The following is a 144,179-nucleotide window of genomic DNA, read 5'->3' on the forward strand; positions in this document are numbered from 1 at the left end:
ACAATTTCTAGTAGATAAGTAGTATTCGCAGGCCTTAAGTCCATTGGAGTGTATTATGCTTGAATACAACACTTCCACATCTAGTGTTACTAATAGAGTGTTACTGTTAGTTATGATACCATTTAATCCTATTAAGGTATCCTTGGTATCTTTCACATAGGATGGCAATGATGTTACAAACGGGCGTAAGATTTTGTCCAAGTATATACTACTGTTTTCCGTAAGATTATTATTGCCGGATACAATCGGACGACCAGGAAGCTTTTGGTTATTCTTGTGAATTTTTGGAAGTGTGTTAAAAGTTGCAACGGTTGGTGCTCTTATATTCATAAACTCATATTCCTTTTTATCCAGCAGATTTTGATCTAAGGCTCCCTTTAATATGGTTTGTAATTCTGTTTAAAAATTGCATGGTCGGATCTCTATCTAATATATGATAACTGGTTTTATCCTTTAATATCCTTTTGTTCTCTGTGATGTAATTTAATGTGTCCATGATTACAATATTGCCACCTTTATCTGATGGATTTATTGTTATATCACTGTTAGATGTTAACTCTTTGAGGGCTGCCTTTTCATCTTTGGAGATATTGTATTTGGAGGGATGACTTGGTTTGAGTTTTTCTAGGTCCTGTGTAATAAGATCAGTAAAGACCTCAACTTGAGGACAGACTGACATCAGAGGAGTAAATTTACTCTTGGGTTTGAGATTCGTAAATGGACCTTTTTTAATGAGTGCTGATGTTCTCATTGTCCTCAAGTAAGGATACAAGGTCGTCAAGGCGCAATTGGTCCTGTGCCGTGATGCCAACAGTATCAATTTCACGTCTTGATTTTTTAGCATGGAATTTATGGAGTAATAACTTTCTGGAGAACAAGTTTAAGTCTTTTACCCACTCGAAAAGTTTAAAGTCATTGATAGGTGAAAATGACAATCCCTTTTCCAATACAGAAATATGATGTTTATTAAGTATTGTACTCGAGAGGTTAATGATTTTCAACTTGTCCCTAGCATGTGTCGTATCTATTTTCTTGACCTTCCTCGTACCCTCCTTGGTTTTGTTTTTGTTACTTCTCTGTGTGACTCTGAATTTAGATCTTGGCCTAAAAAAGCCTCCCTCTCTGTCATTGGCTGTAGAGCAGTATTGGTATTGATTTTGAAACTCTTGTGTTTGTTAATAGTCTCAGTTGTAGCATCACTTTCTGAGTTTTCAGCCTCAGAAGAAGAATAACTTATCGTGTTTTTCTTGTTTTATATGCTGATTTGTAACTGTACACTTTATCCTGTTCATAATCTTGACTGTCTCTTATAAATTTGCGATGTTTCCATTCTTTAATTTCATTTTTAAATTTAGATATTTCCTTTTGTAAATTATTTTCTAATTCCTCAAACTGGGTGGAGGTCTTAAAGTCATCCAATTTACTTAATTGGCTGTCAAGATCTTTTCCAATAGTTAATAAGCGAGTTTGTTGGGTTTCTGCTAGCAATTTAATTAATTCATTGGAGCAGTTGGAAAGTATTGCTTCCCATTTTTGTGTGAACTCTGTAGATACAATACTGTATGGTAAGGTGAAATTAATCCTATTCTTAATCCTCTCGGTATCATATTGTGTATAGTATAATTGGTAAGGCTTTCAACCTCCCACCATGTCTGGATTTGAGATTTGAACAATTTGGTCATATTTTTAAAGAACTCAGCAATGTTATCTGGGTCAGTGGTTGGAATATATGTATCCCCAGTGAAAAATACACTCTTTGCCTCCTCGTGCCAGGCATTGGTGTCCCATCTGTTAGATAGGAACCCCGTCATGATTGAGATTAATACTCCGGGAGCTGAATGTGTAGAAAAAGGGACTGTAAAGTTCCCTATTGATAAACAATCAGAATAGAAAAGGTATCACAACGCTCACCAATTGAACTCAATATTGGGTATATGAATTTGCCTATGTTGACAGAATTGACAGCTGGTGCTACCTATGTGCTAGGATAATGTCGATTTATCAAAAAGGACAACAGTTGAAAAGATGGTTGTCGCCCCACAAGGAAGCACATTTGAGTGGTGCACTCTCAGGCGATTAAAACTTAACTTTTAATTCAACAATTGTAATATATATGTATACACACAACAATACATTTAACATAAGTGTACGTTTAAAAATAAACAAATAAAATGACAGGTTGTGAAGTGTAATTATTTCTGCTGTTGTGGTGTTTAATGTGTGATGGTACAGAACCGTTTATTGGGTAATAATCCAATGATATAGTAATGTATTATTGTCCCAAATATAAATACAAATTGGAGATATAGAAGCTATATACTAGATATGAAAGTCACGTGAAGCGAGACGCAGCTCTAACATCGCTGCTAATAATTACTCCTCGTCATAAATTTATACTAATCTCCATGTAATGCATGAGTGAATGCGCTAGTAGAAGATGACAGTATTGCATAAATGCTAGAGTGTATGATGTTGAGGTGCAGTGGAGATATACAGGCATACCCCGCTTTAACATACGCAATGGGACCGGAGCATGTATGTAAAGTGAAAATGTACTTAAAGTGAAGCACTACCTTTTTTCCACTTATTGATGCATGTATTGTACTACAATCGTCATATACGTGCATAACTGATGTAAATAATGCATTTGTAACAGGCTCTATAGTCTTCCCGCTTGCGCAAAGCTTCGGTACAGGTAGGGAGCCGGTATTGCTGTTCAGGACGTGATGACAGGCGCATGCGTGAGCTGCCGTTTGCCTATTGGGCGATATGTACTTACTCGCGAGTGTACTTAAAGTGAGTGTACTTAAAGTGGGGTATGTCTGTAATGCACAAGCACTTTTTGCTTCCAGCCAGCATTCAATTTTAACCCCGTCTATGTAAATAATCTCTAAGTCGTATCTATAATTAATGATATCTATATTATATTTGTAATTAATTGTACACACATCTAGATAAGTAATGGAGGATTACTGCATAACAGACACAGGCTAGTCATTTATTTGCCTGCGATCTGTGGAAACTCACTATGATTGGCGCTTTAGTAACCATGGCAATGTCCACACTACTTAATACCTGAGAGCCGTCCTCTATACACTTTCCTCTCCCTGACGAAGCTCCAGCCACGGAGAGAAACGCATAGGACGTATGACGTGATGACGTCATGACAGGGAAGTAACTTCTGCTTGCCTGATACTAAATGCTGTGTCCCAGGCCGTGTTGTTCCTATACAGTACAGACTATGCATGATGTGTGTGATCTCAGACGCTACTAAAGGGCTGCATCAGAGTATGTAACTATTTTTAAGCAACAATAGTGTCTACATTTGTGTGCTAACAGCTCATGATATTCGGACAGCCTTGAGATATTAGCTACACGTTTGTATCAGATGGCATAAATTGTAGCATATATATGAACAGTTTCAACAGCTTGCTACCAGCTCAAGAGTTGCAGTTTACGTTTGGCTTTATAGAAAATAGGCTACCTTGCTTGACGGTGTCTCATTTATAGCTATTTAGCTGCACAGAGCATATATATATATATATATATATATTGTGCATCTGTACAATATAATGAGAGTACCAGTTACACCTTTGACCATACTTACCAAATAGGTCTTGTGTTTTTAGGCATTGTAATTGAGCCACCAATTCATGGCTGTATTAAGCTCTGCTTATAATCTATAATTACCCTGCAATTACTTTTAGCTGAATGATCTGTGTCTATGCTATTGGAGTGTTGTAAGCCTATATGTCTATTGCTACACTCTGAACAGTCACCAAGCTGCATCATTTGTCTTTTTTGTACTTATGCTACCTGTGACTACAATTGCCATGCGGCTTTGTTAAAGGTTTCTGTTCAGATTAAGGTTATATTTGGTTATGAATATATTGATGAGTCAATCTTGCCATTAGCTCAGCTGTATATAGAAGGTAATAACATCATATGCCTGAGCTCAGATTTAAACAATCAGAGTGATTCCCACACTACAAGGATCACTGGACTGCGGCATCTTTATGTTGCAGCTCTGACCAAGGACATCAAGGCATTTTTGTTCTCTTACAGAGAGACTCCATCTATGAATACACGATCAATTCATATTGTCTACCACGCCATATACCCATCAATAGACTATCCGCAATGTCATAATATTTCATTACAAATATTATATAAAAGTCATCACATTGTGGAGATTAGCTTTAATTAATTGGTTGAGGAGTAATAATTGGCAGTGATGTTAGAGCTGCGTCATGCTCTGCATGACTTTTATATCTAGCTTCTAGCATTATATCTCCACTGCACCTCAACCTCATACACTCCAGCATTTATGCAATACTGTCATCTTCGACAAGCGCATTCACTCATGCATTACATGGAGATTAGTATAAATTTATGACGAGGAGTAATTATTGGCAGCTATGTTAGAGCTGCGTCACGCTTCACGTGACTTTCATATCTAGTATATAGCTTCTATATCTCCAATATGTCTATATATTTGGGACAATAAGACATTACTATATCATTGTATTATTACCCAAAAGACGGTCTGTATCATCACACATTAAACACCACAACAGCAGAAATAATTACACTTCACAACCTGTCATTTTATTTGTTTATTTTTAAACGTACACTTATGTTAAATGTATTGTTGTGTGTATACATATATATTACAATTGTTGAATTAAAAGTTATGTTTTAATCGCCTGAGAGTGCACCACTCAAATGTGCTTCCTTTTGGGGCGACAGCCATCTTTTCAACTGTTGTCCTTTTTGATAAATCGACATTATCTTAGCACATAGGTAGCACGAGCTGCCAATTCGGCAACATAGGCAAATTCATATAGCCAATATTGAGTTCAATTGGTGAGCGTTGTGATACCTTTTCTATTCTGATTGTGACAGAAGACAGAAGCAGCCGGATGGATTCTGAAGTGCATAGGGATATATGGTCTGCTCAGATTCAGCCAAATTCAGTGAAGTTGATTGGACTGTGCTTCACTTCACAGATGGACAATGACCCAAAACATACTGCGAAAGCAGCCCAGGAGTTTTTTAAGGCAAAGAAGTGGAATATTCTGCAATGGCCGAGTCAATCACCTGATCTCAACCCGATCGAGCATGCATTTCACTTGCTGAAGACAAAACTTAAGGCAAAAAGACCCACGAACAAACAACAACTGAAGACAGCTGCAGTAAAGGCCTGGCAAAGCATCACAAAGGAGGAAACCCAGCGGTTGATGATGTCCATGCGTTCCAGAATTCAAGCAGTCATTGCCTGTAAAGGATTCTAGACAACGTATTAAAAATGAACATTTTATTTATGATTGTGTTAGTTTGTCCAATTACTTTGAGCCCCTGAAAATGGTTGCAATTCCTAAACATTTCATACGATATTTTTGTTCAACCCCTTGAATTAAAGCTGAAAGTCTGCACTTCTATTGCACCTCAGTTGTTTCATTTCAAATCCATTGTGGTGACGTACAGGGCCAAAATTATGAAAATTGTGTCAGTGTCCAATTATTTCCGGACCTAACTGTACATGGAAAACGGATGGTATTCTCAGAGACGGAGGATGTTGTAGTCTATGGGCGACCGGATTGATCCTTTCCAATATAGCGAATGGTCCAATGAAACGTGTTGCCAATTTAAGTGAAGGAACCGTTAATCTTATGTAACATGGCCTCCCGGCAGTTACTTCTTTGTCTGGGACTTTTCCTCTGTCAGTCCTGTTAGAACAGGCAGTGGAAAGGTTAATTCCTTCAAAAGGTCTGTATGTGTATTCAGCCTTGAATATGTAGCCATATTCAAGGGCAGGCCTTGCAACCTGAGGTTTGTCAATCAAAGCGGTGGATATTGGTTGGAACGCAACCTGCTGTGTGTGGGCCAATCTGTATCCGGCTTTGTCTTGTAATGATTCAAAGTTAGAGACACTCCCCTGAGATGTTCCAATTGAGACACACCTCCTAAATTAGTCAGTTAGCCAGTTATTTAAGGAGGCAGTTGAGTCTGTGATCTACTGAGTGAGAGGAGTAGTTACAGGAACTCTCTCTCTCCCTCCACCCATGCTGGGTAGGAGGGAGGGGGGCCAAGAAGAACAAGATGCTAGCCAGGGCTCTGAGCTAGAGAGTCAGGAATGATGCTGGTGATACTGTGCTGCTGTGATAATGAGATGCTATGCTGCTGTGCTGATACACTGAAATAAAGCTACAGAAAGATACTGCTGTGTGGGATCCCTGTCTCTGGTATGTGAAGAGTGTCAGTGGGGGTCCCTCCTCTGAAGACCCATAGGATCCCTACTGGCTGGAGGCGCTGCAACCACCTAGAGATGAACAGATCAAGGTAACCTATTCCACTCTCTGTCCCTGTACTGGCTCTCCCCACACCATCGCAGAGCCCTCAGCCCTCCTGTTACCAGCAGGTTCCAGCACCAATACACCTATGTAACCAGTGAAGGTGAGAACCCCCCCCCCCCAGATCACTTAGGGGGGATGGGATAAAAGGGTTACACTTATATTCCTAAAGGATCGCCATACCTTGTCCCCCACTTTGAAAGCTGCTGGCTTACTACAATGTCGATCTGCTTGTACTTTTTGCCGGCGGTTGCCGACCTGAGATTGTCCTGGATCCTCTTCCATAAACTTTGAAGGTTCCTGATTCTGTCATCTGCTGCCGGAACTCCTGAAATGGATGAAGAGATAGGAAGAAGCAAGGGATGGAACTTGTAGTTAATGAAGAAGGGTGTTTCAGTGGTGGACTCGCTGCGCAAGTTATTGTGTGCGAATTCAGCTCAAGGAAGAAGTTCTGACCAATCGTCCTGAGTGTCAGAGATAAAACATCTTCAGTACTGTTCTAGTGACTGATTGGTTCTCTCCATCTGCCCATTAGTTTGGGGATGGTATCCTGAGGAGAAATGTAATTCCACTCCCAGCTGTTGGCAGAAGGAATGCCAAAATTTCGAGATAAACTGTGATCCTCTATCAGACACGATGACCAATGGTACCCTGTGAAGATGTAAGATCTCCTTGACAAAGATGTCTGCCAATTTGGGAGAATTGGGAAAACCCTTAAGCAGAATAAAATGTGATTGTTTTGAGACCCGATCTACCAGACTAGGATGGTGTTCATACTGTACTCTTGGATGCCGGGAGCTCCACTATAAAATTCATGGATAAGTGCATCCAAGGTCTGTCTGGAATAGGGAGTGGCCGAAGGAGTCCAGGGGGTTTACTCTTGGGAGTCTTGTTCTGAGCACATGTAGGGCACGCAGCAACAAAGTATCTGATATCTGTTTGCATTACAGGCCACCAATGGTCCTTCTGGTACCTGGATGTCAAGAAGATTTCGCAGAGTAACCCCATACAAGGACCTTCCTCCGACGAGAAGGTGGAGTAAACAAGCGACCCTCTGGAACTGTGAGATGTTTTGGTATATGGGTTTGAGTCTGCATAATGTCCTTTAAAGCATCAAAGGTGTTGGCGGAGAGAATGCCCTTAGATGGAAGGATGGGTTTCCGTTGATCCTCTGACTTGTCGTCTACCAAAAACAGGCGGGAGAGAGTGTCGGCTTTGGTGTTCTTCAAACCCAGAAGAAAAGAAATAATGAAATTAAATCAGGAAAAAAAAGAGACCATCTGGCTTGACGAGACCCCAAATGTTTTGCACTCTCGATGTAGAGTAGATTTTTGCGATCTGTGAGAATGGTGAGTGGACTCTCCGTTCCCTCCAATAGAGTAAATAAAATTCTGAATAAAATCCAGTCTCCATTCCTGCAGAGCTAGCTTGATGGCTAGAAGTTCGCGTTTCCCAACATCATCATTTTGTTCTGCCACAGAGAACTTTTTTGAGAAAAACACACAAGGGTGTAGTCTGGCCCGGGGATTCTTCCTTTGTGAGAGGATGGCTCCAGCTCCCAAATCCGATGCATCCACCTCCAATGTGAATGGAAGACTGGGGTCAGGATGAGTGAGGATGGGTGTCGAAGCAAAAGCTGTCTTTAAAGCATCAAATGCTTGTCTAGCTGCTGGCGACAACGAGGCAGGATCCGCACCTTTTTGTGTGAGAGCTTTGATAGGCGTCACTTTAGAAGAAAACCTCTGAATGAATCTGCGGTAGTAGTTAGCGAAACCTAGAAATCTTTGTACCGCTTTGAGTGAAGTGGGGCGTGGCCAATCTAGGACTGCCTTAACTTTTGCTGGATCCATTGTAAGGCCCGTACTGGAAATAATGTAACCGAGGAATTCTGTGGAAGTTTGGTGAAACTGGCATTTCTCGATCTTGGTGAATAAATGGTTCTCCCGGAGTTGTAGGAGTATCTGCTTGATATGATTTATGTGTTCATCCAAGGTTTTTTGAGAAAATCATGATGTCGTCTAGGTAAACGACTACAAACTGATTGAGCAAGTCTCAGAATATGTCGTTTACATAATCCTGGAAAACAGCTGGAGCATTACAAAGCCAGAATGGCATTACAAGGTACTCATAGTGCCCATCGCGAGTGTTAAACGCCGTCTTCCATTCGTCCCCCTGTCTTATCCTCACCAAATTGTAGGCCCCCCAGAGATCCAGTTTGATGAAGACGTTGGCACCCTGTAAGCGGTCGAAGAGCTCTGGGATTAATGGCAAGGGATACCGGTTATTGACAGTAATCTTATTGAGGCCTCTGTAGTCTATACATGGTCTCAAGGATCCGTCCTTTAACTTCACAAAGAAGAAGCCTTCTCCAGCTGGGGAAGAAGACTTCCGAATAAATCCCTGTTGTAAATTCTCCATAATGTAGTCCCTCATGGCCTTAGCCTCGGGGACGAATAGTGGATATGAAGATCCTCTGGGAGGTATCGATTCAGGCAGTTGGTCAATCAGACAGTTGTAGGGGCGATGAGGTGGTAAGACTTCGGACCTGGCTTTGTCGAATACGTCTTTGAAGTCGGCATAGCACCCTGGCTATTGTACGTCCGTCTCCTGGGAGGAAGAAAGTCCACAGAGACTCCTGAGGGGTGTAAAACAGGACTTAATGCAAAAAGAGCCCCACACAACAGGTTCCTTACCCATCCAGTCGATGTGTGGGTTGTGTATCTGTAGCCAGGGGAGGCCAAGGATCACATTCATGGATGGAGTGTGAATGGCATCTAGGAGGATCTCTTCAGAATGATTCTTTGATGAAGGCTGGCTGCAGAGGTCGACCGTCGATTGCCTTTAATCCCACTGGGTGCTCCTTGGGTACGAGCGGGATGTTGTTCCTTTCTGCAAACCCCTGGTCGATAAAATTACCTCCTGACCCGGAGTACACAAAAGCCAGTGTAGAGACCTGAAATCCCTCGCCGGAGAGCGAGACGGGAAGAAAAATCCTAGACTGGGTTCTTTCAGTGATGGAGGATATGGCTATGGTTCCCAATGTGGCTCCCCTAGACCTCACTGGGCTTTGGTGTTTCCAGGCCTCAGGGGACATAATCTGACCAGATGTGCAGAATCCCCACAATATAGACAGAGTCCAGCGGTGCGTCTGCATTGCTTCTCTGCCGCTGACAATCGGTTACAACCCAACTGCATAGGTTCTGGGGGATCGAGAGAAGAAGGTTCCTAATGACTGACCTGAAGTGGAGAATGGGCCCCTCATGGAGAAAGAGTGCGGAGGCGAGCTCTCTCAGCTTTTCTCTCTTGCAGCCACTGATCCATTCTGATGCAGATGGCAATGAGTTGATCGAGATTGGTGAGACGTTCCTGGGCGGCGAGCTCATCCTTTAGTGTCTCGGAAAGGCCTTGCCAGAAGGTTGCAGATAGAGCCTCATTATTCCACCCTGTTTCGGCAGCGATGGTCCGGAACTCCAGGGCATACCTAGCCACTGGACTGCCTCCCTGGGAAAGGTGAAAGAGGGAAGACACAGCTGTTACCTTCCGACTGGGAGTATCGAAGACCTTGCAGAACTCCCAAGCGAAGTGTCCGATGTCCTGGGTGATGTCCAATCACTGTTCCCTGATGGGGGATGCCCAAGCCAATGCATCATCTGTTAGGAGAGAAATTATGTAGGCCACTTTGGATCTGGGAGTAGGAAATCGAGACAGGGTAATTTCAAACTGTACGAAACACTGGTTTAAGAAGCCTTGGCAACTATGGGGGTCCCCTGCATAGCGATTGGGTGTTGGAAGACGGGGTTCATAGTACTGGGACAAGGCTACGGGAGTAGTACTGAAGCTGGTAGCAGCAGAGTCGACGGGAGCCGCAGAAGGTGTCCGTGCCTGGGCGGTAAGGTTTAACAAATTCTCGTCTGGAATGTAGAGTAGTCGATGTAACCGGGTCAGGGTAGTAGGGGTGAGAATGGTCGTGATACTTGCCGGGGTCAGTAATGGAGGGGTACGGATCGTTGTGGGTGCTTTAGCCGAGGTCAGGATTGGAGAGGTACAGATCTTCGAGAGTATGCCAAGGTCAGGGATAGAGAGATGCGGATGGTCAAACAAAGCCAGGTCAGGAGAGGAGAATAGCGGAGTCTGAAAAGCAAGCAGGGTCAGGAAACAAGGCAAGGCAGACAAGGCTGGAACAGAACAGACTGTGGAGAGGCACACACACAAACAGAGATTATGCTCAGCTGATGAGCCTCTGGCTCTGCTGAGTATTTACAGGAAGCTGTGACGAATCACAGCAGGAGGCGTGTCACTGAGCAGGTTCTGATAGGATGCTCCACTGCAGGAGGCAGGTGTGCAGAGTCTTCCTGATGATATTATTAATGTGATACAGGTGCATGCTAATGACGTCATCATGTGGACGCAACCGGGAGGTGGGGCCAATGGAGTTGGCATTTAGGTGCGCACATGGTCTTAAGATGATAACAGACTCCAGGGAGAGGTTTGGGAGCGATGCTGGTATCTGGATGTATGGACGGCAAGTTTTGCGGGAACCGACCGCGAGGCGCCTCATGGATCCTTATAAAGTTAAACCGACGAGGAAGAGGTGGTAATTCCACAATCATTCTCTACCTACAGACCGCCTCCTGACAGCGTCTCTTAGCCACCTATGCCTTTCAAAAAGACATGGGGTATAGTTGGACTTATCACCGGTATTTGGTCACCCGCCACACCTATCTTTCCACTCTCTTCCTGTAACAGAGTGCTCACCACAAACAAGGCGTAACCGCAAGGCCGAGGTGGGGATTGGATATTACACCAACCCACAGCCACGTGGATGCTTCTGGAGTGTAGATTGGTCAAGGTAGCCGGGTCGGGGTAGGAGAGGTCTGGAAGGTCAGTAATACTTGCCGAGGTCGGTGTTGGAGAGTAGCAGATCGTAGGAGGAACTTAGCTGTGTCTGGATTGGAGAGAGGCGGATCATCATGGTACTTTGCCAAGCTCAATATTGGAGAGGAGCGGATTGTCGAAGTACTTTGCCAATTTCGAGGTGGAGAGGTGCAAATCATCGTAAGTAGCCGAGGTCAGGAGAACAGAAGAGCGGAGTCCAGAGGAATAGCTAAGGTCAGGAACAAAGATCAGGAAGAATGACAAGACTGTGGAGGCAAGACAGAAGTGAACACTTCGCACGTAGGAAGGTTAATGCTAAGCCGATGAACCAGTGGAATGGCAGAGCATATAAGGCATACTGGGACCAATGAGGACAAGGTGAGAGGGGGCACATCATAAGCGCCTACTGTGATTGGCTGAAGAGGTGCAGGAGACAGGTGTGGGAAGGTTTGCTGATGGGGATTGGTGATGCAGTACTTGTGCATGTAGAGCGCGCGTCCCGTGCTTACGTGGCGCGACGATGACACCCCCATGCAGGCACAACCCAGAGGCGGGACCAGAGGAGTCTGCATCAATTCTCACGTGTGTGGCACATGCGCCCTTAGACCGGCGGCTGGTTTATGGCCCGGGTGACGCGCCGCAGGAGGCGGGGGAAGCGGAGCACCGACAGTGGGCTGAGGCAAGCAGAAAGCGTGCCGAGGGTAGAGAGACTCACGGATCCTTACAGTACCCCCCCTTCAGGAGCAACCTCCGGGCGTCTCAGGAACGGCTTATGAGGGTACTTGGCATGGAAGATGCGAACAAGCCTTGGAGCGTAAAGACGGTAGTGAGGAACCCAGGATTGTTCTTCGGGTCCGAAACCCTTCCAGTGCACAAGATACTGGACCGATCCCTGGAAATCCGGGAGTCCAAGATAGACTGGACCTCGTACTCTTGTTGGCCATGTACGAGAACAGGAGCCATAGACGGGTAGGGATCGGGAAAGCGAGGATCCCGAACAGCTGGTTTCAGCAGGGACACATGAAAAACAGAGGGGATCTTCATGGAAGGAGGAAGGCGTAGCCGGTATGCCACTGGATTTACTTTTTCCGAGATGGTATATGGTCCGATGATCCTTGGTGCCAGTTTCAGCATAGGGACCATGAGTCTGACATTCTTAGGGGACAACCACACACTGTCTCCTGGGTTGAACTCTTGGATCCTCCTTCGGTGATGGTCTGTCTGCGACTTTTGGAAAAAATGTGTTGTATGGTGCTCTAAAGAAAAAACCGTAGTCAAAGTGGAATAACATCTGGAAAAACAACCCTATACTGTATAACTCCAATAGGATGTGGCCTGGTAGAAAATAATCCCACATAGCAAAGCAGTAAGGATAAAATCATATACACCTCCCGGTGACCAGTAGATAAAACATCCTATAACACTGGACAAACTGAATGCGGTAAAACTGGAATAAACTCACTTGGGATTCCTTTTCCACGATAAGCAGCAAATCCAATGTGTCCAGTGACCCAGGGTTGAATGTGCCTCCGTTTGTAGATGAACACCAGAGAAAAAGGAGAGGAAAAACAAAGCACTATATCCAGTGCTGATGATGCAGCAAGAAACCACCAGGAATGCGTTCCCATAAAAATAAAACTATTTTAATGGATCAAAAATATGGTACAAAACACACCAACGCGTTTCGGACTATGAATAGTCCTTTATCATCTTGAATTGAATAGTCCTTTATCACGGAATTTTCCTGCTTGGAAAAGCGGTCTACCACAACTAAGATGGTGTTCATCCCTTTAGATACCGGCAGTTCGACTATGAAGTCCATGGACAAGTGTGTCCATGTACGTCCGGGATGGGAAGCGGTCGAAGGAGTCCTGGTGGTTTATCCCGGGGAGTCTTATTCCGAGCACATGTCGAGCACACAGTAACAAATTCTTTGATGTCCTTTTGCATGCCGGGCCACCAAAACGACCGTTCCACAAGGTCAGTAGTCCTTCTAGTACCTGGATGTCCTGAAGGCTTAGAGTGACCCCATTCAAGGACCTTCTTCCGATGAAGTGTGAGGTAAACAATCGCCCATCAGGAACTGCGAGACCCTCAGGAATGTGAGACTGGTCTTGTACAATATCTCTCAAGACATCAAAAGTGTTGGCGGAAAGTATATATTTGGGGGGAAGAATAGGTTCCTGCTGATCCTCAGTTTTGTTGTCTACCAGGAAGTGACAGGAAAGAGCATCAGCTTTGACATTTTTAGAACCTGGAAGAAAAGAGATAATAAAATTGAAATGGGAAAAGAAAAGTGACCACTGGGCTTGACGAGCCACTAAGCATTGCGCGCCCTCGATATACAGAAAGTTCTTGTGGTTGGTTAGAATAGGAGGAACTTGATTGCTAGGAGTCCCGGGTTACCCACGTCATAATTTTGTTCCGTTGGAGAGAAAAAATTTGAGAAAAATGCACAGAGGTGGAGTCTGCCTTGAAGTTTCTTTCTCTGGGAGAGAATAGCACCAGCCCCAATGTCTGACACATCTACCTCCAAGGTGAACAGTAGCTTGGGATCCGGATGTATGAGGATAGGTGCAGAAATGATGGTGTTTTCAGGTGATCGAAAGCTTGGGTAGCTGCCGGCGACCATGAAGCGGGATCCGCACCTTTCTTAGTTAAAGCTGTGATGGGAGCTACCGCAGAGGAGAAATTTTGAATGAACCTGCGGTAGTAGTTCACAAACCCCAGGAAGCAGTGCCCGGCTTTGAGGGTAGTGGGACGAGGCTAATCCAGAACTGCCTTTACCTTAGCAGGATCCATGGTGAGACCTTGGATAACAAATGGTTTTCACGTAGGCGTAGAAGTACCTGTTTGACATGGTTGACATGCTCCTGTGAGGACTTAGAAAAGATCATTATATCATCCAGATAGACGACGACAAATTGATTGAGCAGATCTCTGAAGATTTCATTAACGAAGTCTTGGAAGACGGCAGGGGCCTTACAGAGACAGAAGGGCATGACGAGGTATTCATAATGGCAGTCATGGGTATTGAAAGCCATTTTCCATTCGTCACCTTGGCGGATCCTTACCAAATTATAGACCCCACAGAGGTCTAATTTAGTGAAGATGTTTGCTCCCTGGAGGCGATCGAAGAGATCCGAAATCAATGGTAAGTAATAACGGTTTTTGATGGTGATCTTGTTAATGCCTCTGTAATCAATACATGGTCATAGCGACCCGTCCTTTTTCTTCACAAAGAAGAAGCTTGCGCCCGGCTGGAGAAGATTTTCAAATAAAGCCTCTTTGTAAATTTTCATGGATATACTCCTTTATAGCTTTAGTCTCAGGAAGGGAAAGTGGGTAAGATGTTCCCCTTGGAGGTACAGAGCCGGGAAGCAAGTCAATAGGAGAATCGAAAGAATGATGCGTTGGCAACCGAGATCTCCTGGCTATTAAGCTTGCACTTCAAGAATGGAGACATCTTTTGGAAGGCACTGAGAATCCCATCTCAATCCTTATGGACCATAAAAACTTGCTCTACCTTGAAAGTGCTCGTCGCCTCGGTGCTCGTTAGGCCCGCTGGTCTCTCTTCTTTTCTAGATTCAATTACCTTATTTCTTACATTTAACAAAATACACAGATTCCCAACAAGCTCTGAGAAACCCCAACCATTACCGCATAATACATATATGCATATAAGGTCAAAAGGAGTGCTAGTGGCCGTGGCTAAATGTATACAACAAAAAACAAAAATGTCGAAAGCTACTTCCAATGTGACAAAAATACACAGTGTAATACCTACATATATCTCTTGTAAAAGGCTAATTTAGTTTAACCCTTTGGCCAAAGCATCTTAAGCCTACTGCCACTTACAAGGCATCACCGTAGCAGGTCCTAACAATCACCTGGGTTAAAATTCTTATTTACCTGTATAATTACAGGAAGAATGATCGCATTGAATCTGTTGTAATCTGGCAACATGAAACTAACCTGCCTACTTGGAAAGTGGGGTGGGACAAGCTTAACCCTTTTACAAGAGATATATAGGTATTACACTGTGTATTTTTGTAACATTGGAAGTAGCTTTGGGCATTTTGGTTCTTATTTCTTACATTCCTGGATCTAAAAATACCAAAGCTAACGCTTTATCCCTCCAATTCTAGGCAGAAGACAAGGCGGAAGAGGTTTCGGAGACTATTCTCCCTTCTAAGTATATTATTTCTGCCAATTCTTTTGACGTCTGGTTGACCTCCTTCCATGGGCACAATTCGCTCACAATTCTCTCAGGAATAAATCAACACAGGAATCCCCGTTCTTTATTAATTATGGGTTCAATCCGGCACGGCTCCCCATTACTTCTTCTTCCGGGGTCCCTGCAGCGATAGCAGAGTCAATTCCTTGCAACATTCTTGGAAAAAGATTCAGAGGTCTCTCTCTAGGGGGCAGTGCACAGACAGACGTCATAGGCTGATCGTCATCGCTGTAAGGCACCCAATTTCAAACCAGGGGACAGAGTGTGGCTCTCATCAAGAAACATTCAGCTTATGACACCAAAACTGAAATTCCCTCCAAGATTTCTTGGTCCATTCCCTATTCTGGAGCAGGTGAATCCAATAGCATACCATTTACAGCTTCCTTCTTCCATGAAAATTCCTGCTGTATTCCATGTGTCTCTTTTAAAGCCCGTCTTCCAGAGTTCTCATTTTCGGGATACCTCTTCAAAAACCACTGCCCATAATCGTACAAGGGCAAGATGAATATGAGATCCAGTCAATCATAGACTCAAGACGTTCCAGAGGCTCCATACAGTACCTTGTACATTGGAAAGGGTTTGGACCTGAGGAAAGATCTTGTGTACCCCACCATAAGGTACACGCCTCCAACCTTCTCCGGCGATTTCACGCCAGGTATCCCGTGAAGCCTTTTTGGAGTCGTCCTGAGGCCGCTCTTCAAGGGGTGGGTACTGTAAGGAATCAGGAACACGTACCCCGCAGCATGTTCCGTCCTTACCTGCAGCTTCTCAGCATCCTGTGCAGCTCACAGAGCGCACGCGCCCATGCAGGGCTTTCACTGCTTCCACAGAGCTGGGCTCTGCCCCCCGCCTGCGACGCGCGTCCGCCTCACGTGACGCGCATGCAACTCTCCCCAGCTGCGTGTTCAAGCCTCATCAGCACTCCCCTCTGTTCCATGAACTAATCCCTGCCTCCGCAGAAGCCGCGCCTCCGCTTCTCCCCTCTGTGTCATTGGCTCTCTCCGCCTTTTAATACCCAGCTCTCTCAGCTACTCATTGCTGAGCATAGTTCCTGGTAGCCTTGTGCTTTCCACGTCCTGTTCCTAGCCTCTGCCTTGCCTTGTCCATCTGCTGTTGTTTTTTATGTACCGACCGGGCTTGACTTAGGACCTCTCTCTGGATAACGACCCCAGCTTGTCTTTGGACCTCTGTCTGGATGACGACCCCGGCTTGCCTCTGACTATGTGTACCTCTCCTTCTCTGACTTCGGCTATTGGACATTCTACTACCCTACTGGCTCCAACCCTTGACCTCGGTATTATGGATACTGACCATCCCACTGGCTCCTCCCTATGACCTCGACAAGTATCACAACTAACCCACTCTCTCCAACCCAGACCCGGCTATGCTGACTATCCACCCTTGACATGTCTCCGCTGCTGTTGGTGCGCATATATGGGCACTATTCAATATGCTGGGGAACTGAGTTCCTTTAAATCAATCTTAAATCTTCCCAAGCAAGGGGATTTAAATTGTATTGAGGAGGAAATGGGGAGCTGTAATGCAATACTTCGCTTTATAAACAATATCAGGCAATTGCCTAATTGGGTCTTACAGGGAAGCACAAAAAGCAGCACAAAAATAATACAACTTAAAACTTTTAAACAACAAAACATTATTTAGTTTTCTTGTACTGGTCTTACTTTTTTTTGTAAATATCAGTCTCCAAGAATGACCCCAATAAAGTAAAGGGAACTGCACCTATAGGGTCACTGGAGGCAGACCTCTGTTCTATTACTGTAGATGCTCAATCTACAATTTGTTATTTTTGTGCCATTTTTTCCCACAAGCACTGGCCAGCACAGCCACTTAGGACACAGTTCATTTATTTGCTTGCATTTGGAGCACTGAACAAGACATATCAACGAATGATTCTCTGATCCCACCACCAGCTTCCTATTACTGTATGCCAGGGATCTCATCTCAGTACAGTGTCACTAGCACATGCTCAGTACAGTGTCACTAGCAAATGCTCAGAAGGACTTGTTGACAATTTTACAAAATAAATGATATATTTTGAGTTTGATGCAGGCAACACAGTCTAACATTTTTGTTTCCTTTGTCTACTTTTGGTGATATGATACCGGGTGCTAAATGCCTTACCCAGCCTCAGTCTTAATTGTAATGTGTACTTCTTTCTGTATGTTTTTTTTACAACATATACATTTCATACAATGCAACTTTTGTTTTAATTTACACTCCTCTTGTGATAGAAGTAGAGCTTCTGATCTTAAAATGCACAAAAAGTAGCTATTTTAATCTCTTGTTTTCCAACTTCTCTTATAATAGCTATGCTGGATCCTGCAGACATTCCTCTGGTAAACATACCCCTCCCTTGCTGCCTACGCCGAGTGATTTAACTGTTCCCTACCCCTTGCTCTACAGTCGACACTAACATGACAAATCCAGGTACATTATGGAAAGTTACTTCACGGAAGCAATTACATGTATGTGTCTCATACAGATTACATGTGTTTAATGTGATTCCACTAGTTTGTTAGTGTGTGCTAACTCTGTACTTTTTGATTCCAGTGCCGTTAACAGATAATCACGAGAGTGAGTGAGAGTGAGTGAGAGAGAGAGAGAGAGTGAGAGAAAGAGAGACAGAGAGAGCTTTGACTTTTGTCACAGATATTCTATTTGTGATGGTGATGTTTTTAATTTAAAATCAAAACACAATTTCAGTGACAAAATGCAAAGAAGTTTGACTTAGAACATGCATGCTGCCCCCCCCCCTGTTTTACCTATTTGCACTTCTATATTTATACTAACTGTGAATTCCTTGTGTGCCTCTGTGTATATCTGTGTGTCTCTGTGTGTGTTGTCTCCGTCTCCCAAGGGTGGCTGGGTTGCAGTTGCTCCTGCGCTGCCTACAACTTCCGTGCGGCCTGGAACTTTGCGGTAGGTGAATGCGCGGGCCCATCTGTAGTGTGACGTCACTTCCGTCACGTATTTTTTTGTTACAAGACAAGTGATTTTTCCTATCAAAATGCTGTAGGTGCCAGCAAATAAGTTTCACTTCAAAAAGCACTGGCTTACAATATCAGCAGTGTATGAACATAAAGGGTCAATGTGTATATTTGTACGTGGGTGCATGAGCAAATCTGTGTGCATTCGTTTTTCAGTGTTTAGAATATGTGTATCGGCACTTTCGTGTGTGTATATTTGTAATTGTGTATCAATGTATTCATATGTATGATTTGACATCAGATTGTATGTATGAGCATCAGGTGCTGGTATTAAAATGTATTTATTTATTTATTTATAAAATATTTTACCAGGAAGTAATACATTGAGAGTTACCTCTCGTTTTCAAGTATGTCCTGGGCACAGAGTTAAGACAAATAATACATGTTTACAAATACAGTTACATAATGAGCAGGGTATACATTATATACAAGTCATAGCATGCACAGTTAAAGATAATTTGTATTATGGGCGTATGAAACAATTACAGACCACATTAAAATATGTGACAGCCTTAGATTTTAGAAAAGGCGGGCGTAATAAATTATAGGTGGCACATTAATACGTTTGCAATGCGTTGCTGGCTTCAACGAGTTTGTGCTTATAATATATTTACCCTGTTTAAAGCGGCAAAACATGTGAAATCATATGTTTTTTTTTTTTTTTTTAATAAATCAGTTTTGTAGTATTAGATAATAGTGACTGTTTTTTTTTTTTTAATTCAAGTCTTAACGCCATTTTTTATGCGTTTTAATACTGAGCATCTTTTGATTTCTATAGCAGGTTTTAGCACACCTCCCCAGCAGTGCAGGATATTTGTAACACTTTCCTGTTTGTGATAATTTGTTGCCAATGTTACCATCTCCGTCACCCCCCCTTCCACCTCTCTCCATCCCCCCCCTCCACCTTTCTCGGTCCACCTTTCTCCTCCCCCCACCTTCCACCTCTCTCTGTCCCCGTCCACCTCTCTCCGTCCCCCCCTTCAACCTCTCCATGTCCCCCCTTCCACCTCTCTCCGTGTCCCCCCCTTCCACCTCTCTCCGTGTCCCCCCCCTTCCACCTCTCTCCGTCCCCCCCCTTCCACCTCTCTCCGTCCCCCCCTTCCACCTCTCTCCGTCCCCCCCTTCCACCTCTCTCCATCCCCCCCTTCCACCTCTCTCCATCCCCCCCTTCCACCTCTCTCCATCCCCCCCTTCCACATCACTCCGTCCCCCCTCTCTCCGTCCCCCCCCTCTGTCCCGCCTCCCCCTCCCCCTACCCCTTCCACCTCTCTCCATCCCCCCTACCCCCTCTCTCCGTCCCCCCTCCTCCTTCCACCTCTCTCTGTCCCCCTACCCCCCTCCCCCTTCCACCTCTCTCCGTCCCCCCTACCCCTCTCTGTCCACCCTCCCCCCTCCCTCTCTCCCCCCTCCCTCTCTCCCCCCTACCCCTTCCACCTCTCTCCGTCCCCCCTACCCCCTCTCTCCGTCCCCCTACCCCCTCTCCATCCCCCCTCCCTCAGTCTGTCCCCCCTCCCACCTCCTCCTTCCACCTCTCTCCGTCCCCCCTACCCCCTCTCTGTCCCCCCCTCCCTCAGTCCCCCCTCCTCCTACCCCCTCTCTGTCCCCCCTCCCCCTCTCTGTCCCCCCTCCCTCAGTCCCCCCTCCCCCCTCCCTGTCCCCCCTCCCTCAGTCCCCCCTCCCCCCCCCTTCCACCTCTCTCCATCCCCCCTACCCCCTCCCTCAGTCTGTCCCCCCTCCCAACACCCCCTTCCACCTCTCTCCGTCCCCCCTACCCCCTCTCTGTCCCCCCCTCCCTCAGTCTCCCCTACCCCCTCTCTGTCCCCCCTCCCCCCTCTCTGTCCCCCCTCACTCAGTCCCCCCTCCCCCCTCACTCAGTCCCCCCTCCCCCCCTCACTAAGTCCCCCCTCCCCCCTCACTCAGTCCCCCCTCTCCCCTCCCTCCCTCCCCGTCCCCCCTACCCCTTCCACCTCTCTCCATCCCCCCTACCCCCTCTCTCCCCCCCCTACCTCCTCTCTCCCCCCTATATGCTTTTACATATATTTAATTTAGAATCTTTACTATCTGAACATCTGTATGTTTGGCAAAAAAAAAACTGTGACAGAAATAACTGATGAGCACCAATTTGTGGGTTTTAAAGTACTTTTGGACATACTCTGATTTTCTCACAAAATACATTTATTTTGTAGAAAATCTTTCCTGAATTGTTTTCTAAAACCACAGCTATTTCTTCTACCTGACAGTAAGGAAACTTTCATTTTCAAAACTGGTATAATCCCAGCATCTAGTTTCACTCGTGTATAATGGAATAGCTGCCAGGGCTGTTTGCACAAGCTCAAACCTGTTTGTATGCTCATTAAAAGCATTATCTTTAAAGAAAATGTTAGCCTTTTCACTTTAAATCTAGCTGTGAGTTCCAGCCAATGTCACACCCTCTCTTCCCGTAATTCCACCCACTTGCTGCTTTCTGGGGGAGACGGATGGTTAGTGAGGGAAGGGAGGCAGAAGGGACAGAAACAGGCAAACAGCCATATGCCTTGCTTTAGTTTCATGGTTTGTGAACAAAGGTTTTGAGTTTATACATCGAATGCTGAAAGAATTAGTTTGATAGTTTGTTTCGATTTTCTAATCTTCTTTTACTGACTCTATGGAATTCCTGGGACTCCAAAAAGTTATCCTGGTGTTCACATAGGAACAGTGAGTACAACTTTGTTTGGCACAGCTATTGGTTTATTCAATTAACTGTATTCGTGTAGTATCCCGAATACTGTATGTGCATAGTGGGAACCAGTGTCTATAGAAACTCAGGTCAGATATGTATGGCATGCACTAAAATGCAGTAATCTGTGCTGCTTGGTTTGCTTATCTGTTTAAAACCATCTGAACCAGGGATTCACACAAGTAGAGCTGCACTGCATTTTGTATATTACTTGTATTAGAATTACGTGTAATAGTTGTCCTAGAAAACATGGCCTTGAGGAGTCAGGATCGCCACAGTACAAGCAGCCAATGGAATGTTGGAAAACTATTTTGGAGATGTCTGTTCGGTGACTTTGTATTTATTTTTATACCAGTGGATACAACTGTTATCCCAGGAATTTATAGAAAGGATTAGGGAGATACCCAGAGCTCCAGAGGCAAAAGCTAATTGGATTATAATATATTATGTTATTTTAAGTAAAATAAATATAATTGACTGGCGCATTTGTCTCGTGGATAGCGTATGCGCCTGGTCATTTTTCGGCTGCTCGCGAATGCGTCGCGGCCTGGAAAATTGCGTTTTAGCGTTAATTGCAATACTTCGTAGAAATTATAGTAGGCGTTAGTGTACTCGTTTGTCTTCAAAATCTAAATGCAATGTAACCCGTCCCTTATTCCCGTTCATTTCGTACGATATGATATCGTAATGTTATTTAACTGTAACCCACAACTCATTCCCCTAAAAACTTCAGATGACTAGAAAGTATTTTAAAATATTGTTTTTTTTATTAGATTGCAATAAATGATTTTATGAAAAATGCAATACAAATTTCTTCGCTTTTCTTCCAAATGTACAATCTTGGCCTCTTCTTCGGGCCGGCTTTTGGACACTTTTTACATGTAAAGAGAATATGTTGTATATAAATAATCTAGAAGAAATACAGTAGTGTAGGGCAGCGGTGCACAAACTGGGGGGAAAGCCCCCCAGGGGGGTGGGAGAATTTGTACGGGGGGGGGGCGCAGGCGGTTATAGGGGCCCCTATTTAATTAAATGCCAGGGGAGGCATAAGGCCTCTAACTCGCTTACCTGCTGCCAGCCGAGTCTTCGGCAACGCGTCGCCATGGCATCAAATGACATTGCGGGGTCATGTGATGTCACACGTCACCATGGCAACGCACCTCAAATGACGTGACGTCACATGACCCGCAACGTCATTTGACGCCGAGCCATCGGGAGAGGGTGGCGCGAATACTGTGGCTCCCAGGAAGGGGGTCGCAGCTCAAAAACTTTGCGCACAGCTGGTGTAGGGCATGAATTACATTATGTGGTACGCGTGTGTCTCTGAGATAGTAGTAGCCAGCGGCCTCAGTAATGGGGATTTTTTTAACCATCACTGTAAATAAATTGCGTCTTTATAATAAAACGTTATTATTTTTTCACCAAAGAAAGTGGGAGATATAGCATTTTACATATGACAAATTTGTTGTTAGTGGTACATATGAGGCATATATTGATACTCCTCATCCTAAGAATATTGTTATTCCGTGATTACTGAATCACCTGATTATATTTTCCATACTGTATGTACTTTGAGTGCAATTTGGAGGGACCTTTATGTAAATTCTCTAACTTACATCCAAGTGTTTTTTTGAATAATACAATAAAACAATCTTTTTAAACCGCCAATTGACATCTTATTGCTATGTTTTTTACATGTTCAAATGTTAAACAATGGTGAGATTGTTTTTAAGAGAAGAAAATACTGTAGATGTATGAATCAGTACATTACCTGACAGCATCGCTCGATGTGTTTCCTGCACAATCATTCATGTTTAAGTTGTCTAATGGGATTCCTCCACCCTTCTTGGTTTGGTGTTTGTTTGTAGAACACGTACTTGTCAACAATATATTTATTGATCTCAGAGTTGCACTCATATCTGTCCCGATTTTGAATGGCGCTATATATCATATACTGTAGGCATAACTGCAAGTCGGTCTTGAGTGGCAAGGAGTAAGCGCCATGTTCCATGCCATGCACAGTACATGATTATGCATAGTGGTCTTTAATAAAGTGTGAAACTGCAACAGTAGATCTGTACTGTGCTGTACAAAGTCATTAGACAGACCTGTGCACAGTTTATCATCTCTTCAAACACCAGCTTCAGATCGCATTATTTTACCATTTGTTACAAAAATGACATACAATACCGCACTAATATGTGAAAAGAAAATAAAGTGCGCAGCTAAATAATTAAGTGACGTGATACTAGATGTTAAAAAACATAACCTTAAATGGAGCGTCTGCAGCTGCGATGGAGGGGGGGCTCAGAAACCCCCTAGACTAGCAGATAAAGACAAAAAAGACACAGCGCACAACGCTCATAGTGCATAAAACAATATAATGAAGGTACAATTAATTAGGGTAAGTAATGTGCGTACATCAATAAAGATAAATAAATGCAGTTAGGGATAATGTTACCCAACGCCTCAGGAAACCGGAAGGAGTATCCTCTCAAGGGTTATGGCGCTGGTGTCTCGGATACAGGATCCTATTGGTAAGTAGGTAAGTAGATCGCCTCTAGAAAAGTTCTTTTCCCCCAAGAGCACGAGTCCAAAGCTGCTGCTGCCACTTGCAGTCCTTTGCCAGAGCACAGCTCCACACCGGCCGGGTCCTCTCACTCCCCTCTGTGCAGAAGCACTTCCGGGTCGATGACGTCACCACGGGGGGGGAGCGCTGGTAATCGCGCCGTTCACACTCGATCAGCTCAGATGGTGGGGTAATAGATTAGAGGTTGAGCTCTTGTCCAGTCATCCAACGCGTTTCGAAACGAAAACGTTTCTTCATCAGGGATATCCCTGATGAAGAAACGTTTTCGTTTCGAAACGCGTTGGATGACTGGACAAGAGCTCAACCTCTAATCTATTACCCCACCATCTGAGCTGATCGAGTGTGAACGGCGCGATTACCAGCGCTCCCCCCCCGTGGTGACGTCATCGACCCGGAAGTGCTTCTGCACAGAGGGGAGTGAGAGGACCCGGCCGGTGTGGAGCTGTGCTCTGGCAAAGGACTGCAAGTGGCAGCAGCAGCTTTGGACTCGTGCTCTTGGGGGAAAAGAACTTTTCTAGAGGCGATCTACTTACCTACTTACCAATAGGATCCTGTATCCGAGACACCAGCGCCATAACCCTTGAGAGGATACTCCTTCCGGTTTCCTGAGGCGTTGGGTAACATTATCCCTAACTGCATTTATTTATCTTTATTGATGTACGCACATTACTTACCCTAATTAATTGTACCTTCATTATATTGTTTACCGCACTAATATGTATTTGCTTTACAAGCAAAATTAACTTACTGTAACATTCGAACTTGCTCCAGCAGTCTTGAAGAGTAGCGCAGAGAAAAGCAGCTCCTACAGGTGATGGCGCTCTTGAATTTGTTTTTTTTTTGTACACCGTATTGAAGCAGGGGGTCTCCGGAGCTGAACCGCATTAATTTCAGGTCCAGGGACCCCTTGCTTCCTGAGGTACAGTCCTCCGTATTGGGTGTCGGTATCTCCAGCAAGTTGAAATGTCCCGCATTATGGCCAACATGACTGGGACATTTAAACTTGCAGGAGATACATTGAACATTAATTTCAGGTCTGTGGACCCCACATTGGGACCTGTACCTCTGGAAGTAGGAGGTCCCCAGACCTGAAAGTAATGCAGTTCAACTCTGGAGACCCCCTGCTTCAATACTATCTACAAAAAAAAAATACAAAGCGATCTTCATTACCTTAGTGGCTAACTGCTAAGGTAATAAAAATGTTTAACGGCTGTACCTGGTTTGTTAGGGGTAGAGGGGGTGGGTGAAGGTTGTAGTTGCCCCATGGTGGGTGGTTAGGCCTCCCAGGAGGAGATAACCAAAAGTTGTACTTACCACTGCAGTATGAAGGCCGTCTTCATCCTCCTCTTCCGTGCCACTAAAATTTACCTTAAAGCACTAGCTCCAAGCCGTACCCCTTAATTACCATTGCAGGTTATAACCGCTAAGGTAATTAAGGTGTTATTACCCCCCCCCTACCCACCAAGCAGCCTATCCCCCCTCCCCAGTTCAACTACCCCTACCCCCCCTACCCTCATCATCACACACACACACAAATGGGCAAAAGCATTAGTAGCCAAATTTGGCTAAAAGCACTTTTGCCCATTTGTGATGCCCCCCAAAAATTACACAATTAAATTAAATACACACAATACATTAAAAACAAACACTAGCCAAGAAATCCATTGATTGTCACTGTGGTTACCTATGCCCTCAATGGGTGCATAGCCACATTTGGCATTCAATGGGCACCCTAAAATAAGACATTTAAATTAAAAACACAATACAATTAAAATAACAGTAGGATGAGAGAGAGGTGGAAGGGGGAGGAGAGAGGTGAAGGGGGTAGGGGGAATGGGGAAGGGGGGGAGTAGTAAAAAAATAAAAGAAACTCCGTCTGATGCAAATTGCGATTCTAATCTCACCAACGTTTAGACGATGATAAAAAAAGAGAATATTTAACCCGCAATTTGTAAATCAGAGCTTTGAGAATAGCAGTTACTGGCAAAAAAATACGAGTTTCTGCATTGTATTGCATTGTCATAGCAAGAGTGGTAACGATCCTTAAAAAGCCATTTACAAATGATTTTGCCTTGTTATCGAAGCTTTGTAAATAGCTACACATGCTAAATCGTTTGTAAAGTGCACTTAACAAGCCTTAAGTCACTTATCAAAATGTAGTGAATAATCCCCTAAAGGAGAAACCTATTTGGTATGGAGCATTGTGGGTAGAAGCCAGATGGGGAAAACCATGAATGTGTGCGGTTATTGGAGCTATTTAAGTTTATTTTGTCTCTAAAGATGGGCTAATCTGTTTATTTATTTATTTTTATTGATTATTTATACTACTGTCGTTTTTTGCGAGTTATTTTAACATTTTTGATTGTAGTCAAGTTTGTAATTCTTCCTCTTAATTGCAAATTGCAGTTGACATTAATCAGAATGGGCACATTTGCTTATTTAGTCTGTTTTACTCTGAGCTTGTGATGGAGTAAGATGCTATATACTAGTAGGGAAATAAATCAACCATGATAAAACCAAAAAGAAAAGTATTGTCTTTGAAGAAAAACAAACAGAGAAATGCCTACTTACACTTTAAAGACAATAATACCATTCAAATGATGGTTTAAAACTGCATAGAGGTGCAAGAATGTGTGACCAGATGGGCTTTCAGCATATGCAGAAAGTGGTTTTTTTTGTTGTTTTTTTTAATATGCAAAGAAAGCAGAAAAATAAATAAATGCAGAAATATGCAGGCAAACGTACATGGAGCGGATAGTCTTCAGGAATCCCAAACCAGTGAAAACAAAAGACATGGAAGAGAGGTTCCATACAATGCATGGACGCAAGACCTACAAGTCAAGACTGCTAAGCAGTATTTCTATGGCCGTGTTTATAGTGCTGGCGACGCGACCGATGACATCGCCGTCGCCACTGGCGAAAGTTGTAACTTGATTTTTAGCGACTTCACTGGCGAATTAAAGGGGTGGGCTGCACAATTTGATTCGTTTAGAGACAGTCACATGTGGCGACTGTTTCTTAAAAATTTACACGGCTTCCAAATTTTTGGTCGTTCCGTCGCGCTTACTATAAGCACTTGCGACGGAGTCAATGTATTTGTTTCGGAGCGACATCGCAAGGCACTATAAGTGCAGCCTAAGAGACTCAGCAACTGCAGGAATAAATACTGTACGCTGAATTGGCTGCCTATAGAGGAGGTATGAAACTGAAAGCTGCAGAAGAAAAACTAGAGGAGACACAATGCAAGAAAAAAAGGCTGGGTAAAATACAGATGTAGCCAGACTTACTGTCCCCGGAACCGCGGCAAAAAGGCAAAATGCTGTGGCTCGGGAGAAGGTAGCATACATTGTGACCTGTTGTCCATACTTCCCAATCGGACTTCCTGCTGTGTTAATCCATGGTGCCACGGTTGCATTCCTGTGGTTTTCCACTGCAGGAGTGACAGTAAGTTTGGCTACATCTCTATATTCTGCGAGAAAAATAATGATGCAGCTGCTCCCCAGGAAGTGTGTGTGGTATAAGGCAGTGAGCGAGAGATCCTCCGTGCAACATGAGCGCAGAAGGATCAGCCGTTTGCAGCTGCAACGCAGAACCTGTCCCAGAAAATGATTCAGCCGACTGAAGAAAAACATTACAAACACAAAGATTCCCCAATGATTGAAAATTGTTTAAAGGACAGACAACAGAGGGTTGTCATAAATGGAACTTTTTCAGGTTGGGCAAAAGTCGTGATTGGAGTACCTCAGGGATCGGTACTGGGACCCCTGCTTTTTAACTTGTTTATTAATGAGCTTGCGGTTGGGATCGAGAGCAAAGTCTCCACCTTTGCTGATGATACTAAATTGTGTAATGTAATAGAATGTAATAGAATCAGAGCAGGATGTAATTTCTCTTTAGAAGGACTTGGAGAGACTGGAAACGTGGGCAGGTAAATGACAGATGAGGTTTAATACAGATAAATTTAAGGTTATGCATTTGGGATGCAAGAATATAAAGGCGACTTACAAATTAAATGGAGGTATATTGGGGGAATCCTTGATGGAGAAGGATTTAGGAGTGCTTGTAGACAGCAGGCTTAGCAATAGTGCCCAATGTCATGCAGTAGCTGCAAAGGCAAACAAGATCTTATCTTGCATCAAACGGGCAATGGATGGAAGGGAAGTAAACATAATTATGCCCCTTTACAAAGCATTAGTAAGACCACACCTTGAATATGGAGTACAATTTTGGGCACCAATCCTAAGAAAATACATTATGGAACTAGAGAGAGTGCAGAGAAGAGCCACCAAATTAATAAAGGGGATGGACATTCTAACTTATGAGGAGATTAGATTTATTTACATTAGAAAAGAGGTGTCTAAGAGGGGATATGATAACTATATACAAATATATTCAGGGACAATACAAGTAGCTTTCAAAAGAACTATTCATCCCACGGGCAGTACAAAGGACTCGGGGTCATCCCTTAAGGTTGGAGGAAAGGAAATTTCACCAGCAACAAAGGAAAGGGTTCTTTACAGTAAGGGCAGTTAAAATGTGGAATTCATTACCCATGGAGACTGTGATGGCAGATACAATAGATTTGTTAATAAAAAGGTTGGACATCTTTTTAGATGGGAAAGGTATACAGGGATATACCAAATAAGTATACATGGGAAGGATGTTGATCCAGGGATTAATCCGATTGCCAATTCTTGGAGTCAGGAAGGAATTAATTTTTCCCCTTAATGGGGTTTTTTTGTTTGCCTTCCTCTGGATCAATAAGTAAGTATAGATATAGGATAAAGTATCTGTTGTCTAAATTTAGCATAGGTTGAACTTGATGGACCTACGTCTTTTTTCAACCTCATCTACTATGTAACTATGTAACAATGAATGCACTCAGAATGATATTGTGAAGATGATGGAAAAATATAATTAAAATAACTGTATTTTATAAAATAAAAATAATTATACACAGGGATGTGGTAAAATGATCCAAGACCACTCCCTGATGATGCACCAATTAAAACTTCCACCCGAAATCCATAAGGAAGAAGAACCTGATACAACACTAGTCTATAATATGCCTAATAGTATGAGGCTAACTTGTACAAAGAGTAAGTCCTAAGGAAATAGTATTGATAGTAAATATAGCAATACTATTATCTAAAAAACTGATATGGTACCGTAGTGCCTAATATCAGTGCTGATTCCAAAAGGAGTTAATCAGAGACGAAAAATATATACCGAAATGGCAGACCTATGATATAGGACTAGTGTGACATAATAGTAGAATGGTATTACAACGTATGGTCACAAAACGAGCACAAACCGGTGAAAAGAAATCACCTACAGAAGATTATAACCCAATTAGTGAGTAAATAGACAGCCCTGAGAAAAGGGGATCCTGAGAAGGGCTAGCATAAAATATGCAGTAGTAAAGCCCAGAGGCATGGTTCAAGGACCGTATCCAGTTATAGCCTCCTAAAATAAGTGAACGGTATGTACTTAATAATAGTATATATAGTAAGCAGCATATAATAGATCGTACACTTAGATCGCCATAGGTGTATATCTCAGGAAACAGTCAATATCATGGCATGATCTATAGAACAGTAAAAAAACACACTAGATAACATATAGTCAAAAGTGAATACTGTTAATCCAAATGCTGATATCAATAAAATTCAAAGATTGAGTATTGCCCACAGCTTATGTAGTATCCTGGGTCTGAACTGTTAATAGTCATGAAGACAGCATTGGAAGAAAGCAACAGTATCGTAACTGCTGCTAATAACAAATGTTTCAAATCAGTAGCACACTCCCTCTCAGTACACATATAAATGTGATAGCACACTGTGTTTAGAGAGGAGATTCAGAGAAACAAACAACTTAGCTGTATGTCAGTATATTGTAGCTGAACTTCCTGCATATAGTAAGAAGCAGCTCCGACTTCAGCGTGGGTGGTAAGTGTGTCCACCAGTGCCGCGAAGTGACGTCACCCTGTCGAGTCACCTGACGTACGTTTCGCGCTGGAGCGCTCCATGGAGCTGTCTATTACCTCACTAATTGGGTTATGATCTTATCTGTAGGTGATTTCTTTTCACCGGTTTGTGCTCGTCTTGTGACCATACGTTGTAATACCTTTCTACTATTATGTCACACTAGTCGTATATCATAGGTCTGCCATTTCGGTATATATTTTTCGTCTCTGATTAACTCCTTTTTGGAATCAGCCCTGATATTAGGCACTACGGTACATATCAGTTTTTTTAGATAATAGTATTGCTATATTTACTATCAATACTATTTCCTTAGGACTTACTCTTTGTACAAGTTAGCCTCATACTATTAGGCATATTGTAGACAAGTGTTGTATCAGGTTCTTCTTCCTTATGGATTTCGGGTGGAAGTTTTAATTGGTGTGTCATCAGGGAGTGGTCTTGGATCATTTTCCCACATCCCTCTGTATAATTATTTTTATTTTATACATAATAAACCGTTATTTTAATTAATTAATTTTTTCCATCATCTTCACAATATCATTCTGAGTGCATTCATTGGGGAATCTTTGAGTTTGTTGTGTGGATTTTTCCCTTATCTCTATTTGCACCGCATGATTTTCTACACTGCTACCTACTATTTTATTTACTCTAAGCTGACGCAGGAGCTTCCCCTTCTCTTCCCTTCCCTTCTTTTTATATATTGAAGATAAACATTCCCTGCAGAAAAGAATCTTGGCGAACAAAGAGAAACATTAGGGAAATAATAAATATGAGAGCGAAAGCAATGAGAGAGCTACAGGATGAGCTGGGACACAGGAAGAAAGTGAAGAGGAAATTGATATCAGGTCACGGTGAAAGTATATAAGACAAGGCAAAAAGCCTCAGCGCTACATCCAATATGACACATTACATAGTTACGTAAATACTGATCTGGTTTTCTTTTCATAAGTGAGGGTCATTTGGTTAAATAATTTGGTCGCAGCATTATAAGCTTGCAAACCATGCCAAGGCATCACCTCTTTTGCAAGTGTGAACACTACTGTAACCACAGGTAGACTTGCAAACGAGGGGATACTTTGGCATGGTTTGCAAGCTTAAAATGCTTTGGCCAAAGAATTTAACTAAATAACCCTCTCTTCTGAAAAGAAAAACAGATAAGTATTTAACTATTTAATTTGTCATATTGGATGTAGCACTGGGGCATTTTGCCTTTTGTGATATTACTTGGGGTCACAATCCCAGTAGCACTCCCTTTTGATACAAATGTGTGGTGGGTTGGGGTTCTGCGCTTGCAGGGGTTGTGTGTGTTCATGGTCAAAGTATGGGTCAGCCTGGTACAGTACATGTATATCGGCAGTGGCAGCCCTGACCAGAGGAGTTCTCAGTTAATTTGAGGTTGGGCAAATGATGTGTTTCAACAAGTAGGGCATCAAGTTTAATAAATTGAACAAAGAAATAGATTAGAAAGAATGTTTTCAAGCTTACAGTGACTGGAAGGTGTTGCGCAACAGTGCAGATTGGTGTTGTAATCCTTTACTGGAACATAGACTAGAGTACGTAAACCTAAGAAATAACATACTGCAGCAGAGCTCCAAACCGAACAGACTTGCTATGAGAGAGAGAGTTAGAAATCGCTGCAGTTGGAACATAAGTTTGAACATCGGCACAGCATGGCTGTTCCCAAAAGGGAATACAGTATATACAAGAAAAAGTAAGTGTTAATGAGCTAGAAGAAATGTTCAGGGATCGTGTTACCAAGCAAAACCTTTTTAAAAACCAGTGTGAATGTGAGAAGCTGGAAAAAAAGAAAGAGAAAAACTTAAAAATGCCCCCACTTTAAATAAAGAGATTATTAATGAAAAAGAAAACATTGAAAGAGGAGCTGATTGCAACTAGGACACGTGTGGCAAACGTCCTAGTTCAGGAGTGGCCAACTCCACTCCTCAAGGGCCACCAGGAAGTCAGATTTTAAGGCTATCCGAGCTTCAGCACAGGTGGCAAGCCACTGATTGAGCCACCTGTGCTGAAGCAGGGATATTCTAAAAAACCTGACCTGTTGGTGGCCCTTGAGGACTGGAGTTGGCCATCCCTGCCACAGTTTGAAGCATGCAGAAAACCCCATCATACAAATGATAACAGGACCAAGTGAAAGCCTGGCAAATGGAGCATGATACTCAATGTACAACGGAAAAGGACAGACTTTTACAAAGTGTTCAGAAAGACCAGGTATTTAAAGTTAGGGTTGAGAGAAACATTTGATAATACAGAGCAGCAACAACCTACAATGTGTGTGCCAGTATTGTGCTCTGAATCTCAATGTACTGGGTATTGATAAAGTTTGAATGCCCTGACTTCATTGAACACATATATTAACCCGAATACAAACTCAAGAAGATGCCAGTGCTGAGATGTGTAACAACCGAACCAATCCCACGCTCCTGCCAAATTGGGCAAAAATATACTAGAGACATGTTTACATTTACAGCCTAAGTCTGTGAAACAAATGAGTCATTTGATTGCATCTTTTAATCAAAACATGATTCAAGGCCGCCAACCTCGTCACGGTAGACTAGCAGGTACCTACACTGAATATATGTAATTTCTTAATGTCCTGTGGACTAAACTTTGTGAGATATGTGAAAACGCCCTGAAGTTTCCTTTTAATAAAGGTGAACTGTGGGTGCACAAATACCATAGTGTGAAATATTAAAACTTACACATCTCTTCCCTCTGTCAGCCATAGACACTCACCTGCTCTTCAGTGGAGGGTGATGTGCAGACTGACAATGAGGTGTATTATATAATGTCACTAGTATATTTTAGTCCAATTGGTAGGAGTGCAGGATCTGTTCTTTTGTTTTCCATATATGAAAGGCCAATCCTTTTACCAGCAGCACACTTCTAAAGGGAGGAGCGCGGTAATATATACAGCCTTCCACAAATGTTAGGCCAATTCTTTTCCTTGCTGCATACTCTATAAGGGCATTTAATTATAGTGTTACTGATATATTGCATCATAGAGGTAGGTTATTGACTCGCCTGGTTTCTGCTTTACTGAGCAGTTCCTTGGAGGTGTATGGCTCCTCCCTCCATAAAGTAATAATACATCTTTATGGTCAGTCTATACATCACCCTTCACTGAAAAGTGGGTGAATGTCTATGGCTGACAGAAGAGATATGTGTAAGTTTTAATATTTCACACTAGGGTATTTGTGCACCAACAGTTCACCGTTATAATAATGGAACTGTGATATTGGCTTCGGCCAACTTTTAATTGCACTAAATCACAAAAGCATATGCTTCATTTATTTATCCCCTTTGGGGCATTTTCACATATCTCACAAAGTTTAGTCCACAGGACATTAAGAAATTACATATATTCAGTGTAGGTACCTGCAAAACGCAATCTACCGTGACGAGGTTGGCGGGCTTGAATCATGTTTTGATCAAAAGATGCAACCAAATGACTCCTTTGTTACACAGACTTAGGTTCTAAATGTAAACATGTCACTGGTATATTTTAGCCCAATTTGGTAAGAGCGCAGGACTTGTTCTTCTGTTTTCCATATATGTGTAGCGCTCTTTCCCCCCACCATATGGAAAATGTGGCGGCTACTGAGTGTGTGTGGGGCTTTACCTACAGCTCACAGGAGGCCTGAACCTCCGCTGCTGGGAGCCCGGGATGTACCTGGATCATCTAGTGACAGCGCCTCCACGTGTGAGAGATCCTGACAGCGCCAGATAACCACTTCACAGGACCCAATGCAATAAGTACACAGTATATAATAGCAAGTTTACTGACATGCATTAGTCAATACAATAACACATTTAACGCGGCCTCGCACGGCCTTACTCACACACCATATCCCACTATCCATTCACTTAGTCAACACCCCAGTGAGAGTGTCCCCCAATGTACAGAGGTGCCTTGGGCACCTACCAAACCCAGTGTCCACAGAAGCCAGCCCACCCGGAAGTGTGTGACAGCGCTGTCCACAGTGTATAGTTGGAGCACTTTGTAGATGGGGTATACCTGCCGGGTGCTCCAACACCTGCTAGCGCTAACTGAAGACAAGGGCCCGTCCGGTCCCACGCCATCAGCGATGAGTCCACCTCCACGTGGGGTGGTATCCAGCTGGAGGGTCCCACCTTAACAGTCTCTTTATGCATTGGTGATCTGGTCCCAGACCACAGGCCGCATCTGCTGTGCGGCATCCTTTGCTCTGTCCCTGACACTAATCAGATAATGGGGCAGTGTCCCTGTCTAAGGGGCCTATCCCTGTAGCAGCCACAACCTACAGGGGAGTCGGGGCCTAGCTGGGGCCTAAAAAGGGGTCTTTGGCCTAGTGCTGGGGCCACAGACACCCTGCACATACACCCTTACTCTTCTGTGTTCCAGCTCCGACTGACATGCTCCTCCGTGAGCCAAATGTAACAATCTGGGGGATCAGTGGATTGGCTGTGTCACCAGGTGATCTTGCAGCCCCAGGGGCTGCTGGGTAATGTAGTTCTCCTGCGAAGTACTTGCTGTAATGGCTGCCGCTGTATGATGATATGCGCGGGGTGTGCCAAGATGGCCGCCGCAACCCATACCTGTGCTGCGCATGTGCGAAATGTTCTGCACATGCGCGGCTTTAAGAAGATGGTAGCGCCCGGCAACGAGAGCCGCCACAAACCTCCGGCGACCCGCTCGCCATCTTGAACACCTGCGGGATGCAGTGACCAAGGGAATGGTGTTCAATGATGGTGACAAGACTGTGTGCCGAAACTGAAAAGGAAAAAAGACAGAATGGAGAACTGCAACTTTAAATCCAGTGTTTGTGAGACTTGTGATACTATAAATCCTTGGAATGGAGAGAAAGGTAAATAGAAAAGTCCCATAAGCCAAGAGACCCAACAGCCACATGGGAAAAGAGAGACGCTCGTCAGTTACCATCAAGGGAGAAGACCACAGAACATATAAAGCCAAAATATGAAGATGACAGAGTTTTAAAGAAAATACTTTGGTACAGCTTTAAAAGTGGATATGGATTTATTAAGTCAGAGAGCCTATTGAGGGTAAGCAGAGGTGAAAAAGTGGAATTTACTGTGGAAAAATTCCAGAGCCATTAATATCACTGTCCCTGGTGCCATTCCTTTAAGAGAGAGGTAATTTGTTTGTAAGAACAAACAGAACAGCCTTCAGAAAACCTTCATGCTGTGCCTTTTGAAACACACTTGCACAATGTTGCAATGATAGCCTTAATCTAAGGCTAGTAAGTGTCGTGGCACAAAAGTAGGATAAAAAGTATAAGGCCGAGCTCATGGTGGCGGCGCGGGCACGCGCACTCCTGCAGCCCCAGTGATGTGTGTACTAGGCTGCAGGAGATTGGGGAGGAGATTTGGGGCGTGGCGGGGGGGCGTGACGAATGCGTCACGGATCTGGTTCACCCTCATTGGCTGAACCAGCTCACATGACGCTGACGTCATGCGACTGCAGCCCGAAATCTCAAATTGACTTGTCTCGGCAAAATGTAGCAGTGTCGACACGCACTGTGCCACGGGCACTTGAGGAACTGCAATAGCAAATCAGGTAAGAGTACCGAAAAGTGCGCACGCAAGCACGCGCACACAGCAATGCCCCCACCATGAGCGCGGCCTAAGTCCCAGTAAGTCCCATGTATTCAGACGAGCCTCAAGACAGTAATGGAATTCCTGTATAGATCAGTTCATTGCATGAATATGCTAAGTAATTGATCTGTAGGTGATTGAATTAAGTCACTGGTCCTATGCGGGCATCATCTCTGTTGGAATACACAGCCACAGAATGTCAGCAAAAATAAAGATGGGGTACAGCAAGGCCCTGCTTCTCGGCGATCCGTTGATACGGCGGCACCGAGAAGGGGGCCGCCATGTCTGCGCATGCGCAGAACGGGCCGGGCCTGGGTCACGCATGAGCAGAATGGGGAGGTTTGCCGAGGTTGCGAATGCGTAGAACGGCGCATTGTCAGTCAGCGCATTGGGGAGGTGAGGGTATTTTTAAAATGTATTGTGGAGGTGGGGGTATATTTTATATGTATTCGGGGGGTTTGGTGGTATGGGGGTATTTTTATATGTATTCGGGGGCGTGGGGGTATTTTTTATATGTATTCGGGGGCGTGGGGGTATTATATGTATTCGGGGGGCGTGGGGGTATTTTTTTATATGTATTCGGGGGCATCGGGGTATTTTTTTATATGTATTCGGGGGCGTGGGGGTATTTTTTATATGTATTCGGGGGGCTGTGGGGGTCCAGTATTTTTGGACAAACCACCTGGCAACCCTATGTGTCGCATGTTAATGCGTATACAGTATATACCTATAAGTGTGTGTAAAGTATATGTTTATGGGGGTGTAATATTCATGCATGTGTGGCAGCTCTCTGAATATTTTGGACGAAGAGGTTTTTTTTTTTATAAAATGGCTCTTCTTCCTTGAAAGGTTGCAGACCCCTGGGATAGCCTAATCTCCTCACTACCGGAATCCTGGTGGGAAAAAAAGCAGGATTCTGAAATGATTTAAACCAGGCGTATGACTCACCAATTGCACTTCTGGGGAAAGTCCTTTTTCATAATTTTGGATTGCAACATCTGTCTTTTTTTTTTTTTTTAAGGTTAGGTAGTTTTTTTTTTAGAGGCTGGAAGTTTTATAGGCACACATTATACAGTATAGTATACAGTGTTATGTGCTAGGTGACAGGGTTCAATATGTTTTCAGTTTGAGCATGAAATGCTTTAGTACGTCATGAAACCGAGTCACAGATTATATTACCAAAACAGAGAGAGGGGGGAGGGGGGGGGGGACTCACCGTTAAAATATGTTGTACTGTAGGTATCCCACCTTTTGGTTAGTTAATATAAATATAATTCAAACTCATGACTTGCTGCATAGGTGATTGAAGAAAAAGACAAAGTACATATTAGAAACACATTTTGAAAGAAGGAAATTGCAATATGCAAAATGAAATATTAGTGCATCATGGGAAATACAAGTTATGTTGTCTTTAGAGATTCTTATACCATTACAAATGAATCATTAAATGTGTTAATAAATTTATTGCAACATAAGCTTATTTCACATGCCGTGCATTACATTGTATATCTCTAGGAAAAGCCAGCACTCCCTACTTAGGCCTGGGACATAGCAGGTTCAGCCGCGCTGAGCCACGCTCCTGCTCTGCCTCGCCTGCTCAAAATGGTGCTTTTTCCTGTCCTGGCAGGCGAGGCAGTGGGCGTGCTCTGGGGGTGGGGCGGAGGAGGGGCGGAGGCGTGTCAGGAGGCAGAGCGGGAGGCGGGGCTAGTCCCTCGCTCCCATTCGATGTGAGCGGTCACGTGACCACTCCTCCACTTCCCCGAGCGGCAAATTTGAAACTTGCCTGTCTCGGCAAAGTTTCTGAGCCTCCGCACGCATCAGCACGCATGCGGAAGGAGATACTATAACCGCGCTGATGACAGATGCAGGAGGTTAGTGCATCTGCTCAGCGCGGCTGAACCTACTATGTCCCAGGCCTTATACATGTGCATTTTTCGAGCACACAAAGATTTTTATTTTATCAGTAGATATATCTACTGGTTTTTTTTTTTGCAACTTGACGACATTGATACAAAGACCCCATGGTGTTTGCAGGGCATGGTAATTAAGTCACGGGCTGCCCAACCAACTGGCCCAAGAATCAGATGGCCCACGAATCAGGAGGGCCACACACATGCATACCATGCACCATACAATGAGCACGCTCATACACATTCAAAAGAGAGACGCAGCGACTCAGTGAGTAACGACACTGACTGGCACTGAGATTGCTGCAGGGGAACCTGGTTCAATTCCCGGTGTCGGCTCCTTGTGACTTTGGGCAAGTCACTTTATCGCACTGTGCCTCAGGCACCAAAAACATAGATTGTAAGCTCTACAGGGCAGGGACCTTTGCCTGCAAAATGTCTGTGTAAAGCGCTGCGTACAACTAGCAGCGCTATACAAGAACATGCTAAAAAAGGTCTCTTTGAGAATAAATTTAAACAAACTATTTAACCATCGGAATTTGATCAACTTCAGTTTCTTTTCTTTTGCCCAACTCTGAACATTGTGTTATACTGCATTTTGGGTTTGTATTCTGTTACGATCTTTCTTGCTAAACCATAGATTTCCTTGAATTAATGTTTCAAAACAGCGTTTCAAGTTCAGCTTTGTACTGTAGACCCCCTTATTCCAGCTCTATCAAAAAGACAGCATGCTTGCACTGTATAAAAGTACCAAATATACCAATGTTTTTGCAAAAAAATATTTTGTTTTGTTCCAAACCTCGCTACTGGTCATAATTCATAGAGCAATGTTCCACAACATTAGGGTACCTCGCTGGTAATGTATGGGAGGCAAGAGGCCATTAACGTGGGTATATTAAAAATTTACATTTAAATTTTTTTTTATTATTATTATAGCCCCACTCATTCACCCTCCCACCCCCTATCCTCTCATCTTGCCCCTACATTTCTCCTCTGTCATCTCACTTCCCCAAACATTTCCTCTTTCATCGCACCGCCCCTCCTTTGTCACCCCTCCAATCACCTTTTCTCCCCTCACCCCCTCCCCTCTCCTCTTCTCTCACCCCCATTTCCCTCACCCGCTCCTCCTCTTACTCAGTCATCCTCCCCTCTTCCTCTCACACCCTTCTTCCTTCCTTTCACCCCCTTCCTCACACCCTCTCCTTCCTCTCACCCCCTCCACCTTCTCTCACCCTCCTCCTCTTTCATCTCACCCTCTCTTCTGCTTTTCCTGTTTCACCTGCCGCCTCCTTCTTCTCTTCTTCTCTCATCTGCCGCCACCTCCTCCACTTTTTCTCACTTCCTTCCTTCTCTTACTCTCCACCCCTCCTCTTCCTTTCTCACCCACTCCTCCTATTCTTCTCTCACCCACTCCTCTACTTCTTCCTCTGACCCACTCCTCCTATCTCACCCCATCTCCTCCTCTTCTCACCTACCTGGCTTCGGGGGTCTGAGGTGGAGAGGGCAGCAGAGGAGGAAGATGGTGTGAGAAGAGGACAGAGAATGGCAGGAGCAGGGCAGCAGAGGAGAAGGACGTCAGGCGGTGGCAGGAGTAGAGGACTAAGGATGACGGGAGAAGAGCAGGATGATCAGGAAGGAGCTGCAGTGTAGCAGCGGCAGACACCAGAAGTCAGTGAAGACTTCTGGGTCGCACCGCTGGGGTGTGCTCCTTCCCGGCTATCCTGCTCTGCTCCCGCGATCGTCCATCCTCTTCTCCTGCCGCTGCCTGACGTCCTCCTCGTCTGCTGCCCTGCTCTGTTCCTGCCGGCCTCTGTCCCTGCCGTTCTCTGTCCTATCCTTCCCTGCCATCCGTCATCATCCTCCTCTGCGGCTGCCACCCGCTGTGCTCCTCCTCTGCTGCCCCACACTTACCTCCCTCATCCGCCATCCCCAAAATGTGCTGCCTTGAGCGACCGTCTGAGGCGCCTAGTGGTTGCACCGTCCCTGGGCTTTAGGCAGTTAGAAAGTTCAGGCTGTACAATTATTGCTCTGTATTGAAGTAAAGAAGGTTCCAATGCAAAAATATTGCTTTCTCTCCTCTTTGTGTAATAATGTCTTTGCTAAATTTCTCTCCTCTTTATAAGGCATTTTCTTTTCTGTTTTGACTCTCAGTCTAGAAAAATTTGGATAATTATCAATGGACCTCTTTATGGGACTTCAAAGTGACATCATATTTCTTCTCCTGGTACTGAACCTCAAAATACATCACTGTAAAGGTACAGGATTTTATGGCAATTACCTCCATTATATTCATTTCAAATTGACTATTGCACATTCCAATGAAGACATGATTATTTCAAATATCGGGTGATATAATTTAACAGATTCATAGCTCATTGACTCATTAGTGCGCTTAAAACTATCTCTATTTTTTATAAAATATTACAACTTCAGAAACAAAACGATATATACTGTATATTAAGTTTTTCATTTGGCCTCAAATATTTAAGTCACTGAACAAATTATTATTTCTTTGTCTTGATGAAGGAATAACTTTTTATTCTAAAACACTATATAATCTGGAGTGCGTTTTCCTATAACGTTCCTAGAAATAGAGAACAGAAAGATGGATAAACCAGCCAATTTGCAGAGATGCGAGAAGCTCAGTGCATGGCAAATTAGACTAAAACCTAACATGCTCTACATGCCAAAGACCAGTGTTAAAATTTTTAGCTACTGTATTTGAGATATAAGCTTGAAAGGTGTTGCCACCACACCTGGAAACACAGTGTTATTGTTTACTAGTGATCCTCTCGCAAAATCATCAAGTGATTAAACCAGTATATTATACTTGACTTTAACATCTGATATATTTACTGTAATTTTAATTTCAGTTATAATTGTGAGATGAAAAATGCATATTTGAACAGATAGAAGTCAAAACCCATCTTCACAAATGAACACATTTTATGGGTTTGAATTAGGTCTAAAATGTGTGAAAAATATTTTATACTTGAACTTCTGTACTCCCAGAGCCTAAAGGGTCATTTGTACCACTAAATCTGAAAATTTACAATGACTTATCTCGACAACGTTTGTTTCTGGAGTGGAATGTCAGTGACCCTGCTTATGAGTCTGGTTTGGAAATCATTTTCCACATCCAAGTGAGCCGTGCTGAAAAAAACATTATTATCTGGAATGTAAGTATACTCACCAGTATTCACATATTGCCTTTTCATAACAATAATCTTAATCTTTTTCAAAATAGCTATTTAGTCGAGCCATAAGGTGTTTTACACCAGGAAACAATCTTAATTTAGGATACATTTTGTTATTTGAGCTTTGTGTTAAAGCAATCATAGGAAATGAAAGAATCCCCAAAAGAAAGCAAATCTATCATTTTGAATGAGAACTCCAAACAGTGCTTCAGGCAAGTATAAAAAAAGCCATAACATAATTATGAAAATAAATAAATGCTTAATAACAGCACATATTACAATGAAACCTCAATCACTTTATAATACCTTATTGGTACTTTATTAAACAGATGAACAAATGTTCTATTTGATTTTTTGTTGGGTCTTTGAGGTATACTGAATCACGCTTACATTTCTTTGAACCTCCCCAAGTAAATAGCTTTTCAAGCCCACTCAGTCATTCCCGAAAATCGGATTAGCACAAATAAAGACTTCTCGATCCACAGCTCTGTGAAACCCTTAAAAACATGCTACATATTCGTTTGGGCATGTACTTTGGAACATTTTATTGTGGGATTAAATTCTGAGACTTTTTTTCTTTTGATTTCAACAGTATGTATAAAATAAAATCACTCCAAAATTAAACAGCCACGGGAGATTTCCATGTTCATTTCTAATTCATGTGTCGGAAATGTAAGTTTTTTTAAGATGGTTCCACTGGTAGCTAACATACAGTAGACAGGACTTTCTCACACCAAATTATGGCCCATATTAACTAAATAGTCTAAGATTACCATGTTGTATCTGCTGCCAGTAATGCAATGAGTTTGCATTTTCATGTGTGGAACAAAAAGTATAACGATTTGTCTTGGTTGCACTTATATTTCTTATTATTTCTTAGGAAAATTATAGCACAATTCCTTCTAAGACAAATAAGACCATGAGGTGGTCTTGGGACTCTGATATGCCTTTGGAATGTGTTTCTCACTCTGTCCGCATTAGAAGTGCAGTGGCTGGCAATAACTTTACTAGGAATAAAAAATGGAGTATGTGGAGCCCATGGAAAACAAATTCTGGTACAGTATTACTTTTATGTAAATATGTTTCTTCTGTCCTAGGATTCCTGGGGCTCAGTAAGCTTTAACAGGCAAGTAAACTCATCTCCTTCATGCAAAATGGAGTCCTCCTTACATTTCTGATGAACTTTATTCACAAGCACAAGCAAAAATTAATAGAAAACGTTTAGGGAAACATAAGTTAAGTGAATAAACAATACCATGACTGGGAGAGCAGTTGGGGGAGACCACTTAGCGGTGGCTGCAAGCTTGAAAAGGAAGCACTGGAAACGTTCCAATCAGGAACCAGAGCTGGACTTTACCAAGCACTAGGGAGGGAGGAACATACCAAAACCCCAGGGATATGGGAAGAGTAGTTGCTGAGGCTATAGGCTGAATGACACTTATAGTACACTTTACATTGTATCAAAGAAAACAGAAACTAGGGTAAAGGTAACGGAGAAACAGGAGACAAACACACTGAGCTGGAGACAAGCATAATGTTGACAATGGGCCAAGCTTTTCTGAGCTTATTTTGAAAAGGTTTATTTTAAGATGGTATTTATGATGTGAAACTAGAAAGTAAGAGAGACATTTGAATAAAAATCCGTTTTTTTAAATAAGAAATAGTGATTCCAATGGTGGGTAACATATTGTACATTATATATATATATATATATATATATATATATATATATATATATATATATATATATATATATATATATATATATTTGCATATTTGCTTTCCTGTGGAGGGTTTTTGTCACTTTTTTTACTCACCATAACTTAACTCAGTACTGTATTATGTTTTATATATATATATATATATGTGTGTGTATATATATATATATATATATATATATATATATATATATATATATATATATATATATATATATATATATATATATATATATAATCAAAAAATAAATAGATGATACCGTTCTGTGGCTAACGAAATGCTTTTATTTGTGCAAGCTTTTGAAATACACTGATCTCTTCTTCCGGCGATGTTACAATGAATGAAGCAAGCAAAATGTATACTTAAAAACAGTGTCTCTTGGAATGTTATCTGTGCTAGTCCTTCCCCCGGTGTGGATGTGTTTTATGGCTAGAGGTGTCAAAAGGTTCCTGAAAGCAAGTGATGTAAGAGTGTGTGTGTGTATCTGTGTGAATATAAATTAATGGAGAGCCCACAGTACATACAGTGCTATACAAAAGGTGTGTGTGTGGAGTGGGAGTGGATATAAATGGTGTGGGTAGGTGTGGAAATGTGAGAGATTGTAGCACAACTAAAAGTGTGTGTGGGTACTATGTGGTCCCTATTTACACATTTCCACACCATTTATATCCACTCCCACTCCACACACACCTTTTGTATAGCACTGTATATACTGTGGGCTCTCCATTCATTTATATTCACAAAGATACACACACACACTCTTACATCACTTGCTTTCAGGAACCTTTTGACACCTCTAGCAATAAAACACATCCACACCGGGGGAAGGACTAGCACAGATAACATTCCAAAGGAAACTGTTTTTAAGTATACCTTTTGCTTGCTTCATTCATTGTAACATCGCCGGAAGAAGAGATCAGTGTATCTCGAAAGCTCGCACAAATAAAAGCATTTCGTTAGCCACAGAACGGTATCATCTATTTATTTTTTGATTATTGAAGCTCGGCTAATACGGTACTGATACCCCTACATGAATATATATATATATATATATGTATATATATATGTATTATATATATATATATATATATATATATATATATATATATATATATATATATATATATATATATGCAAATATAACTGTATGCTCATCTGCATGTCTTAGGCAGGTCTGCAACCCCGCCTTTCCCCATTATCCCCAGTAGCCCCCTGTAAACAGCACAGGCTATACCTATCTTCCTTCTACTGTGATAAGCCCTGTTAAGATCAGGCGCCAGTAATCATCATGGGTTTTCCCCCTTCATAGCCCTAACCTGAGTGGTAGACGCAGGCCTGGACTCTGCTGCAGGCGTGAGCAAGAGGGGAGGTTCTGCTGACACCATGAGGGGAGGGGCTAGCTCTATATTTAGCAGCCAACTCCGCAGAGTGGGTTTTTCTTCTGTTTTTTCGTTCGAGAGAGTAGTTAGGAAGAGTTTGAGTGAACCGTGATATCGAGAGTCTAGAGTTGCCGGTTATTATGCCGTGAGCCACGAATCCTGCGGAACGGTCCGAGGAGAATCAGGAGGCTGCGGGCTCCCCGGTGCAGAGTGCTGGAAGAGAGAGAGAGGAACTGAAACGATCAGCATCTATTGGTAGAGCTGATAGAATCATAGACTGGTGGACCAATGCCCTCACCCCACTGCCAGGGGTGATGGGGGAGAATTCAAGACCCACCTCGAGGCTAACCTCGGGGGTGGGCCACGGGGTATTGAAGCCCTAGCACAGACCATCCTGCCGGAAGAGTGACTTGGAGGGAAGGAGAGGAGGAAGTATTTGGGCGGAGGTGAGCTGTGTATAACCCGTCCTGGCGATTGTGTTGCGGCTGCTGGAAGCCTTATCGTTGGGATATTGTTGCTCTGTCAAATAAAGAGACTATTCTTCATCCGTAAAGACTGTGTGTGACTTGGAGAGTATAACCCTGGGACCCGAGGGGTTCTTCTATACCGGTCCTGTCCCATTACCCTGGGAGTATAGAAGATGGAGGCGCTGCACCACTAAGAGATCATGGAGGCTATCACCCCAGAAGCCCGGTCCTGGCTCACCCACAACACCGCGGGAAGCTCAGGCCCTCCTGTTCCTAACAGGTACACACCACATATATATATATAAAGTATACATTACCGCATAGCAGCAAAAAGGAGACAGCACTCAGGTGAATGAAAATGAATGTATTAAATACAGCACATAGCTCCAACGTTTCGATCCCACAGGGATAATATAATTATAATTATATATAAAAAATGTTTTAAATATTCCATGTGCTATTTAAAAGTTAGACTTTATTCACATGTCTGGCATTGCTAGTAATAGTTGCTCTGGGGATGAGTTGCACTAACATTAAAAAAAACTACTTTTGATCAATATGATCAATTTTTCCTGATTTGAAATTGCCATTCCCTTCCTTAAGATAAAGCATGCTTTCATTTCCCGCCAAAAATGAACTCAACGAAGGAGATGTAAAGAAAGTGCGAATGGAGGTTTATTTTGATCCATTGCTCCAGTTTCTGTTTGCGTTTGTATCAAATGTAAGAAAGTGTTGGCCAGAAAAGGTTACGACACCTCAGACCTGGCGGATATTTTAAAAGCAAATACAAGGTGAAATAGGGAGGGTCGTAGAAGCAGAGTTTGATACATCTCATTATAATCGGTGTCATGTAACTCCTCCTACTGCTGCTGCCCAAATCATGCAAAACGTGAAGCAAAGATTGTCATACAGGTACATGATGCAATTTGCATCAATTTTGCTCCTTAATACTGTTCATCACTCCTATTATGAGCAAAATGGAGTGCGAACTTCAAACACACGAAGGAGCATAGAGTATATACAGTATGAAGGGAAAAGTGGTGCAATTCTGGGACAAACAAATCTGCACTGATTGTATCTGTAAGGGAGTCAAGGAGTTAAACTCCCTTTACAGGGCAGGAGACTGAACAAGGTTTCCTGCAGGTAGTGGAAACTCCTGATTAAACAGGGGATAAAAGGCAGGAAGTGAGAAACTGTCAGTGTCCCTGTTGGAGGTTCTGTGAGAGGAGCACAGAGCTCCCACCTGTAGCCAGGCTTGATGACCAGAATGTTTTGCCTGGCAACAGTGGGGAACCAAAAGCCCCACATAGAGAAGCCTGTATGGATAGGTCAAAAGACATTCCTGGGAGCAACGGGACTTCAAAGCTTGCAGCTGGAGAAATCGGAGACGCCGGACCAGTATCAGTCAGATAAGACTATATATTGTTCCCTAATATTGTTTCATACAGTATGTTTTGGGGTTGGTAACCAGCTTAGCTGGCGGCCCAGATAAAAAGGGCTGGAGTAATGTTTATTTAGTGTCCTAACATGGAGTAGGCGTTTGTTTTATGATTTATGGTTTGCCTTAAAGGGGCAGTAGCCCTAATGTTTGGTTGCTGTTGCTGTTTTGTGGAGAATAAAATCACTCAAAGTTTGGTTTACCCTAAAAATTGCATGTGAGGAATCTTGTTTGACTTCACCCCGTCACAGTATCAAAGGAATAATCCCACTGAAAGTAATGTTCTTTTCTTTGAAACATCTATTGCACTTTTTTGCCCCAGAGTTGCACCACTTTTGCCTTGGTATATCTTGAATAACGTTTCTGTATATAAAAGATCCAAAGTAATCTTTGTGATTCTATGAAAATAATGATTCATTTAGCCCCTTGGCAGTCAGAGAGGTGCCGATCATGATAATGGTAACATTGTGCTTTCAGGATACATAGAACATAAAAGCTCAATACTTCTACTGACCTCCGGTACTGGTTAATGTCCTACCATCCAGCGGCTGCCATTATATTGAATAGAATGTAGAATAGAATATAGCTCAGGAGTAATGTCTCCTAGTGAGCCTGAGCAAGTCCTATAATCTCTCTTTTTCCTGGGCACAAAAACTAGATTGTAAACTCTATGGGACAGGGAGTCATTGTGACTGCAAAATTCTACTGTAGGTACAACTCTGCGCACATTGTCAGCACTATGTAAGAAAAAACTATTATTAATGGTACTTAACACAGGAGCGCAGCGCATTAACCCATACCGGAGGCTAGTGAATCCTCCCTTGTGCTGGGCTACCTTTACCCACAATTATCTGTATTTAATTATACAGCATGTTAGGGACTTCCATTGCTTTATTTCAAGATGTAATGTGTCCAGTAGTAAACCTACCCAAACTGGCCAATTTGTCTTCTTTTCCATTCTCTTTAGACTCAACTTTCATTGGCTAACTTTTTACCATGTCACATTCCTTTGTCCCAGTTTATAAATGTATATTTGATGATTAATGTATATTTACTTTTCATCCTGATGATAGCTTAGTCACCCATTCAATATGCTGTGACTGCTTCCCCATCCTAGAGAAGATTTATAATGGAGCTGAACGATTTTCCAGCATGGGTATGGGACTTCACAGCATATTTTATAGAGATTTGAAATGTTATCATTTCTGCTCCATTATCAAAGACAAATCTAAGCCAAGCATACATGTACTGTAGCGTACCAAGCATGTCTGTAAAAACATAATCTAATTTATAAACTGGTTGGGGACATACTGTACAAATCAGCTCGATTAATGTGTCCCTGTTCGCTTTCTATCCATTTTGAAGAGGGACTTTCCGTTGTTTTTATTATTTTTTTAGCATAATTCATAAGATTTCATGTTGCATGGATCAAACCGTGTGTGTAACATTAATTTGAAAGCATTGGCTTGTTTGTGGACTAACATTTCTATTTTATAGGAGTGGATACCTTTGACAACGTACAGCCACTAGTTTACCCTGTTGACAAAATAGTTAATAAAGGATCAAATGTCAGCTTCTGCTGCATTGCTGGCAAAAATCAAAAAGTTCTACACATGAGCTATAATGGCATTCCTTACCCTGCATCATATACCAACAACAGGACCTTTGTGATAACTGTGAAAAATGTGTCAATGACTAATTCACGTGGAACAAATGTTTTCTGCAAACTATCCAGTAACCCAAGTCGTGGCACTGTTCTCTTTGTTAGCAGTAAGTACTGTCTTCTTCCAGCTACTGAAGGTTTACTTTTTGCTAGTAGAGGAGGTTCACTAATAACTGTAAAGTCTACATATGTGACAGAATTGAGAAGTAAGCTTCTGCCTTTGAGAGACTCGGAACACTTGGTTTTGCTGATAATGCAGTCTAGCTGGTTGAACGTTGTAGTGAAGTGAGTTGTTTTGCATGCATACTATGTAATTGGCCTATAGTAAGTTTAAGGATGAAGATATTGAGTTGCCTTTTCGAATCTATGAATATGCCATATCTGCCATTTTACATACATTTTATAATGTTTGAAAACAATAAAAGTATTCATAATATAATTTAGCAGCTTAAATTTTTTAAACTATTAGTAATATAATTTGGGGTGTTCTTTAGCAAAGCTTCCTGGCTGCAAAACGTGGGCAAACTGCACCAGATTAGGGAAAAACATTACTATGGAAACCAATAGGATTTTCTTGATTGATAAATGCGGTGCCGTATTTTTGCAGACTTTGATAAATGGACCCCACTTTTGTTGCAAAATCGGAAAATATTTTGTTTTTATATAATTTCATGTTACTCCCCAAAAACATCATGGATTTTTAAGAATCTTTTTTCTCGTGGCACCAGAACAGCTACTGTAACGCTACTCTTGTAAGAGAAATATAAAATGCAAGCAGCTGGTTCTTGGGAAATTAGAAATGCCAGTTTTTTTTTTTTTTAACTAGTACAGTTTTTAAGATATGTTTTTCATCTTGTATATGAACTTTCCAGATTGACTACAGTTATATTTTATTATCCACACAAATATTAATTCCACAAAATAAATTTGACAAATCAGTGGTAAATGGAACCAGATTTCATAATTAAAAAACAGAGGCGCTATTAGAATGCCAATTTTGGTAATTACACCGATTTTATTATATCAGCCCTGCGGTGGAATTTAGTGCGCATGGTTCTAGATCCTCATAATCTCTCTCATAATGTCTTTTAGAATTTAGTCATTTATATGTTCTATGGGGTTGATAAAATAAGAGTGTACATTGTTTTGATTGGATTTAATTTGTTTTGTGCACATCTGTATATCTGCTACAGAAGCACCTGATGAACCCAAAAATATTTCCTGCCAAACCCAAGATATTAAAACTTTAACCTGCGTCTGGTCTCCGGGAGAGAAGTCCAACCTGTCCGGTGTTCATTCTCCAAAGTACACCCTGTATGAATGGTAAGTGTTAGAAAATGATCCTCTGAACATAGAGTATTAAAAAGACTGAACAGTTCACCTAACGAAGTATTACTGTAAGTAACGTGTTTTTTTTTCTATGCATTTTAATTTTGTGTGTTGAGACAAAAAGAAGACATTTTAACATGAGCAATTTATAAACATTATTTGTACATCTGCACAACCCGTCTTCCTGTAATTGCTTTCTTATTTGAGAAGAGAACTAAAGTAACCCAAAATCTGCATGTGGGAAGGCGTTCCTGAAAGCAATCCCCTGTACTGAAATTGTTTTTACAGAATTGTATGAAGGGGAAGGTGGTGTCTCTCCTGGAGCTGGACCCTGTTGTTTTTTTTTTTATCACCCTGTGTCTCCTGAGAGGTTTTCCTTATGTGCCAGTGTTATCCAAGCCTCACTCTCATGGGCCAATAGGAAGTTGCAATGTCATTGGGGCATGACATGACAGCCAGGGTCATCCAATAGAAAGCTGCTATCTTTTACCGGTATATAGAAAGGTACATATTCTGGGATTGGGGGGGTGGGGGTTCACGGAGTTAGGAATAGTATGGTTCTGCTCCAGGGCACCTCTGGTTCTGATTCTGTAAAAAATCAAAAATACAAAACTGAGGGGGTCGCTGCTTCAAACTCGGAAAGATGTTTTGTGGCACAAAATGCCAAGGGTATATTGGCATCATGGTAATATGATCTCTGTTATGTGATCACATGAATTAATTGCTCCCCCTTCTAACTTAAGCAGAATCCTTCTTTTTTGTTGTTGTTGTTGTTCAAATTGTGCTCAAGAGCCACAGCAGTGATCAGCTGCTAGGAAATATCTTGCCCTTATAATGGTACAAGGTCCATGCTAGTGCAAGATGTACATGTTCTCAGAATGGCAACAGGGCACTTAAAGGGTTAACGTTCTAATTATGTATAATTATAATTAGTGGATACTGTAGCTTTTTGATAAAAGATAGGTCTTTGTCTGGCACAAGGCTGCCCCCTGGTGGTTGCATTTAGAATTTTAGATGTTATACTTTAACAGTAGATAATAGATTATTTTGACAGGACTCCTTGATAAAGAAGAATGAACACAAATGCTACATGAAATCTTGTTGAACAGTACCATAATTTAACCAACATGAAATATTACAGTTTTGCAGCTTAACCTAATTAAGTACAGTTGTAAAATGTGAACAAAATAATATTCCGGTACAAATGGTTACATCATATTTTCTTTTCATATTAAAAAAAAAAAATGTTCTGAAAGATATCTCCAAATACACTATACCAGAAAGATACAGGCAACATTGGAAAATGTGTGGATCATGCATTAACTTATTGTGATCACCACCTAAAGAAAAAATTCTAACATTTGTCTTGACAAGGAGCTATTTCCTGTTTGATAACAAGATATATCACCAAACACAGGGAAAGGCAATGAGCACGAAATGTGCCCCATCCTACGCCAATCTCTATTTGGGATGATGGGAGGCTAAGCACGTATTCACGGAAGAATTAGAATACTTCTCGTCTATGGACACGTTTCATAGACGACGTGCTTATTCTCTGGCAAGGTACATAAATACTACTCAAAGAGTTTGTCAATATTCTCAACTGTAATCAGTTGAACTTACATCTGACACTCGAGTATGACAAGCAATCAATTTGCTTCCTGGACCTAAAAATCTCAAGAGGACTCAACAACCTTTTGGAGACTACAGTCTATAGGAAGCCCACAGCCACCAACTACCTACTAGAAGCCTCTAGTCACCATCCCAAAACACGGATACAGGGCATACCTGTAGGCCAATTCCTTAGGTTAAGGAGAAATTGCAGCACCATCATAGAGTTTGACACTCAGGCCTAAGCCATGAGCCAAAGATTCAAAGAAAGAGGTTACAGTAACAAGAATATCAAAACAGCCTATAAAAGAGCTAAATACTCACAACGTAGAGACCTATTCACCAACAAACCCTTCAAAGATGAACAGAAGGTAAGAAGGTTCATAGGCATATACAATAAGCAATGGCATCTGGCCAAAGACATTTTCAAGAAACACTGGCACACTCTGCAAGCTGATCAGGACATTTATGATGTCATTCCTGCCTACCCCTCTATGGTAAGCAGAAGAGCACGCAATCTTAAAGACATTCTAGTCCACAGCCATTTTACCGAATCACCCATACGTACATGGTTGCCACCCAAACCCCAAGGTAGCTATTCTTGTCAACACTGCAAAGCATGCAAACATGTTACTAAAACCAAGACTTTCCATAACTGGGACAATACCAGAACATATCAGATAAGGAAGTTTATAAGCTGTCAAAGCTTTGGAGTAATCTACCAGGGGGTATGTGGATGTGGTAAAATCTATATCGGTAAAACCAAGAGACAATTCAAGCAACGTGTACTTGAACATCTAGGCACAATCAGCAACAAAACAGACACCCCGGTGACAAGGCATGTCAACACTTGCCACAGTGGTGACACTAATTTCATGTCCTTCAGGGACATAGATCAATTTTCTTTGGGCAAAAGGAATGGGGATATTGATGTAATTCTTCTACAAAAAGAGTCACAATGGATTTATACCCTGCAAGCACTTTCACCGAAAGGATTAAATGAAGGTTTCATGTTTAGTCCCTTCATATGACCATCTATAATCTGTCCCTATAATAGGGTTCTGGTGGTTTATACTACTCTCTTCCCACAGGATTATATGTGTTCAGTCGTGAAGTACCTATTCCAATATCCTATGTTACCATCCTAATGAAAATATTGACACACAAGTCTGACATAAAATATACTTTAATATTCATCATTCACTATTAATTAACAAGTGGTAATTGGTTGAGGTCCACAAGGTACAATGTACATGATCTACATTGTATTCATACTCACCTATTAGATACAGACACTTTGCCTGCAGTGCACATGTCTCAGTGCCCAGACATATGCACCTAATTATTCTCTACAGAGAGTTAAAATCGGAGCATTATCTCCCTCTCTGCAAGTTACCAGGTGCGCATGCGTGGGTTAGAAGGTTACTATAGGACACAACAACGAGCGCTATAAATACCGACCAGCTCTGATGGGATCTCCCCATCCACACTGGCCACGATTAAGCATTTGTAGCGAAACGTGCACATCGGCAGAACTCCTCACACATGTGCACGCGCTGAGCCCTCTGATACAGACACTGACATTTATACTCAATTGCAGAGTGAATCAGCGTTGCGGCTCGGTTCCTGCACAGATTACACTCCTGTAATACCCGATGGTCTAAGGGAGCCTCCTATCTAAGGGAATATACGTTTTTAACACTGATCAATACACAAATACTTTAGAGCATACTTACCTTGCTGGTGCTGTTTACCATATACTGCACACTGCAGAAAAACTCTCATTTGGGGTTATCTAGGTACAATCAGCTCACAACTGGTGCTACTATTCACTGGCTGTGAACATACTTACCTTGTTTGGTGCTTTATATTCCATATTGCACACTGCAGACCACCCTTATTTAGGGATATCTAGGTATACTAATCAGCATACAATTGGTGCTCTAATTCATAGGTTATGTCCATTTCAACCTATTGATCAGTCAGTTCACAACTTTATATGGATAGATAGAACCCCTTTTTGGGTTCAGGGCAAACTACTAGGCAATTTGCCACTATTATACCTCCATGGTGTTCTATCTAGTTTAGTACTTTTGCAGTTCATGCTGTGTATATTAACCAGCCATGTGCATTGTCATCTCAACACTAATGCACCACTTGCACTACTAGTATATTTGGCACAACATATAAAACCTGCATTGTATCCCTTATTCAGCTTTCCCCAAGGCTTCCTTACCTATGGTCGCTTGGGCTAGTGTAATCAAGCAACACTAATAATACCTACCAACTCAGGGATTACAGTATCCCTAGGGGAATAAAGCGTATTGTTATTTAGTATTTTAACTCCCAATATTTTAATTTGTTTCTAATAAACTCTAGTTTTTGAAACAAACAATCATCTCAACCTAGTGTATGAGTGCTCTATTGGGGTTCTTTTCTCTTTAGTTCAACAGTCTCATTTGAAAGCAATGTTTTAAGGAACGTAATGCTACACCCTAGTGAAGAAATACTGTAATTTGAATGTTTTGATATAGCATAATAACTATGTGGGTTAACGCATAAAGGAAGTTATAAGGATCTCTGAACTATTCAAGCTAAACCTTAGCAAGTAATGAACATCACGTTTTTGCTCTGTGTGCCGCTACATTCAATGCTCTGCATCTGGTGGTAAACTAGCGTACTGTAGGTTGATATCTATGATGCCTGAAAACTTTATATACCATCAATAATATCACCACAATGGCAATATGGAGACGCCTTTCTGTTTTGTTGCAAAACTTTATAACTTCAACAAGCTTTAAAAAAATAAATAAAGCAACAGTGCTTTTATTTAGTGAGAAAATTATACTACCAACACATTTTAGGATGTAGCCTACCTTTTTAGTGTATGACTGAGAAAATATTCACCTTTTTTTTTATTGTAAAGGTTTTCCCAAAAATCTTCATCCTGTTCCAGAGACAGCTGCATTTGGTCCATTGAGAGGAACCAGCAGATATATAACTTTACCTTGACTGCTGAAAACCACCTAGGGAAAAGAGCTGTTAATATTGTTGTTGATGTAACACAGAGAGGTAAGAAAGTAATACTTTTTATTACTCACCTTGGAATAATTGTTTTATATATTAAAATATATGGTTTTATAATTAATGATAATTTTGACAATACCCGAAAAAATGATACACATACACATTCACATACACACACACACACTTATATATGTGTGTATATATACAGCTCAACCCCGTTGCAATGCAAATCCGCTTATAACGCGATGCAAGCATGGCTCCCAATTTTCGTATTAATGAATACTTTACAAAACGATTATTGGTATCTTAAATACTTTATTGTACAATGCATATAATTGTACATTATTTCGAATGCGATCCGTTTATAACTTGATGTGGTTCTTTGGAACCCAAGCAAAGCATTATAAGGGGGTTGAGCTGTATATACAGTATACACAACTTAGATTATAAGCCCTTCAGGGCACGGACTCCTTTTCCTAATGTTACTTTTATGTCTGCAGCACTTATTCCTTTTACATCTCCTATTATTTGGTCACATGTATTACTGTTGTAAAGCGCGATGTACATGGATGGAGCTATACATACATACAACTGGATTTATTATGCTAAGATAGAAGTTTTTTCCTGCTATTGAAAGGCAGTGCTTTGTAACTCTGGTTAATTTCATAGCATATTAAATAGGGGCCAATGTCTCTTTCACTTCATGCTTCTACAGCCACTAATGTCTGTGCAAGCTTTTCCATGGAAGCAGCTGGCCATGTACCGTATGAAGTGGCTGCTATGGTTTGAACAAATTCAGCGACTGCACCATAAAGGTCTCATGTTAGCGCTTGCTATTTTCCCAGTGCGTCTATGCACACAATGCTGCAGATAATAGTTGATACATTAATATAAAAGCGGTCTCTAATTTTGATTAGAGACATGGCTAAATAGTTTCACTAATGGGTTTGATCAGACTAACTTGGAATCGTGATCACCAGACAGAACACAAGAGTTAAGAAACAGTGAGTTTATTTAGCCGAAGCGAACAGTGGTAACAAGCGCAAAACATAAAAATACTCCCAACACGAGAAATTTACAGCGCTCCAAGCTCACTAGTTGCAGATTGCTGCTGAAGCTTACCTGGGTTTCCAATAGTACATGAAGAAGTACCCAATCCCGGATAGGCTTTGTGTGAAGGACTGCCAACTGCCTAAGTCAGTTGCCTCCGGTAGAGTCCCTGGTCCAGGTAATGTTGGGACTTCTCCACGGTCTGTAAGTTCGAAGACAGGGAGGTAGATCTCTTGACACCAAGACTAACCATTACAACTCCTAGAGCCCGGATCGGTGTCAGGCTTGAGCCCCAGTCTCCATACAGAATCATAGAGAATGGGGTGCTGACCAAACAGTGATGTCCCTTTAATCGACCAGCCAATCCTGAGATAGAGCGACGTAAGGAAAGAGGCCTCTGGGCCAGTGATGGGGGTGAAGCTAAGTGCTGATGGATGGCCCCAATGGGCGGGCACTGGGAGTGCGGTAAATTGGAATAGACTAATAGTAACAGTGCCAAGACCCGACTGCCAATCCCCGATGACAGGTCAAGGCTCCCCGTGGTGTCTGGCACCTAGTTTACAGGGAAGGAACAATGCTCCACTTTGGAGTATGTGCTTCCCAAGCAGGCAGTCATGTCTCTCCTAATAGTCCCAATTGTACTGAGCAAACAGGCACCTGGCCTCCATCATAAACAACCATTGTGCATACAATGAGCTCAACATGAGCTATACCAAGTTACACAATAATAATTATGTGCTTACACATTACAGTACAGAGGGAACCCAAAAGAGATTAGTTCAAAGCACCCCGCTATTTGCACTCATTACCATTATTCGCAATTAGATTCTCCTATATGCCAATACCCAGATCCCTATCAGGGAAAATGTGAGCAAAAAAAAACAAAAAAGTTTTATTACATATATAATTACACATTAAATAGTTAAAATTGTAAAATTCCCCACGGAGGAGTAGTTGGGAAAAGAGGGTATTGTTACTGATATACTACAATACGACCAGTAGTCAGATAAATCCCTTTCTTCCCCTGCGATTATTGAATCATGCGGTGCCCACTATCTGTTGTCAGTGGGAGTGTTAGTACACTTAATTAGAGATAGGTAATGGTTTATAAGCTATTTATATATGACAAACTAGTCATGAATGTTGTCAAAATATAGCCTTTACTAAAACATGGGTTTCCCCTATTGAAATAGGTATATTTCCCAGGATTTACCAAGAAATCCCTGCTGTATTGGTTGTGCCGCATAAGATACAGATTAACAGCTTATGCTGATCAATAGCTGCTCCATAGTATGGATATATCTGAGTACAAACAGCCTAAGACAGCAAACAGAGTATACACCTCCAGGCAGAAAGTTATGACTGTCAATGTGGGTTCTAAAATCTGTCATTAACACGTGATCTTAGTAGAGGATAATCCAGCCACATACTATCAAGTCATTCCTGCCACAGAGTATCCTCTCTGTCAGTTACAAAGTATATATACACAGCCCGTTCACTTTTACCAAGAATTGCTATAACCAGTAAATGTGAGGATATACACAGAGCAACATAAGGTTGCAGCGAACCCAAAAAGTAAGGAAATAGGATACAAGCCGTGTACTGCTGATCTGCATCGACCGCATGAACCACCACTCCTGTGTGACGTCACTCTTGCGATGTCCTATTCAGCCCAACATATGTTTCGCGCGTTCTACACGCTTCTTCAGGGGAAGGAGTCTACTCATCAGACCCTGTCGTAAGTATTTATGGGAAGGTCTGTATTCTGATTGGCTGGTCAGGAGTGATTCATCTTATTTGAATAATTCATTAACCCTGTCGGACAGGGTCCAGTCGATGACTTATTGTCACGGACATATGTATATTCAGTGTAGAAATCCACTACTCTCATGTCTTTCTCAAAAAAATAAGTGTTCTGTGTTCGTGAAATGTCACTATGAACTGAGTTAGTGCCTCAAAACTAAGCTTGTGGATCATTACTTGTATATTAATGGTGTAGGAGTGCTTGGTCAATTTATATGGTCCGCCCCTAGGGTCAATACGGATCTTGTCTGCATTTAACACTGTATACCCGGAACCCCAGAGATCCTAAACAAATAATCCAGAGATAGAGAGTAGGTGATTCGGTGTACAAATATCATATCCACTATAGGTACAGTATAGTCCCTATCTTAATCTGTGGTAGGGACATACCCTGAGTAAAAGGCACTGCTCAGATGTTGTTTCAAGGTTGCAGTTAGGTTTCATTAGATGCCTCTATTACCTTAGGGGCATTCCCTAATATTCCATGACTATATTGGTAGTTGTTACAGGTATACGGAATACATAAATCCTTCATTTAGTCCAAGAGGTGACTGGGTCTGCAGTAGAAATATCCAGCAACACTCCCGCTGGAGCAGTATTTTGTCCCAATCATCTCCTCGTGGGCTGCGTTGTACATGTTCAATTGCTGAAAAGCGCATAACATTCTGAATCCCTTGATGATATTCAATGATGTGTCTATCTAAAGGTGTGTCAACAGAGTTTCTTACATTACCTATGTGTTCTAGTACACGTGTCTTGAAAGCTCTGTGTGTCTTTCCTACATACCTTTTACCGCATTCACAAGTCATTAGATAGATTACTCCACTGGTCTGGCAATTCATGAACTCTTTTATTTGAAAAGTAGATAAGGGAAACTCCCTTAACTGGGTGCTCCATATACCCACAGTGCTGCCAAATATAGGCAATTGATAATGTCATTTAGAGCAGGGTTAACATCCTCTTTAGCAGTAACATCAGCAACTTGAATATCCCAAGTGAGAGAGAAACAATGAAAAAGCCAAAGTCCATTCAGTGAAGGGAGGCAGCCTTCTAACCTATCCGGTGAGTTTTAAACTCCACCCGGTGGTCCCTCTGTGGGTGGGCGGGTATTAGCCTCTCATAACTTCAGAAGAAATGTAAAAGTATATACTCACACTTTGAGTTTGTTCTTTACTGCATTTCTCTCTGCTCGGATAAGCTGGATTATCCCCTACTCCGTCGCGTGCATCGGTTCCAATGGTAAGACAATAGTGGGTAAAGAGATAGAACGAGCACTGCTGCTTGAATAGGCTGGAGGCAAGGTGCTAAATAAAAAAAACTTTATTTCGGCATACAAGCCAAGGTTAAAAACCACATGAGGAGGATCCTCTAACGCGTTTCGTCCCTTTACCGGGGAATTTATCAAAGAGTGATCTTTGGCCACCGGATCTCGCTATATATAGCCCTTTCCCCCTGGTGCACAGGTACGTGGCTCCTCCCTTTCATCCCAGCTGTCTTAACAGCTGGTGAAAACATGATAGTTAGTGGGGATAAGTCGCCACGCATCCGTACACCACGGGCAGGCAATCAAACAAGTTTAGAAACATCACGTATGCTCTCTTACATTTGCTAGTTGTTTATACATACCTAATTATAAGCAAATCCTTATGCCCATTATTTGAAAAGTAGATGTTTGTGTGAAATTAGCAAAGGACTTAGTGGTTCTCATCAATGGGCACGCCTTACATCTCATGCACTTCAAATAACCTTTCGGTTTTTCTCCCAACCAGGTCTTAGTTGGCTGTGACTGGAAGTGGCTACGTACCAGTCTGTCTTTGATGTTACCACTTCGTCTACAACACATGTTTGGAGTGCTTGAAAGAATTTTACGAAGATCAGAGTTTTCCAATTGGACGTGCCAATGTTTCTGTAAGATTTGTTTAGTTTCTTGCCATTGACTACTAAATCTCCCAATAAATCTAATTGTTTCATCTGGAGTCACCGTTTTATTTTTGGAAAGTAACCCTGTTCTTTCTGAGGCTAGGGCTCTATAGTAGGCTTTTTTAAAAATCTTGTTCGAGTAGCCTCTTTCCCAGAATCTAAGTGTCATATCTTGTGACTGTCTTTTAAATTCAGATAATGAGGAACAATTTCGCCTTAAACGCAAAAATTGTCCTATCGATATATTGGCAGTAATATGCTTAGGATGATGACTCGTTGCCAGTAGAAGTGTATTGGTGGAGGTAGGCTTTCTATAAATGCTTGCTTCCAGGTTGCCTGTACTGGTCTTGGATATCGTGATGTCCAGAAATTCAATTTGAGTTTTACTCATTTGGAATGTTAATTTAAGGTTTTGTTGGTTAGTGTTCAAAGATTTAATAAACTCTTTGAGCAATTCCTCGGTCCCATTCCATATTAATAGGATATCGTCTATATACCTGACCCACAACTCCACATGTCCTGTGAAACTTTCATGGTCTTCCACAAAGACTATCATCTCCTCCCACCATCCCAGGTAAAGGTTGGCATACGTGGGGGCACAAGTGGTCCTCATCGCTGTACCCTGTACCTGGTGGTAGATTTGATATTCAAAAAGGAAGAAGTTGTGTGTCAGAGTTTATTTAAGGAGATCCAGAACCAAGGTACTGTGTAGTTTGGTGTCCTCCCCTCTTGCTCTTAGAAAATGAGCCACGGCTTGAACCCCATATTCATGTGGTATGCTTGAATACAAGCACTCTACATCCAGCCCTACCAATAGGGTATCCCTCTCCAATGTTATATTCTCTCATTTCAAGAGTACGTCTTTTGTGTCCTTGACGTGTGACCGGAGGCTTGTAACATACGGTTGCAAAAAGCTATCAAGATGTACACTAACATGTGAGGTAATGTTGTCAATCCCAGAGACAATTGGTCTTCCTGGGGGAAGGATTTTTCCCTTTATGTATTTTAGGAAGATGGTAAAAAGTCGCTGTCTGGGGTTTCTTTACAAGCATGAAATCATATTCATGTTTTGAAATCAATTTGTGTTGTAAACCTTCTGTTAGTATAGTTGTTAGTTCTTTCATAAATGCAATTGTTGGATTTGTTTTCAATATTTTATAGCATTTATTATCTGACAGAATACGCTTACATTCAGTTACATAGTCACATTGATTAAGTACAACGACATTTCCTCCCTTATCTGATGGTTTTAGAATGATTGAGAAGTCATTTTCTAGATCTTTAAGGGCTAGTCGTTCTTTAAAGGTAAGATTTTGTTCGCCTTTAATCACCTTCATTGTCATGAGATCTTTAGTTACAAGTTGAGAAAACACATCTACATTTGCACAAGTTTCAGGTGGTGGTACAAATGAAGACTTATTTTTTAACGCAGTAGAGGGTCCTTCTCCCCTTGGTCTAGTACTCTCTTCGGCCAGGCTCTCCAAAAGTTCTATATTGTCAAAATCTTGTGTACTTAGGTTTTCTAGGGGTGTATTTCTATTTTGCCAGATTCTGCGTTTTTTGAAAAATGTATGCAAATTAAGCTTACGGCAAAACAGATTGAGATCCTTTACTGTTTCAAAAATATCAATCTGATTCGTAGGGCAAAAAGATAAACCTTTGGAGAGTAAACTCATGTGATCAGCATTGAGTATTTTAGATGAAAGATTAATTATTTGTATCGTCTGCTTCTCCTGTATCTGCCCCTCGCATGATGTTGTTCCTGGTAAGCCCATTTTTCCCTGTCCCACAGATAGTCCACCCTTCCCCCTCCTTGTTTTCCTCTTAAAGGAGGGCCAGTAGGACCCGTTTCCACTAAAAAAGAGGCAGATCTTTGGGGTAATGGGAAGGGAAGACCAGTGCTGGTACTAGGGTGCACGGGATTTACATCACACTGTATACTGTACCTTCCGTATCACTCTCAGAAGCCTCACATTCCGTAGAGGTTTCTTGTATGTGTGTGAAATTGCGTTTGGACTGGCGTTTGATTTTAAAGTTGAAAATCTTTCCTGACTCAAAATCTGTTTTGTCACGATTGTACTTCCTTTATTTTCTCTCCTTAATGTCCTTGGTTAGTTTATCTATATTGTTTTTTAATTTTATTTCTAACTGTATGAAATCTGGGTCACTTCGCCAAATGGGGAGATCCGCTAGTAATGTCTTAATCTCTGTTTTTATGGCTTCAAATCTTTTTGTCTCTGTCACGGTTGTGCTCGCCACAAACCAGGGTCGGGCCGCGGGGCTGAGGTGGGGTTGTATAAGCACCGACCTTAGACCGCGCAGGCTGATCCGGATTGCGCAGTCCGTAGTCATACATAGCAGGGTCGGGACTGGAGAGAGCAGCGTAGTCGGTGGACGAGCCAGGATCAGGATAGGAGACATCAGGGTAAAGGTAATCCAAGCAGGGAGTCGGCAACAGGAGATCAAGCAGGTCTTCCTGCTTCAGCGAAATTGCTGCATGTCGGGAACGGGGTTTGCGCGAGTGGAGTCCACAGCCCATGGCGCCGGTCTCAGGAAGGAGAAGGCTGACCTGAGTGGGCACACCGCCAGGCAGCACTAGTAAACCAATGCTTCAGCACAGGAGTCCAGAACGAGCCTGTGCGGGGAGAGAGAGCTACAGAACTCAGGACTCAGCGACAGGCCTCTGCTATGGGAAGGGCAGCAGGCCTCAGGAAAACAGGGAGCTGAAGTTACGCTGGAGATCCACCGCTTCAGCACAGGAACCAGGACACGGCCTCTGCAATGGAGAGAGAGCAGCAGGCCCCAGGAACCAGAGACAGGCCTCTGCTATGTGGAGGGAAGCAGGCCTCAGGAAACAGGAAGCTGAAGTTACGCTGGAGATCCAACGCTTCAGCACAGGAACTAGGAACATGGGCTAGGAACAAAGGACAAGAAACAGCGACATGGTGGCCAAGACGGGTGGCTGTGGCAAACACAGAACATCCAAGAAGGATTATTCTCGGACGAGAAGGATTGTGGGGATGCAGTACTTAAAGGCCAGCGGGCCAATCCCCGGAGGAGGGTGTGAGGGCACTGCTCCAATGAGTGAGTACAAAGCTAGGTTGCAGTGATAGCTTGCATAGCTGCAGTAGATACTAGAGGGAGTGTTCCAGGACTGCACAGGTCTGTAAGGCAAGGTAAGCAGTAAACTGAGGTATGGATTCTTACAGTACCCCCCCCCCCCCCCCCACCCCTTCACGTGAGACCTCCTGGCGAATACGACCACTCATAGAGTTGGGGGACCTGGAATTGTTCCTGAACTGTCTAGGATTGGGGCTAGAATCGTGGTCCAGAGATTCGTGGGCACTCTTTTGGGTACCCCCAGCCCCCGGTGAGAACTGCGGCCAGACAGGACCGTCCATGGGTTTCGGGGACACGGAGTTGTTCCTAAAGTGCTTTAGGCGAGAAGGGAGTCTGTATACGAGCAGTTGCTTGACGAGTACTGTTCTAGGAAATGAGAGTGGTGGTAGAGAAGCCACTGGTACGTGGCTTGCCAGGCGAAATGGCTTGGAAATCCAAGGCTGTGAGGAACCAGGGGGTTCTGGAGCAGAAACGGCAGAAGGACCCCCACTGGGGGCCCAGTCCCTAATAAATGTATCAGGGTTCAGGACAAGCGGCACCGATAGTTGATCAAGTATACCAGGGCGACCCTCGCGGCAGACAATGTCTTTTCTGACATCAGCACGTAGGAATTTGAGAGGAGCTTCTCCTCCAGAGGTTTTCCAGGTAGTGGTCAGCGAGGGTATAGGGTGGGTGGGGGTATTGCCAGGTATGGGTATGGATGATAACAAGGCAAGCAGTAAACCAGGCTTAGAGACCGAAATCTTGGGGTACGTACTGAGTATTTCCAAGACAGAGGAAATAACAGGAGCAACAGCAGGTTCCGAGAGAAATAACCATGGGTTCGCAGGGGCAGAGAAGCAATCAGCAGTGGAGCTCCCAAATACTGTAGAAACCTCAGAGAGAGATAATATTGTCTGGGGATTAGGAATAGGCACTGGGGCTTTAATATCTGGACCTTGAGAATCAGACAGAGCAAGGGCAGCGAGTAGAGGAATAGAATCCGGAGTAGGAGCCTGAGAATCTATAACAGGAACATCTAGGACTGCAGGGACACTGGTAGGAGAAGAACTAGCGTCAGGAGCTGGTACCTGGGAATCAGTGACGGGTAGTGTGGGAGTAATGATGGGAGTTAGAGAGACAATAAGCGGTAAATTGGAACTGGGGAAACTCTTAATGGCAGAAACCTTAGAAGGAGAGAAAGATCGATCAAATACTGCATGTGGGCCAGCAACAGGGGTACTGGTCATGAAGGAAACAGAGCTAGGTGCATATAACCATGCGAGTACATCAGCAAAAACACTTCTTACAGCAGGAGTTTTAGTGACGGGTAAATCACATGCTACTGGAGAGTCAGAGGGAGGAAAACATGCTTTTATATCAGGGGCTTTGAGATTTACACAAATTAAGTCAGGAACTGATGGAAAATCCTGGGATGCAGTAACAGGGAACTGAAAACTTGCAAAGGAATCAGAGACAGAAAGGCTGACTTCTGAAGTGGTAGATTGAGAAACAGCAAAAGGAGAGCCAAATGCTGTGGGGAGCTCTAAAGAACAAAGCTTGGAGTTAAAGGCAGAAATCTCAAATGTCTGAGGGGCAGCAGTGATTACACTAGGTCCTGTATAGGGTTTAGAGAAAAGTGCACTGGTCTCTGAAATGGGCGTGGGAGAGTTACTGCTAGGTACTGTAACATTATTACGAAACTTTGACAAAGATAACATTGACTCAGAAACTGGAGCTTTAGATGCAATGGCAGAAAATTCAGACATATCAGAGAGGATACTGTTAAAAGCATGAGTTTTAACATTAGTGATAGGCATATCACATACTACAGGGGAGTTAGAGGAAGGGAAACTTTGGTTTGAAACAGGGGACTTGGAAACCTGATCGGTCAATGCAGGAAGGGAAGGCTCTAAGGAAAGAGATTTAGAGACACAGGCAAGGATTTCAACTTTCTGAGAAACTGGAGGGGTAACACTAAGTGCTGTAAAGGTTTTAGAGACAGGGACGCTGGCCTTTGGAGTGGGAACTTGAGAAGTAACATAGGTTAAAACAGGCAGTGCAGGAAGGACTGAGAAAAGGGAGGTGGAGTCAGTAGCAGGGACCGTGGCAAATTCCTCTTTTGGCTTAGGAGGCACAAAATCGGTTTGGTTATTACCAGGAGAAGGAGGTGCCCCTAGGGGTTTAATAACAGGACTGGTAGCACAGGGAAGCAGTCCCATAACAGCGTCGCAGGTCGAGGATAGGGTCCCACAATCTTATGTACTGGTCCAAAGAAAGGGACAGTTCATAAAGCATATTCTGAGACTGCACCAGCATCACAAGATCCACGTCTTCCCAGGTCACAGGGGAGCCAGGGGCAGGAACAAAGGCGATCTGAGTCTGTTTTAGCTCTCTAAGGCGTTGGGCCTTAATAAGGTGTTCTCTACGGATCTGTTGTTCAAATGGTGTTAGGCCAATAAACAAGGACTGGGTTTCAGGCGAAGGCAGTATTTCAAACATAGATACTGATCTTTAGACAGGGGACGGTTTTCAGACTGGGACAGGTTTTCAGACTGGGACAGGTTTTCAGACTGGGACAGGTTTTCAGACTGGGACAGGTTTTCAGACTGGGACAGGTTTTCAGACTGGGACACTGGGGATGCGACATCAGCTTGGGGATCCAAAGAAAATCGGGGTACCCCAAGGGGTCTTGTAGCAGGACGTGAAGCACAGAGGGGCTGCCTCATAGCAGTGAGGGAGTCCAGTGGCTTATCATTCTTTTTCATGAGCCGGTCCAAGGTTAGGGAAAATCTTTCAGACTGGGCCAGTATTTCAGACAGGGACAGGCTTTTAGACCGGGACTGGCTTAAACCCACCTCAGCGGGGTCAGAGTTTGTGGGGCCGAGCATACTGTCACGGTTGTGCTCGCCACAAACCAGGGTCGGACCGCGGGGCTGAGGTGGGGTTGTATAAGCACCGACCTTAGACCGCGCAGGCTGTTCCGGATTGCGCAGTTCATAGTCGTACATAGCAGGGTCGGGACTGGAGAGAGCAGCGTAGTCAGTGGATGAGCCAGGATCAGGATAGGAGACATCAGGGTAAACGTAATCCAAGCAGGGAGTCGGCAACAGGAGATCAAGCAGGTCTTCCTGCTTCAGCAAAATTGCTGCAGGTCGGGAACGGGGTTTGCGCGAGTGGCATCCACGGCCCATGGCGCTGGTTTCAGGAGGAAGAAGGCTGACCGGAGTGGGCACACCACCAGGCAGCACTGGTAAACCTATGCTTCAGCGCAGGAGTCCAGAACGAGCCTGTGCAGGGAGAGAGAGCTACAGTACTCAGGACTCAGCGACAGGCCTCTGCTATGGGAAAGGCAGCAGGCCTCAGGAAAACAGGGAGCTGAAGTTACGCTAGAGATCCACCTCTTCAGCACAGGAACCAGGAACATGGGCTAGGAACAAAGTACAAGAAACAGCAACAAGGTGGCCAAGACAGGTGGCTGTGGCAAACACAGAACATCCAAGAAGGATTATGCTCGGCCGAGAAGGATTGTGGGGATGCAGTACTTAAAGGCCAGCGGGCCAATCCCCGGAGGAGGGTGTGAGGGCACTGCTCCAATGAGTGAGTGCAAAGCTAGGTTGCAGTGATAGCTTGCACAGCTGCAGTAGATACCAGGGGGAGTGTTCCAGGACTGCACAGGTCTGTAAGGCAAGGTAAGCAGTAAACTGAGATGTGGATTCCTTACAGTCTCGTATTCCATCAACAATGTCATTCGTCTGAACGAACAGTTGATGGAATCGTGACAAAACAGATTTTGAGTCAGGAAAGATTTTCAACTTTAAAATCAAACGCCAGTCCAAACGCAATTTCACACAAATACAAGAAACCTCTACGGAATGTGAGGCTTCTGAGAGTGATACGGAAGGTATACAGTGTGATGTAAATCCCGAGCACCCTAGTACCAGCACTAGTCTTCCCTTCTCATTACCCCAAAGATCTGCCTCTTTTTTAGGGGAAATGGGTCCTATTGGCCCTCCTTTAAGAGGAAAACAAGGAGGGGGAAGGGTGGACTATCTGCGGGACAGGGAAAAATGGGCTTACCAGGAACAACATCATGCGAGGGGCAGATACAGGAGAAGCAGGTGATACAAATAATAAATCTTTCATCTAAAATACTCAATGCTGATCACATTAGTTTACTCTCCAAAGGTTTATCTTTTTGCCCTACGAATCAGATTTATATTTTTGAAACAGTAAAGGATCTCAATCTGTTTTGCCGTAAGCTTAATTTGCATACATTTTTCAAAAAACGCAGTATCAGGCAAAATAGAAATACACCCCTAGAAAACCTAAGTACACAAGATTGTGACAATATAGAACTTTTGGAGAGCCTGGCCGAAGAGAGTACTAGACCAAGGGGAGAAGGACCCTTTACTGTGTTAAAAAATAAGTCTTCATTTGTACCACCACCTGAAACTAGTGCAAATGTAGATGTGTTTTGTCAACTTGTTACTAAAGATCTCATGACAATGAAGGTGATTAAAGGCGAACAAAATCTTACCTTTAAAGAACGACTAGCCCTTAAAGATCTAGAAAATGACTTCTCAATCATTCTAAAACCATCAGATAAGGGAGGAAATGTCGTTGTACTTAATCAATGTGACTATGTAACTGAATGTAAGCGTATTCTGTCAGATAATAAATGCTATAAAATATTGAAAACAAATCCAACAATTGCATTTATGAAAGAACTAACAACTATACTAACAGAAGGTTTCAAACACAAATTGATTTCAAAACATGAATATGATTTCATGCTTGTAAAGAAACCCCAGACAGCGACTTTTTACCATCTTCCTAAAATACATAAAGGGAAAAATCCTCCCCCAGGAAGACCAATTGTCTCTGGGATTGACAACATTACCTCACATGTTAGTGTACATCTTGATAGCTTTTTGCGACCGTATGTTACAAGCCTCCGGTCACACGTCAAGGACACAAAAGACGTACTCTTGAAATGAGAGAATATAACATTGGAGAGGGATACTCTATTGGTAGGGTTGGACGTAGAGGGCTTGTATTCAAGCATACCACATGAATATGGGGTTCAAGCCGTGGCAAGAGGGGAGGACACCAAACTACACAGTACTTTGGTTCTGGATCTCCTTAAATATACTCTGACACACAACTTCTTCCTTTTTGAACATCAAATCTACCACCAGGTACAGGGTACGGCGATGGGGACCACTTGTGCCCCCACGTATGCCAACCTTTACCTGGGATGGTGGGAGGAGATGATAGTCTTTGTGGAAGACCATGAAAGTTTCACAGGACATGTGGAGTTGTGGGTCAGGTATATAGACGATATCCTATTAATATGGAATGGGACCGAGGAATTGCTCAAAGAGTTTATCAAATCTTTGAACACTAACCAACAAAATCTTAAATTAACATTCCAAATGAGTAAAACTCAAATTGAATTTCTGGACATCACGATATCCAAGACCAGTACAGGTAACCTGGAAACAAGAATTTATAGAAAGCCTACCACTACCAATACACTTCTACTGGCAACGAGTCATCATCCTAAGCATATTACTGCTAATATACCGATAGGACAATTTTTGCGTTTAAGGCGAAATTGTTCCTCATTATCTGAATTTAAAAGACAGTCACAAGATATGACAGATTCAGGGAAAGAGGCTACTCGAACAAGATTTAAAAAAAAGCCTACTATAGAGCCCTAACCTCAGAAAGAACAGGGTTACTTTCCAATAATAAAACGGTGACTCCAGATGAAACAATTAGATTTATTGGGAGATTTAGTAGTCAATGGCAAGAAATGAAACAAATCTTACAAAAACATTGGCACGTCCGATTGGAAGATTCTGATCTTCGTAAAATTCTTTCAAGCACTCCAAACATGTGCTGTAGACAAAGTGGTAACATCAAAGACAGACTGGTACGCAGCCACTTCCAGTCACAGCCAACTAAGACCTGGTTGGGAGAAAAACCAAAAGTTTATTTTAAGTGCATGAGATGTAAGGTGTTCCCATTCATGAGAACCACTAAGTCCTTTGCTAATTTCACACAAACATCTACTTTTCAAATAAAAGAGTTCATGAATTGCCAGACCTGTGGAGTAATCTATCTAATGACTTGTGAATGCGGTAAAAGGTATGTAGGAAAGACACACAGACCTTTCAAGACACGTGTACTAGAACACATAGGTAATGTAAGAAACTCTGTTGATTCGTGTGTATTCCAGGGGGAGCATGGAAGGGAAATAAAACAAAATATCTTCTAAGTGTAGACCGTTTGGTACTCAATGAGTTAATACAATAATGTGTCTTGGCTCGTATGAATAGCCTACTCACAAGATGTAGATAAAATACAGGCAGTGTGACACAGTGGTCTCAGCGGAGAGTAGGCTATTCATACGAGCCAAGACACATTATTGTATTAACCCATTTAGTACCAAACGGTCTACACTTAGAAGATATTTTGTTTTATTTCCCTTCCATGCTCCCCCTGGAATACACACGAACCTGCACGAATTGAGGGACCAGTGGAACCAGTCCCTACCAGCCGGGTTTGAGCAGGGGGGTTTTGAACTCATTTAGTCACGTTAATTATCACATGTGCACTGTATTTCTTTATTGTATCATTAGATTTGTATATAGTCACTGTTCATTGGTAGTGATCACCAGTGGAGCTAGCGCCTTTTTTTCACTTTAACACAGCAAGAAACTCTCTTGACACACCTTTAGCTAGACACATCATTGAATATCATCAAGGGAATCAGAATGTTATGCGCTTTTCAGCAATTGAACATGTACTGTACAACGCAGTCCATGAGGAGGTGATTGGGACAAAATACTGCTCCAGCGGGAGTGTCGCTGGATATTTCTACTGCAGACCCAGTCACCTCTTGGACTAAATGAAGGGTTTATGTATTCTTCATACCTGTAACAACTACCAATATAGTCATGGAATATTAGGGAATACCCCTAAGGTAATAGAGGCATCTAATGTAACCTAACTGCAACCTTGAAACAACATCTGAGCAGTGCCTTTTACTCAGGGTACGGTATGTCCCTACCACAGATCAAGATAGGGACTATACCTATAGTGGATAGGATATTTGTACACCGAATCACCTACTCTCTATCTCTGGATTATTTGTTTAGGATCTCTGGGGTTCCGGGTATACAGTGTTAAATGCAGACAAGATCCTTATTGACCCTAGGGGCGGATCATATAAATTGACCATACACTCCTACACCATTAATATGCAAGTAATGATCCACAAACTTAGTTTTGAGGCACTAACTCAGTTCATAGCGACATTTCACGAACACAGAACACATATCTTTTGGAGAAAGACATGAGAGTAGGTGATTTCTACATGGAATATACATATGTCCGTGACAATAAGTCATCTGACTGGACCCTGTCCGACAGGGTTAATGAATTATTCAAATAAGATGAATCACTCCTGACCAGCCAATCAGAATACAGACCTTCCCATAAATTCTTACGACAGGGTCTGATGAGTAGACTCCTCCCCCTGAAGAAGCGTGTAGAACGCGCAAAACATATGTTGGGCTGAATAGGACGTCGCAAGAGTGACGTCACGCAGGAGTGGCGGTTAATGCGGTCGATGCAGATCAACAGTACACGGCTTGTATCCTATTTCCTTACATTTTGGGTTTGCTGTAACCTTGTGTTGCTCTGTGTATATCCTCACATTTACTGTTTATAACAATTCTTGGTAAAAGTGAACGGGCTGTGTATATATATATACTTTGTAACTGACAGAGAGGATACTCTGTGGCAGGAATGACTTGATAGTACTGTATGTGGCTGGATTATCCTCTACTAAGATCACATGTTAATGACAGATTTTAGAACCCACATTGACAGTCATAACTTTCTGCCTGGAGGTGTATACTCTGTTTGCTGTCTTAGGCTGTTTGCACTCAGATATATCCATACTATGGAGCAGCTATTGATCAGCATAAGCTGTTAATCTGTATCTTATGCGGCACAACCAATACAGCAGGGATTTCTTGGTAAATCCTGGGAAATATACCTATTTCAATAGGGGAAACCCATGTTTTAGTAAAGGCTATATTTTGACAACATTCATGACTAGTTTGTCATATATAAATAGCTTATAAACCATTACCTATCTGCAATTAAGTGTACTAACACTCCCACTGACAACAGATAGTGGGCACCGCATGATTCAATAACCACAGGGGAAGAAAGGGATTTATCTGACTACTGGTCGTACTGTAGTATATCAGTAACAATACCCTCTTTTCCACACTACTCTTCAGTGGGGAATTTTACAATTTTAACTATTTAATGTGTAATTATATATGTAATAAAACTTTTTTGTTTTTTTTGCTCACATTTTCCCTGATAGGGATCTGGGTATTGGCATATAGGAGAATCTAATTGTGAATAATGGTAAAGAGGGCAAATAGTGGGGTGCTTTGAACTAATCTCTTTTGGGTTCCCTCTGTACTGTATATATCATTTACATCCCTTGCACCTACCTTTTATACTCAGGACACAGAATATATATAGGAGAGCAGTTATATCTATTGATTTTTGATCAGTGCTTACACATTAACCTAGGGATGGGTTCCTTTTTTCGAATAAGGATATCAACCCTTAAAGCAGGGTAACCTTGATGGCAGGCAGAGAAAAAAACAGTATACCCTCATTGAATTATATGGTTTTACATATCAGGACATAATAACAATCATCTGTTCCTTAGCAGGTCTAAAAATTAGGTAAATACAACCTCAGATGAACAACAACACATGACATGTTACACCGTGTCATGATTTAACAAAAATAAAGCCAAAATGGAGAAGCCATGTGTGAAAAACTAAGTACACCTTATGATTCAATAGCTTGTAGAACCACCTATAGCAGCAATAACTTGAAGTAATCATTTTCTGTATGACTATCAGTCTCTCACATCCATTGTGGAGGAATTTTGGCCCACTCTTCTTTACAACGATGCTTCAGTTCATTGAGGGTTGCGGGCATTTGTTTATGCACAGTTCTTTTAAGGTCCCGCAGGACCATTTCAATCGGGTTGAGGTCTGGACTTTGACTGGGCCGTTGCAACACCTTGATTCTTTTCTTTTTCAGCCATTCTGTTGTAGATTTGCTGGTGTGCTTGGGATCATTGTCCTGTTGCATGACCCAATTTCGGCCAAGCTTTAGCTGTCGGACAGATGGCCTCACATTTGTCTCTAGAATACTTTGGTATACAGAAGAGTTCATGGTCGACTCAATGACTGCAAGGTTCCCAGGTCCTGTGGCTGCAAAACAAGCCCAAATTATCACCCCTACACCACCGTGCTTGACAGTTGGTATGAGGTGTTTGTGCTGATATGCTGTGTTTGGTTTTTGCCAAATGTGGCACTGTGCATTATGGCCAAACATTGTGGACATTGTTCCAGAAGTCTTGTGGTTTGTTCAGATGCAACTTTGCAAACCTAAGCCGTGCTGCCATGTTCTTTTTAGAGAGAAGAGGCTTTCTCCTGGCAACCCTTCCAAACAAACCATACTTGTTCAGTCTTTTTCTAATTGTACTGTCATGAACTTTAACATTTAACATGCTAACTGAGGCCTGTAGAGTCTGAGATGTAACTCTTGGATTTTTTGCAATTTCTCTGAGCATTGCACGGTCTGACCTTGGGGTGAATTTGCTGGGACGTCCACTCCTGGGAAGATTTGCAACTGTCTGGAATGTTTTCAACTTTTTAATAATCTTTCTAACGATAGAATGATGGACTTTAAATTGTTTGGAAATGGCCTTATAACTCTTCCCAGATTGATGGGCAGCAACAATTGCTTCTCTAAGATCATTGCTGATGTATTTCCTCCTTGGCATTGTGTTAACACAAACCTGAATGCTCCAGACCAGCAAACTGCTAAAACTTTGGCTTTTATAGAGGTGGTCACACTTGCTGATGATCAATTAATCAAGGGCATTTGATTAGCAGCACCTGTCTGCTACTTAGCATCTTATTTCCTATTGAAGCAGTAAGGGTGCACTTAGTTTTTCACACATGGCTTCTCCATTTTGGCTTTATTTTTGTTAAATCATGACACGGTGTAATATGTCATGTGTTGTTCATCTGAGGTTGTATTTACCTAATTTTTAGACCCGCTAAGGAACAGATGATTGTTATTATGTCCTGATATGTAAAACCATAGAATTCAAAGAGGGTGTACTTTCTTTTTCACACAACGGTATATGTATGTATATACACACACACCACACACATACACTAATAATCAAAAGGCTAGTAACATGTGGATATGGCACATGTGGTTGCTAGGCACATGTGCAACACATACACACACTACTTAGTAAAAGGGTGTATTTTTTTTTAGTACATTAATAATGTAGCCCTGTTTCTCCCACCCCTGAGTGAGATCTAAGGGTGGGCTGTAAATAGCTACTGTGCTGCCCTTTACCTGTTAGCTCGCAGGAGCCTAAGCCTCCGCCGCTGGGAGCATGGGGTGAATTACTCTTACTACTTACTACATGGTGCAGCGCCTCCACCAGCGAGGGATCCCAGCAGAGTGGAAGCAGCCCGTCACAGGACACTCTTACAATGAATACATACACATTAGTAAATAATAGAAAGGGCTTTACTGGTAGCATAACTATGTGTAACACATCACATAACACTCTATATGGATCACTAATAATACAACTATCCATTCAGACTTCACAGGTCCGTATCCCCACCTTGTGCCCAATACTGTGTATCTCACACAGAGTCCCCAAGAGTCCCACAATACCCCAAGGGTGTGACTGGTGTTAAAGTTGGTGCACTTGATGACTGTACCTGCCCGGGGCTCCTGCACCCGGGTACATCAGAACAACAGAAGAGGACCCGTCTGTGTCCAGCGCCTAAGTCTCCGCGATGGCGTCCTCCTTCCAACAGAATGATCTCACCACACAGATAGTCCCTTTATCTGGAGTGAGACAGGTCTGGTCCCAGACCTCACTTGCCAGGCCACGTCACACACAGCTGTGTTCCTGACTATACTGGCCTGCTAAGGGGATCCGTTCCCTATCTAGGGCATGTCCTTGTAGCAGCCACAACCTATCAATGACTGGGGCCTATCTAGGGCCTAGGGGGTCTCTGGCCTAGTACAGGGGCCACTTGCTCCCTGCACCTACACACCCTCCCCTGTCTATCTCCCAGGTCCTACTGACTTGGCACACAACAATATATCTCTCCTCTCAGAGAATCCTGCAAGCCCTATTGGCTCCCTAGCGTCAGGTGACCTACCTGCCTCTAAGGATTCTGGGGGCTGTAGTTCCCCATGGCCCTCTTTAACATTGAGGCCGTGTGCGTGATCTGCACTGCGCCTACGCAAGTGTGTAATGGCCGCCTCTGCCCTACCTGTGCATGAGCAACCTCCAAGAGCCCCTGCACTAACTGTAATGGCCCCCGCATCGCCTCTGTGCATGCACGGACACATTAAACATGACAGCGTCCTGCCGCAGCTGCCATCGGGAGCCCTCAGCGATGCCCTCGCCCCTGCAGCACCCCCACAAAACTGGACGTAAGGGAGTAGAGAACTGGAAGTCAGGGGGACCGGAGGAACCCTGGCTACAATAATAACCATATTTATCAATATGCACACTGGGTTCCAGATTCTATAGCTGCCCTGGCTGGGAACTGTAGTGCCCACATAATGAATAAGTACTGAAACAATATTGACGTGTGGGCACTCGAAGAATAACAAATGCATTATTGGAGATGAACCAAGGATTTCTTTTCTTTAATCTGATCACTCTCTTTGCTGCTTTTTTTCCCCCCCCTCTCCCTTTCCTGAAAATGTTGCTTTCTTGCTTGTATAAGGTATATTTGATTACCAAGAAAACTATTTGTTTATCAAATTATGCAGGCACTGTTTGGTAAGTGCTGTAAAATGACCTTATTTATTAAAATCCTTTACAGACAAACAGGTACCCTTTTCATTAGTAGGTGAATATGTCACTCATAATGTACATACACCAAACAACTTATTTTCTTACAAAATAATCGTATTTGTTCGTTTTCTTTTCTTTATTATACCAAGTGTCAAAAACATACTAATTGTTTTCTTCCCTCTCATTACCAGTTCATCCATTGGCTCCCACAGATCTTGTAACAAATCATTTAAGTGCCACACATGTCCTGTTAAACTGGTCTTTGAAAGCAAACTATACAGTCCTCCTGCTACTGTGTCAAATTGAGCTTCACAGGAGCTATAGGTTTTTAGAACTGGTAAGAAAACGATTTATACCATTTTTGCATCACTGTTCATTTCACCAATAAGTGTATCAAACTTTCCATGCTCTTGCCATGCTTGCGCCCACATACACCCCAGTGCGCTGCTAATGGGGAAAGCTTATTGCATACAGAGGCTAATGGGACTAGTTACACTGAATACTATATTGGAAAGCACAGAACGAAATTCTGATAATCCACTTAAACTCTAACTGTGTTCATATAAATGATGTCCATTGCACACACTGATCTGAACACTGCAATGTATTTAAAGAGATGGGTGAAGCTCCTATGACTTTTTTTTTTTTACCAAATCATTTAAGCTTTTTGTTGATTATCAGGTTAAAAAGGTGTGAACGTCTTGATTTATTTGCATAATGTACACATGTTTGCCAATGTTCGCCATTATGTGTCTGTATTTTGCAACTTTTTTTTCACTAAATATTTGTGAAACATACTGCAGGGTCAAGGTTCCCTCTAATCTCCAAAGCAGCTAATCACACTGCACTGGCATGATAGGTTTACACCTAGTTACAATATTTATTTCCTGTTAGTGCAGCTGTGTTCACCTCTGTATTAAAGCTGCAGTTCAGTCTTTTTTATTTTTTTTAATTTTTATTTATTTTTTTATTTCAATAGTTTTATGTGTGCAATCTCTAATTACTTAAAGAACTGTATAGCTGCAGGTCAATTCGTTCTCCATGTATTGATAGGTCGAAATTTGGTGACATAATTAGTGAAGGGATCTGTTCATATTCTGCTTGTCTGTCAGTGGAAGCTCATGAATATTCATGAGCACTCCTGCACTGACATGTGCTAGAGGGAGGGCAGGGCTGACAAAGGGGTGTGCCAGAGCTTGTGACAGGACATGAAGGGGCAGTGCCTTAGCAAATGGCTGTTAAAATAGAATACAAGAAAATTGGTCTTTAAAAGTTGTTTTTTTTTTAAAACAGAAAATGCTAAAAGTATTTTTTCTTACTACAGAACTGATTTATTAAAAAAAAAACACATGCAGGATATTGACTGAACTGCAGCTTTAAACCGTGCCACCCGCTGTTGCCAAATGCCATAATGAAAGTATCTTGCAAAGCTATCCATCAAGTACCTAGAAGTTTTCCTCTTGACAACAATACACTAAACATTTTAGAACAAATATACTGTAAATGAAATGGCTAAATAGGTGCCCCCAATGGACATTCCTCAGTCGCAGAGTTTCTGCACATTGGGGCTGAATATGGTTGTGCAAAATTTTCGTAAAGATGCCAAGATCATCTAGCACATAAAGGCGGCTTCTTGTAAGATCTGCGGTCATTTCAGACACGCTGCATAATATGCAGAAAACATAGTGAACTACAAATAGACTATGATTGTCCATATCATCATCTCAAACAGGATGTGGTTACACAATAGAACATTTTGCTTCAATTATTGTGTGGCTTGTTTGTGTTACATCCATTTAATTATGCTACAGAGAAAAGAACAGTGCCTTCCTTAACAAACATAAATAAATTAAATACTGAACCTTAACTTTCAAGGATTTAGCAGTATTGACTGCCAGAAAACCTCTCTCTATCATCTAAAGAGGGCCCTCAACATGTACCTTTTTACAACTTGTATATAAAAACTAAAGCATCCTACTGCCCAGTATTGATATGAAATTCCGTGTGCGCGTGATGTCACGCAGATGCACGCAAGCTACGGCAGCCAACATAATTCGTTATAACTCCCGATCGGCGCACTGACCGGTCACGCGAGACATTCCACAGGCGGGGGAACCAGCGGGGATGGCTCATAAGAAAACTCCGAAGCCGGGGACCCATGATCTCACCTGCTTCAGCCGCAGGCAGGCAGCCATAGCTGAAAAAACAAACAAAAAAACAAAGATGGCTCTGCTAAGTGTGCGGGAGTGCTCGCTCACAAAGGTAAACAAAAAAGGAGAGAGAAAAGCTGTGGGACCTGAAGGGGATATCCATGGTAGAAAAGCAACCCTTAGAAACTCTGCAGAGAGGGCCACAGTAGAAGAGGGGGCAGGGGGGAGATCTGCTACCAACTGTGAGCTGGATATGGCTGATGGTGACACAGTAATCACAAAGCAGGACCTCCAGAACATGCTTAGAGAAAATGCAAGGGGGCTTTCAGTCAGCTCTGGATAGAGCTGTAAGGGAATTTAAAATAGAAGTTTCCTTACTAGCTAAAAGAATTACGGAGCTTGAAAATAAGATGGACATTTCCCTACAAAATCAGGTAATTACTGACAATGAGGTCTTGCGTCTCAATGACGAGATAAGAGCTATGAGGGACGGCATAGATGACCTGGAGAACAGGGAGCGAAAGCAGAATCTACTAATCCGTCATGTCCCTGGGTCGGTGTCTGCAGAAGCCCTCCAGCCATATCTTAAGAGACTGTTTACGTCAATTGACCCACAGCTATAAGATGGCAATCTTTTGATGGATAGAGCCCAAAGAGCCCTAGGTCTGAGGTTTGATGACCCTAAAAGAAGCAGAGATGTTGTTCTAAGACTCCACCAATATGCAAACAAGGAAAGGATTATAAAAGGCTACAGAAACAGAGGCTCCATTGAATTTGAAAATAACTCCATCCAGATTTTCCAGGATCTATCCAGCATGACAATCGAGAAGAGGAGAGGGCTGTGACCTGTAACGGCGGTTCTCCAGTAAAAGGTATTCGTTACCGGTTGGTTTTTCCATTCCACCTGGTGGTAAATCATGAAGGCAGACAGATCTCAATCCGTTAACCTGAGGAATCGGCATCTTTTCTGTCGGCGTTGGGTCTCACCCCCAGGGATGGTTCGGGCCAGCACAGAAGACCTCGAGAAGACAACATGGATGACGATCGATCGGCTTAGGGTGCTGTTGCCCGGAGATGAAATATTTAAGACTGACTGTGATGTTGTGGGTCTTTCTTCGGCCATCTTTTTGACTGGCGATCCGGCAACCCAGGGAAAGATACCCTGGATGTGTAGCTATATTTGTTTTCTCTTTTCTTTCCGCTTTTCTCCATGTCTCCCTCTATACTTTTTCCAATCTATTATAGGTTCTGTTTTTTATATACGGTTTGGAGTCTGCTGCCAGCCCCCTGGGTGCTGGTCTACGACAACTGTTCGGTGGATGAAATCGGTGAACACACGGATCTAACGCCCTGGCGATGTTTGAGGGGGCCTTGGCCCAAAGACTTAGAATGGCTGGGGGGTCTTTTGTTTTGAGACACAGCAGACACCAAGCCTCATGGAGAAGCCAAAAGCAATCACACTTGAAAATGTAATGTTAATAGACATTGCTCATTTAGAGAGAAAATATGAAACCGTGTTTTTATATTTATATTCCTACCCGTGAAGCCTATCCCTATAAGTGCATGCTAACATGAAAACGTTGAATATGTTTATCTGTCCCACGGTTGTCAGGGATTAATATGTTTTATAGGCCAATTTATATTCTAAGCGGGACGTAGTGAAGGTGCGATCAGGGGAGGGAGAGCAGATAGAGGCAGGGTGTGCAGGATGGGAGCCCTGCATGCCCGACGTCAGGTTGCCACCAGTAGGGTCATATGCCCTCCAAGCCAGGCCACATAGGGTCTGGCCGCAAAGCTGGGATGAGTGGCTGGTTACACTCATCTTACTCTATAGTTGAATTTTTTTATTTTTCCCCGATATCCCCGGAGGGGGAAAATCTATTCCCTTTGGTTTTTTTTTTTATCCCCATATGTTTCCTACAACCATTAAAGTCTTTAGTTCAGAGGGGGAGAGGGGGAGAGGGGGAGAGGGGGAGAGGATATTGGAAATGACTAGCCAAGTTCCATTGAAGTTAGTGTCCCTGAATGTTGAAGGTCTTAACAGTAACGGTAAACGTAGACTGGCCCTAAAATAATTCAGGAACTTGAAAGCAGATATTGTTTTCTTGCAAGGGACGCATTGTGATACTTAGAATCCCCCAAACACTTTCAGCGGAACATACCCTATAGCATTCTATTCCTTCTTTTAGTAGCAAAAAAAGAGGGGTTGCGAAACTGATTAAATGGGACATTCTGTTCCAGGTATTGGAGGTTAAGAGATATCAAGGGGGGAGGCCCCTAGTGTTGGCCTGAGAGATGCCCATGAGCCACATCACGTTAGTGAATATATACGCACCCAACGAGGGACAAATTGATTTTTTTTAAGGGAAACGCTGGAATCCATGGAAGCTAGCCAAGCGCAACTGCTGATATTGGGAGGTGATTTTAATATGGTACCAGACCCGGATGTGGATATCTCGTGTATTCTGGACGTATTGGTCCACGCAGATATAGGGCCTATCACGTGGTCAGACCTTGCCCTGGTGGCGATCCTGTTCGACCCCCCTTTTGCTGAGACTCAATCATTCCATTGGAGGATGAACGACTCATTACTGAATTACCCAGAGATTAGCTCACAAATGGGAGACGCGCTCAAATATGATTTTGGATAGTTATATTTATATAATGAGTTATAGTCCCTAGTAAGGTATATCCCCAAATACTTCAGATCCATATAAAGCAATGAGATTGGTCTGTAGCTACCATAACATTAAGGGTCCTTACCCTCTTTAGGGATCACCACTATATTGGCATTCATCATCTGTAGGGGGATTGGTATTCCGCGGAGAAAATCATTGAATAAATCTAGTAAACATGGTCCTAGGATTCCTATAAACTATAATTTTTGAATCATACCACAAGGAAGTGTGATAGTGTCTGGGACACCTGGGATGTTGGATAGGGTTAAGGCCCCAAAAGGTTAGAGGATCTGGGGGTGATTAGTGTAGGTTGTCACTGATTAGATGTGATAAAATATTGTAAAATTCAAAACTTTGTATGATATGTAATGTGATTGTTGTCGATTGTAAGAATTCTGTTACAAAATGGTAGTTCCCCCCTCCCCCTTCCTCCCTCTTTTTTTCTGTACCCCTTCCCTTCCCATTTATGTTTGAAAATCTTAATAAAAATAAGTTTAAAAAAAATTACTATTGTACTTTTGGAATTTGGTTCTGATAGTTGTCTTTCCGTTGCTTCTGCTGATGCATCCTTTAAAATTACAAATGGGTTTCATGTCATATGCAGCACAGATATGACCATGAATGCTTTCCTTCTCCAGCTTTGTTTTTTTACTTCTGCATATGTTAGGTCTACAATTGTAACATTCTAACTCAGTGTTTTTCAACCACGGTTCCTAGGAACCGTTGGGTTCCCTGGGCATCCCTAAAGGGTTCTTTGCAATTTTATTTTCAGGTAATTTGACAATTGTAACAAATACAGAAGAATTTACAATGCATCTGATCTCAGCCATGTTATTAGAGCGGGGTGGGGTGTCTTAAAATTTCACAAAGGGTCCCTTGACTCAAAAAAGGTTGGAAACCACTGCTCTAACTTACTGTGAAAAATTATACAACCTCAAATATGGTCCATTATTACATAAAGAATGCATACAAGGGAGAGTTTCTTATTATACTGGTGTTAAAGGTTACCCACATTTCTGTACAACCTATTAAGATGAACACCTACCAATATCCGGGTAACATATTTGAAGCTGCAAGTCTATCCAATTAGCGTACTGTAGGTGTCTCTTAAAATAAATTGTTGAAAATCTTGTCTTCAAAGTTATTTTCATTTTCCCTGAATTCACTCTCATGAGTGTGCTATTATAAAGCTCATTTACAATTGTATGATGAGTGTCAAAATATAAATGCATTGGTTCACATGCTGAGTGCTATTAAATCAGTATCAGCATTAGTGTTGTACTCATCAAAACCAGTGGAGTATGTTTGTGTGGTCTTTCCCACTCAGATTGTGATAATGTCATACTCTGAAAGCCATTCTGAACAATATCTTATTACATATTTCTAGAGAAACACTACAATAAAGGGAGAAACATCATCTTCATTGTACAGTGTCAGCCTTGATCAATTACAGCCATATACCAACTATACATTGAGAGTACAGTGCATGGAGGCTTCATATTTGCAGAGATGGAGCAAATGGAGTGAAAAGCTCATGATCAGGATGCAAGAAGCTGGTAAGTGATCTTTAAAGCACTCAACTTGCACTGAACTTAAAGTCCAAAAGAAATGCTGGCCCACATTTACTAAGCAGTGTTTTCCCTTCGACACTTTCTGGGGCACAAAGAGGCTTAACTTGAAGTGAATGTGTCATAAGGTGTCTTCCGGCAGCCGAAAGTGTTTTATGAAGTTGTGCCGCTTATTAAATATGAGCCAATATGGACCTTCCAAATATATTTTTCTGTGCTATTTTGTTCATAACAACAGTTAAAAGGTCCTGCTGTACACATTCAAATAATTATCTGAGCAAAATCTATGCATCGCAGTGGTGCATATGAAGGGGAAAAGGGTGCTGTAGCCCTAAGCAAATACACATTAATTTATATATACCATACATTAATATAAATAATTTAGGTTTAAATAAGGGAATATTTACATAAATAAATATATTTATCCCTGTGACGGTAGGGGTAGCTGGCTGACCTAATAAAGAGAAATCCCAGCTAGTTACCCCTAAAAACCATACAACTTGGCTGGCTAAGTAATGTATATTTCAGTCCAATGTATGTAATGTCTGGGGAAGTACGGGGAATGTGGGCTAACTTTGTGTAATTCTAAGTCCTGTCTTTTACATAAATACCTTATGTCTGCATTTATTCCTGTGTTAGCAATTCCCCCCCCCCCCCCCCCCAATTTAGGTACTTGGTATTGTGTGGTGATGAAATTAACATGTTAGTCCTGCAAATGCAAATTATGTTATGTGCCTGTTCCTATTATTTCTATGGTGGGAGTTTCTGTAATGCATTTAGCTGAGCTATTCCATAGAAAAGATATGATCAGGACAAAGGTAGGGGACTAGTTAATAGAATCAGTTTTCAGGTCTGATCCTCAGGCGCTGTTTCTCTTGGCTGGCTGCCCTTGCTCAATGTTAAAGGATAGCCACCTAGGGATATATATGGGACACTTCTTATCAGAGCACTAGTCCATCTGAGAGACACTCTGGGAAGGAGTGTGGAGTTTGACAGTGACCAGCTGGAGATACATGTCAGAGTGGCTGCTGTGTGTTCAGCACTCTGATATCCTGAAGCAGAGAAGTGGACAGGGTAAACCCATTTGAAGCAGGTCCCTGCACCTAGTGAGACTACAGACTTCCCCCAGGTCCCCAGTGTGGCAAGTGTATGTTATATTGTGCATTTGTGTATTTGCTTGTTTACCCAGAATAAACTCCATTTGTTAAATTACTTTGTACTGTACTTAGTGATCCTGAACCCAGAAGGTTTCGTAGTTAAAAGTACTGGTCTCCTGTGACAATCCCCTTTCTTTTAGGTGTAATCTAGCACCATCTGATATAATTTCACAATATAGAGTTTCCTTTTCATCTACAAAAAAAGTCCCTAAAAAGGTCAGTTCCTTTTAGGTGCCTCACTCAAGGCTAGCCCTGAGTATGTAAGTGAACTCCAGGCGCAACCTTATGCCACAATCAGAAAATAAAACAGCAGATTAGGAAGTCTATAAAGCCCACCACTAAAGAATGTCAATTTATCTACATAGAATTAATCTACAATGTGATTATTGCATATTTTGTTAATATGTTTAATAATGTCTTTAGATTTTCAATACACCGATGTAGAAGCCTGCACCTGTTAACGTGATGTATTGTATTGTGTGGCTTGATATTTAACGTGAGATTTAACGCAGCTCCACAAATGGTAACACTTCAATACTTCCTAAGGATAGGCGATTATTTATCGCGATATTTGTGAACTCTTAATGTGTAAAGCACCAATCAATTTTAAAAGTTTGGAACTCAAAGGGACGAACAAATTAATTCGGAAAGGTGATTTAAATAATGAACGATTTATAGATTAGTTGATATAGTAATTGCCACCAACGGGACATCTATGAGCACGTGACTTGGATATGTGAAAAGGGTTAATACCCACAGTTACTTCACTCCCACTAGGTCCTTCAAATGAATAATATGTCCCCTTAACCTGTCACAAATATCACCTTATTGCTGTCACCAACAAAGAGATATCAGATGTACTTGCAGAGTCTTTAGTCTCTGTTTACGAAGCAAAATATATCATTAGCACACACAAATCTATTGTAACAAAATGTGTCCGAAGATGTAATTACTCTATTTAAAACGAGCAAAGTTCAATCAAAGCCCAAAGATGTACATTTTACATTTTTAGATTTAATATACAAAAATAGTACAGTGTTTAGGTTACAGAAAAAGATTATTACAAGAACATACAGTACAATAAATGCAGACAGTTTCTTAAAAATAAAAGGTGTCAAATAGATTATCTAATTACGTTACCGCATTACATCATCAAATTTTCTTCAGAGAGGCTTGAGGTTGTAAATATAGAAATTCACGTGTGCCACAGATAATTCTCCAATTTTTAAATTCATATTCCCAAATGCATGACATATCCTAAATGTATTTTCATTGAAACAACATAAGCCCATCCTCTGGGCGTATCCTTAACCCCTTTTCATCAATCCCTAATGACACTTTTATGGCTGAAGGGAAAAAAACTTTTCTTTTGAATAAAAAGATGCCTGGATATAGAAAATGTACCATATCTTTATCTCTATAGTATCTGGAAGGATGCCACTTTCACTGTTGTTTGTATAATTACAATACTGTACATGCGTGGATATGAAACTTGATGTGTTTTATGCGAAGTTTGAGTGAGAAATGGATATCTGACCTTTGCATTCATACAATCGTGAATCATTTAGCATTATTCAATTCATCTGATCACAAATGTTACAAAGATTCGTCTGTAATTCTCGTGAACTGTTAGAAGCATGAAATCTTTATATTTAGTACATTCAACCCATTCTGTGTAATGCAGATGCATTAAAAAGGTCTCTTGCTTATTTCTGCTGTCAGAAGGAGTTGTGGCGCCATATTTCAATCTCCCACTTTCAAAACCAGGCATTGATCTTGGATAACCTCACTCCTAGACCAACACATAAAAGCCAGGCATGATTAGTGGCCTGACCTGCCATAAAAACAATGCCTTGTATTTTTTAAGAGGTACAATTTGCAACTAAGATTAATGGTTTGTGCCAGTTTATTAAAATACAGAATATCTTCTGGCATTATCATTACAGTAATTTACTAATAAAATCCATATATTGTACTTTTCTTAAGCACAATACCTGTTTAAAAACACACTTGTAGTTTACATTATAGTATAATATTGAAGTGATAATATTCATTGCATGTAATAATCGTGATTTGATGGTAATCATTTTACATATTTCATTTACTTTTTTGTCTTCGTGTCCACTGTCCTGATTTATTGAATTCTTTATGAAAGCCTGCCATTTGCATTGCTGCTCAGTGCTATACAATAGTAACATTTATTATGATTTGATTACAGTTCCCACAGCAGCACTTGACATTTGGAGAGAAGTGAACAAGGTTAATGATGGAAGAAATGTGACTCTTTACTGGAGGGTATGTGATTAACAGAGATTTAAAAAAAAATTATCTGAACATTAAATTCAACCTTTTTTGGACTTCAAATAGTCAGATCATTTTTTTCTGCAGTTTACTTGTGGATTCATTATATTTCCCTGTACACGGTATATAGTGTTAAGTATAAATACAAATAGTACTGGTCAAAGAGTTTACAGTTTGAATTTGATGCCCAAAACAGAGCAAGAGAAGTTGCAAACTGTATTAATTTCATAGCTGAAATAATTAGTAACTGGTCAGACAGTCCCTCTGTCTTCATTACTGACCGGCTACTCTTCTGAACTTCGGGAAGCAACAATTCATTTTTCCATCTTCTTTTTCCCCCTTTTGCTCAACAGTTGGCTATGTTGATGGCACAATGTTAAATACAGGTAAAAGAATGTCTAAAATTACAAGGGGCAGGTGCAGGTCTTCCGATTTGGCTCGTTATTTACCAGCTTAGGGCGTTAACCACAATATGGTCTCCATTAATCTAGGGCAATAAAATAAAAGCTTCTGTTAAATTGCCGTCAAGTGAAATGCCATTAATGTACAGTATGTGTTGCAGGAACTTCAATCACTGAAATACTATTACAGACAGAAAATACTAAGGAAATGCTTCATGCATTTTGTTGTGTATAGGTTTTTGTATTTGTGTGGTGACATCTACTCTCTCTCGTTCATTGTGTCCAGGGTTTGCTTTGAGTAGTTTGTGCACATATTTCTAAAGCAATGAAGGGTTGATTTTACTCTTTTCTGCTCTCCTTTTCTTGTTTACACTCCTCTTGATTAGTTTTTTTTTTTTTTTTTTCCTTTGGGCAAGAGATTAGATTAATACAATGTAGTATTTGTGGACTTTTAGTAACTGCATTGGTTCCGGAAAAATAAATTTAAGATGTGCGATGTCTCAAATGTTTATGTGCCCTGGATAAGAATTCAGATTCTTCTAACTACAACTTCTATTAACCAATTTCTCTTTCTCAACACTGCGATGGGGGCTAGGAAACAACATAGAGAAAGGGGGTCTTCTGAGCTGAACAAAGCTGAGTTCAGCCTGGGGACCCCCTACTTCCCGAGATACAGGCCCTGGTATGGGGTGCAGGTTGTATACAGGTTGTATATTGCCTGGCATAGTGGCAGCTCATGCTCACAGACATTGCCCCTAGCAATTGGTTTAACTGCAGGTTTAGTAAACATAAATATGATAAGTGCAGCATTATTGGTCCCTAATATCATTTAGAATGTTCAGATTAGATAATTTTTCATAATCTGGTTATGTCTCACAAGATATCATCACCCTTTTCTAAACATTCATCTATTTAATATATAGAACTATTCATCTACTTATACACCTACAGTACTAGTGTGTGCCATATCATTGAAGCGCTGTTTATATCTTGTTTATATATATATATATATATATATATATATATATATATATATATATATATATATATATATGTATAAACAAATAGATGACACCGTTCTGTGTCTAACGACATGCTTTTATTTGTGCGATCTTTCGAGATACACTGATCATCAACCACAGAACGCTATCGTCTATTCATTTTTGATTATTAAGCTCGGCTAACATGGTACAGATACATACACACACGTGATGGGGGAGGGGGACACTGAAAAAAGCCTCAGCAGAGGTAAGTGTGGTCCGGTAATAGTTAGTCTGTGAGGATCCCTAGAGATCCAATATTCTGGCACAGCATGAGAGATAATTACATGCCAGGGCATATGTGTCTATTTTGGATCCAATAAACCACTATATATATATATATATATATATATATATATATATATATATATATATATATATATATATATATATATATATATATATATATATTTTTTTTATATACATATATATATATATATATTTTTTTATATATATATACACACACACACACATACACACATATATATATATACATCCATATATATATATATATACATATATATATACATACATATACATATACACAGTGGTCGACAAATCACCAAAAAATCTACTCGCCACCTAGTACCACACGTGTGCTGCTTGGGCCAATAGGAGCTCGCCACGATGTTAAATCCACTCGCCCGGGGCGTGCAAATGTATAGGTTTGTCGAACACTGCATATACATATACATATATACATTGGACTTTGATTTTGTTATTATGTGTATCCATTTGTTTGTTTTTACCATTTTATTGATTTTTGTACATATATTATTAAGGTTTTTAACCTCTTAGGGTAATTATTCAACCACCATTATTATCATTTGATATATGTTCATATACCTGTTGGCGCTACTCATTGTTTCTTTTTATATATATATATATATACATACATACATACATACATACATACATACATACATACATACATATATATATATATATATATATATATATATATATATATATATATATATATATATATACACACACACACACACACACACACACACACACACACACACACACTTGCTAACTGCAACACAAGTATACAATTGCAATGAATATCAAAGTTAAAGTATATTTACAATACAAAAGCAAAATATGAACATACAGTACTGGCGTTACCTAAATATGGAATTTCTATTAGCCTATAAATGTATTGTGCACTCAAACCGCATCTTAAGATAATTTCTTTCAACATTTTTTAGCACCTACCAGCATTTCATGCCAATGGAAATATTGTTTTCTATGATGTTACTTGGCAACGACTAGATGACATTTCTGAGCCGCAGAGCAACACTTATCCCGCTCTACCAAACAGCAACAGCACACAAATTATAATTGGCCGCCAGGCTTATCTAATCAGCATTACAGCAAGAAATGCAGCTGGCAGCTCCCCTCCTTCAGAGATAAGAATTCCTGCAATCGCTGAAAACCGTAAGCCATTTATATCATAACATTTTAATAGTGTCCCTTTTTTGGCTGTGGAAAATATTAAAATTAAAATACATCTAAAACTCTATGTAGCTTATCATGGGCCGTTTGCCCTAAATGTAACGATGTACACTGAACCCAATTCTTAATGACTAGTCTCATTGGTCCTTTTTGATAGACACCCACATGGGGCAAATTCACAGACTGGGCAATCCAACAATGTGCTTTATTGTTGTTTCTTTTTTTGTTTGTTTTTTAACTATCTGAACCATACATTTCATAAACATATTTATCTTTTAATCTACTGTTTTATTTCAGGAAATCTTTATGGCTGCCAGATTGGCCTCACTATGGGGTACCAATAGAATGATGTGACCTATTTATGACATGTCAAAACCTTCTGTTGGTTGGCCTGGGCAGCCATGTGATTATGAGAGGTTGTCCAATTTTAAATCAAGACGATTCAGCAACCCCCAGTCCAAAATTTGAAAAATAAAGGAAATATTGGAGAATCATGATCTGAATTTCTAAAACACAAAAACGAAATCATAATTGATTACCTTGGATTTACCGTTTTTATACATGTTTATTTAGTTGGATTTTTCTCACAATTTAATTTTAGATCTTGATTTCACATATTGGTAAACTAATAATTTCCTTATCTGTATTGTTCTTACGTATTGTTTTTATTCCTTGAGGTGAAAGCACAAGATCACTTGCATATGAAGTATGGTTTAGAAAAGCATTAGGGTCTGAATACTAATAATAAAAAATGCATTAGCATTTTAAATTATTTATTTTTTATTCATTTTTACTATTAAGTATTTGTTCAAAAGCTGATTTACATACACAATAAGCCCTACAAATACTCTACAAGAAAATTTGAGATTCTACAATTGTTTTCACACAACGTGTTTCAATATCAATCTAACACACCAGATTCTAAATTCTATATTCCTCTCATATGGGAAAGGAATGTCTGCAATTCTTCCTTCTATCTTTTCATCTTTGTATTTATTGCACATGTTTATCTTTGCTCTATGATGCATGTAAATGATTTGTCCTGTCTGGATGAACCTCAGCCGAATCATACAAAATCTGTTATTTAGAGGTGTGCAAAGTTTTCATAGGAGGTCAAGGACCAGGTGAAATTTGCACTTGTTCAGCCAAGAAACAAATGCGGACAAGTCAGAATTCCCAAGCGATTTGCCAGGCATTAAGTAACTAGACTTAACAAATAAACAGTGCACTTTCGTCCAATTACGCTATATTGCAAAATGTTCTAAAATCACTAGATTCTCTATAAATAGGGCAAACATTGTGCTCAGGGCCAACAAGCGGGGGGAGGGGAGCCCGGGCCCCGACTATGTTGTATATGTTTTTGTCTTTCTCGGGGTAGTATCATTATTTGTCACTCCTTACTGTAGCACTCCTTCTGAACCGCAGCGTAAAATAACGCCGTGAGCGACAAACACGCATCTCGTTGCCATGGCAAAGCGACGTTGCAGCCTCAAATGACGTCACGTTAATATGGCAATGTGAGGCCATGCAACGTCATGTTGGTGATGTCTGCGTCATCACTAGACGCTGCAGTTCCGAAGGAGAAGTGCAGCAGCAAGGAGTCGGCCGCCACAGCTAAGTACAGGAGAGAAAAGAGCCAGAACCCACTCTCGGTGGCCCTGAATGTGCTTGTGCATTTGGGGGAGGACTCAAGGTGTGTGAGGGAGTGGATACACATGGTGAATTATAATAAATAAATTAATTAAATCTAATATTGGCAAAAGAGAGCACTGACATGGTTATGGTCATCGTGCCAGTGGCCATGGTGACAGCAGCTGGAAAATACTAAGGCGTGGGTCCCTAAAGAAAAGAGTTGTATTAGCTATTGCTATGAAAACAGCAGCAGTTGTACTTGACCCCCAGTGCAAGCCTACCAATATACAAAGAAATAGGACAGAAAAGCATGTTTTTGCCAACACCTGCCTCTGCCTCATCATGTCTGTAGGACAAACTCACCACCACTAGAGTGGAAAAGGTTCTCCAGAAAAACTAGATTTTCGTAGGTATTAGAAGTAGCGAAGCATTACAGAGCATAGTCATCCATGTGAAACGAAGTACACATGTTGATTATACTAATGTCAGTGAGAGGGGAGAGGCCAAATGGGAGTATTATTCTGAATGTGGAGAGAGTCAGATACTAAGAGAGTGATGCATTCCACAGCAAAATGTGCAACTGTATGGGCATTGACTGGGAGTGTGATGGATGCTAAACAGTCCCTATCTGTTCAATTTCAAGACTCTGCAGAGGTGGAGGAATTGCGACAGAGGTTGAGAAAGTAGAGGTTGAACATGATGATAGTGTGTGTGTGGTACATAAACTGCACATTCAGGGGTGGAAGCAAGGATGTGATCCTTGGTACAACAAGAAATGCTTGTGGTGTTGGAGGTAGAGCAACAGAGAAAAAGGTGATGATCATAATGAAAGTAGTCAATCATTTTGTACTGTAAGCAGCTGTCAGCCAGGGCATTGGCCACTACCAAAATTAGTAGCACTAACGCACCTACTGTAACCTCCTGCTGTCCGACCTTCCAGCCTCTCACCTGTCTCTCCTACAATTAATCCTAAACGCTGCTGCCAGAATCACTCTACTCTTTCCTAAATCTGTCTCAGCGTCTCCCCTGCTGAAATCCCTCTCCTGGCTTCCTATCAAATCCCGCATCCCGCACTCAATTCTCCTCCTCACTTTTAAAGCTTTACACTCTTCTGCCCCTCCTTACATCTCAGCCCTAATTTCTTGTCATACACTATCCCGACACTTGCGTTCTGCTCAATGATGTCTTCTCTCTACCCGTTTTGTATCTAAAGCCCTCTCCTGTCTTAAACATTTCCCAATGACTTCCCCACACCTCTGGAATGACCTTCCCCTCAATATCTGACTAGCACCCTCTCTATCCACCTTTAAGACCCACCTTAAAACACACCTGCTTAAGGAAGCATACGAGTAGATCCATGTTTGATACTTTACACCTCATACATAAACCTTGGCCCCGTGCAGACGCACTTACCAGAACGCCCTCCTACTGTCTATGTATGTTCTTCCTGCCTACCAAATAGAGTGTAAGCTCTTCGGAGCAGGGACTCATTTTCCTAAATGTTACTTTTATGTCTGAAGCACTTCTTCCCTTTGTGTTGATTGTATTATTTGTTATTTATATGATTGTCACGTGTATTACTGCTGTGAAGCGCTATGTACGTTAAATGGCGCTATATAAATAAAGACATACATACCTAGTACATTGAAAAGCTAAAGTTAGACTTGCTAATGTATTCTATATTTCAAAGAAAAAAAAATGTGCTACACCAACACCATCATTGTTGTCAGCTTCAGAAACAGACAACAAAATAACCTGGCACCAAATAATGTCCAAAGGTGATAGGTCCTGAGATCTTCAGTGGATAAGCACTAATGCTTGCAGATCATGAAACGAGAAAAACAGAAAAGGGACAAAACATAGCGTAAAACTGCTGGGTAAAAAGAAATAAAAAACGTGCTAGACCAACACCATCATTGTTGTCAGCTTCAGAAACAGCACACAAAATTAGTTAAGAGCAGCCAATGCCATGTAATTTACCGTCATCATGAGTACATGGCCCTGGTATTGGCAGTGGCACAGGGGGCAAGGCAAAAACATTTTAGTCTTAGAAACAGCATCACACAATGTTACACAACAGAAAAATGTTGAGGTGGAAGAGTATGATAATGATGATGAATAATAATATGCTGTTAGAGGGGGCAGCAGAGGTAGCTCAAGCAGGGTGAGAAGAAGGAAATTGTCTAGAATGCCACGTAGGCCACCAGCAGCAAGTACATCTTAAACCAGAAATCCCCCCCAACTAAACATACTTTTTTTGTAAAGGATTGGAACCAGGGGGACTCCAGAGCTGAACCTTTCTATTTTCAGCTCCAGGAACCCCACATTTCTCAAGATACTGTACTTACCTGTGCAGTTAGCAGAACTACATAGCAACATAGGTGATGCCCCCAGCACTCAATATGAATAAACTGAAACAACACTGGAATATGCCGAAATATCTAAATTGTATAGTAATAGAAATAAACAATATAGGATATATACACAGAATGCTAACAACCTAGGAAAAATCAAACCTGCACAAGGGGGGAGCAGTGGTAGTGATGAATAGATCATATTACAGGGCAGAAATAATTTGTCAGCTTTCAGAGTCCTCTAACTATGTGGTAGCACCCAACAATCCCAGTCCTGGGATTATTGAAAAGATTTCAAGAATTGTTATTCTAGCTGCCGAGGGAGGTGTAATATCTGAAAAAGAAAAAGAGTTTTTTTATTTAAAAAGACCCAATAACACCTGTCTTTTACACGTTACCCAAGATACATAAACATTTCACCAAACCACCAGGACGACCTATAGTTGCAGGTACTGATTCTGTCTTCCAACCATTGGCGGTATTTTTAGATAAACTTCTGCACCCTTTGGTCACGGCCTCAATTTCATACATCCAGGACACTACACATCACCTCTGTTGCTATATAGTTTTGGGAGGGTTAAGGGTCCCTCCTGCCGTTCCCGTGCACCAGACATTACAAAATTTCAACTTCAACTTAGGAGTAACACCGTACTTTTTTTAGTTAGCAGTACTACATTCCATTTTTAAAGGGGATTTAAATGGTTGTCCAATAGGAAGCTGCAACCAGTGATGTTGTAACTTCCTATTAGTCCGAGATTTGGCATCCCTTTGTTTCTCTCCCCAAGAATAGAGATTTAAACCCAGTAATTTATAGTAGAATTAGAAAAATGTGATAGCATTATTGTTTATTGTTGAAGGTATGCTTAACAGCTTTTCACATTTTGACATTAGGCAACAGAATATATATAGCGTATGTCCCACTTTCAGTTAATATTGAGTACCGTATATGATGAGGATAAATAGAAATGTTAATGAAACGTGTTCAAGTATTTGTAAAGGAAAGTTGACCATTCCCTCCAGTCTACACTGGCATGGAAGGGTTTATTAAACAGTATTGCACACTAGGAATTCATTTAGGAGACTAGAAACAGCTAAGCTTCAAAAGATGAATGCATTTAAACTGTTTTTATTTTTTTTACATTTTTATTCTTTCCTCTGCATTAACTTTATAGGGATTGAGAACATTAAAGAAGAACGGATATATGGCAAAGATGGTGGCATTTACATTTCATGGCAACCTGTTCCTAGTGCTTTCCATGGATACATTGTGGATTGGTGCAATTTTCCTAGGTCTCAACATTGTGATTTCCAATGGAAGAAATTCAATTCCAGCATCAATGCTGATGTCATCAAATCCAGTAAGAGCATCATTAAATATTTTAAGAATAAGCATGTTGAATAGTCATCACCAAAGTAAGCCATACTAAAGGTTTATATACTGTACAGTATTAAAGGAGGGATCAGGACAAAGCAACTTGGGATGCTCCTAGACCAAGGGGACTAACTGAGAAAAGGGAGGGTGCTTGAGGCACAATTCTTAGTCAGAGAACATCATAGCAAATGGAGGGAGCGAAGCACACCAGAAAAAAACTGAGGATAGATGTACTGCAAAAAGGTCATTTAATGACTAAAATACCCAATGTTTCGGTGAGAAGCACCTTCATCCCTGACTATTTTAATCATTAAAATGACCTTTTTGCAGTAATTCTATTCTCAGATTTTTTCTGGTGTGCTTGGCTCCATCCATTTGTTATATGCAGTATTTAACACAGATAAAAGTAACATGTCCAGGGCTGTGTCAAGCTGATATATATATATTTTTTGTAAAGAAAATTAGAGCTTATAGATATACATTTTAAACAGCTATCTTTCAGCGTGAGTGTTTGCCCGTCTTATTCTTTTTGCATCAACTTGTAATTTGTGGACGATTTGCAGAGAGCAAACAGATGAATAAGTGAGGCGGCACAGGGCACACTACCTGCCATTGGATGTACCAAATCTTTTGATTGGGGTCATCACTTTATTCCACAGGAAGAATATCTGATTTTTGCATGAACCTCAATGCAAACAGATCTGTACCAAATATACTGTAGGAAACCAAATTAACATTTTTTCCCCTTTACAATTAATGCTGTTAGAGGGAATAAAAGAAAACAAATCTTAATGTATGTCTGGTTACATTTCAGTGTTTGCTACATACAACTTTTAGCCAGTATGTCACGTGAACATAGAATTTGTAGTAAACCTGTGAACACAATAGTTCATGTAAAAAATAAAAGACAAGACGTTTCTAGTTTTATATTTCCATGTATGCATTTATGTTATTGATACCAGAAAAAAAATAAAACTTTTTAAAGGTAAAAGTTATCAAATTTTCCAAAATTTTAAAATTATCTCCATTTTGATAAGTGTGTCTATAAAAGTGTAATATTTGGAATAACATCTTCTCCCTTCAACACTCCCAAAATGAATAAACATTCATGAAATGCTATATGTATTTCCCAAATGGACCCCTCATTCCATAATGGCATTGGTAAGAGAACATAACACAACAGAACCAACTACTGTAGTGCAAGATCTACAAAGGATTCTAATTTAATATGATCCTAACACAAGGTTTCTTACAGAAAGCACACATACAACGTAATACCATCAAACGAAGAAACATACACTGAGCCTATACACTAAAAAATATATGATACACTTTCCCTATCAAACATTTCCATATTGCATCTTCTTCACAATTCCTCCATGTGTTTTCCTAGATATACTGTAGTTCACTCATGAAAAATGGGCATGTAGGGAAAGAAAGATTGGTGGGGGGGGGGGGGTTGGGAGAGTGAAGTATAATGTAGTATCTCAGTGATTCCAGTGTTCAAATAGAATTTTTTTTTGTCTGTACACTCACATTTACTGAATATTAATTGTGCCGTCAGTGCTCGCCACAGTGGACTGTGTTAGTGTTCTGATAAGAGATTCAGATAGTATATAGATTTAACATTCTCATTTTTTACACTCACAATGGTTAATATTTTAAAAGACGCACTGAAAATAGTGCGAGATTCATCACAGTGCAATGGTTCACCATTCTCCGCGTCCTCCGTGGGGCCTTCAGTCACGTTCGCGGCTGTACCTTCCTCACTCACCCGAAGCATTTTGTAGGTACCACCTACTTCCTCAAGGGGAGGGAAGAGGGTGTTCCAAGCCTTTCCCTGTCTCGATTTAGACATACAGTAATTCTTATTTGGCAGCCATTTAAAAAAATATATAAAATATGTATCAAACGGAGATCCTATAAATTGATAGTCTATAAACGGGAATTCAGCTACAATCATAAAGTACATCGTATACATTATCACAAATATCATTTAAAAATAAAATTTACACACATTTGCAACAATAAAGGTAACATTTAGATATATAGAATTTTCTAAACAAAACATATATAGCTGGATATGATGACTAAGAAATACTCATCAGTAATCACATAAGACACAAATAAAATGTGTTTATATAGATTTAAATGTTTGTCATTAAAAAAGGGAAAAAAAATATATAGTAACATTCTAAAACAAATCTCAATCAATCTCTATGTCAAGACCCTTTGGTGTGATATTACACAGTCTGTGGATGCAAAATGTCTCTATTTCATAATTGATTAATTCTGTTGCCTCCTCCCCAATATGGTAAAACGATATCTATGACACAAAAAGTTAAGCCCAAAGGACCCTGTATATGTACTTTTTTTTATTTTTTAAATAGTCCGATACTATACACCGTGAGAGGTGAGAAATCTATCAATGTGTTTTATATGCTCTCATTCTAATTTTGAGATTTCTACCAGTTTGACCCATATATTGTAGCCCACGGGTATTCTAGTAAATAAACCACAACATTTGAATTTCAGTTAATAAAATGGGCTGCAGTACATTGAACTGTTCACATGTTACATTAGATGTAAAGTGTGATGATATTTTGCCTCCCAGTTTATAGGCTTTGCATTTATGGCAGTGAAAGAAACCCTTAAGTTGTTTTCATTCAACCAGCATTCTTCTTCTTTCATTCTTAGTACACTGGGTGCTAATTTATGTTTAACATTTTCTGCCCTACAGTACTAAAAATTACTTGAGGGGGATCTGGAAGGACTTATTCAAAATGGAAACTATCATTAATACATCTCAGTGATTTTTGTTTTAGCGTTTTCTTGAACTTCTGGTCTGTTGTATTGTACTTTGTAATGAAGGGGACAAATCAATTTTCTTCTTTCCTTTTTCATGGTTCCCTTGCTGATAAAAGCTTATCCTGATTTAATTTAATAGCTTTTTCTAGGGTTTCATCTACTGCTAGCCTGTCATAGTTTCTCTCTAAGCAAAAATTCTCTACAGCTTGAGATAATGCCTTAAAAATATCATAAATTGTAACCGTTCTTTTTTTTTTTTTTTTTAATCCATTGTGGATTGTGGCAACTGGTAGCCAAAAGAAAATTGCTGCCATCTACCTGTCAGAGGGGGAGCTATGGCAACAGTGAATCCCAGTGGCCGAAACCGTAAGGCGTAAGCAAAGGCGTAGTCGGGGTCACTAGCAGAGGGCGGACGCAGGCAGCAGAGAGGTATCGTCGGGGTCACTAGCAGCGGTCAGAGGAACAGGATTGGGACACAGGAACAGGACTGCAACACAGGGAAAGGACTGGAACACAGGAACAGCAACAAGACACAGCAATAGTAGGCATTGTAACAGGGGCAGAAGGAACCAGTATAAATAGGCATCTGGCTGCAGGAACAGGAAGTTTATAAAGTCAGCATTAGAGGATCAGACTTCAGAGCGAGAGGGACCGTAGAGGGAGATGCCAGCAAGGATAGGATTCAGCAGCACTCCCGGTGGAGGTGCATGGGAACTGCAGACCAGATTTTCAGGAATAACCAGACATTACTCCTCCCTTTCTCCGGACGATCCTTCTTTAGGCTTGTCCGGATATCTTCCAATATACCAATTGTGGAGCATGTACAAAATCTTCTGGTTCCTAGGACCTCTCCTCCCATGTAGCCCACCCAGTGGACCAGATATTGGAGTTTTCCTTGGTACAACCTGGAGTCCAAAATTTTCTCTACGATGAACTCTCCTCGTTATGCACCAGAACAGAGTCAGAAGGAGGAAGGCTGCATCCAGGAAAATGATTTTTCCGGAACGGTTTTAGTAAAGAAGTGTGAAAGCGAGAATTCGAGAAAAATGGTATCTGCTGTGTCGAGGAATAAGAAGAGTTATTATAAGAGAACTCTGCTAGAGGTAAAAAGTGAACCCAGTCATTGTGGATTTCCGTCAGCAAACAAAACAGTGTAAATATTGCTCCAGTGTCTGATTTGGTCCTTTCGGTCTGGCCATTGGATTGGGGGTGATAGCCAGAGGATAAATTTAAATGAATTCCCAAAGTGGAACAGATGGTCCTCCATAATCTTGAAGTGAATTATACCCTTCTATCAGATATGATCTCGTCCGGAGCCCTGTGAAGATGAAACGCCTGTCTTAAGATCAACTTGGCCATCTAATTTGCTGAAGGGAGGAGTAGCAATGAAGTGGTCCATCTTCGTAAGTTGATCCACTACTATAAGAATCGTATCATTCCCACTTGATCTGTGACCTTGGGCAAATCACTTTATCTCCCTGTGCCTCAGGCACCAAAAACATAGATTGTAAGCTCCACGGGCAGGTACTGTGTCTGCAAAAATTTTCTGTAAAGCGCTATGTAAAACTAGCAGTGCTATACAAGAACATGTTTTTATTATTATTATTATTATTATTATTATTATCTGTTACACACTGTCATCAATAGTTTTGGTTGGGATTTCTATACAATTTAACTTTAGGCAGTCTGTGGGAACGGGCATGAAGAAGGGGTGATTTAGGCCCCAAAACGTTGCCCCCCTAAAATTATCACCACATCCAGAACATGTTTTTGTGCTTTTTTTTCCCCCTCCCTTTGTTTCCTTGTGTTTCTTCATTCCCATGTTTCCCCTCCCATTCCTATATATAGCTGTTCTTTTAGGACTTCCCTCAAAACCTGCATTTAGACTGGCTCTGTATTTTACATCTACAGTATATCTCAATTTGTCTGACTCTGATTGTGTACTTGGAACCACTGTATATTTTTTGTGATTTACCCGGGGGGGTTTGAGGTTCCTCCCTGTTCCCTTGCGCCATATTTTTCAAACTACACTGTTCGTGTTTCCACATTTGTTTGGAGTGCTACCAAGCACACATACTGGTTGTATTTACTTAGAACAGGACATACAGTACACCAGTCTCTGGTTCATAGGGTCCTTAAAAATGGTACTCCATGTCTACTTTGTTCCCCTTTCCCAAAGAAAGAGGTGTCTAAGTCAAAGAGAAGAAAACCACAGAATTGATTCCACAGTTATATTTCAAAACAATAACAAGGTAAATACAATATTGAAGTTTTCTTTTACTATAAGGGTAATAAATGAGATAACTGTAAACCGTGTGACAAATCCATATATTAGTTGAGAAATAGACACATGCGTTTTAAGAATACAAGTGTTTACAGATAAAATAAGACAACATTCCCATTTGATATTTTTTCATATCTATCTAAAGATTACAGTGAGTCTTTTTCTTTTATTCACAGGTGCTTTTACACCAGGAGTGAGATATGACTTCCGAATTTATGGATCAAAGAAAGATGGAGAATATTTATTGGAAGAAAGGACAGGGTACATAAAGGAACTGGGTAATATGGAAAAACATGTTGAATAAGTATTGAATGAAATCTAATTCTGCAACGGCAATGTGTTCCCTGCCATGAAGAGCCACGAGAGTGTTTCTTTTACCGTTTATGTATGTTTTCAACTTTATACATTGGGATACAGAAAAGAACATGGGGTAAGAGGTATATTATTGGCATTTGATAAACAGATACAAATTAAAAATGGTAATAAAGGGGAGGAGAGGGCAAAAATCAACAAGCAAATGTATCCAACAGAGACCAGTGTTCAACCCGATTGATCATATTGTGCTTTGTGTGTTATTAAACATACATTAAACTCCCCCCCCCCCCCCCAATTATACTGACCACCAAATTATAGTAAGTACTAAACTGCACGTAAAGTGAATTTTGGAAATTTCCATACCACAAGTCACAACAGACGTGTGGTTATTATAAAGTAATGCAATCTTTACAAACCTAATGAGCAAATATTGTACTGTAATTCAGTGGAGTAGCACAATCATTTACAGGGGCCCATTGCCAAGTGATGAATGCACCTCAACATTTGTAGTTCTGTAGATCAGGGGTGCGCAAACATTTTAGTCTGTGTCCCCTTGCCTGCCCTCCCGCCCCCCCTTGTAAACTGTGTTTCTGACGTCATGTGACCCCGCGGCGCCAGAAGCCACCAGGAATACGATAAGGGAGGTACAGAGGCCTTGCGTCATCCCCGGGCATTTTATTTAAATGCCTTGGGGAAGAGCGTGGGGCCTCTCTAAGCGCCGTGCCCCTCAGTTTGCACACTCCTGCGGTAGATCATTCTCCCATTCTTGGTATGTATAACCACATGGAAAATCTTCATTTCATCAAAGAAATGTATTAGAGACTTACTGGCACCTGTAATCAGAATGCCATTCCACATTTGACATGAGGAGAGCCAGGTCATATCTCAGTAATGACGGTATAATCCAGTAAATCCTTAATATATTTCCTTAATTGATTGCAGAGTACCATACAGTTATAATTATATGACCGTCTTCTGTTGATCTATAAAAGCTAATGAGGCATACATCCCTTTGCACATTTGGATTCCCTTATGTTTCTACACAAAGTAAGTCATGGTGATTAAAACGTGACAAAAACTCTCCGGCAAACAAAAATACTTCTTGTAAGCACATTCACATGTCACAGACAGGTCCAGAAACCTGTCTGTCCCCATAATCTCTCAGCATACAATGCTTCAACGCAGCCAGGGATTCTGGGTAATGACAGGCAAATTACCACTCACTGCAAAACAGCAGGCATAAGCTTATCAATGTTAAAATGGATGAGGCAAAAAGTGACACCCTTGAGTTATTTGCATATCATTACCCAGAATGACAACCTTCCTAGACCAACTTGAGAAAGGTAACTTGATGCTGACCTGAAGAACCATGTAGTGACACATGGGGAGGGAGAAGGGTAGAGTACTTTTTTTTTTTTTAACTTTATTTATTAACAGGCTTTGTAAACAATACAGTGAGATACATTTTCATATATACACAAATAACAGAGTAGTGCAAAATAGCCACACAGAAACATAAATTGCATATTATATGCACATCAGGTATATTTATTATTGTGTGCATACATCGGGTAAACTATAAAGCCCCTTTTTTTCTCTCTCTAGTTATTTCAATGTGTTATTAATATTGTAAATAAGAAGAGATGAAATTAAACTTTAGCCGCTGGGATGAAAATATTGTGTGAGAGATTTCTACTAAAATACCAGCAAGCCGGAGCCTCATAGTAATAATCTGAGTACAGACTGGATCCCATCGTTAGGGAGACTAAAACAGGACATACAGTAACTGTAAGCTGAGGTTGTAGAGATTTTGGAAGACAATGCACAAGCTAACAGATGTTAAAGGTCCCTAAATATTGAGTTACCTGATGTGTCAGGATAATAAAAACTAATATTAAATCTTCAGCATTTATAACCAAAACTATTCTTTATAGTTAAATAGTCTCCAGAGCAGTGAGCTGTAGTGAGACTTAATAACACATTTAACAGAACAATAAACAGATAAAGTGATCTTCTCCCAGAGTCCTATGTTTCACCAAGGTGAGCAGTCATGTGGAGGCATTAAGAAAACATATTATAACATTACAAAACAGCATAGAGCAGGAACACAAACATAACTGTGTCTAGGACCCTGCGATAAGGAAACATGTTATATTCACACAGACACTGCAGCTCACCCAGAGTCGAACTTTAACCCTTTCGCAGTGATGAATTAAATGATTGTCTATAATATGGGAGATTATTCTGGAAGGAAAGAGGAGCGACCATAGCGAGCAGATCCACCATGAAGACCTGCCCCCCTCTGTATACAGGAATCAGGCGGTCATGTACCGCCATTTCCACGCTGCAGGTGGTAATCGGGGGTACAGCGTGTCCTCTTTCAGGAGGCAACTCCGGGGCATTTTGAAAAATAAAAGTTTATGGTCGAGAAGGAAAAGAGAAACCTTTCTCTTGTGGGATTTTGAAGTCATCATTTTTCGGCTCAGTGACTTATACATGACTGGACATGATGGAAGTCGTAGTCTGAGCCCGCTGCTGGTAAGGTAAACTTACTGATCAGATGTGCCTGGTAAGGGAGTGCTTCCGCCAGGCCTGTAAATGGCTGGCTGACCGTTGGATCAGGTAAGTCCGAGATGCTCATGCTGCTAGGTCCTTTCTCTAAAACCTTGTCCTGAGGATGAGCATTGATGCCCCCTTTCTGCAGCACTACCACTCTGGGGTATTCAGGAGTAAATTGGGCTGCAGGCAGTGGCTGTTCTTGGCCTTGCTTTGCATGCATTCCCGCCTTGGGGTAATCAGGGGTGGGTTGGGCTGTGGGCAGTGGCTGTTCTTGGCCATGTTTTACAGGCATGGTCTCTTGCTGAAATAGTGAACACCTCCATTCAGCAATTTCTCTTTTCAGAGTATCAACATATTCCCTCATATTTTGTCTAAATTCTTGCATTAACTGTGTGGTTAACAGTTCTATAAAATGAACATCAATTGTAATACCTTCTTGTTGCACCCTCCCAGTCTGCGTACGCGTATCCGCCATCTTAGGAGTTAAGACAGGCATTGTAGCAAGAATCTGTAATCTCTGAGACAAGATGCTTCTGCTGGCAGGCAGATTCTTTCCACAGCGACACTACTCCGGGCTCACCAAAAGCTCTGTCCATAGGTAATATGTCCCAGAGCACGGGCAGCAGCACCCACTGTAGATGTGATAGAGGAGATAAGGTTCCCCTCACTCACAAAGAGGCAGCTTATGGAACAAGTCCTGAGCATGTGCAGGGGGATATATGACATATTTGTATATATAATGGTAATAGTAACCAAAATAGTCATATATCAAGGAATATGTAATTCATAGTACACAGAGATAAATCCCACCTTCACAGTTGATTTATAATGTTGAGACCTATATTTACTGATATAACAGTATAAGAACCATAGGTATCCCTATATAGGATATAACAAAACCATATGAGAGACTATAGGTACTCAGGTAATATAGTAAATAGTTATGCTATCTCTATACATGGTTATATATATGTGTATGTGAGCAGTGTAGTGCTTAAATCCTTAGTAGCAAGGGGACATATCACTGCCAAGCAGAATATCCTGGGTGGTATAGGACAGAATGCCTGAATATGTTGTATGTCTATGATATCTAAACCAGCATGCTAGTTTGCTTCAGTGGAAGGTAGGCGGTCACGGAGAACCAGGTGTTACGCCGGTGCTGCCCGCAGACCAGACCCGTCCCCTGTGCTGAGGTGGGACGTAGGGATACACGCACCCGCAGCAAAGGGAGCGTGTCCGAAGTGTGGTGTTATTGTTGCCAGGCCAGGTATAGTAGTGAAGACAATACTTGCCGGTACCGGTAGTAGAGAAGGAGTAGTTATTGCCGTTGCCAAGATCAGGGATGCCAGAAGTCACGAAGTCCAAGTAGAGCCAAAGTCGAGAGCCAGAGGGGGTAGTCGTCCAATCCGCGTCAATACCTGAGGAGTCACTGAGAGAATAGTCAAATGCTTCCATACAGAACTATGTCGAGCGACGAGTGATGGGAAGCACAGGCATAATAAAGCTGGGCAGGCCAATGGGAAAAGGGGGCAGGCCTGGAGGACTGCAAGGAGTCCTCCCTGATAGGAGAGAGGTGTTACAGCCCAGCTGATTGTAATCATTGATTTGCCTTGAACTGTGTGATGCTTGGGGGCGACGCCTCACTGCAGCAGCAGTGGTTAAAAGTGCTCTGTTAGGCTTGTGCTCTGTAAACTGAGAATGCATGCACATAACGTCTGGGGCTGGCGTGCATGTAGGAGGGCGTGGGCGCGACCGGCGCTGAGCAGAGGAATCGCCGAGGGGAGTGATCCCGCGACGGCGGCAGGGGTGAGGAGCCGTGGAGACCGGTAAGGCAGGATTGTTTATTGTGTCCAGGGACTCCTTGCGGAGAGGGAGTGCTTTGTGTGAGAAGCGAGGAGAACGCCGATTCCTGACACCAGGTCAAGTCTGAAGGAAAATAATACCAAGATACAAGCCGTATTGTGAAGGCTGGATGTCACAACTCCAATGACGTCAACGCCGTGACGCCCTACTATTCCAATGTGCGTTTCGCGTGTGAACCAGATTTCTTCAAGGGGGAGGAGTCTCATTAACAGGGTAGCAACTTATTTGAGGGGGCGGGGTTTTCCGTTTTTTCAGGATTCATTTTTTTAAACCTACATTGAAAACAGCTACTGATATTACTTTTTAATCCCTTTCAATTTTGCTCATTTCAGTTCCTTCCCTGACCTTCTCCCCCGAGAGGCAAAATGCTCTTTCCCTTCTTTTAGCTGGTCTTCAGGCAGGAAGAAAACAGGTCAAAGATACAAGAAACACTTGTTATGATGGGTTCAGAAAAAAAAAAGTGTTAGTAAAACAGGTTGTTACATTGAAAATGTTGAAATCTTTTAAGTAACATGTTTATAAAATAAAACAACAAAACAGGTAGCGCTAACTACTGACAAAGATAGTAATATAATGTTTAAAACACCTAAGGTGTGGACCGAGGTTCACACATAAGGGGCTGCCTGGTGACACCACAAACTGACCCCCTGGTCAGAGCAAGAATATGGAAGAAAATATGTATCTATAGGCGCCTATTCAAACAATAACAGTAAAAAAAGGATATAAAAACCAAGCCTGTTGGACGATCAGGAAATGACTCCTCAGGGTGTGCTTAAAAAGAAGAAAGCACAATACATAGCGTAATACTGTTGTATAAAGGGACAAACAACACTAAAGACAACATACAGCTGAGAGATCAAATAGGTGAAAATATTAAAGATAAGAACATTTAATAACAAAATTCATAAGCATACATAGACATAAAAACAATTGGACACAAATGATTGTATAAGCACACTGCAACACCGGTGGATACTGATGTAGTGCCCACTCACCAGATGGATATTGTAAGCAGGCAGTGGATATATTAGAGAGTATCACCTCTCGGTGAAGTTGGCTGCATACTCCTGGGCGTCTCAGTTGGTGTGTGCACGCCAGCCGGCGTGTGAGCAGATGGTTTCCCACAGCACACTAGAAGGGACGCGCAGCTACTCCAGGTCTGCAGCAGCAGATTCAACACAACGTCACGAGCACAAGCCACCAGCTCTCTGTACTACAGCAACGCTGATTCGTTCTTGTCGTGGGGGAGATTCGCCAAACACAGTGAAGCAGAAGTGCAATATATGCAAGCAGGCTGCAGCGATGGACAGCTTGGTGCCAATCTTTGTCCTATATTAGGAGCTTTAGTAAATATAATTTGAGGGTTCTCTGGCAGTATACTTTCTAGTTCTTTATCTTTTTTTAATATTCAATGTATTTAGGTGACAAACACTCCGTACTGTACAGTGATTATAATATTTTCACCTATTTGATCTCTCAGCTGTATGTTGTCTTTAGTGTTGTTTGTCCCTTTATACAACAGTATTACGCTATGTACAGTATTGTGCTTTCTTCTTTTTAAGCACACCCTGAGGAGTCATTTCCTGATCGTCCAACATGCTTGGTTTTTATATCCTTTTTTTACTGTTATTGTTTGAATAGGCGCCTATAGATACATATTTTCTTCCATGTTATAAAATGTGTTATTGCAAGTTAAGGGTGACTGCCTCTTATTATAACTCTATATTGTAGCATGGGGATACAAGTTTGCCCTTGAATGCAAGAACATGTCTTATTTTTCTGTTTTTTATATATACTGTGTAACAAGGTCACCCCTGACTACTAATCTGCCCTTCTCCTGGCAGTAAGCCCTTGTAGTCATCATGGTTTTCCCTTTCACCTTTGGTGCTGCACTTGAGTGACAGCATGGGGTGGTACATCCTGTTGTAGCTTTGACAACGGGGTGGCCGCCTTCTGGCTGTACTTAAGAGCAGGACCGCCCTAAATTTGGTTGTTGTTTCTTCCCTCCGAGGAAGGCAGGTCACACGTCTGGGAGCCTGAGATTGGGGCCTACCCATGTGCTCTTCCCTACGGGGAGGAGTGAGTATGAACTAAAACCTCTGCCTCTGCTATGGAGGTGGGGAAGAGCTAGGATGGCTGCAGGTGCCCTTGGCCTGTAGTGACGGTCCAGGGACCATCTCCAGTAAGAGCTGATCTAAAGAGACTGTATCCGGCAGAAGACTGCTGAGTAGCTGTTGTGTTACTGCAAAGTGTGGAGTAATAAACCATTCCTGTTTGCATTATACCTCTGGCCTGGTGTGTGATCTAACTAGGGGGAGAGGTACAAGTTTTACCGTGAGAGATCATCTCCATATCCCTGGAACCTATGGCAGATGCAGGCGCTGCCCTGCTAAGTATTATGTGGGGTATGAACCCCAGAAGCCTGTTCCTGTGTCCCAAAGTCATCGCGGACCCTCTTGTTACCAACAGGTATGCACCACACACACCTCGTAATGGCCCCTATCTGCGATTGGTTGGGGGGAAACACCGTTACACAGTATGTGTCCTTATTTCCATGAAACTTGAACTCCGAGAGCTCAAAGTTACATCACAAATACAGTGAAATTGCTTTTCAGTAAGCAGACTTCCATGCCTTTTTCTGTCCAAGAAAAAAAAAAAAACATAACATGGCATTTGCAGTAGTATATGTTATAATTTCAATGTCATAATAAACATTTTCTCTTTTAGCTTCTTCAGTGAAAACCCCAGTTAAAATAATTAAGATTGAACCAGATGCTCTAACCATGACATGGGACCCACATCGAAAGGATGAGTCACAGAGAGGATTTATAAGCGGCTACTACGTCTATTTAAAAACCAGTGAAGGAATATGTGATTTAAAGGAATCAGCAGAACATATACCTTTAGGTAATGTCATTTAAAAAATCGTTATTTAGTTGTGCCAGTACTGAAAATAAATAGCATTTAGTTGTGCCAGTACTGAAAAAAATAGCAATTACAATGATTGACAAAACAGTACATTTATTTAATACATGGCAGAATATATGTGGCATGTACAATGTGTTTGTGTTCACCCATAAATGTTCATTCAGGCCAGATTTTTTAATCTTGAACTCTGACTCTACAGACACTTTGAGACAGATTGGGCTTTTATATGAACTCACGAGAGCCTTGGGGGGGAGGGGAGGGCAGGCGAGGGGGGAATAGTCCACCTACAAAATATAGTACACTGTAGATTTTCACTTTTGCACAGTCGTAGGGTATGTTGATTGACTGTCACAGAAGTTTGACGGGTAGATTATAGGTATTTCTAGAATTGTAAACTAAAACCTGCATTGTGATAACACTGTTATATAAATGTAGGACTATTTTACAATTTAAACTCAAGTTTATATTATTTGGCCACAGCCAATACATCATCAATAAACAGTAATGTGAAAATCTGCAAATGGTGGAAGTATGTTAAAAGGCTGAACATTTTTAGTATCAAAACTTGTCCTGGATGAACATTTCATGGTTATCAGGAGAGGGAGATTCATGGTAACCCTGAATGAAAATCAATCTGTTAGGTCAGTGCTTATCAACATTTACATTCCACAAGGAACCCCCATTTATTGGAACCTATTGCTAAAGAATCACATACATTTAACAATAGTCTACAATTACATTTTGGAATTCTCACCATTGCCGTGCATGGAAGTTTGTAATGGTTGTAACGTAAAGAGAAACATGTTGTATGGGAACCTGGTTTGAAGCCCCATACCAACTCATGTAGTCTCACTTAATCTTTCTTTGACTGAAACCAAAAAATAAAAAGTTCTCCTGAGTATGAATTCATTGTTCCTATTAGTTTTTACAGTAGAGGCAACGTTTATTCTAGCATTTGCCGTAAACTAGCCGGGTTACATTCTGGGTATGTGCTGGGTATGTTCTGGGCTAGTTTGAGGCACGTTTAAGGCATTTCTGCATTGACTAACGACCCATAGGATTAACACAGCAGGGATCCCTGGCAGTCCCATTCAATTTGAATGGGACTGCCAGGGACCCCCGCTGTTAATCTGATTAGGCCATTAATCAATGCAGAAATGCTGGGGCTAGTTTAAGGAAAGTTTAAGGCATGTATTCAGAATGTACCTGGGTGTACCTGGGTCTTTTGGGGAATTGCCACTGGTTTTTGTTCGAATAAGAGTTGCCTCTACTGTATGTACAATGCAGAATAAGTATGTACAGGCATACCCCGCATTAACGTACGCAATGGGACCAGAGCATGTATGTAAAGCGAAAATGTACTTAAAGTGAAGCACTAACTTTTCCCCACTTATCGATGCATGTACTGTACTGCAATCGTCATATACGTGCAAAACTGATGTAAATAAGACATGTATAACAGGCTCTATAGTCTCCCCGCTTGCGCACAGCTTCGGTACAGGGTATTGCTGTTCAGGACGTGCTGACAGGCGCATGCGTGAGCTGCCATTTGCCTATTGAGCGTTGTGTACTTACTCGCGAGTGTACTTAAAGTGAGTGTCCTTAAAGCGGGGTATGCCTGTACAAGTAAAGAATAAGTATGAGAAACATTATACACAAATGGCAAAGCAGCCCTGGCTACCATGTATTCAGCATCACTTGTCATTTAAATTTTCCTTATTTTTATTTTTTTTAGGTCAATCAACAGTATGCAGGTTTTCTATTCCGAATCCTGAAGAGAAAAGCTTTACTATAAATCAACTACGACCAAACACAAAGTATGAAGTGGCAGTAGTATCAGTCACTGGTGGTGGAGAAAGCGCTGTGGAGTTTAGTAAAGCCGATACTTCGTCTGATAGTGAGTATAGTGAATGAAATCATTTGTGTCCATATTCAATATGCTGTAAAAGTGCTTCCTCGTGCTGGAAAAGAGATTGTTGAACTGAATAAGTCTTAAACAGCTTTGCAGATGTACAGTATACAGGCGGTCCTCGGTTATCCAACGGAATCCGTTCTGGAAGTAGCGTTGGATAGTGAAACCGTTGTAAACAGAGTCCCATGTTAATCAGTGGCGGCGAGCGTTGGATAATGCATTCAGCGTTGGATAACGCATTCCGGCATCGAAAAATGGCCCTTAGGGTTACATTGTAAAGCGTTGGATATGCTATTCGTTGGAAAGTGAAACGTTGGATAGCGAGGAATACCTGTAGTGTCAAAAATACTGCAAATTTACAGTATCCCATTTATTATAATATATCAAAATATTAAAAAGAACTTAAATCCTTAATACCGTTTTACCTCTAGGGATGCTTGTTATTGTAATTTCAAATTAGATTTTTTCACAAAAATGTTCTCAATTAAGGAGACATTTTCTCTTACCAAAGTTTTGTTTTAATAACTGCAGCAGTTCCTTGCCTTTACAGCAATGCAATTATCTAAGCAGCCGATCGATATGTGAAGATCCTGCTTCCCAGGGCAAGCAATATGGCCGCATATTTAAAAAAAGGAAGTGGTGTAGCTTCCTAAATGGTGGCTATAGCGACTCTGATATTGCAGGAGTTGGAATAGGCAAAGAGGAATATAAACTGAGCTTGTTGGCGGATGAAATATTGCGTACTCTCACAAGGCCTCTAAAGACCCTTCCAAGCTTATATAAAACATTGACACTTTGAAACAATTTCTGGCTTTAAGGTGAACACTAGCAAGTCAGAAGCCTTAAATATAAATTTACCTCCAGAATCAGTCGCACTAATAGTCTCCAACACTAATTTTACCTGGCAAAAAAAAAATATCAAGTATCTTGGTGTAAGGATCACAAATGAATATTCTTCATTATATCAAGCTAACTATCCATATATAATGCAAAACCTTTAAAAAAAAGAAAGAAAAAAAAATCTAAATTAGGTCCTTCAGCTAATTTGATGTCATCTCATAAGAAACTCCCCACGCCTCCATACAGAGAATAACCAAATATGGCCCATGTACTAGAATGTTCTCAGAGCTTCCATCATAACCTCTTTTGATTTGCATCAGCTAAAGCCACATTTGTCAATCACTCAAGTGTCAACCTAAACAGTGTTTCTCTATAGAGACCTCAAGACAGCTGCACCCTCATTATAACTTTCTAATGTAACTGGATATATAATCAGAATGTACCAATTAAGAATATGCAACATATGTAATCTATAGAAAGAACCATCAACATTATACTGCACACCATGACATTTTGTCTTCATAACAGATTCACACATTTACTATATAATTATTGGAACTGAACTTCTTACATAAGACACCAGCCCTACTACACAAATGTTTGACATTGCATCTATTAAACAAAGCAAACTGATAAATCATAGAGTCGCTGCAGCGAGATGTGTTATTGCAACGGCCTGGCGAGGTCCTATAACTAAAATTCCCACAATTATAAATAACATTTGGAAAGTTCTATCCGTGGAGAAACTCACTGCGCGGGTTAATGACACAACTGATAAATTTGATAAGACCTGGTCTCCATGGATAGAAAAAAAACTTGCATAAACACTTCGACAAAACAACTTTAATACTCTAGCCAGGATTGCCCTGAAGCAGAATAGACCATTTTCTACCTGGATAGATACGAGTCTTATTGGAACTGGTATGTTCTCGGGTGAGAGGTACATGGTATCTATCCCTCCTAGGTTATTTCCATTCCAGGTCTTCCCCTTATACAGTTGTGTGAAAAAGCAAGTACACCCTCTTTGAATTCTATGGTTTTACATATTAGGACATAATAACAATCATCTGTTCCTTAGCAGGTCTTAAAATTAGGTAAATACAACCTCAGGTGAACAACAACACATGACATATTACACTGTGTCATGTACTTTTCAGTGAACCATAGTTTGTGTACTATACAGTGAGCATTCAAGGCTTTGTACTTCAGATAAACAAAACAAAAGTCTTTGTAGGTCTAGTTTATTGGAGAGGTCATTGGATATATATATATATATATATATATATATATATATATATATATATATATATATATATATATATCCTCTCTTCAGAATCACCGGATTACAGCATGGATATGTAGCAGGCTGATCAGCCTGCTCTGCAGCAGATAGCAAAATATTCCTCCCACTGCTCTCATGGCTTGCTCTGTATTCACTCCACACAATACTGGCTCGATGCTGGCTCCTCCTACGCATTTCACCACTTGATGTGGCTTCGTCAGGGATCGTAGAGATACAATAGTGTTAAAAAATATCAGTAGGATGCCCTTGAAATACTTCAGCAATGTAATATAACTTAATGTACTGTATTACAATGAAAGCATAATAGCCAATAGAGGAGGTCATATAATATTAACTAGAGCTGGATAATAAATATGCAGCATATACGTTTATTCTGTGGATGCTCATTTTTCTATATAGATATGCTGCTCATAAGTAAGTACAATGACTCACTGTTTTGTTTTGCAGCACGAGCAGTGATCCTTGTAATTGTCCTGTCTGTGATCATCTTTTCGATCATGGCGCTGATGCTACTTATTATGGGCTACTGGAAGAGAAAATGGTAGGTTTTTTCAGGAAACAAAAGCTTTTAAGGAGCAACCCAAGCCGGTTTAACTTTTTTCATTTTTTTTTTTAACATCGGTTTTAAACTGGGGGCCCTCGGAGATGAACCCCATTAATTCAGCTCTGACGACCACCTCCTTCCGGAGATATTTACCTCCATAGTGGGTGCCGGTAGCCGCTCTGGCTGAGCTTGCTGGGTTTTAAAATTTAAAGCTCCTGTGTCACGCGGGCCAATAGGAAGTCGAACCTAATGACATCACAGCTTCCTAATTGCCCACGGGAGCTTTGAAACACCACCATAACTTGAACCCTGCTAGCCAAGCGGAACGGCTATCAGCACCCCCTACGGAGGCAAGTATCTCTGGAAGCAGGGGGCTCCAGAGCTCAAATTAATGTGTTTCAGCTCCAGAGACCCCCTGCTTCAATCCAATGTAAAACAATGATAAAAAATTAAAACAAGGGGATCTGTGCTCTCCGATTTCTCTCAGGGCATCTGACCTGGAACTATCTACTCCCCTTCCATGGCCATATTTCAGCTACTCAATGAAGTGAAACAAAAATAAAATCCTTATTTTCTGTGCATCGAAGATGCCCCCTTTTATGACACTTCAGAGGATTTTGGTGGCGGATGTGCAATGTAATGCCTTTCCACAGCCAGAACAGGTGACAGTATCCCACATAATCCTAACGCCCTCTGTATCAAGTGTCAAAGATAAAGGCTGTAAAGTTTTCCTGTGGGTACCCAAAGAATGTACCTGAATAGAGGGGCTTCACCCTACAGCAGGTGTGGCCATCTCCAGTTCTCAAGGGCCACCAACAAGCCAAGTCTTCATGATATCCCTGCTCCAGGAGAGGTGGCTGTCATTAGGACTGAGCCACTGATTGAGCAACCCTTGCTGAAGCAGGAATACCCTTAAAACCTGACCTGTTTGTGGCCCTTGATGACTGGAGTTGGCCACCCCTGCCTTACAGTAGTCTTCCAGTGGGAGCAACTTTGGTAGGGGCTCTGCAACTCCACGGGAGGAAACTTTGACTGCATTTATCTGAAACCTATAATAAATGCCAGGGAACAAACTGCCAGAATGACCGCGCCCTGATAAACTCATCCGATTCGCTAATTTCTTTTTTTCTTTCTAGGTTAAAGGACTTGTGCTACCCTGACATTCCCGATCCACATAAGAGCAGGGTCCTTTCCCTAGGTGTATTGAAGGTGAAGCATTATAATTTGATCGAAATAATGCAATACAAATGTTACATACATGTTTTTTCTTCATTAGCATTATAGACCCTTTCTTCTCTAAGAGAGCTCTGAAAGCTTGGTTGTATGTATGAAAATAAATGAATTCTCTGTTATGTGTATTTTAAAAAAGCAGTTCCTCCTACTCATTTTTTCTTTTAGCCCCCATTGTTTCTTTGGGTTTTTTTTTACATGGTGAAAACCAGGGGTGCCCCTAAACCAGACACCACTATTTTCAGCTGCAGACCCCTCTGGTTCAGGAGATATTTACCGGAGAAAATATAGTTGGCAAATCCCTGGACAATAGGAAGCTGCATCATCATCAATTGTGGCTTCCTATCAGATGGCCATTTAAATAATTTACCTGAAAGTAATGCCAGTACCTTCACCAGTAAGTATCTTAGTAACTGGTAAGTCACCGGAGCTGAAAATTGTGCAGTTCAGTTCTAGAGAATTGGTTCCAAAAAAAGGGGGGGTTAGTTAGGGTGGATTTCTCCTTTAAGAACACCCAGTGAGTAGTAAATAGGGCATTAGTGGTGGGAGTGGCTTTAAGGCGTATCTACTGGCGCACTTTACACATGCTATGCTTTTTGGTGGAGGAAGACAAATACTGTAAACCAAAAAAGGATTGAGTTGCAAGCACTCTTCCATATACTTGTTTTCAATGATTTAACATAGTTTCCTCAGGGTAACGGGATGTCCTGGGGAAAGTGTGTTTATATAATTAAAACATTTACACTGTTCATGAATTAATTAATACCTGTGGGTTTAGCGCCTCAACTCTGGTCTGCACAAGAAAGACTTTCAACCGGTAGGTTTAATAGGACCTCCTGCCCCTTTACTCGCCAGTGGCATTTCCTGTACACGCAAGGGCTAGATAGTGTAGTTTATTCATTTTATCCTGCTTCAACTCCAACTGGAGGGCTAATGTTTGTTTAAGCATCCCTTCGGGGATAGCTTGGGCTGAGATGGATAGCAGGCATTGGTCTCTTACCATAACATCAGGTGGAAATGTGAAGATAAGAAGCCTGAAGTCTACCTTCCACGCTGAGCTGCTTCTCAGTGGGGGGACGAGAGATCGTCCAGGCTCATGGGCGTATGCGGGTAAGTGCCTCTCTCTACATACAGTGTATATACCTCTGCGATATGGCACCAAAAACAAGAGTCCTTTGGGCAGAAGTAAGGAAAGGATCTAGGACCAGAAGTGCGTCTCATCTGATGTCAGGACTTTGTATATATTTCCTGCCATGCCTCCCCAGATGTATGTTTGTGGACAGGTCTCTGCTAGCTAAGCCATGATAAGAGCCCAGGAAGGTATTATGGAAATAATATTTGTTGGTATTAGGGACTATTTGCTGCATTTTATTTTGTAGTAATGTCTTCAGTGCTGAAGGTTCCCAGGCCTCTAAGCATGAAGTAGATGTGGAAAGTGTATCTGCTAATTATAGGAAATCCTCAACCAAGACAAAGCATTTGATGTGTGTAGTTTGTGAGCAACCTATGCCAGACAAATCTTAAAATAAATATTGTATTGGTTATGTTAAGAAGATTGTAGCGAAAAAAGTTTTTTGGTAAATTTAAAGAAACGTATGAATGGTCCAAGTCAGTAAAGATGGAAAAAAGCATACCCATAGTTGAGTCTAAGGTTCCTGAGCCTTTCTTGATATATGAAGATGGAGACCATAAAATCAGCCATTAATATCCTGCAGCCAAGAGATTTCATGGCAACGATTTGAAGGACCACCATCAACATATGCCCAACTGAATGGAAAATCAAACATGTCCTCAGATTCTAGTTAATGGAAACCATTGTTTTAGCATACCTAGACGACAGCTCTTAAGTAGAGATAGGCACATTTTCTGCTGTAATCCAATGCTAATTGGTCAATTCCTTTGATCCGTGGATTAGTCTCAAGGGACTAATTCTTTTCCTCCCTGTTATTATTGAAAATTCGCCCAATGGGTTACACAAAATCAGAGCAGGAGGAGGAGTTCCAATTTAGTAGTATCTGCAGTTGTGTGTACTGTATATATCCCCTCAAATCTCCCTCCAAATAAATTATGGAGAGATGCCTGTGCTGAAAAAAGCACACACCTGAGGTATCCTGGTAGATATGCTAATGGTTATGCAAATCATATTTAAATGAGTCACATCCCACACTTCCTAAAAGGATTTCCATAAGAACTATATTGAGTTGGCAAGGGTAAGGCACCTATTGACTGGGATGGGGTACTGGTGTCTGACTCAACAGGATTAGAACCCACACAACTGCTGTTATTCAGGACAGCAGCTCTGGCAATGTGTGCACACTGTAACTGTCTATTACCATATTTCCAAGGGATATCTATTTTGTTGTTGGTAACTTTGAAAAGACTTAAAGTACAAAGTAATATTATTAATATGTACTGAGGTTATATCATATATCACATAGTTGAACCCTATATTACCCAGACTAATAAATATTGACCAATATGGGTTTGTTGCAGGCAGACAAGCCTCAGACAACACCCGTCAGATAATAGACATAGTTGATCATGTCCACCTCTCAGGTACCAAGGCAGTTTTGTCCAGCTTAGACGCAGAGAAGGCGTTTGCTAGAATTGATTGGCTATTTCTTGACAACACCTTGAGGAAATTTTGTTCTAAAGACTCATTCCTAGAAGGAGTCTGGGTGCTTTACCGCAACCCGTCGGCCATGGTGAGGCTCCCGGGTGGAAACGTCGAGCGGTTCAATATCAAGAGTGGAACGAGACAGGGTTGCCCCCTGTCCCCCCTCCTTTTTGCTCTGATCATCGAACCTCTGGCGTCCAAAATATTAATTAATCTCCTTCATTCTCACGGAGTGAGGTGTGCGATTGCGGCCTCCTGGAAGAAGGCATCCCCCCCCTCCAAGCAAATAATAAATAAGAAGATCAATGAAGTAATGCTCATGGAAAAGCTAACTGCCTTCCTTAAAAGATCTACAGCAGCTTTCTATGAAATCTGGGAACCATGGCTAACCATGTAAGTCAAACCCAAATGTTCACCTGATGTGAATGATGGGGTTAATTTGACTTGCTCAAATTAAATTGAATTGAGGGGCCTCGACTCCCGGCGACTGGGAAGGGGATCAACTTCCTTCCCTCCCCCTCCCCCCTTTTCTTGCTTCTTTTTCTCCGGACTGCAATGTGGTCTAGAGACCTCGCTTCACTTGGCGATGATCTACTCTATCCTATTTCCTTGAATTTAAAAACGGTTTTTGTATTAGGCTATAAATAATCCACCGTGTCTGTCTTAGTGTATGTATATCTGCCCAATAAAAATGTTTGGGAAAAAAAAAAAAAAAGTACTGTAGAACAGACTAGAGAATTGTATAAGATGTAAAAATGAGATCGATATCAATGACTTTTATGGCATACCTCTTTTTCACAAGATCATGCTTGTAACATGTAGTTTTCTGTTCACAGGGGAATGCAGACAGTCATGTGATGACACCCAGTCGCTGCATAGTTCAGAATCTTGAGACTGTGAACATGCAGGAATTAGAGAAACTACAAGTGTGCGAGAAACTGGAAAATGGAAAAGACCACCAATCTGATTTAAGCAATGGAGGCCTGGACAGAGATATTAAAACAATCTGCTGCCATTTGAGAGATGATGTGCATTCAGGCACTTCTCCCAGTCATATGGAGCATGCAAGAGATGTGAATCCTGCATATGAAAATCTGCATGAAGCATTATACCAGCCTCAACCACACACTTATTTGGAGTTTTTCAACACAAACTATTGTAACACACCAGAATATAAGCCTCAAATTGAAGTTCCTCACAAACGTTTTCAATTTAATGATCTTCATAATTCATCCATTCCATTGGCGTCGATGGGTTACAAGACTGAAGCAGATTTAATATGGAGTATTGTTACTTCTGAAGACCTTCCTAGCTTTGACGATGGGGCAATGAGCCCTACATCCCTTAGCTCTGCTGCATTCCTACTTAAAGATTAGGGCAGAGCAGGATAAAATTGTCAGTACTCATCCATATCTACTTATACCTGCTACTGGCAATTAACTCTTAAAGAGTGAAGTCAAAATCCAAGCCTCAGAAGTGAAAGCTCACCAGAAGTCCACCCAAGTGCAAGAAATACCACGTCTGTGCCATTACTTCCTGCAGCAACATCCAGTTTTGCATTGTATTTTTTATTATCTTTTTATGTACTTTCTGCATTAGTTTTTTTTAAAACTTATTTCTTTCTACGATTTAAGAACAAACAGACATGGATGAGGTCCTAATGAACCAATTTTAAACAGATGTTTGTAGGCAGATGCCAAGCCTCAATATGAATGATTTATTCATTGGGACTTCTTTGGTTTAACAGCTCAGGTACAAATCAGTCAAGAATAATTTCCAATGAAAAAAAATCCAGTACTAATGCAACTTCAGAATGTTGCTCCAAAGAACATTAAAACAAATACACTGTGAAAACTCAGTTAACCCTTAACTCTTTGAGTGGTGGAATGCCCCTGGCACCAGAACCGTGCAATTCCTTGTGTATAGATCAAATGGCATGTATGTGTCCATCAGGGGGAGAAAAAACAACTAATTCTCCTCCTGTTCCAATCAAGAACACAGACACATGAAGATATTACAGACTTAATCGGCTGCTCCCATGGTACACGCTGCTTTGCCTTCCTGAGAACTGCACCACAGAAGTTACATTTATTTGCTATTGCACAAATGAAGTCACAGAAACAGTATGGGTTTCCAAACCTAATCTTCTTTGTCCTGTGCTTGTACTTTTAAAAATGTGCTTACCGTGTGGAGGCTTTCATGCTTAGATGTCCCCGAACAACCTAATCCTGTGTGAAATGTTACTTTTCACTGTATGCTCTATTGAGGATTTCAACATGTTTGGGGCACACAGCTCTGATGTGAAAGGGCTGCCATAGCAAAAAAAAAATAAGGAAGTGTAACATACTTACGTTTTGGTTAAACCGTAAACCTAAATGTGACACAATGGTTGAGATAACAGAGACCAATATTTCCAATTTTCAACATACTGAACCCAGAAGAGGTACGCTTCTAGAAATTATGGCTTGAAGTGCCAGGCCAAACCATAACAATGCAGATATCTTTTCTGGCAGACCGATTTGTAAATGTTTTAATTTTGGATCTTGTACCCTAAAACTATTTTCAATTTGTTGTTATATCACAAGTTTGTTGTGGACTCTGACAGATCAAATCTATACATTTTCTAATAGTAACCGAGGAGTTGGAGATTTATTTTGTGAAATGCAGAAATAGCCCCACATCTTCCTCAATGTTTCAGTGCCGAGTAAATGAGTATACTTCAGTATTAGGTGCTACCTTCTTTCTATTTGGACCAACAATAGAACAAGCTTTCAAGACTTCGCTGTTGCTCGGGTCACCAATACTGATTTACACAATATTTCATGAGCTTAACACAGATATAAAAAAAAAAGAACACGATCGTCATCTACGGCCAATGATGTAGAAAAGGAATAAACAGACAGGGCAATAAATGGATGAAAGGGACAGTGAGACACAGGACCCATACATCCATCAGCAATGTGCAGGGGGGTGGGGATGAATTGTAAAATACACATACTGTAGGCAGGGAGAAACACTACAACAAAATTATGGTAGTGGGTTTAAAACCCCATATCAGCATTATGTCCTCTTGTTTTAGTGTCAAAGTGTATTATGCACACTGCTGATGGATGTACAGTATAGTCCTGTGTCACTGTCCCTTTCCTCCATTAATTCTGTGTCTCTTTATTCCTTCTCTGCATCAACTGCCTTAGCTGGCTACCTAGTTTTTCTTTTTTTTACAGCGGTGTTAAACTTATGGAATCTTTGTAAATCAGTATTGCTGACCCGAGGAAGAACTCTCGAAAGTTTGTCTTATAATATCTATTGTTAGGCCAAATTAAAAAAAAAAAAAAAAAGTATCACCTAATACTCAAGTACTCATTTACGCTGAACTATTACAACTGGACTAACATGGTTATTTCTACTTAATTCAATGTTTCAAGAAACAAATTATTTTCCTGCACCGGGAACCTCTCTGCAGTCAGGGGTTTCCACAGTCATTTTAACCCAGCAAGACCCTGCAAATGTAGTCAGGATACATCTGTACATTGATGAAATTTAATATATACATTTTCAATAAGCATATCATGATTGCATCTGGTATGGAGGGGAATTGCACCATGGATTTGTAGATTGCATGAAGTACAGCTGATTTTACCATTCATTTTTACCTGTTCTCGCATTGGACTACTATTGGGAGGTGTGCAGTGTGCAAATTAGTCTATCTGAACAAACTCCTCACCCCTACCACATGCAGCACTTATCTGAGATCTGACTCCAAAAGACTGTTCATGGTCCCAAGGTTCAATGTATCCGGCCGCTCCCCCTTCTCTTACCGTGCACCCCAAAACTGAAACAATCTATCGGAGACTCTCACAGACACCACCAGTCTAAGTTCTTCCAAAACTAAAGCAGTCTCATATTTTAATCTGGTCTGTAACTGGTACATACGCATATAATATATATTATCTCTAACTGTGCATGCAATGTCTTGTATATAATGTATATCCTGTTCACTTATGTAACGTATTATTTGTCATCATAACTCTATACGCAGGACATACTTGAAAACGAGAGGTAACTCCCAATGTATTACTTCCTGGGAAAACATTTTATAAATAAGATATCATACATTAATCTAGTTGCGATGTTAAAGTGCAGTTCACTCTATGACCAAAGATACCTAATGGCATTAATATGGGTTAAGTGTTATCTTTTAATAAAAAATGGAAAAAAAATCCTATCAAGCTATTTTCTATGGGAGTTTAAAAAACGAATACGTGCCAAAACGAAACACCCATTTAAATGATTATTAATAAATGAAAGAACTAGAAACAATAGTATGAAAGTAGTTTTTTTTTTTTAATGTTTTTGTACCATATAGATTGAATATGTATCTATTTTTTTATATACTTATTAAACAGTTATAGTTTGTAATATGTGTGTGTTATTTGTTTGTGTCAAAAAGACCAATCAGTATGCTGGAAGGAATCCATAATGAATGCTCAGTTTACAAAAATGTGATGCATTGCACAAGAAACCGCTTCAAAAGTGAATGAACGATAAGTGCACCACTTTCACGCTTTAATTTCAGCTGTGGAGACACCCTGCTTCCAAACCATGTAAAAAAAAAAAATAGGACGCAAGGCTAAGTTTTATTATATCGAAACTGCGCTTTCAAATGCATGAGCATGGTATAAACTAAAAAAGTATTAAACTGTATAAGCAATCATTTTTAATGAAAAAAGAGGGGCACATGTATAGCAAGTAAAACAAACTTATATTGATAGCAGAGAAAGAGAGAAACTGGCGCACAGCCAATGGAGTGGGTCCCAAAATGATGTATAAAAATCTATCTTTATTAATCCATCATAAAAAAGGAGGCGGTAAACACCCCCCTACGCGTTTTGTGTATACAATACACTTTATCAAGGAGTATGCAGTGTCATAACATAACTTCCTTTTATACATCCCCCTGTTTTCCCATTTCGCGCCAAATTGATGACGTAAGCCCGCTCCAAGCCCGCTACTTTGGTCCGCCCCCATCAGCCCTCCGAACAACCCAGGGGAGGGGCACCAGCACAAGAAACGCCCACTATCCAATCCATTCGCGGGAAAACGGAGATGCGCTCGGCACACCCCCAATGGAGGCCGCTGATCCCCTGTCTGGGAGCAGCATCAGTGTGAAGTTGCCGCCCCCCCTTACTCTCCACACCGTTACCAGGGGTGGTCCCATTCAACCAGTGCCGAACCCTAACTCTGCCCTTTTCCCGCGATGCATGATGAGTAAATCAAGGGAGAGGAACTCCACCCCCAGAGGCTCCGGGACCAATGAGAACGAACCCGGAGAGAAACATGCCTCCACGTCATCATCTGTTGCTGGGTAGATCATAAGGGATATATAAGCTAAATAAAACTTTATTACATTTCTATTCTGATAAATGTTTCATATCAAAGAATCTTAAGATATATTTTCATCTATCTATAGAATTTGTAACAGAAAACATACTATACCACCCTGGTAACCGTGCAGTAGGTTCAAATATATTAGTAATCATTAGCATTATAATCAATATTTGGAACAGTATTCTAACGTCCAAACAACAGCAAATCTAACAAACCCCAGAAGATAAACATAGCAAATCTGAAAACTCAAATATAGTTCAATCACATCGGTATTTAAAAATTCATGAGCTTGAAAATATTAGAAACTTTTTTGAAAAAAATAGAACAATTGAAAAATTCTTTATCTCCCTTAAATATAGGATAACAGAATATTACATATTTATATATATATATATATATGGGGAAAGACAGGGTTGCAGACCTGTCTAAGACAGGCAAATGAACATACAGTAATATTTACAGTTGCTTTATGCTTTACTGTGGAGGGTTTTTGTCACTTTTTGTTTACCCACCATAACCTTAATAATATATATATAGATATTTGAGTTATTCAATCTTTTCAAGATTCACACAAAATATATGCCGGGTAATTACTAATTGATCTTTGAAATTAAACAAATAAAAAAGGATAGATTATAAAATGAAAAGGGGAAAATTACTAAATGAAGAGGAAAAATTGAGGAGGAAAAATTGAATGGAGAGGAACAGTTGAATTAGATGAACTGAAAAGAAAAAGGAAGAGGAAAAATCAACAGACATACACATATATATACCGTTATAATACATCTTCAACGTCATATAGCATACAAATCATATTGTGGCATAAAATAATAATAATAATTCATAATTAATATACGCAAAAGGTCCCTTTCATGAATAAACCTATTCTTGATATTATAGATCCTAATATTTGCTGTTTAATTTTTTTTTTAATAACAACAACAATATATATCTTAGTAATGAAATTGGAATTACAACTATATGACTATATGGGAGGACTATCCATTTAATCTCCGAGAAAATGTCCCAGGTTCCATTCTACATTAATACTCTCAGGGGATCTAGTCTTTAATAAGAAGATCCATTTTGATTCTCTACAATCTAAAAGATTAATTATATCCCCACCCCTTCCTAAAGGTGTTAGTTTGAATCTGTTGATTACGATCAATATAGAGTAGAAGGTCCAGAAATTTAATTTGTTGTATATTGAAATCATAAGTGAATTTTAAGTCATAAGTGTTTGTGTTAATATATACAAAAAAAAAAGAATTTAAAGTGTCTATATCCCCCTTCCAACTTAAAATCAAATCATCAATAAAACGTGTACAAATGGTGGATCAAACACTATACTGTATCATCCCTGAGGAAAGCACAGCAAGTGCCGAAATGCGTTGGATTATGGACTAGCTGATCACATTGTCTACTACCTAGACTTTTTCATCAAGCAAAGTTCTAGCTCCTATACAGACCCCAGTGATCCTATTGGGTTCTTCTGTTCCATCTACAACTAAGCTGACAGCCTGGTGGGATTCCCTTAGTGACGTAACCAGATACCGGCACCCGCGACGTCACTTCCGGTGCATCTGAGGACTTAGGCTGAGTCCCAAGTCTTCACTGTGACACGTGTGCCCGGCGGGGGGGCGGCGCGTGCACAGCGCTACACCGCGATGTGCGGTCTGGGGGGAGAGGGAAGGTTTACGACGGGAGGGGGCGTGGCTGTGGGTTTGCGGGGGGGTGGCCATGACGTCCCGTGGCTGGTTCGCCCTTATTGGCTGAACCGCCGGCGGGGCGTGGCCACGCCCCAGTCGCAGATGTCGAGGTCAAATTCCCCTGCTTCCCTGAAAACCTGTTGCGCACCGCTGGGGAAAGGTGCGCGACAAGGTAGGGACTGGGACCGGCCGGGCTTGATAGCACAGCGCACGCCGAGCCGTGCGCTGTGGCGGTGACTGGGACCGCAGCCTTATACCAGTGGACGAGGAGGATGCCAGCCGTAGCTCCGGTAAAGAGACCTATCCCCTCTGAGCTAACCGCCCAGAAGGATCAGCACTCCAGCTGGATGCAACATTGCGGCATCACTAGTTCCTGAATCGTCTCCCACTCCAGGCCCTGTGAGGCAGGCGCCAGCACTAAGCTGAGTGCGGGACGCATCCCCTGCTGAACAGGCTCCACAGCATACCACTGCTCAGGCAAAGTCCTTGTTTATTTGTTTCCACATTGTTATTGGCTTATTCTCCTATCAAAATAAATTTGCTTTAATTGCTCTACATGCGCCCCTCATTTCTTTCATTTGAAGGTCTGCCTCATTAGGATTAGTTATCCTTTATACTCTGGGGCAGCTATCATAGCAAGAATATTCTACTGGATTGGACATTTTTTCTAGTTTTTAAATAGACTACAGTACCTGACTCTTTTTGAACTCTAATGGGTGCTTACCTTTAGGATAGGTGTTTACACATCACCTTTAGGAGGTTCCACCTGCTGCATATTATATGCACATGAGCACACTGTTGCTCCTATATTGCCCTATTATAGTTGCGGTTCATGTCATAAATTTCTCTGTGCAGCAGTCGTTGTTCGCACACCTGCTTATACACACAGTGACATCTCCACCCGACACCCCTTCCTCTCCCATTGCCCACCTTCCCACTATCAGAAATCCCAGTCCCCTCACACTATTATCCCTTACCACATCAGTCACTAGTGACCTAGCGCACAATATTTTTTCACCCTTTACCAATCATTTTTAATTACAATTTAAAAGTGAAAGTATGTGCCTATTATATAGTTGAGGTTGAAGAAAAAAAAAAAAAAGACATCCGAGTTCAATCTCAATATTTAGATGACAGATACTTATCCTGTATTTGTATTTACAGTATATTGATCCAGAGGAAGGCAAACAAATCCCCCCTCCCCAGTGAAATATCATCCAATGATATCTCATGCAAATACAAAATATAAGTTCCCGGCGCTAAAAATGTCCAAGATACCGTAATCCAAACGAAAGTCCCAGATGAAGGTTTCTGATGGATGGTATATGGAATATAGACAGAGTCCCAGGGTGTTGTTGAATCCCTTAGCGATGTCCACAGTGATTCTGGGGAGACAGAAGAGATACACACCAATTGCGCAGTATGCAACTACTCTTGACCCCAATCGGAACCAACGGACATAGAAACCCCACTTACAAGATGTAAACTTGTGTATTCATGGGAGAGAATCTTTAACTGTGTCTTTACTCCGCCTCAGTAGTTCACGGATCCCACGTGACCGGCAGTAGTACTTTCTTATTCCATGCAGCAAACAGCACTCACAGGGGACGCAGGCAAGGCATGACCATACAGGAACAGAAAGATGACACAAATGGTGTAATACGTACACACTTTAATAAAAACTTTAAAACACAAATCACCCTCACTTACAATAGAAGGGGGATGACAATATGACTCACGAATGCCGTCCGCGACTTGTCAACAGCCTGATGCACGCTTGAGAGCCCTCCTGAATGGCGATCTCTGCAACTCCCAAACCGATGACGTCAGCGGTAGGACGGTGCAGGGCGCTCTCACAGCATCAGTTGGACTATGGTGGCTGGACCGGCTCAAAAACTAAGCTCCTCCTCCCTACGCGTTTCGTGACTCTGCGTCACTTCCTCAGGGGATTGGGGAGCTTAGTGGGAGCAGAGTTTAAATACCACTTACAATAAAAAGGTCAACCCACAAAGGGGAGATCCTGGACATATTGCTAATAGATATTCGTGCCTGGCAATTAACAGCGATCTGGACCTACTACAAATGGCTGCTGGGATCAATTGCATTACAGTTTACATGCTATGTGCCATACATAAATACATATTATTAATTACATATAATTAAAACACATCCATATGTTATGACACAACACAAATATTAATCTCGCAATGATGAAAAAATAAATGAAAAAATGAAAGAATAATTAAAATTAAAATTCTACGTATCCTTTAAAAAGGCTGCCAAATCAAAATCAATATTCAAACCTAGGGGAGACAGAGTTCTAAGTACATAAATCCAGTAGCTTTCCCGTCTGGATACTAAATTCAATCTGTCTCCCCTGCGCCACGTACCTTTTGGATTATCAATGCCCATGCAGATCAATCCCTGTGGGTCCTGATTATGTTTTAATCTGAAATGATTTGAGACGCTATGGGTCTCAAGGCCCCTCTTTATGTTATACACATGTTCAGCGAATCGTCGCTTGAGGGGCCTTCCAGTACGCCCCACGTATTGCAACCCACATGGGCATTGTAAGAGATACACACAAAAGTTTGTTTTGCAATTAATAAATGTCTCAATGTCAAATTCCTTCCAGTAACACTGGATGTAAACATTTTGGTTTTTATACTATACTTACACCCAATGCAATTTTGACATGTATAATATCCCTTAAAACCATTAAGCCATGTGACATGGCGATCCCTAAGATTATCAATTGGACAACTTGGAGAGAGGGAGGACTTCAGATTTCTAGCCCTTCTATATACAATCTTAGGTCTGTCTGGAAGGCAGGTTTTTAAAATGGGATCTCTTTGGAGAATACTCCAATACTTATTGAATGTTCTGGATATAACTGGATCCCATTTTAAAAACCTGCCTTCCAGACAGACCTAAGATTGTATATAGAAGGGCTAGAAATCTGAAGTCCTCCCTCTCTCCAAGTTGTCCAATTGATAATCTTAGGGATCGCCATGTCACATGGCTTAATGGTCTTAAGGGATATTATACATGTCAAAATTGCATTGGGTGTAAGTATAGTATAAAAACCAAAACGTTTACATCCAGTGTTACTGGAAAGGAATTTGACATTGAGACATTTATTAATTGCAAAACAAACTTTTGTGTGTATCTCTTACAATGCCCATATGGGTTGCAATACGTGGGGCGTACTGGAAGGCCCCTCAAGCGACGATTCGCTGAACATGTGAATAACATAAAGAGGGGCCTTGAGACCCATAGCGTCTCAAATCATTTCAGATTAAAACATAATCAGGACCCACAGGGATTGATCTGCATGGGCATTGATAATCCAAAAGGTACGTGGCGCGGGGGAGACAGATTGAATTTAGTATCCAGACGGGAAAGCTACTGGATTTATGTACTTAGAACTCTGTCTCCCCTAGGTTTGAATATTGATTTTGATTTGGCAGCCTTTTTAAAGGATACGTAGAATTTTAATTTGAATTATTCTTTCATTTTTTCATTTATTTTTTAATCATTGCGAGATTAATATTTGTGTTGTGTCATAACATATGGATGTGTTTTCATTATATGTAATTAATAATATGTATTTATGTATGGCACTTAGCATGTAAACTGTAATGCAATTGATCCCAGCAGCCATTTGTAGTAGGTCCAGATCACTGTTAATTGCCAGGCACGAATATCTATTAGCAATATGTCCAGGACCTCCCCTTTGTGGGTTGACCTTTTTATTGTAAGTGGTATTTAAACACTGCTCCCACTAAGCTCCCCAATCCCCTGAGGAAGTGACGCAGTCACGAAACGCGTAGGGAGGAGGAGCTTAGTGTTTGAGCCGGTCCAGCCACCATAGTCCAACTGATGCTGTGAGAGCGCCCTGCACCGTCCTACCGCTGACGTCATCGGTTTGGGAGTTGCAGAGATCGCCATTCAGGAGGGCTCTCAAGCGTGCATCAGGCTGTTGACAAGTCGCGGACGGCATTCGTGAGTCATATTGTCATCCCCCTTCTATTGTAAGTGAGGGTGATTTGTGTTTTAAAGTTTTTATTAAAGTGTGTACGTATTACACCATTTGTGTCATCTTTCTGTTCCTGTATGGTCATGCCTTGCCTGCGTCCCCTGTGAGTGCTGTTTGCTGCATGGAATAAGAAAGTACTGCTGCCGGTCACGTGGGATCCGTGAACTACTGAGGCGGAGTAAAGACACAGTTAAAGATTCTCTCCCATGAATACACAAGTTTACATCTTGTAAGTGGGTTTTCTATGTCCGTTGGTTCCGATTGGGGTCAAGAGTAGTTGCATACTGCGCAATTGGTGTGTATCTCTTCTGTCTCCCCAGAATCACTGTGGACATCGCTAAGGGATTCAACAACACCCTGGGACTCTGTCTATATTCCATATACCATCCATCAGAAACCTTCATCTGGGACTTTCGTTTGGATTACGGTATCTTGGACATTTTTAGCGCCGGGAACTTATATTTTGTATTTGCATTTATTTCACAGGTTGGGAATAATCTGTTTATTAGTCCCCTTGGCAGCTCTTAACACCACATGGTGCTCACTTTTATTGAGTGTTCACATTTGTGTATCACCATATTGTATGTTCACTTTAATTTGTGTTCATTTGCACATTGTAGATTAGCGCTTGTAGAGGGTATAATATTGTTGTTGTTTGTTTAATGATATCTCATAAGAGAAAATATAAATTGCTTCCTGACTCCAAATATTGGCAATCAGATTTCTCCCTGAATCAACATTCTTCCCATGTTAATTAATTTGGTATTTCCCTGTATATCTTTCCGTTCTAAAAAGATGTCTAACTTTTTTTTTTTAGGGGGGGAAACAAATCTATTGTATCTGCTATCACCGTCTCCATGGGTAATGAATGCAGCCTTATGCTTCCTGCAGCCCATGTCCAAGTGGCCCATTGTAAGTGGCAGGACTACTGAACAACTGAAGTTTAAAAGGAAGTTCAAAAGAAGTGAGGAAGTGGACACCCCCATCTGGCCCTGATTCCTGCATTTGAACTACGCTGGAAAGGAGGATATCATCAATACCAGACTGCATCATTACTGTTGTGATGCTGCCTTTACCATTTATATATGCTGTGACTTCACTTCTTCTCAAATTATGCACTTCTTTCTACCAGCCTCAGTATGTCTCTAACTCTATTCATATATCTCCATCTCTCCTACCTTCACCACTTCTGTGTTCACATGAACTCCTTTCTTACCTGCGCCTTCTGACACCACACAGCTATATCCCCAGCAATAAAGCACATGCCTACAAATCAGCCTCACACATTCTCTTTCTATCAAAGCTTCTCCTCCTTGCTTCTGGGGACATCTCTCCCAATCCTGGTCCCTGCCTTATTCCTACATGCGCTCGTCCTCGCCTGCCAATTGCAACCTCTACTCCTGGTGTCAACCCCTCCAACCTCATACCCATCCCCTGCCACCCTCCCTCCTCTCTCCCTTTCTCCTGTGTCCTTTGGAATGCTCGCTCCCTTTCTAACAAATTCCTCTCTGTACATTACTTTTTTCTCTCTCACTCTCTGCTCCTATTTGCTATAACTGAGACCTGGCTCACTCAGTCTGGCTCTGCTCTGGAAGCTGCCCTCTCATATGGTGGCCTTTCCTTCTCCCACACTCCGTGCCCTGATGGCAGGGGTGGAGGCGTGGGGCTCCTGCTCTCCTCCTCTGCCGTTACCGAATCCTTCCTATTCCTCCATCTCTTGCTTTTCCCTCCTTTGAGGCTCACACTGTCCAGATCTTCTCTCCTCTCCCTGTCCATATGGTAATCTATCGCCCACCTACAGGCATCCTTGTTTGTTACCTTCAGGAGACTGGTGTGTTGGTGACTCACATATCAAATTTAATCATTATACCCACTCCTTTATTCACTCTGTCCTCTTGTCTTGATTAATCATTATGGACATTTAAGCTTGTAGTTCCACCAGCTCTGGAGCACCCATTTCTCCATATACATCTATCGCCCACCTACCTCTACTCATCCCCTTCTGCCTTTCTCTCTCCCTTTGAATCCTGGCTTTTTCTTTTTCTCCTCAGACTCCCCTGTTCTTCTCCTTGGGGACTTCAATTGCCACATTGATGACCCCTCTCTCCCTTGGGCTTCCCGCTTTCTTTCTCTAACCTCTTCTTTTGGCCTTCAACAGTGGACTGCAGCCAGCACCCAGAAGGATGGCCACTACTTAGACCTGGTTTTCACTAAAAACTTCTCTCTCTCCGATTTCTCCATTTCCCCTTTTCCTCTGACCATCACCTCATCTCATTCTCTCTATCTCGCTTCTCCGCTTCTCCACCTCCATCTACCCCCTGGTTCTGCAGAAACCTGCGCTCTATTCACTTACCTGACTTTGAGTCCACTTTACGCTCCTCCCTCTCCTCTACTACAGACCCTGACAACCTGGTCAGAAACTACAACTCTGCCTTGTCCTCCTCTCTTGATCTACATGCCCCGCTTTCTCTCTGCCGCCCTCGCCCTTCTAACCCTAGACCCTGGCTAAATTCCCACACGCGCATGCTGCGTTCCTCTGAACGCCTCTGGAGGAAATCTCATACTCTCGCAGACTTTCTTCACTACAAATTTATGCTATCCTGTTTCAACTCTGCCCTCTCGCAAGCTAAACAAGCCTACTTTTCTTCACTAATCAACAGTGTTCGACAATTATATACATTTACACGCCCGGGGCGTGTGGATTTAACCCCCGGGCGAGTAAATATTGGCCCAAGCAGCACACGTGTGTTTTTTAAATTTCCCCCGCTCGCGCTGCTGTTTTTCCCGTGCTCGCGCTGGAGAAAAAAAGCCGGAGGTGGGTTCATGTTGTTGGGGGAGATTACCCCGCCTCCGGCTCTCTGAGCAGTGCCTTCGCTCCTCCCCCGCCTCTCAGCAACTTCCCCTCCTCAGCGCTTCCACTCCTCCCCCTTCCGGCAGCCAGCCCCTTCCACGCCTGTCTGCCTCAGGCCCCTGCAGGGCCATCTGTCACCCCTACCATCGGGCCATCCGCCCCCCCTCGCATCGGGTCATCCGCCCCCCCCCCCCTCGCATCGGGCCTTCCGCCCCCCCCCCCCCTCGCATCGGGCCATTCGCCCCCCCTCGCATCGGGCCATCCGCCACCCCTCCCTCTCCGTGTCACCCTCTTCGTGTCACCCACCCTCTCCCTCTGTCACCCTCTCCCTGTGTCACCCACCCTCTCCCTCTGTCACCCTCTCCCTGTGTCACCCACCCTCTCCCTCTCCGTGTCACCCACCCTCTCCCTCTCCGTGTCACCCTCCCTCCCTGTGTCACCCTCCCTCTCCATGTCACCCTCCCTCTCCCTGTGTCACCCACCATCTCCCTGTCACCCTCTCCGTGTCACCCACCCTCTCCCTCTCCGTGTCACCCACCCTCTCCCCGTGTCACCCTCCCTCTCCCTGTGTCACCCTCCCTCCCTGTGTCACCCTCCCTCTCCCTGTGTCACCCTCCCTCTCCCTGTGTCACCCTCCCCCTCTCCCTGTGTCACCCTCCCCGTGTGTCACCCTCCCCCTGTGTCACCCTCTCTCCCTCTCCGTGTCACCCTCTCTCCCTCTCCCTGTGTCACCCACTCTCCCTCTCCGTGTCACCCTCTCTCCCTTTCCCTGTGTCACCCTCTCCCTCTGTCTCCCTCTCCGTGTCACCCTCTCCCTATGTCACCCTCCCTCTCCCTGTGTCACCCTCCCTCTCCCTGTGTCACCCTCCCTCTCCCTGGGTCACCCACCCTCTCCCTGTGTCACCCACCCTCTCCCTCCCTGTGTCACCCACCCTCTCCCTCTCCCTGTGTCACCCACCCTCTCCCTGTCACCCTCCCTCTCCGTGTCACCCTCCCTCTCCCTGTGTCACCCTCCCTCTCCCTGTGTCACCCTCCCTTTCCGTGTCACCCTCCCTCTCCTTGTGTCTCCCTCTCCCTGCGTCACCCTCCCTCTCCGTGTCACCCTCTCCCTGTGTCACCCACCCTCTCCGTGTCACCCTCTCCCTGTGTCACCCTCTCCCTCTCTCTGTCGCACTCTTCTTCGCTCTCTCTGTCGCACTCTCCTTCGCTCTCTCCGTCGCACTCTTCTTCTTCGCTCTCTCCGTCGCACTCTCTTCTTCGCTCTCTCCGTCGCACTCTTCTTCGCTCTCTCTGTCGCACTCTCTTCTTCGCTCGCTCTGTCGCACTCTTCTGCGCTCTCTCTGTCGCACTCTCTTCTGCGCTCTCTGTCGCACTCTCTTCTTCGCTCTCTTCTTCACTCTCTCTGTCGCACTCTCTTCTTCGCTCTCTCTGTCGCACTCTCTTCTTCGCGCTCTGTCGCACTCTCTTCTTCGCTCTCTCTATCGCACTCTTCTTCGCTCTCTGTCGCACTCTTCTTCGCTCTCTGTCGCACTCTCTTCTTCGCTCTCTCTGTCGCACTCTCTTCTTTGCGCTTTCTGTCGCACTCTCTTTGTATCTCATTCTGTGTGTGTGTCTCTCATTCTGTCTCTTTCTCTGTGTGTCTCTCTTTCTCTCTCTGTGTGTGTGTCTCTCTCTCTCTCTCTGTGTGTGTGTGTGTGTGTGGGTGTGCCGCTCTCTGTGTGTGTGTGTCTGTCTGTCTCTCTCTCTGTGAAGCGCCGACGTCCAGACACTGGTTAAGGGGTTCAGGAAATTAGTCATTCCCATCTGGCTTTTATTTCTAGATCCGACATTGAGACACACACACACACACACGACTAATTGTAGTATAATGTAATACAATAAATATATTTATGTCAAAAACGAATGTTGTTCTGACTAGGAATTTATTAAATGTATTTTATTTATATATTTTATTTTAAAGCGGGGTTGGGGGTGGGACTAGGGGTGGAGTTGGGACGGGACTAGGGGCGGAGTTGGGGGTGGGACTAGGGGCGGAGTTGGGGGCGGGACTAGGTGGCGAGTAGATTTTTTGGTTGGGCGAGTAGATTTTTGGGTGATTTGTCGAACACTGCAAATCAACATGCACAAGTCTAACCCACGCCGACTGTTCTGTCTTTGATACTCTACTCAAACCACTCTCCTTCCTCCATCTCCGCTCAGGACTTTGCTGACTATTTTAAGGAAAAGGTGGAATCCATACGTCAGAATATCCCCTCTGTTTCTTCCACCCATCCTACACCTCTTCCTAACTCTCCTCCTGCCTTCCTTGACTCTTTTTCCACTGACTCAGAGGAGGATGTGTCACTGTTGATCGCCTCTACTCCCTCTACCACTTGCCCTCTTGACCCCATTCCCTCCCATCTCCTAAAACCTCTTGCTCCTACTATAATCCCTACGCTCACACACATTTTTAACTCCTCCCTCTGCTCTGGAACCTTTCCATCCACCTTCAAACATGCAACAGTCATACCATAACTCAAAAACAGCAAGCTTGACCCTACTTGTCTTTCTAATTATCGTCCTGTCTTCCTCCTGTCTTTTGCCTCTAAACTCCTTGAACGTCTTGTATTCTCTCGCTTGCTCCATTTTCTCAACACCTATTCTCTCCTAGACCCTCTACAATCTGGCTTCCGCACTGCTCACTCCACGGAAACAGCCCTCACTAAAATAACTGACGACCTCCATGCTGCCAAAGACAGAGGCCATTACACTCTGCTCATATTACTCGACCTCTCTGCAGCATTTGACACCATGGACCACCCTCTTCTCCTTCACATTCTCCATACTCTTGGTATTCGGAACAAAGCTCTATCCTGGATCTCATCCTACCTTTCTCCCATCGTACTTTCAGTGTCTCTTCTGCTCTATTGATCCTCCTCCTCTATTGATCTCTCTGTGGGGGTATCCCAGGGCTCTGTCCTGGGACCTCTTCTCTTTTCTCTGTACACACTCTCTCTAGGTGACCTAATAACATCTTTGGGGTTTAATTATCACCTCTATGCTGACGACACACAAATATACTTTTTAACACTCGACCTTACACCTGCTGTACAAACCAAAGTTTCTGAATCTCTCTGCTATATCATCCTGGATGGCCCTCCTTCGCCTTAAACTCAACATGGCTAAAACAGAGCTCCTCATACTTCCTCCCAAACCTGGCCCTACTACCTCCTTTCACATTACTGTTGGAACTACGATCATTCACCCAGTAGCACAAGCACGCTGTCTAGGGGTCACACTCGACTCCTCTCTCGCATCGCTTTTTCCTCTGCAATATAACAAAGATACGCCCTTTCCTCTGTTGCTCGACTGCTAAAACTCTGACTCAGGCCCTCATTCTCTCCCGTGTTGATTACTGTAACCTCCTGCTGTCCGGCCTTCCTGCCTCTCACCTGTCTCCCCTACAATCTATCCTAAAGGCTGCTGCCAGAATCACTCTACTCTTTCATAGATCTGTGTCAGCATCTCCCCCCATGAAGTCCCTCTCCTGGCTTCCGATCAAATCCCGCATCTCACACTCCATTCTTCTCCTCACTTTTAAAGCTTTACACTCTTCTGCCCCTCCTTACATCTCAGCCCTAATTTCTCGTTATGCACCATCCAGACTCTTGCGTTCTTCTCAAGGATGTCTTCATTCTACCCCCTATGTATCTAAAGCCCTCTCCCGCCTTAAACCCTTTTCACCAACTGCCCCACACCTCTGGAATGCCCTTCCCCTCAGTACCCGACTAGCACCCTCTCTATCCACCTTTAAGACCCACCTTAAACACACTTTCTTAAAGAAGCATATGAATAGCACTGTGGATATTCTGAACACATGATACATAAAGCTTGGCCCCCTGCAGACGCACTTGCCAGAACTCCCTCCTACTGTCTCTGTACGTTCTCCCTACCTACCAATTAGACTAAGCTCCTCGGGGGCAGGGACTCCTCTTCCTTAATGTTACTTTTATGTCTAAAGCACTGTTATTTATTTGATTACCACATGTATTACTACTGTGAAGCACTATGTACATTAATGGCGCTATATAAATAAAGACATACAATACAATAGTGAGAGCACTAAGGGATAAGGGCACAATGACATGCAAATGAGCACAGTGTGTCACTTTACTTCTCATCCATTTTAACATGGATCCCTATCAGCTTATGCCTGCCATATTACTTATTTTATTTATAAAATGTTTTACCCGGAAGGAATACATTGAGAGAGTTACCCCTCGGTTTCAAGTATGTCCTGGGCATACAGTAGAGTTAAGTTGACAAATAATACATGGTTACAAATACATAGTTACATAAGTGAACAGGGTATACATTCTATACAAGACATTGCATGCAAAGTTAGAGATAATTAAGTAATAATCCCAGAAGAACAGGGAATTGCTGGCCAATAATGCCCTGGCTGGAAGAGTTGAAGGCCCGAGGCGAAGCCAAGGGACTTTAACCCAGCCAGGGCATAATTGGCCAGTAATGCCCTGTTCTGAGGGGATTATTACTATTATAGGCTAAATGTAGACTTTTTTTTCATAAATAATAGACACTTTTGTATAGTTAAATAGATTTTTTTATTAAAATAAAATGGTAAATATATGAAACCACCTCTATATACGCTTACACTGCAGCTATCTATATCCACACACTGCTGCCCCCTCTGTGTACACACACACAAACCAGCTCAACACACACACCACCTCCTCTACACTCAACACAGCAGCTCTACACACACATGCTACACCCATAAACACTGCTGTTGACACTGACACACACACACACACACACACACACACACACACACACTGCTGCTGCTACACATACAACAGCACAACACACGCCACAAATCAAAAATGCAGCCACTTACCAAACTTTGCACTCTCCCCCCCACCTCTACACACAACACAGCACCTCTACACACCCCACACACACAACACTGCACCTTTATGCACAACACTGCACCTCTATGCACATACACACACACACACACAAACTGCTGCTACACACACGCTACACCCATAAACACTGCTGCTGACACCGACACACACACTGGAGCTCTATACACACACACACACACAAACTGCAGCCACAAAGAAACTGCAGACAGTCACTTATGTGCAGACTCTCTCCCCCCCCCCCCCCCCCCTCACTTCAACTGAATCTGCTCAGAAAATCTGTCAGCTCGGGAGGAGGAGGAGTCAATCCGTGGCTGATACGTCCTGACCAATCCCCTGCCCTGTCTCAGAGCTTTTACTTCATGCAAACCAATTCCCTTCCCTGTCTCAGCTGTTCTGAAAGCTGATTGGCTGGAAATAAACACATTGAAAACTGCACTTTCCAAGCTGCTAAAATTCCGGGCATTACTGATTGGATAATGCCCGGAATTTTAACCAAATCAGAGAGCAGGGTTTTCAACGATGCCCTGAATTTTACTGCTTTAGCCTATAATATATATTATAGGCATACAGTATGGAACAGTTACAGACCAGATTAAAATGTGAGACAGCTTTAGTATTTAAAGAACTTAGACTGGTAGTGGCTGTTAGAGCCTCCGGTAGATTGTTTCAGTTTTGGGGTGCACAGTAAGAGGAGGAGCGGCCGGATACTTTGCTGAACCTTGGGACCAGGAACAGTCTTTTGGAGTCAGATCCCAGATAAGTGCTACATGTGGTAGGGATGAGGAACTTGTTCAGATAGACGGTTAGCTTGCGCAGAAAGTATTTGAAGTTATGACAGGAGAGATTAACTTTGCGCCTAGACTCAAGTGATGACTAATCTAGTTCTTTGAGCATTTCGAAGTGGTGTGTGTGTAGTTGCATTGGAGCACAGAATGGCATATTGAATATTACACAGCTTGAAAGCACTGACTGGGTTAAAGAAGTGTATAGCTACCAGAGTCAGCCTTCCAAGATAAAGAAGAAATCCATCTTGCAAGTGGGTTTAGGACAGGATATTGAAAGGTACATCGAGGATATACTATATGACGACATTTTATTGAAGGACAATGCAACCAATGCTTATACCCAAGAGAAAAAGGAGTTAGAAATTCTCTCACATGCTGAAATTCAAATATACTGTATCAATAATGTATCAATATGGTTTGTGATTTATTTACATCAGTAGAAGTCACGGAAGCTTAGTGCAATACTTTCGCAAATACAAAAGGCAAACTTCAGAACGTTGTTGCTTGAGATCACCCGCGCAAATGAAAACAAAACCCATACAAAATGTTCAAGAAACGAAAACACAGCCAAGTTTCGGTATATTTTATTAACAATATATCCCTTTCATAAGATTATGCTTTAGTGGGCTTTCAATGCCCTTAGACATGATTAACTGTACACACTATACAAGAAAATAAAAATAAAAAACAAAAAAACAAGATGGGCAAAACCATTATGGAACAAGCCTCTTTAAATTATACACAGCTCAATGACATTCTTACGGAAAATATATAAATAGTTTTGTTTTTTCTCCTTTCTATATTACAGGTATACAATATAAATCAGAATTCCATGTCTGTTCAGTGACCTATAAATACTAGATCCTCCAAATGTGTAGCAGCGGCTTACTAAAGAAAAGGAAAACTAAAAAAGGGGGAGCAGAGGTTGCGGCAATTATGAGATGTTTACTATTGTATCACATTGTTCTTTAACACCACTTCAAAAAGGGTCTTGAACATTTTTAATTATATTCAACTTAATATACAAAATGTGTCCCTTTTCATACACTAATTTACTGTGGCAACACTACAGAAAATACTTTTTGACATGATTGATTTACTTTGAAATTACATAGAATATGCCATGTAATATGCAATTTATGCACATCTCATTCCTATTTTGTGTTGCCAACATATGCTAACCAGTCTACTAGAAATATACCGAGGTTGAGCACCAAGATCAATTGTAATAAACATACTTAGTGTGTGAAAGTTTAAACAGGAAAAAGAAACGGGTTCAGAACACTTTCAATATTTCAAACAAGTAGACTTTGAACGCTCAAGAAAGATTTTGTACCAAGTTGCGCATTTTCACCATAAATTAATTAAAAGGAATTCTGTCTTAATCTGAAAATTATTATGCTGTACTTATGCGTTGGACACAAACAACAAACAAGCAATACACAAACTTCCTAACACTAATACAGTTTGGTTTGCTTGAAACATAAAAATAAAAAATAAGGTACTGTGTAGAAATACTGGACTGTAACTAAACATTCAGCCTTCTTCCTTTTGGCCCTATTAATCACAAATCATGGCACAAATTTCACAGAGAATAATTAAAAAGATCCTAAACCATTAGTTTGAAGATACAAGAAATGTATGATCATGGACATGTTGCAGTAATTCATATACTACTATTCTGGTGTATCTACAGATTGGAAAGATTTTAGTACACATCTTTAAATGCCATCTAAATAAACCCTTTTGTAGAGGCAAGCATCCCACTCGAGCAGTTAGGGCAGGGGTAGCCAACTCCAGTCCTCAAGGGCCACCAACAGATCAGGTTAAGGATATCCCTGCTTCAGCGCTGGTGGCTCAATCAGTGACTCAGTAATTGACCACTCCTGAGTTAGGGGGTTTAAGCAGCCATCTACTTCATTGTTGTGACTATAATTGGTAATGCATGCGTGGATTGACATTGATAAATACACTACTAAGTGGATATTCTTCATATTACTTCAGTTACCATAAACTTTCCACAGGATCACCATTTTAGATTTAGCAAACAGCATAGTTTACAGCAAGGATGGCCAACTTCAGTCCTCAAGGGCCATCAACAGGTCAGGTTTTAAGGCTATCCTTGCTTCAGCATAGGTGGCTCAGTCAAACACTGAGCCACCTGTGCTGAAGCTGGAATCGCCTTAAAACCTGACCTGTTGATGGCCCTTGGGGACTGAATTGGCCACCCTTGGTTTACAGCAATATATGACTACCCTTGTTAATTTGCCACGGGAGGGACACGAACTACCATTAAACAAACGTGAAGGATACTATAGTAAACTGCAAACACTACAGCAAAGGAGAGATTAGGCAGTCATAAGCCAACTGTATCTTCTTCTTCTTCTTCTTCTTCTCAACATAAGATAGCTTCTAATAGCTACACTAAACGTAGCTAATCTGTTAAAAAAAATTTTTTTTTTTAAAATTGGACAATAAGTTCTTGAAATAAAAAAAAACTTTAACTGGAATAATGAATTATATGGAACAATGTAATACAGATTTCTACAAAGCATTGTAGCTCTTGTCTCGAGATAATTTAACAGAAAAAGAATAAAAAAAAGTGGAATGGAATAAAAAATAAGTTTTAGCATTGATTTGATTTGATAAATGCTGCAACTTAGAATCAAGAAAATAAGAATCAGATTCCTTTGAATCAAGAGGTAGTGTACAAGTATTACTTAACAGGCTAATTGGAGATGCAACACTAAATACTCTGAAGTATGACACAATTTGGTCTAATATTTTGGACATTTTGGTTATATCTTAACAGTTTACTTACTGCCTTTTTAGTAAACCTAATTAAAACATATGGGCATACAGGTATCTGCTGTGGTCCATGGAAAGTGTACAGTACTTTTACATAAAAGTGTGAGACGGGCTTAAAAGAGTAACTTTGTGACGTTTTGCTGCCCCCCTTCATTGCTGAGGTTTATTGTTCTTGCCACTGCTGACTGTCACAACTCTAAAAGGCCCCTATTTAAATATGGGTGGGAGCTGTTTGTAGCACTAAGCAAAGCATTAACTTCAAAGAATGACAATGAATGCATCGTTAACAATAAGTCGGTAAGAGCGCTCATTGTTATTTTGCTTCTCTGTCCTTCAAAAGAGACAATATTCACATCATTCTTGGAGCCCAGAGTCCTCCCACTACTATAGTGGCATATTATGGTCTAACACACTGACACACACAAAGACAGTTTCTAGTAACATGCAACGCACACAGGAAAATACGGTCCTGCTTAAATTGCAAAGCTTAAGTCCTACTTGACACAACAACAAAACTTGCAAGTTCAAAAGCACTCACCATTTGAAACTCTCTCTAAGGTTTTGATCATTCAGCATTATCAATAACGTCACAATTCCAGAAAGTTTCATTTGTAACATGTGTGCTGCCTGATCAGCATGCATTGCATTGCACGGCACGTGCTGCAGGGTGCTCTGACAGGAAAGAGTTAACACAGCAAAATTACATATTCCACACATTATACAAAACATGCCACTTTTGTTAGGTGCCATTTAGGGGCTCATACCTATCTAAGGGACGAATACAGCATTGACACCAAGATTGTCGTGTGGGCTGAATTACAGCAACAGTTATAGCCACCATTGTGAATTTCCTTAAGAGGCCCCATAAACCAGTATCGCGAATGTCTGTATAAAAAACAGAATCTATGAGAACATGTCACAGCATATGATCATAATTAGAAAGGAAAAAGGGAATTTTTCAAACAATATTTTTGAACCGAGTAGTGGGGTCCCCAGTCACTTTTATTTGCGAAAGTAATACCCCAGAGTATCAGACAATGCATAACATTGTCAACAAGGACCGTGAAATACAAAAAACAAAAGTTCTTTAAATTACAAAAAAATACAAGCGCAACAAAATCCCTATGTGCCAGTTATACGCTTCTTACCCTGCCCATATTTTGAAATCGCCCGAATTCCAGAATAAGGGCACCGTATCATAAAAAGAATCGATTCCTTAAATCAGTAAACAAATTAATTTCGTTTTATATATTCTTCCCCTTATGGAAACGTTTATACATAAAAAGAAAGGTCTATAGATTTGCCCATCCCTCTATCTATGGCCAGCAAATAGGACATCTTTTGTGATCTAAAGATATGAAGACAGATTTAAACTGTTCAGGTTACATCTAATTGGATATTTGCACAGGTTCTAACAGGCCAGCTGGATGATATATATACATACACACACTCAAGCCATTCAACAGAATAATATCAATTACATATTGCAATGTAGTGAAGGTGTCCATGCTATTAATATACATATTTGCATATCAAATTCTGAAAGTTCTCCATCTCATTTCAGATAGATATGTAAAAATTAAAAAGGTGCCTGTATCAAAGCCATTGTCATCCTCTGATCAACTTTATCATAAGAATTTGTCATGTGCAAACTGTCACAAAAAAATACTGGCATTATCAAAAGAAAAGAAAGAAAAACGTTTTGTTGCTAGAATATTTGCTGCACAAGGCTGTTCAATTCATTTCTAGCAACCATACAAGGGTCATATCATAAACATGATAAATACAATTACTTTTGAATTAATAAAGAGATTGTCTTTTCTCATGGAATGTGCAAATTACTATCTCGCTTGTCTCCCATGAGACCTAGAAAAGTAGCTAAAATATATTATGGCTGTTGTAGCTACAATCTTCTCCAATAGGGTTCACTATATCAGATGCATCACATTTTGACAATGATGAGTGGGAATAATCCAAATGACCATAAGATACACTAACCTCATATAAAACTGAGAGGAATCACTGTGGATTTCAATCAAAAAGTACACGATGCACAATGTAGCAATAATAATAAAAAAAAATGCAGTGGCAATAGAAAGATTAAACATACTATTGTAGATACTCTAAGAAGTCTGAAGTTACTGAGGGTTGCCTTCTAGTCAATATTATAAAAAGACCACATATATCACTGTCCAAGTAGTGTTTTGAAAATACATCACAGGGACCTGTCTCCCTGAGGTGCCCCTAAATCTTGGCAGGTCTTCACTGACTGGAAGTGACATGCAGGAAAATACCAATTTGTAACAAAGAGTTCATGTACAAGGCATCATACCGCTGATCGAGAACAGAAACTGAATCAGCATTTCTTCAAAATGTCCTAAAGATTTATGTATAATTATTTACATGTGAACTGTGCAGGTATTTCAGTGCTTGGCTCTTGCATACATAGGTATTTACTAATAAGATAATCCATACATTTCTCTTAACCGAAGGAAAACCCCAAGAAGATGGGTGATGAATTGTTGTTCAGGTTAAAGAAAACAAACAAAAAAAAAGGACTCCTCAATTCAATGTGCATGTACCAGATTGCACTGGAACAGGATAGCAGAAGATGCTTCTCTGTTTGCTCTCCAGTCAAATCAGACAAAGTCCATTCATTTTCAGTCCATAGTTGAAATTTAAGGTCAGGATTCAGTTTCAGGGTCAATCACTGGTTGCTTTGGTGGTACTGCTAGGAGAGCCTCTGCCTCTTCGTGCATCTGTTGGTAATCACATGAACAGACTGTTAAACTGCACACATCATGTTTACAAACAAATATCTACAAATGTAAAGATACAGTAATGTCCACACCAGCATATTAGAACAATAGTAAAACACATGATTAACCTGTGGTTGACATACTTATATAGGCATTTCCCAGCAATGAACAACCCCCTTGTTAATGGGCAGTCAAGTCAGAAACCAATTATTGGACTGTGGAGAGATTGAAGTGAACCCTCTATCCAAAGGGAACTACTGAAATAGACTGTGTATTATTTGCAGGAGCACGCTTTATCAACCTCAAACGACAGGTGCCACTGACTGCAAGAATTGCACGGCTTCTTTAATCTTTCCATAAGGGTAACATCTGAACATGAATGTGTGCTTGATGGCACTTGGATATTCTCTCATTTTTCCCTTCGATATTTATTATATATGAAGTTGAGGTTTAGAGGCATGTCATGGTCTTTTTCTCGTTTATACCATCATCTTGTAAAGCAGCATCTAACCCACTTTTTAGACATTTAGCTGTAGAACCATTCTTAATTATATTATATAAAGGACTGAACGGCAATACAAGGATCTATTCTTTCTGATCATTTAAGCCATATTCTCAGACTGTGGCTTGATGTGTTTAATTAGGGACTCTGCCTTTATAGTATCTATAGTGTTTGCTGGTATACCACATACGCCCTTTATACACCAACACATCTGAGCCACTTCTGTGGATAAACCTTGTTTTTTTTATGTTGGCCGATTAAACTGTCGCTGTATTTACTTCTTGAAGAAATCTTAACTGGATTTTTAGATACGGTAACCAAATGAAATGTGTGTGTGTGTACAAGGGTTGAAGTGTTCTGACTTGTGTCTTATGATTCACTGTATTGGACACAGGTAAACAATATGTTCTTCAGAACTTTTCGTTAAAAAGCTGCATCATTATATTATGTTTTAACGCAGAAATCCTGGAGATTTTGATTTTCGCTCTCCCACATGCAAAATTCACAGAACTCCTAGTATGATTTCTTAGCCTTTCATTTAAAATGACAAAGTGGTGGTACCTATATAAATCACTGTGTTTCAGTGGTCCTTCAAATTTAGTAAAAAGCATTGACAGGGCCTCAATTTCAGTAACTTGCAATAATCACACCATATTTTCACATATACGGTACAGTCCAGGAGTTCCCAGCAGAATGTACTTGTTTAATATGGGAAAGCGTTATTTGCAGGTTGCTGACAAATGAGAAGTAAATTTAATTATCAGAGAATTAGTTGTAGTGTACATGAATCAGCGATACTCACAAGTTGAAACTGCACATCCTGAAACAGTTCTTGAATGAATCTTCGAGAGGGGAGTCGAAATGTGCAATGTGCTAATAAGGAGGAAACCTCGGAGTAAAGACAAATGTCATCAAATGCTTGGGGAAACTTTTCCTTAATCCTTAAATAAAGAGGAAAAAATATATTGGCACAACAATTTCAACAGACATCCAAAGCTGGGTCAATAGATTTAAAGACCCAATTCTTCAACATTAACTAACCGGTTAACTAACTAAAGGGTTAACATTTTAGTGACAGACTTTCCCCCCCCCCAAAGATAGCCACAAGCATTTCCTCTCCGTGAGTTTATAAAAATAATATGCTGAAGCTTAGGAGGGGGTTCTTTAAAGCTGCGGGTCAAGCAATATCCTACATGTGAATTTTTTAAAATAAATTAGTTCTGTACTATGAGAAAATACTTGTAGCATTTAAAAAACACTATTAGACATTTTTAATGTATTCTAATATAAGGCATTTTTGTTCCTATAGCAACCATTTACAAAGTCACATCCCCTTCCCCTTGTGAAACAGTTTCTTTTTTTCACCTTTTTCAGCCCTGCCCGCTCTCCAGCAGTGAACCAATTGCATCTAGTGCCTGCCTGGTCACATGATCTTCCTCGCAGAACTTTGGCTGTCAGTGTAGCAGAAGAGGACCTATGATGCATTTAGTGAACCCCGAGCCGAATGTCAGCGATCGATTACAGGAGAACGTATCGATCAGCAACTTAGCTAATCACTTGTCAGTGTGTTGATTGTATTGATGCACATGTTGAATTAAATGTTTTTTCTTTTCTTAAATGACAGCTTCAATCTTGCATCAGTTATGTTAATTGGACAGGGACGGCCTTTCACAGGCAAACTGTCCAACCTTTCTTGGAAATCGGAAATGAGAAATCTGTAATATGTGAATGTATTCCTTCAAACGGAAGGGATATATTATTTACTATATAATTCACTTTTGTGCTTGGCTACCTTAGGAAGCCGCCTGTAAATGAATTAAGCCCAGAAAAAACACTGAAAATATGAATAAACTGCATCGCATTAAGGGCCGTATTTACTAAGCAGTGCTATAGAACAAGACACCTTCCAACACCAGAAGACACATGACAGCCCACTGAATTGAATAGTCTGTAAGGGGTCTTCCAGTGCCAGGCGCAATCTTATGGAATAGCCCTGCTTAGCACACCTAAATTCTGGATCCATGAAATACTTGACTATTTTTCAAATAGACATATCATTTTAAATGCAGAGTGGTATATAACATTCTCATTTATACACGCCTGTTTTATTTTGCAGCTTTATATAGGAAACAAGTAACTTACGCAGTCAAGGGTAATGACCGTACGCAAGTATTAAAAAAAATATTTTATTCCTTTTCTTTACAATCGGACAAGTTTTTTTTTTTTTTAAATCTATACAAAATGTTTACTGTTCAAATGCATTGGTAAGGCGGCCAACATATCTTACAATGCAAACTAAAATCCTGATTCGAGGAGACCGGGAACTGTAGCAGTACAGCTCCTATTATGGTCAATTACTGGCATGGGGTTGGTGCCGATTCTGGCGTATGGGACCACCACAACTACTCAGATTGGTATAATACAGGTAGTCCTCGTTATCCAACGTTTCACTTTAGAACGAATGGCATATCAAACGCTTTACAATGCAACCCTAAGGGCCGTTCTTCTACGCTGGAATGCGTTATCCAACGCTCACCGCCACTGATTAACGTGGGACTCACTTTACAATGGTTTCACTATCCAACGCTACCTCCAGAACGGATTCCGTTGGATAACCGAGGACTGCCTGTACATTGTGATGTTCACATTCATCTGAAGATGCAAAATGCAGTTATTTGTGGCTTCTATGTTGCTTTGCATCATGTCTATTGTAGCATGCAGTACCTGGAACGGTTACACATCAGGGGAGATCACTGCAGGCTAAATTTGTTTAGATTTAATTCCTGTAAGATTTATATCTTCCTGTCGGAGTAAAATACTTTCATGAAGGCCTAGGAAATAAATATTACTGACAGCACCAGTTCCAGGCTATGCTTCAATCTTGCTGTCAGGAACATTAATTTCACTTTTGAAAGCCTCCAAGGACACTTGGTGGAAATGCTTACACATTTTTACATTGCAGAGAGTAACCGTGATTGATGTCATCTACTTTTGAAGATCTAGCAGAGTAAAATACCCACAACCACTAAACCGGAGAAGACAAAGCAAATGCCACAGAACTGGTAAAGAAAATAAATACAACGGAGTAGTCAATTCAGAAACTCATCGCTGATGTTTTAACTAGTCTTCACCACTTCAATTTCCAGTCCAGACGCCAGTCCTCAAGACCCCCACTTATCAGGTCAGGTTTTATGGATATTCCAGCTTCAGCACAGATGGCTCAGTCAAAGACTGAGCCTCCTGTGCTGAAGCATGGATATTCTCAAAATATGACCTGTTGGGTTGAGGAGGGTCTTTATTTAAAAGCTTACAATAAACGACCAAAATAAAAAACGGGCAAATGGATTGTAAATGTGACTTACGTCAGAAGCCCAGTTTCATGACCCTTTGTTCCTACTGAGCTGCTTAAATTGATGACCAATCTTATGACCTCTTTTCGTAGTAATATGCGGCAAACTGGTGTATCTTCTGGAATTGATTTCCCACCTTAAAATTCAGAAAAGATATATATGTATATATTACAGCGATGCTCAATTTCACACTTGAGAACAAAATGATCTCACGGGTACACAGAACAATCTACGTGTGTGTGTCCCCCTACCAGACAGGAGACGGGCAGAAAGCAGAGTATGTACAGAATATAAAAAAGGTTAACAGTTAGTTATGAGGAAAGTTATTTATTCAGCTTCTTCCTATTCAGCCTGGGAAATTGCCAAGTCCACTTACCAGTAGTAAACATTATACTTTTATTTATGACAGTGCTGTTGACTTTGTATGGAAAATTAACTGAAGACAAGGTCAACACGTTCCCCTGAAGAAGCAATCTGCTCCTTCTTCCCAGCCGCCCCCCAAAAATAAATTACACCTTAACATCACTTATCACTTAACATCGTTTATCTTATGTCTAACTTTTCATGGTTTCAAAAGCCTAATTTAAAAAAAAAAAAGTTTTCAATAGTTTATTATTTCATTGGCATCTGTTACCATGGCAACCTCTTGTCTTGTGTGCGAATTACAGAGGCCATTTTGACCTCCCAGAGGCACATTTTCAGCAGCAAATCTATCCAAAATTCAACCAGAGCTTAAAAAGTGTGCATTGCTAAAAACTACAACGAAAGGATTTTTCAGTGGTAAAAGAAATGTGGATTTGTTTTATGGTGAATGGAGTGAATTGCTGATTTAACCAGCAAGCCCTAATTTAATGCTGCATAAAGGACTGCAATCCATTATTATTCACTATTTCACACTATCAAGGGGTCTAATATTTACACATTTGGGCCAAAATAATTATATGTTTAGGAAGTGCCAAAAGGATAAGTGTTTGTTTCATTTTCAGTTGCTTCTGAATGCCATAAGTTCCAACTATGTTAAAAGTTAATTGGAAGAGAAGTGGAGAAGTGCAAAATTGACAAAGCATAGTTGAGACCTGGAGATAATGGGAGAGGAAAGGCAAGAGTAGAAAAAGTGCAGACAAATGTACACTTTAAATAAATAAGCCGTGTTCTTAACCACTTATCTGTGATTGGACACTTCTGAATGAGAAATCTGCTTACTTACTGTAAGTGATAACCAATTTCAATGAGTGTCGATGAGCAATAATTGCCATCAACCAAAAATGATTTATTGATAGGGACATGTATAATGGGTAAATATGGGCAATTGATTATTGACTGACCATCCCTAAGTGAGCAAAGCACGGAGGAGACATGACTGACATTCACAGGGACTACCAGTTAATGGTGCAAATATCAAAAATGACTGTTTTCAAAGAAACTACAATTGTTTGTCACATTTGTTTCATGGATGATTCAATTAAGGAAGATATTTACATGGCTAAAAGGTTTACAGAATGTTTTCTTTGGGACCAAAGTTTGAAAGCATGCCAATTATAATGTTTTGGCCGATTAGCCTGGTCACAGATTCCAGTCACTGCAAACATGAAAATGAAACTGATGACTGATGGTTTTAATATGCTACTGAATAGCAAGGCAATCTAACATGACAAAACAAAAATAAAGTATATAGATATGTGAAAAGAAAACTACTACATTTGATCACTGCCAAGTAGCCATCTACGAACTAATTTTGCCATTTGACTTTTCTTAATGTACTTGTTTCTAGAAAATCTGGCAACACACTTAATTACTTTGCATTGAAGCCTTTTTTGGATCTGTAATTCTTGAGATTTTTCTACACTGCATTTACACAATCTTCTACACCACAAAACGTTTCAAGCATGGTATATCCACTTACCTAGAACTAACTCTGTACGTTTGATACTGCTTGCCGAACCCTGGGAAACGGCATCACTATACCCTGAAATTCCAGAATACTTTGAAGAATGGGAAACCACCTCTAAGTGATTGGGAATGGTATGGTCGCACCAGTCAGAATATGGAATGTCTGGGAAGTCTGGGAAGAAACATGGCAACAAAGGCTAAATATCACTAAAGTCCATTAGTGAACTGCAGATACTTGGAGGCTAAACAGAAACTGAAGGTAGTGCTTCTGTATCAAATGTAATAAGGAATTCACCAGATCTCTAAAGATCTTTATTTAAAATCCCTTCTAATGAACATAAATAGCTGTGAATATCAAAGAAAAGGAAGGTAAACAAAAATGCAATGAACAAATGGTCAGTTGACATTCTAATGGTGCATGCTCTACAAAATGGTGCAGATTGCACGCCAAAGGAACTGAGAGGAAAGACTTTAGTGTCTTGAACTGTAAATTAGAGAAGAAAGATTTTCTCGACTCCTAAAAGTTCAGAAGATAAATTATTATCAAAATGGAAACTTGAGTTGCAGCAAGAGGAAACAAGGAACAATTCTTCTTTATATAACATATGTACAGTATGGAACAGGCACAAATAAGTGTTTAAATGTTACAAAAGAGAATCAAACCAGAAACCGTGTTGACTGTGTAGAGCAGGGGTTTCCAAACTTTTTTTGGTTAAGGAACCCCCAACCCTCTTTAACAGAGAGTCTGAGATCAGATGCATTGTAAATTCCACTGTATTTGGTGCCATTTTAAAATGACCTTAAAATTACAAGGAACCCTTTGGGGAAACCCAGGGAACCCAAGGGTTCCTAGGAACCCTTGTTGAAAAACACTGGTGTAGAGTAACACAAAGCAGGGATAAT

At 41.4% G+C, this 144,179-nt stretch overlaps 2 protein-coding genes and 1 long non-coding RNA gene across 10 annotated transcripts in view; 2 read left to right on the forward strand and 1 right to left on the reverse strand.

Moving 5' to 3' along the window:
• Positions 1–18,295: 18,295 nt before the first annotated feature.
• OSMR (oncostatin M receptor) lies at positions 18,296–116,686 on the forward strand. 6 transcript variants are annotated; one of them, XM_075588523.1, is made up of 18 exons: positions 18,296–18,405; positions 39,435–39,538; positions 40,296–40,462; positions 41,361–41,535; positions 46,981–47,253; positions 48,340–48,469; positions 53,013–53,158; positions 73,142–73,287; positions 79,166–79,334; positions 82,722–82,798; positions 85,460–85,688; positions 90,865–91,050; positions 96,333–96,434; positions 103,621–103,800; positions 105,557–105,718; positions 108,324–108,417; positions 109,557–109,629; positions 113,104–116,686. In XM_075588523.1, exons 2-18 carry the CDS (start codon positions 39,460–39,462, stop codon positions 113,641–113,643), a joined length of 2,928 nt encoding a protein of 975 aa, XP_075444638.1. In that variant the 5' UTR covers positions 18,296–18,405; positions 39,435–39,459; the 3' UTR covers positions 113,644–116,686. The 6 variants fall into 6 exon arrangements, with proteins under 6 accessions (XP_075444638.1, XP_075444618.1, XP_075444625.1 ...); XM_075588503.1 differs by lacking the exon at positions 18,296–18,405 and adding an exon at positions 20,830–21,167; XM_075588510.1 differs by lacking the exon at positions 18,296–18,405 and adding an exon at positions 29,639–29,727.
• On the forward strand, positions 96,448–101,432 carry LOC142488165 (uncharacterized). The gene is made up of 2 exons (XR_012799394.1): positions 96,448–100,175; positions 100,950–101,432. It is a non-coding gene; the product is annotated as an uncharacterized LOC142488165 (long non-coding RNA).
• A 15,849-nt stretch (positions 116,687–132,535) lies between the features above and the next one.
• The window catches only part of RICTOR (RPTOR independent companion of MTOR complex 2), a 175,548-nt gene continuing 163,904 nt past the window's right edge, over positions 132,536–144,179 (reverse strand). For 2 of the 3 annotated variants that reach the window (XM_075588547.1, XM_075588543.1), the window contains exons 35-38: positions 143,290–143,448; positions 141,399–141,522; positions 138,839–138,977; positions 132,536–137,534 (exon numbers count right to left, since the gene is read on the reverse strand). In XM_075588547.1, coding sequence (XP_075444662.1) covers positions 137,460–137,534; positions 138,839–138,977; positions 141,399–141,522; positions 143,290–143,448 — 497 coding nt within the window. In that variant the 3' untranslated portion in view covers positions 132,536–137,459. The remainder of the gene's footprint in view (positions 137,535–138,838; positions 138,978–141,398; positions 141,523–143,289; positions 143,449–144,179) is intronic. The other variant, XM_075588553.1, reaches the window with a different exon arrangement.

The sequence above is a fragment of the Ascaphus truei genome, chromosome 1, assembly GCF_040206685.1.
Source record: "Ascaphus truei isolate aAscTru1 chromosome 1, aAscTru1.hap1, whole genome shotgun sequence".
Lineage (NCBI taxonomy): Eukaryota > Metazoa > Chordata > Amphibia > Anura > Ascaphidae > Ascaphus > Ascaphus truei.

Excerpts from the sequence above, each read along its gene's own strand:
- OSMR (XM_075588523.1), top strand. The coding sequence starts at position 39,460 with ATGGACCTCTTTATGGGACTTCAAAGTGACATCATATTTCTTCTCCTG. Across the intron at positions 39,539-40,295 it reads CAAAATACATCACTGTAAAG|AGCCTAAAGGGTCATTTGTA; the intron begins GTACAGGATTTT and ends CTGTACTCCCAG. Across the intron at positions 79,335-82,721 it reads GATCAGGATGCAAGAAGCTG|TTCCCACAGCAGCACTTGAC; the intron begins GTAAGTGATCTT and ends ATTTGATTACAG.